Source organism: Micromys minutus (genome assembly GCF_963924665.1).
Source record: "Micromys minutus genome assembly, chromosome: 8".
NCBI lineage: Eukaryota > Metazoa > Chordata > Mammalia > Rodentia > Muridae > Micromys > Micromys minutus.
Genome location: NC_137977.1, coordinates 46,546,586 through 46,686,584, shown reverse-complemented (window position 1 = coordinate 46,686,584; position 139,999 = coordinate 46,546,586). Strand labels below are relative to the sequence as shown.

The 139,999-nt window shown below is 44.9% G+C and overlaps 4 protein-coding genes across 8 annotated transcripts in view; 2 read left to right on the top strand and 2 right to left on the bottom strand.

Moving 5' to 3' along the window:
• PDE6A (phosphodiesterase 6A) overlaps positions 1 to 21,073 on the bottom strand; it is a gene marked incomplete at its 5' end in the record, with an annotated part of 62,419 nt that extends 41,346 nt beyond the window's left edge. The window contains 5 exons of one of the 2 annotated variants that reach the window (XM_080920447.1): positions 4,244 to 4,318; positions 7,979 to 8,119; positions 9,262 to 9,351; positions 10,506 to 10,658; positions 20,600 to 21,073. In XM_080920447.1, the coding sequence (XP_080776573.1) occupies positions 4,244 to 4,318; positions 7,979 to 8,119; positions 9,262 to 9,351; positions 10,506 to 10,658; positions 20,600 to 21,073 (933 nt within the window). The remainder of the gene's footprint in view (positions 1 to 4,243; positions 4,319 to 7,978; positions 8,120 to 9,261; positions 9,352 to 10,505; positions 10,659 to 20,599) is intronic. The other variant, XM_080920448.1, reaches the window with a different exon arrangement.
• Positions 21,074 to 30,998: 9,925 nt separating this feature from the next.
• Positions 30,999 to 44,968, top strand: SLC26A2 (solute carrier family 26 member 2). The gene is made up of 4 exons (XM_080920046.1): positions 30,999 to 31,135; positions 38,608 to 38,734; positions 40,751 to 41,473; positions 43,304 to 44,968. The coding sequence occupies exons 3-4, from the start codon at positions 40,775 to 40,777 to the stop codon at positions 44,822 to 44,824; spliced, it is 2,220 nt and encodes a 739-aa protein (XP_080776172.1). The 5' UTR covers positions 30,999 to 31,135; positions 38,608 to 38,734; positions 40,751 to 40,774; the 3' UTR covers positions 44,825 to 44,968.
• A 19,009-nt stretch (positions 44,969 to 63,977) lies between these two features.
• HMGXB3 (HMG-box containing 3) lies at positions 63,978 to 113,880 on the top strand. Of its 4 annotated transcripts, XM_080919947.1 has the most exons (21): positions 63,978 to 64,414; positions 68,822 to 68,957; positions 69,686 to 69,860; positions 73,571 to 74,068; positions 75,469 to 75,567; positions 81,151 to 81,282; positions 87,711 to 87,857; positions 87,954 to 88,129; positions 89,942 to 90,114; positions 90,250 to 90,347; positions 92,956 to 93,054; positions 93,179 to 93,337; positions 96,424 to 96,725; positions 97,416 to 97,543; positions 102,203 to 102,334; positions 103,158 to 103,342; positions 106,790 to 107,009; positions 108,006 to 108,139; positions 109,758 to 109,874; positions 111,302 to 111,511; positions 112,554 to 113,880. In XM_080919947.1, exons 2-21 carry the CDS (start codon positions 68,824 to 68,826, stop codon positions 113,007 to 113,009), a joined length of 3,774 nt encoding a protein of 1,257 aa, XP_080776073.1. In that variant the 5' UTR covers positions 63,978 to 64,414; positions 68,822 to 68,823; the 3' UTR covers positions 113,010 to 113,880. The 4 variants fall into 4 exon arrangements, with proteins under 4 accessions (XP_080776073.1, XP_080776072.1, XP_080776074.1 ...); XM_080919946.1 differs by having other exon boundaries at positions 87,711 to 88,129; XM_080919948.1 differs by lacking the exon at positions 93,179 to 93,337 and having other exon boundaries at positions 87,711 to 88,129.
• Positions 113,881 to 114,034: 154 nt separating this feature from the next.
• CSF1R (colony stimulating factor 1 receptor) lies at positions 114,035 to 139,404 on the bottom strand. The gene is made up of 21 exons (XM_080919990.1): positions 139,302 to 139,404; positions 135,513 to 135,770; positions 134,883 to 135,167; positions 132,935 to 133,071; positions 132,255 to 132,414; positions 130,222 to 130,408; positions 127,875 to 127,990; positions 127,625 to 127,745; positions 127,318 to 127,508; positions 126,106 to 126,221; positions 120,912 to 121,038; positions 120,689 to 120,793; positions 120,333 to 120,443; positions 119,496 to 119,658; positions 117,390 to 117,478; positions 117,201 to 117,298; positions 116,285 to 116,407; positions 116,097 to 116,208; positions 115,342 to 115,441; positions 114,932 to 115,040; positions 114,035 to 114,841 (listed from the first exon to the last, which is right to left on the bottom strand). The coding sequence occupies exons 1-21, from the start codon at positions 139,348 to 139,350 to the stop codon at positions 114,665 to 114,667; spliced, it is 2,934 nt and encodes a 977-aa protein (XP_080776116.1). The 5' UTR covers positions 139,351 to 139,404; the 3' UTR covers positions 114,035 to 114,664.
• Positions 139,405 to 139,999: the final 595 nt, after the last annotated feature.

Here is a 139,999-nt window from a genome sequence, read left to right as displayed (position 1 = left end):
CTCTGCTTTTAGAGTGTTGGGATCAAGGACTTGTGAGGTCTGGACTCTAATATAGTTCTGCATATATTCACATGTTTCTTATTTAAGTTGACAAATTCAGAGGGGGGGGGGGGTCATACTTTCTTAGCATAAGTGAGCTATCAGTCTGCTCCATAGTTGGTGCTGGACCGATGGTCGATGTTTATTTACACAATCATTCTTCATCAGTATTTGCACTCAAACAGAGCCAACTGCTTATAACAAGGACTCACTCAGAGCAAGGCACAGCCTGAAAGGAACTATTCTCTACAACACGGAAGAACTTTGAGCAAGCCACACCTGATCATGTCTATCACTGGGAAAGTGATTAAACAAATACCACACACATCTGCTCCATGCACATTGGGCTACCTCCCCATAAACCCATTGTAAGTTAAAATATTGTAAGTTACTGGGCAAAGTGGCTCATTCCACAAATCCAGCATTTTCAGAGGCTGAGGCAGGAGCACCGTGTTCCAGGCTTACCAGCTACAGAAAGAGCCTCTCTGTCACCTAAGTATAGTGGTCACATTTGTAATGCCAGCAGTCAGGAAACAGACAGGAGGGTCACTACAAGTTCAAAGCCAGCCTGGGATATATAATAGACTCTTAGCTAGCCTGGGCTACAGAGTCAGACCTTGTCTTTATTTTTAAAAAGAGAGAGAGAGAGAGAGACAAGAGAAGAAAAGGTGTTCAAACATCCCGGCTGAGCAACACGGGCTGTGGAGTCTGCAGGTGAGCCCGCTGCCAGTGCAATTGCCACCGTGGCTGACAGTGTGGTGCCAAGTGCAGCTGCCAGGGGACTCTTCAGAAAAGTTCCCATCATGTCCAACAGGCTTGGTTAGTGTGTTGGGCTTGTTGTTGTTGTTGTTGTCCTGAATTGTTTGCTTTTCTCCTGAAGCCTACGGGAAAGTCAATTTGCTTCCAGAAAAAGCAGCAAAATAGAACCAGTGTGCTTTCGGCAGACTGCGCTTTTTCTGCACACTGCAGCTGTTGTGTGGCTTTCTAGGCCACATTCATGTGTGACTCCCCAGGCTCTGGAAAACCAAACCAGAGCCATCAAGGGCACCTTTGTAACCTTCTGCTGAACAGCAGACACTGCCACTAGGATCTTTGAAAGGGCCACTAGTCCAGTGGTGGCCAAACAGTAAGAACTGAAAATATGGCAGTTTGAAGACAAGTGGTATGTCTTGTTTTGTTTTTTCCATGAAACCTAATTAATTAGCATGCGCAACCTTTTCATAATTTAAACACACACATGCCCTTTTACTTTCTAAAGATGAAATGAGATACGGTTGGCTGTTAGAGGGCCTCAGACCTCAGATCCTGGGAGGGGTGGTTAAAGTCAAAAGCTGTATTTTAAAAGTGTATTTGAATTCAGCCAATAAAGCATGAGTCATATTGGAAAGCAAAAGGAACCATGGGAAGGCACGTTTGTGAAGGCAGTCACCAGAGAGAGAAGTATCCAGGTTTTAAATTTGCACAAATGCTTTGGCCTTCCCAGATCTTAATCTCCTCAACTCTCAGTCCAATGGGAAAATAAAAATCACTCATTCATAGACATATTTTAAAAAGATAAATGACAGTGGGGCCTGCTGGTACAGGTCTATAATCCCAGCTGCTTGGGAGACTGAAGCAAGAATACCGTGAGTTCAAGGCCAGTTTGGGCAACCGCTCTCAAAATAAAAACAATTTTTAAAAAGCATAAAAGGGGCTGAGGAAGTGATAAAACACTTGCTGGTATGCCTGAGGCCCTGGGTTCAAACCACACACCACAGAAAAACAAAACAGTTCAGGTATGGTGTCCAGCAGACAGTGATGTTCAACCCGGCCAGCTCTGCTTTCCTACTGGAGCCTGCCCACTGAGTGTCCATGGGAAGCTGGCACTTGTAACCTCAGACAGGCTGGTTTGGCTCAGTGTGACAGATGAGGGAGGGGACTTCTGGAAATATCCCACACCCACAGTGTCAGGAGTTGGTGTACCCATATTCCCACTACATCCATATTCTGTTTTAGACACAGTTTTGGGCAGGGCATAGCATTCCATTAGCCACAGCACGCAGGAGGCAGAGACAGACAGATCTCTGTAAGATCAAGGCCATAGCCCAGTCTGCACAGAGAGTTCCAGGACAGAGGCGCATAAAGAGACCCTGCAGAGGAAACTTGATGGAAGTGCACTCTTTCCTCTCACAGAATGAGTAGTGGAAATCAAACTCTGGTCCTCGGGCTTCACCTCAGTCACCTCAGCGGTGACACCCAGTCTTTACTTGATCAGTCCTGGCCAATCCTGTGACTCTGTGTCTTGTCCCCATCACATCTGTGAGTGTTTCCCTCATGGCTGAGCGGAGGCCTAAGATTGGCTTTGGTGATGGGTTTGAGGACAACAGCCAGTAGATGGTCTTTGTGAAATAAGATTTATCAGTGTTTTGTTCCCTGGAGAATTGTCTTCTCTTCTATGCCTTGGTGATGAATACATCCCAATATAGCCAGAGTTTCATAGGTTGCTAAAATCTCTTAAAAAAAAACTCTGTTCCCAAGCCTTCAGTGTATTTTTGGCTTCAAAGCAATACTTGCCTGAGTCCTGGATGGCTTCGCCCAATTATTGTCTATTCCTCTCTGGATTAACTTTCAACAAAAGACACTTCAGCATATAACAGTTGTTCAAATCCATGTTCTCTATTATGGGCTGTATCAATCAATTCTAACACTTCTGACTATATCTTCTGATAAAGCACATCGGATACACTTGGTCCAGTTAAAATGGGACCAACCATATTTACTTCATCCCCAGGAATAAACAGATCCAATCATGTACTCGCTTTCTCTCTCTTTCTCTCTCTCTCTCTCTCCTTCCCTCCTTTCCTCTCTCCCTTCCTTTCTTCATTTCCCTTTTTTCCTGTACTAGGAATTGAACCTCACACATGCTACCATCGAGTTACATCTCCAGCCCTCATTTTACTTTATTTTAAAACAAGATTTCACTCAGACAGCCTTAAACTTTCTCTGTAACCCAGGCAGCCTTGAATTTATGTTTCACCCTGCCATTTTGGTTTTGGTTGTTTTGAGACAGTATTTTACACTATAGTCCAGGCTAGCTCAGAGTTCTCTAGGTAGCCCAGAGCAGACTTGACCTTACAGTGAGTGATCCTCCTGTCTCAGCTTCCCTATTGCTGGGATTGCAGGAATGAGCCACTGTGCCTGGTCTGGTATTTGGGTTTGGTTATTATTGTTGTTTTCCATTCATAAATGAACAACACAAGGCTGAGTAGCCTTGGCTAGGTTTCTTTGGGATGTCTATGGGTTTGTGCAGAGTTCCTCCTGTCTTTTCTCATAGTGTTCTAGAAGGAACATACTGCCACTTGTTTCAGGGAAGCCTCCACTGAACCACCGTCCTAAAGGAGTGTGGTCAGCGCCACTGTACTGAACTTCCTGGCCCACAATCAACGGTGGCTGATCCGAGCATTTATTCACTGTTGACTTTCTTTTCCTTTCCCTCTCTGGAGCAACCACAGCTTTGGCAGGTTCAACCCGGTTATATGACATCCTGTGGCTCTGTGCTACAAGGAGTGGGAGGCTAGCGGTAGCACCCAGCCACAGTCCATAAGAACGCTGAGCGATGTGGACTGTGGCTAACTAGGCAGATCACACCACTCTCTAATGATGTAACTGTTACCCCGCTCCAGTCAAATATATCCTGTGGCTGCTGGATCCCCTCTAACTGACTTTCTATCTTTTCAAATAAACTGAGAACCCACTATGGGAAAAAATGACTATCACTATAAACCAGTCCAGTTTCTTTCTTTTTTTGGTTGTAAGTAGACATAAACAAGTAAATGCACACAGTCAACAAACGTATCAAGTACTTGGGACTGGACTCTGGCTACTAATTTGAACATTGTAGATTAGATTTGAAGCCTCTTTCTAGTTCCAAACTGGCTCTAACTTCCTGCCAGGGACATCCTTGAGCCAGCTGTGGGACATCTGCAGGCACACCCCAATCTGCAGAATGTGGGTATTGACTTCTGCCTCATCTGCTCTTCTGGGTCCCTCAGACTCCAGCAAGATCTTAAGCTTTTGCAAATGGACAGGGCTGGGAAGTTGTGATGAATTGCCACAACACAGGACAGAGAGCCTAATATAGTGAAGGTAAATCTGCATGATAAATTAAAGTTCTTGAGCAAGTCTGCAAAGCCTGGCATTTGGAAAAGATCTCAAAGAAACTTACCCTTCCATCTGGAGTCCTGGGACCTGAGTAGGCTGGGGCCTCACCCATCAGAACTGGCCACACATCAAAAAATTCCTAGAGGTAAGAAAACTTTGATAAACAGATCTGTTGAATCAACCAAAATATAGGGGATGAGTTGGGGTGTAGAACATGACAGGGGAAAAATGAGGTCTTGGGGCTGAGAAAAATGGCTCAGTAGGTAAAAGTGCTTGCTTTTCAAGTGTGAAGATCCAAGTTTGAATCCTAGATCCCAGGAAAAGTGGTGCACAGTAGCTCTTGGGGCAAAACAGGAGGTGGAGGCAGGAGGATTCCCGAAACTCTCTAGCCAGCTAGCCTTTCTCATGGAATAGCAAACAGTAAAGAGACCCCATCAGTCAACCTGGCAGGAGAGGACTGACACCCAAGGCAGATGTCCCCTGACTTTAAACATGGTGGCGTATGTATACACACACACACACACACACACACACACACACACACACACACAAAACCACATGTAAATACGCACAACCAACACACAAAGTTTTTTTTAAAGTAGTGTCTCAATGATAATGATGATGAGAAGGAGAAGGAAGAGGAAGAGGAGGAGGAGGAGGAAGAGGAGGAGGAGGAAGAGGAGGAAGAGGAGGAAGAGGAAGAGGATGCCACAGCTATATAATCATGTTGCAGCTTTGTCTGTGCTAATCAGAAATAGCAGCAGTGGAAAAAATATGAGATCTCAAAATATATTACATAATCCCACTATCAACTCCAGAAATGCTGTTCTTAACTGGTAAAGTATTATGAAAAAATAATTCAAAAGACCCTAAAAGCTATTTAACGTCATAAGCACAGCATGCCCCTCAGCCTGACTTTGTACTTGTGTTCCTGTACCACATTGTCTCCAGGCCCCCCTACCCCCATAACAGCGAAAGGCTGGGGCTCGGGCCATCCAGGGCTAAAGCTTTGATTAGTCTGTGCAAGGGCCTGGGCTTCATTCCAGCTCTGGGGTCATAACCTAAGAGACATGTTTTTATAACAAATTACATTTTACTCAATCACAGCCAGCCAGCTGATCAGATCAAACCTAAATCAGACAAATGTGTAACTGTAGCTAATCAAATTATGCACAAACTTTATTCCATTCAATCTTGACCAGCTCTCTGCCCGGGCTGTAGAACAGAGTCCTTGATAGCTTGCTCTCTAGGCGGGCCAAGATTCATGGAATCATTCCTAACTGAACTTATTTTATTTTGAGTTTTTCTTTTTACCATGGCCCAAGACACAAGCAGAAGACAGATGGAAGGTATTTGGGAATGTGGCTCACTTGGTAGAGTGTTTGCCTAGCAGGCCTAAAGCCATGGGTTCCAACATAAAACACCCAATGCACGGAGAAGCACTTGCCTGGACTCCCAGTGCTTAGTGGGTAGAGACAAAAAGATCAGGAATTCAAGCTCATCTTTGACCAAGTTCAAGACTAGCCTAGGATCCAGGAGACCTTGTCTCAAGAAAGAACAAAAGAGAGAGAGAGTAAAGAAAAGAAAAGAAAAAAAGAAGGAAAGGAAGGAAGGAAGGAAGGAAGGACGGAAGAAAGAAAGAAAGAAAGAAAGAAAGAAAGAAAGAAAGAAGTAAAGAGAGAAAGAAAGAAACAAACAAACAAAGAGGGATAAAAGAAAGAGCCCAGGAAGAAGACTCATGGGAAGCCACCAGGGCTGCCCAGGCTGTGGTTTTTGCTGGCGTTCTTTGCATTCAGAGATGCAAAGGTTGTGTCAGGTCAAAGTCTTTCCCTCCAGAGGCCTTCCTCCTCCAGGGCTCCCTCTGATCACTGAGCTGTTAGTACTTAGGGACAAACTGACCTGTTAGCACTAAAACTGCTGTATGTAGACGCCACCCTCTTCCTTTGTGCCTTTGAGTATGCTTATCGTGAGGTTTGCTCATGCTAATATCACACAGGGGTCATGCAGAAGGGAGTTCACAGGAAGCTCACATCCCACACCCTTGGCCTTCTATGCCCTTGGACACTTTCCCTAGACTTCTGACAATAGAAAGAGATGCCAGTCTGGGTGAGAATGTGAACTGGGGAGCCAGGGGAGCCCCATGTCCTGTTTGCTACTTGTTTAATGATGCATGAAACACTGTGCGCGCCCTACAACAGCGGTTTTTAACCTGTGGGTCTGGATCCCTTTAGCAACCCTCTGTCTCAAAAAAAGGAAAAAGGAAAGAAATTATTTACATTATGATTTAGTACAGTAGCAAAATTACAGTTACAAAGTAGCAACAAAATAATTTTATGGTTGGGACTGGGCTCACCCCAGCATGAGGAAGTGTATTAAAGGGGTCACAGCATTGGGAAGGCTGAGAACCACTGCCCTAGAACTTAACGTTTCATAAAGAAGATAAGTAAGAACTTCACTGCTGCTCAGAATAAGAAGATCTATTGAAACTGAAGCCCCTAACACAGGGGGTGAAAGTTCACGAAATGTAACAGTGGAGAACTCTTAACATAAAACACCAAACCCAGATTTCACAAGTTTTTTTTTAAAAAGATTTCATTTCATTTACTTATTTTATGAGTACACGTAGCTGTGTTCAGACACACCAGAAGAGGGTATCAGATCCCATTATAGATGGTTATGAGCTGCCACGTGGTTGCTGGGATTTGAACTCAGGACCTCTGGAAAAGCAGTCAGTGCTCTTAACCACCAAGCCATCTCTCCAGCCCTTTCACAAGATTTTTATACATTGTATACACTGTATAAAAGATAGTGTATAAACATACAGAAGCTAAGTGTGGCATTGTAGAGTAACAAGAGAGAAGTAAGCCAATGCAACAAACTAGAGATTCCAGAAACCAGAGCAAAGAAAGACAGGCTTTTTAATAAGACAGTGAGAAAAGATGGGCTTTTCAATAGGGCAGTGGGGAAGGTTGAGTCTCCTTCAGATGAGATAATTGGTTGATTGGTTGTCCATGCAGAGTAGTAATATTTATCTTGTATCATAGTATACATCAACATTTTTGTTATACTCTAGAGCTACATGTAAAATCCAGAAAAAAATAAAACTTATAGGAATTGGTATAATTAAATATTTTTCTGATCTTAGAGGCAAGAAAAGATTTCTTAGATAGGGCACAGAAATCAACAGCCATAAGAAAACTGATTACTTACATGACTCAGATTTCTATTTACCAAAGCACACTTTTGAGGGGGAGAAGTTGAGACAGGGTTTCTTTGTGTAGCCCTACCTGTCCTGGAACTCACTGTGTAGACCAGGCAGGCTGGCCTCGAACTCACAGAGATCAGCCTCTAGAGTGCTGGGATTAAAGATGTGCACTGCTGTGCTCCAAAACACACTTCTAAGATAAAGAAAGCTTTCAGTCAGAGATGTTTGAGACAGCAGAGGACCTGGATCCAGAGTTGGGTAGATCACTTGCCTGTGTGAGCCAGATGACCTGAATTCAATCTCCAGAACCCATGGTGGAAGGAGAGAATTGACTTCCAAAAGCTGTCCTCTGACCTCTACACCTGTGCTATATCTGGCACACGCCTTTAGCATCAGTTCTAAGGGTAAACTTGGGTCTTCATGGCTTCAAGAAAAGCATGTTACTATTTGAGCTATCTCCCTGCATGTTAGGTAAAACCCTTCACAGCCGTCCAGATTCACCCAGACTGTGTCCCGTGCTAGTTGAATTATTGACCAGACTGCCTTCAGTCACCGTGCGTTCCTTAGAAAGATCTGCCCTTGAAGTTTTCTTACCTTCTGTTTTGTCATGTCTAAGAGTCCTACAGAGTATCTGTCACAGTTGAGGAAGGCTCGGACTGTGTACAGGGCCTTGTGGAACTGCCTCTCTATATCCGTGAGCTCTTCAAAGACCTTGCTCCCAGACCACAGCAATATCTGAAGACATTTGAAAAAAATTATTCCTCCAATAATTTATTTTTTATTCACTTTACATCCCTACTGCAGCCCCCTTCCCTCTCTCCTCCCAGTCTGACCCTTACAAATCCCTGCCCCCACAATCAGATTTTGAAGTACAAATTAGAAGTTTCTTGGGTAGAAAATAATAATTTTGCAAAGATTTCTACTTAATCTATTTAAGTCTCATAATAATCTAGACCAGTGGTTCTCAGCCTATGGGTTGCAACCCCTTTGGGGGTCAAATGATCCTTTCACAGGGGTCACCTAAGACCATAGGAAAACACAGATATTTACACTATGACTTACAACGGTAGGAAAATTACAGTTGTGAAGCATCAGTATTATGATTGGGGGTATGAAAACCTGCATTACAGTGTTGCGGCATCAGGAAGGTTGAGAAGCACTGCCCTAGAGAAACAGATGGGGTCATTAGCCCCATTTTATAGGTGGAAAACTGAGGTTTGGAGAGGTGAAGTGATCAGCTGGTTTACGTTGGGTCTAATTCTTTTCATTTATTTTATCTCGTATGTTACAGGGTTTAGGAAGGCAGGGCCGAAGCCCCGTGCTTGCCTTATATGTACAGGCTGTGAGTTCAGTCCCCACCACTGCAAAAGCATTAATACAAAATTATAACAAGCAGTTGAGCATACGTACCCAATATATAGTTAACTTATTTAGTTTGATAACAATCTTTGAGAGTGATACATAACTGTTCACATGTTTTTGTTTGTTCCTTTGTTTGTATAAGGTCGTGTGGAGCCCAGTCAGTCCTCCTCGAATTAGATAAGCCCATGAGACTGACCTTGAATCTCTGATCCTCCTGCCTCCACCTCCTTCCTAAGTGCTGGGATGACAGGCATACACCTTCTTCACCGAGAACATGATTAGAGAGGCTAAGAAACTTGCTTAGGGTCTGACAGCTCCTTAGTGAGCAAGCATTCAAATCCAAACATAACCAGTCTAACAGACAACCTTATAAGCACCATCACCTCCTAATACTGGGAACTCCCACCCGACACAGCACAGCAGTTCCTTCCCAGTACCGTCAGCAGCTGCCTGACCCCATCCCTGCTTCAGTAGAAGAACATGCTCCTTCCGCACTCTGGAGCCAGGCCACTTACCTGGCCACGCCGAGTCTCACAGTTGTGCAGGTAGCTCAGGTGGAATATCTTCATGGTCAGATTGACAAAGTTGAGGTACTTGAGAAGAATCTACAAATTCAAATGGCACAAGGGAAGCAGATGAGAAGGAGAAATCCTTCTTGATACTTCTGCCACCAGCAAAGGTCTGACCGACATTAAAACAAGACAGAAGAGATTTGCACAGTTGAGGCGTGGGGTGCAGTCTCTTCATTTGTGACACCATGAATGGGAACTCATGTTGATTTGTTTATGTGAATGTATTAATAAAAATAGCTAGTATGCATTGAATTTGATGTCCCTGCGGTGAGTAGCCTGCATATGGTGCCTGGTCATGATAAGTCACTGTGAGGTAGAATTGTGAAATCACCCCACTTTACAAATTAAAAAGAAAACAATACTTTAGGGAAGATAAATGTGATGGTTTGAATGAAAATGGCCCTGGGCTCAAAGGGAATGGCATTATTTGAGAGGATTAGGACCTATGCCCTTGTTGGAGTGGGTGTGGCTTTGCTGGAGAAAGTGTGTCACTGGGGATGGGCTTTGAGATTTCAAAAAACTCAAGCCAGGCTCTTTCTCTTTCTTTCTCTTTCTCTTCTTGCTGCCCATCCAGAGCTCTTAGCTAACTCTCCAGCACCACGCCTGCCCTGGAGGCCGCCATGCTTCCTACCACGTTGACAATGGACTTAACCTCCAAGTTTATGTAAACCAGCCCCAATGAGATGTTTTCCTTTATTAGTGTTGCTATCGTCATGGTGTCTCTTCACAGCAATGGAACCCTAACTAGGACGAAAAGAAAAAGTGATTTGTCCAAATAAAATAAGATTTTTAGAGACCCGGACCAATCATCTCTCCATTTCTAACCCTCAAATCCAGTGTCTGCACTGTAATCTTCCCCTGTCTCTCAGAGACTGGCAGGTGAGCCCGAACAGCCCTCTTTCTCTCTCTTTTAGTTCTGAGATGGGGTCTGATCCATAGTGGTTGCTGCTCTGGAGCTCATTACATCGCCCAGGCTATATGAAAATAATTGCATGTGTGCACCAAACTTATGACAGTGCTCCTGCCACAGCCTGTCAAATACTGAAATGACAGGCATGGGCCACTGTACTTGGCCATCCCCCAGCCTTATATTTGGGAAAACTAAAGCCAAGCCTAATATAATAGCAAGGTTGAAGAATTCCGTGAGCTGGAAGAATGGGCCAGCATGGCCTCCTCAGCAGCCTTACCTCTTCATCTCTCTTGGTGAAGTGGGGTTCATCTATTTTATTCACAGCCATGATTACGGCTACCACGTCCTTCCCATTCATGATGGGGGATGCCAGGATGCTCTTGGTCTGATATTCTGTGAGGTTGTCCACAAAGTCACAGAAATGCTCATCCTGAAAGAAAGCAGAGTCGAGCACAGAGAGACAGATGAATACGAAGAACAAGGAGCATCTCAGAGACTCGATAACAAGGGGACAAAGGCATTTATCTGTTTCCCCTTTAGCATCCAGCCATCCGAAGAAGGCCTGACAAGCAGTCCACCAAAGGCAATGGAGGACAAACACATCCTGGCAGTGAAGCCCAGTGGGAGCTGTGAAGGAATTAGGGCCATGGCCATGGTGACTGCCAGTGGGCATGGCATATGGTACTCTGTCTCACTCCTTCATCTTCATCCTCCCAACAGCCCGTGAGAGGGGGACCAATAGCCTATCTCACAGAAAGGAGATTTGCAATGCCAAGTTAATGTGACTTGTGAGCATTTAGAATCTGTCCTCAGTTCTGCTCGGCACACGCTGCCTCAGAGAAGTTACGCCGGGCTCCACCTCATTGAACAAAGGCGATGTTATTTTCAGCTCCAACCCTCCTGTATTTATTTGCACACAGTCTCACTACATGTAGTCCAGGCCAATCTTAAATTCTCAATCCTCCTGCCTCAGCTTCCCTCAAGTGCTGGAACCATACGCATATATTTTCACCTTTTATAACAAGCTGGTTACCATCCATATGGCCATTTCAGTGGCTGTTCCCATCCTACAGATCCATGTGAAGCTCCACTACATATCAAGCCTATACCAAGTAGCTAAGATTCAAGCTCTTCACTGATGAATCACCAACAGTAACTGTGACTGGAGTCATGACTGCTTTGAGAAGTACCTAGGAGCTCAGTGAAACAAACCTCTGTGTGTGTGTGAGGAACTTTCCAGAGAGGATTGCCAAAGAGGGGACATCAGCTGGACCAATGTAGGGATGAACCAGCTAGAGTAAGCAGAAGGGTGGGAAAAGCCAACCCAGAATACTCTTTTTCTCTGCTCAGCAACTGCCATATGAACTGCCCTAGCTTTTACATCTCCCAAACCATGAGCCAAAGCAATCTCTCTTTTCTTCAGTTAAAAATATTATTTATTACCGTTGTAGGAGAGGAATGGTGGTTGTGGTGAGGTGCGTGTGCCAGTGCTCATGTGGCAATCACGGACAGCTTTGTGGAGCAGTTTCTTTCTTTCCACCTTTACATGGATTCTGGGGATCAAACCCAAGTAGCCACTGAGCTGCACCAGTGGCATCTTCTCTTGTTTCCATCATGTATTTGGTCACAGCAGCACAAAAGAAATCAGTGAAGTAATGCAGGCCATAAAAGCTTAGCTGAAGACTGTGGCACACAGAGACCCACATCCTGACTCCTAAACCCAAAGGCATCTCGACCTGTCTTTGGAGGCTTTGATTATGTGGTCATGGAAAGGAGACACAGGCTGGATTGTCTACAGTCCAACCAATTCACCTTTCTGCCTCCAGTACCATAGTAAATTTCCTGACTGCCGCGTCCCATGGTCCCATGAGCCAGCCCAAACACACACAGTGTGTACTGTTCTGAGAAGAACGATTTGTCTCCACAGCCAATTCTAGAACTTTCCTAGAACTAAGGTGGCACGATTTTGTTCACAGCTTACATTCCCTCTGGATTGTGGGATTTCTGCCCGGAGAGAATGAGATTTGATAAATAAACAACAGCATAAGGTCCGGGAAGTTAGCTCAAACAGGTGAAGGGTAAAGAGATTAAGATAAACCAGTCAAGTTCCTCTTGAGTTAGCATTTGGGGATTAGAAAAAGCTAGAAGGCAGCATTAGCCAAGGAGGGTTTTCTGTGTCACTCTCAGAAGACACTGCTGAGTGCCTGAACCCAGGGTCAGGCATGCTCAGATTTATCTCAGTTCAGCTTTGCAATATTCACCTTCATCAAGGGAAACCAGTACTCGGGCCTTACCTGCTCTAAGACAGATGTCTCTAAATCTGCCAGAGCCCTCTTTTCCAGTGTACTAGTCACATTTCTCATTACTGTGTTCAAATACCTGACAACTGCAACTTCAGGGAGAAAGGGTTTATTCTGGCTCTCAGTTTGAAGGGACACGGTCTCCTGTTTCCAGGAAGGTGTGTTGACAGGAGCAAGAAGCAGCTGACCACATTTGCAGCAAGCAGAGAAGAACAAATGGCTACATTCTGTTTGCTTTCTCCTTTGTATACTGTCTGGAACGTCAGCCCATGGAAATGATGCTGCCAATATTTAGGGTGGGTCTCCCCATCTTAGTTAATCTGATCGAATTACTCCCTCACTGACATGCTCAGAAGTCTGTGAGGTAAGTCTAGATGCTCCTGTCATGTAGATTACCATCACACACACTGAGAGCTTACCATCACACACACACATACACACACACATACACACACACATGTACACACACACACACACACACACACACATACACACGCACGTACGCACGCACGCGCATAGAGTTGAGGAGGAGGCCAAAGGAGAGCATCTGACTTATTCCCTTGAGACACGGTCTCCTATTGAACAGCAAGCTGGTCAGTTTGTCTAGGGTGGCTGGCGACTGAGTGCTACGGCTCTGTCTGCCTCTGTCCTCCCAATGCTGAGGCAGTAAGTACAGATAAGCTATACCTGACTATTTTGTGTGTGTGTAAATGCTGGGGATTTGACCTCAAGTCTTCGTGTTGGTAATGCAAGCTCTCTTGCCTACTAAGCCATTTCCTCAGCCCCGAGCCATTGATTTTAAAACCCAGGCATAAGAGACTTGGTTAAGGATGATCCAGAGCCATTCATTAACTCAGGACTGACAAAATGCATTCTGAGTGAAGCACTGCTCTGAACCCTGGGGCTATAGTACAGAACTGGAGACTTTTATTCTGGTAAAACAGACAGTTAAATACAGGAGACATAAAAAATAAGAAAAGAGTGGGCTGGAGAGATGGTTCAGCGTTTAAAAGCACTGTCTGCTCTTCCAGGGAGCCTGAGTTCAATTCCCAGCAACCACATAGTGGCTCACAACCATCTGTGATGAGATCCGATGCCCTCTTCTGGTGTGTCTGAAGACAGTGACACTGTACTCACATACATGAAATAAATAAATCTTAACAAAAAAAAATTAATCGAGTTCAGCATTTGCCCTGCAGCCTGCGACAATCTGCCCTGAAAGAACAAACCAGGAATACCTTAATAGTGATGGGGAAGGCTGCTCAGGTTTGAAAGGGAGTTAGGAAGACTTCTCTGAAAGGTAGCACTGAGCTGGGGGCCCAAGGCAGAGAAGCAGAGGAAGTACATTCATTCCAAGGAGGGGCATAACAACTACAAAGTTCAGATGGTAGGGATGGGCTTGGAAGATATAGTGGTTTGAATAAAAATGGCTCCCATGGCCGATAGAAAATGTGGAAGTGTGACCTTGTTGGAGTATTGCAGCATCATTGGAGAAAATGTGTCTCAGTCTCTACTGCCTGTGGATCCAGATGTAGAACTCTCAGCTCCTTCTCCAGCACCATGTCTGCTTGCATGCTACTATGTTTTCTGCCATAATGAGAATGGTCTGAACCTCTGTTAAATGTTGTCCTTTGTAAGAGTTGCCATGGTCATGGTGCCTCTTCACAGCAATAAAACCCTAACTGAGACAGAAGAAAAGAAAGATCTGTGTATCTGAGGTGTTAAAAAGGAGGGGAAGAATAGAGGGCCCAGAGTGGCAAGCCTCAGTATTCACTCATTTATTTATTGTTCAGAAAAGTTTCTATGTGTCTACAAATGGCTTATTATTATTGCCTAACCCAGTGTGGCCTTAAACTCACCACCTTCCTGTCTTAAACTTCTGGGTGCTGGGATTTTTAGGTATACATCACTGTCTTAGTCAGGGTTTCTATTACTGCACGAAATATCACGACCAAGAAGCAAGTTGGGAAGGAAAGGGTTTATTCAGCTTACAGTTCCACATTGCTGTTTATCACCAAAGGAAGTCAGGACTGGAACTCAAGCAGGTCAGAAAGCAGGAGCTGGTGCAGAGTAGGAGCTGGTGCAGAGGCCATGGAGGGACGTTACTTACTGGCTTGCTTCCCCTGGCTTGCTCAGCCTGCTTTCTTATAGAACCCAGGTCTACCAGCCCAGGGATGGCCCCAACCATAATGGGCTCCCCTCTTGATCACTAGTTGAGAAAATGCCTGGATCTCATGGAGGTATTTTCTCAAGGGAGGTTTCTTTCTCTGTGATAACTCCAGCTTGTGTTAAGTCGACACAAAACCAGCCAGTACAATCACCATGCCTAGATTTAAATTCTGCTTCTCATTCTTTATTCCCCAGTTTCTCCTCTCAAACCCTCACAGTGCTGAATACTGTTGGACCCATGGTAGGATCTGTTAATAGAACCCATTACCTACTAAATAATAAGGATGAGCTATGCTAAAAGCCAGACAGCTTACGTACATTATCAAATCTGCCAAACTGAGCTGTTCCTTCTCGTTCATGGACAAGTCCCTTGCTGATGAGTAGCACAGCTGCTCTACCCATTCATTAGCTGTTGATTTATTCACTGACTAATTGGTTAATTTACTCATTCATTTGTACTTATTGAGCCTTGGGTCTGGATATGTCAAGGCCTATGAACAATGACCTTTATTGCTAACTAAGATGGGAAGACCTGTCCACTGCGGGTGGCACTATTCTCTGGCTGGGATCCTGGACTATGTAAGTAGAGAAAGCATTCAGCAGCAATCATCCATTTATCATTCTTTCTGCTTCATGACTGTGATTGTGTTGTGACTAGAGATTCAAACCCCTGCTTTGATCTTTCCCCACTGTGGTGGACTGTACCCTTAAACTGCAAGACAGCATGTGATGGCTATACCCAGTTGTTAACTTGACGCTATCTGAAATGAACTACAGTCCAGAAATGGAGGGCACACTTGTAATCCAGATCTTAAGGCTGAAAGACATAGGCTTTTAATCTGGATCTTAAAGCACAGTGGCCATTAAAAGCTTAGATCTAGGCAAGGTAGTAAACACTTTTAATCTCAGGAGACAGAGGCAAACAGATCTCTCAGAGTTCAAGGGTTAGTCTGGGACAGAGCAAGTTTCAAGAATAGAAGAGTTTTGGTCCAGGTGTGGTTTCACCTAAGAAGCTTCCTTCTTCTTCACCTGCTTGCACTTACTTGCCAGCATATTTGTTAGAGCCTGCTTCTTCAAGATTCCAGGTTATACAGAAGATCGGCTGAAACACCTAGCTTCAAGAGACTGGGCGACTACCAGATTCTTAGACTTCCCATTCACAGCTGCTCATTGCCAGGTTAGTTGGACAGCAGACTGTAAGTCATTCCAATAATTTCCCTTAATATATAGAGGCATTCCATAAGTTCTGTGACTCTAGAGAACAGAGCACAAACCCTTTCTCCTGTAAGTTGCTTTTGTCAGGGTGTTTTATCACAGCAACAGGAAAAGGAAGTAAGACAACAGGTAACACAAGGTTGTTCTCTCTGGGTGCTCACAGCATGGTGGGATATCATGTTAGACACAAACGTCCAGTTCTAACCACAGTGTAAATCAGTCCCTGAAAATAGGGTGGGCCACAAAGATGGAGATACTTTCCTGTGATTATCCTCAGTGAGTACTTAGTACACTGCCTTCATCCCTCCACCCCCACGATGAAGTCAGAGTGATGGTTTCTCTTCTGTCTAGTGTGCCAATTTCTGAGTCTCCAGAAAGGATGGAACAGAGGCAGACTAGACCTGAGAGGTTGCAGGTGATCATTCTCCCAGCTCTAAAAGTCCTTTCGAGCCAGAAGTCTTGAATGGAATTGGTTGGTGTTGAAGAGGGGTTAAAGTTCACTCATGCGTTAAGTGAGTGAGTATCCCACTCTACCCCAGGTACTGGATGAGGTGTCAGGGACAAACAGTAAAGAGAGATGAGGACAAACACCTCACGGAGTGGGAGACTTCAATGCTTTACTCTTCCCAATAACCAGGAATCCTGGAGCTAATTGACTTAATAAACCAAATAGACCTAACAGATACTTACAACAACAGAGACAGGCTGCCAGGTTAAATCTGAATTTCAAGTAGATGATAAATAATTATTTTTAATCCTAAGCATATCTTAAGTATTTCATGAGATATTCTAAAGCGCTACCCTTTGTTTATTAAAATCCAAGCTTAGCTGATCACCTTCCATTTTACCTGTCAGTGCTGATCCCATCTTTTCTAAGAAGCACAAGGTTGAGCAGAGATTTGCCAGGGATGCAGATGTGCAGGAGAGCCCCGAGGAAACTAGTTTGTAGCCTCACATCCCAACAACAAAGCAACTGTAACCATCCCCAGACTCTTTAGGGCAATGAAGACTCAAAATAAAACTTTATAGATATTCAGAGACAACTCAGACCCCAGTCCACACCATCTTCTCCTTCTCCACTAGTTACTCAGCTTGTAGTTAGAAAGACAGTGTCCATCCCAGAGCCTAGAACTGAGTGAAATTCCCAAGAAAAGCAGCAAGCAACATGCCAAGGCTAAGCACTCTGGACTTCCTGGTCTTGGCTGAACTTTCCTGCAGGACTGAGTCACTCACAGCCAGGGACACTGACCTAGACCTAAAGACTTCTGGGAAAGAATGGGAGTGGCTGCAAGGAAGAACAAGAGAGCTGAACAGAAAATAACAGGCCAGCACAGAGGCTCATCAGTCTGTTAGGCCTGGATCTTATGGAATCAGACCTTCTTAAATCCTCAATTCCAAGACACCAAAGCCTATGAAGGGCTTAGCGCTTCCAGAGACTAAAAAAAATCTAAAAGGAAAACTCCAGAAGGCAAGGTTAGATTTTTTTTCCCCATAGTCCACACAGATGTTTTGTGGCTCTGCCACTTAGAATAGATCCTTACTAACAGCAATGGGATTGTAATAAGGGACAGGAACTGCCCATGTAGGTTGGGGAAATAGCTCAATGAATAAAGCATTTATTGTACAAGCTTGGTCCATAATTCAGAGTCTTAGAACCCATGTAAAAGCTGGGTAGCTATAGCAGCCCACCTGAAATCCCAGCATGTAGGAGACAGAAACAGAGTACTATTCGTGTTTTATACAATAAAAGGGGAGTCCAGTTAGGCTAAATGATTTGCCTAGGCTATACATGTCCTTAGGAAGTGGCAACAGCCACACCCAGCTCTGAGCTCAAAGCATAGGTCATAACTCCTGAAATATGATCAGAAATGATCTTTCTTAAGTAACACTCCATCCTATGACCTTATTTTATAACTAAGGAGGAAGTGTGGGGTAGCAGAGGGTTAGAGCATGGGCTCAAGGCCAGAGTACCTGAGTTTAAATTCCATCTCTGCTTTACACCTGTCTGACCGTGAGCAAGAGTTTCCGTGTCATTGTCTGTAGGCCCAAGACAATGAGATATTTATTACACAAGAATCTGGAGACAAGGGAAAAAGAGACCAACAAGTGGGTACATTTTGGAGAGATTTCTCTTATGCACTCTGCCTGGTGTTGTTTTCCAGAGAGCTAGTTTCTTTGTAGCCTAGGCTGACCTGAGGTTTGACTTTGTAGTTGGCTTCAAGTGCTCTAGACAGCTGGATTTTTAGAAGAAAAACCAGGTTACCAATGTTTGATGACCCCTTTGAATTCTTGTGTTAACTTGGGCTTAATGCTTACTACTTACTTTTGCTGCAAGCCCCTTTTCAAGACCTCTGGAGTCCTGTTGGACAAAATTGACTTTGACAGTACCTCTTTTCTTCCCCCTGGAGTGAGTGAGTGTGTGTGTGTGTGTGTGTGTGTGTGTGTGTGTGTGTGTGTGTGTGTTTGCATGTAAAGGTATATTTATATGTACTTGCATGTGGAAGACAGAGGTCAACTTTGCATGCCATTCTTCATGTTTTTTTTTGTTTTTTTGTTTTGTTTTGTTTTGTTTTGTTTTTCCAGACGGAGTCTTTCACTGGCCTAAAGTTTATTGACTTAGCTAGGCTAGCAAGTCATCAAACCCTAGGTTCTGCCTGTCTTTACCTTCCCAGCTCTGGGATTACAGATACATCCCAGAATGATTGGTTTTGTTTTAAATTTTTAAATGTGGATTCTAGGAATTGAACTTGGCTTCTCATGCTTGCCTGGCAAGCACCTCACTGTCTGGGCTGTCTTCTTCTTCTTCTCTTTCTAACCTTAAGACTATTGATTTGAAATAAATACAGAAGAAAGATAAAGACAAAGTCACAAAATACATGAGGCCAGGCATGTGACCCATGGAGGCAAGAGAATCTATATGACTTCAAGGCAATCTAGTATACAGTGCAAGTTCTAGGCCAACCAAGGCTACACAGTGAGATCCTATCTCAAAACAACCAATCAAACAAAACAAATAAAAAGGACACGAAATATCCAGGAGCCAGACCCTGGAAATGGTGAAACATGATTGTTTAGTAGGGCTGGTGTAACTATTGAATAAGGCCTCTGTGACCCTGAAGTTTAGGAATTAACTTTCCATGGAAAGTCTTTAGGCTGTGTTTACTGACCACTTGCTGTGTGCCTGACATTGTGTAGGTCCCAGGATAAACACGGAGTAAATAATGTCCCCTGTGCTAGAACCTTAATCAATAACTTCAGGAAGAGGACAACTATGACACAGGGTGTTCCCAAGGTAGAGACTGTTAAACTGAGATCTGAAGGAGGGTAAGTGCGGTTGGTTGACTTGGACAAGAGACCAAGTGGAACGGCTTTGCAGCCTTCAAAGCTAAAATCCAGCAGGGACACTGATCTGATCATAGGGATCTTGGTCAGAGCTTCCAGTAAAATTCCATGAACTACGAGATCTGGTTGATTTGGATGTGAAGGCTCTCTGTAGCCCAGGCTGGCCTTTGATTTGACTCTGTAGCCCAGGCTAGTCTTTGATTTGACTCTGTAGCCCAGGCTAGTCTTTGATTTGACTCTGTAACTAATGGCTTAGAACTCTCAGTAATACTCTAAGCTTCTGGATTTTTAGGGAAAAGATCGGGTAATCAATGTTAACATTTCTAGTAATGGAACAATCATCTCTGTTTCCAGATAGAAAATATGAAGAAAAATAATATAACCTTCGTGATACTTCTGGGAGAACATGAAACCCAATCTAATTATAAAGGCATATCAGACAAATAGGCATGGTGGCTCATGCCTATAATTCTGGCACTTGGTTAGTTGATTGAAAAGGATTGCCAAGAGTCTGAAGCCAGCCTGGGCTACACAGGGACTTCTAGACCAGCCTGGGATGCCAAATGAGTCTCTCTCTCTCTCTCTCTCTCTCTCTCTCTCTCTCTCTCTCTCTCTCTCTCTCTCTCTCTCTCTCTCTCTCTCTCTCTCTCTCTCTCTCTCTCTTCCTTATTCTCTCCTTCCCTCTTTCTTTCTCCTTGCCCAGAGTGTAGTAAAGAGAGAGAATGATGGTGGTGGGAATAGAGGGGTTACATAAGCCAAAATAGACGGGCATTTCTGTAAAATATGTGTGGGTTTGTCCAATTCGGCATGAAACATTTCTTCAAATACACCAGCTTTCCAGAAAACAAAGACAGACAGAGGAAGATTCTCAGACGGTAAACTAAGGAGGTAGGGCTACATTAGTGTACACCAGGAAAATGCTGGATTTACGTGGTTAGATGATGGTGCTGTTTGACTGTTCCCTACATTCCACCATTATACTGTGGCTGTGGAAGAAATGTCCTGCTCTAGAAATACAGACCAAAGGCTGTATGGAAGAAAGGGCATGCCTACAACTTCCTTCTAGCAGACCACAGGAATAGAGAGAGAAGCTGCTATGATAGGATGTCAATAATTGGTGATTATGCATGAAAGACACGCAATTCTTTGTAGTACTTTAAATTCCTGCTGGTTTTGAGTATTTTTTTTTTCTAAATAAAATGTTCTAAGTGTTTTTTGATAAATAGAGAGTGGCACCACTCTCTGAACAGCCCAGGCTTGGTGGCCAACAATAGCCCAGCCCACTTGGACTCTAGAACCCCAGGGAACAGTGCATTCCCACATCCATCTTACGGGGAGAGCATACCTCTTCTGTGTTGGGGACATTGACGATCTTTTTGGAGTGTGCGACGTGGCCCACAACACCCATGTCCAGAGGGAAGACAATCTCAGAGTCGGGCATCACCAAGCAGTCCTCTAGGATGGCATCCTTGTGGACATTGAAGAGCCTGGTGGCCAGCTCTGCAGTGCCATTGCGGGTCCTGTACATGAACAGACTCATGCGGTCCGCCCGCAGGAGGAAGCAGAGCCTCTTCATGACATTGAAGGTGCATTTCTCGGCCTGTAAGTTCTCCTGAAAGTCCCGCAGGAGGTCAAAGATGATCTCGCTCTCCTCCACGCTGTTCACGTCGTGGTAGTTGCTGAAGTCCACGGCTGCCTCCTTGGCCCCGAGGAGGTCTGAAATGACCTTCCCCCGGTAGTGAAAATTATAGTATTGCTTGGCAAAGCCAATATTTGAATCCAGGAACTTTTCCACCTCCTCTGCTGTCACCTCACCCATGGCTCAGACTGCCTCTAGCTGCTCCCAAGGAGGGGCTCAGGCTCCAGCCCCTCCAGGGCACTTTCCAAGCAAACTAATTTCAGTATGCCCCACCGAAATCTGACCTTCTCTGGGTCTTGACTGTAAATTGCACTGAGAAGGCCACACAAGAGCAGGGGCAAGCCGGGGGATTATGTTATTAATACATCTTGAGACGATCATGAGGATAAGTAAGTTCCAGATGCCTCTGGGGCCTGAAAGAGAGAAGGGGTGTGGCTCCTTTTTGCCCTGGTCTGATAAGAGCTGAGAGGAGACATCTACACTGAATGTCACTTCTGCACAGTGTACGACAGGCAGCTCAGGGACAGCCTAACACCGTCCTATAAGTGCGTCCTCGCTGCCCTTGGTGGCTTTCTTCGAACCCATGACATCAATGGCAGGCAATTACTATTTAGGAGCTTTGTTTGACTTCTTGGACAGTAAGAAGAGTTTACAAGTCTAACTACAGTTCCTCTGCAGGAAGGACCAGAGTTTTGACACAGCTACTGACAAGACTCCTCATCCATTCCCCCAACTGGAACCTTCCAGTCTTTGGCTTTGATAAAATATCCTGACAAAGAGTGACTTAGGGGAGAAAGGGTGTGTTTATGTTCACAGTTTCGGGTAACAGCCCATCATTTGTGGGTGGTTGTCGGGGCAGCAGGAGCTTGAGACAGATGGTCACCTCACATCCACAATCAAGAGCAGAGAGAGGGAATGAATGCATGACCACTTGCTTGCTTGTGTTGGGCTTATCTGTCTACAGTTTAGAACCCCTGCCTAAAGTAGGTTGTCTTCTACACCAGTCAATATCCCTAAAAGATATGCCCATAGGCCAATGCATTGTAGAAACATCGTTGAGACAATGTTTCCAGGTGCTAGGTTGTGTTGATTTGACAATTAAAGCTAACCACTACCTCACACTCATTACCTCTTTCCCTAAGTCTCTCAACTGTGGGGTTTTAGTGGCCATGGTTGTTGCCAGGTTGCTTGTGATCTGTGTACACAGGTATAGCATGGTCTAAACCTTTCTTGGACTTGGATTTTTAACAATATTCTAATTTTAATATTTTCAGAGCCCTTATTTTAAAAAAAAAAGCACACCTTCCATAGTTATTCTTTTATTACAAAAATTTAATACATGTTCTCTGTAGAAAATAATGGAAAAGGACAATTAAAACCACACATAACCCTACTGCTCAGAGGTAACTTCTGCTTAACAGTGTAGTTGTGGTCCTTTCAACTCAATCTTTCTCCTGGTGCTTTAATGTGTTTTTTCTAACTCTATCCCTGGGCTTTCTTGGGTTGTTTGTCAGAAATGCACACCACTGTCGGTAGGCTATCAACTCCAGAGAATCTAGAAGCACCAGAATTCTCATAAGTGTGCCTCTCCTGCACAGAGAGGGGTAGGAAAGAGCACCCCCTCTCTGTCCAGACCTTATTTTGGCTTCCATGACAGCGCTATGCTGTGCACAGTGCCTATAAAGGCTGTGGAATGCATGGTTGTAAACAGTTGCTGGCACTTTGAACTTTGTAAAGAGACTTCGTTGTAAAGTGGATTACTCCCTTCGTTGTAGAGTGTAATAAACTCGCGGAGGTATTGCCCTCACATAGTACCATGTACAAAGGTGCCCCTCTCCACCCAATGGCAAACACTGTGACTTCTGTACAGGTGAGCTTCGCAAAGCTCTCAGTTCCGCACATGTGTAGGCCATTCATTGTTGCTTTTCAGCCTTCCAGTAACGGCATGACTAAGTAACAGGAATATTCACCTGTTGCTTACAAAGGGGAAAGAAAAGGATGCTCTTTACTTGACAGTCCATGTGACAATCTGACCTTCTCCCAACCAGATGCTGTATCTCACCTCGTTCAAACAGTCTTCCCCAGTTCAGCACAGTCTTCAGACGGTGAGGTTTTAGTATTGCTCATCACGTCTTGCTATCTTAGCCCAAGGAAGCACCACACCATCTTCCCTCAGGTCCTTCACGTTATCCCACCCTATTTCCTTTATTGTATTTATTCCTTCCAGAAATTCTCTCAGCTTCTCTCTCTTGTCCTTCCCACTGGACTCTGTCCCTCCCTACTGGACATGATTCATGAGGGCAAGGGCCTGACCTATCAGGGTTTGTCCTCTGGGTCTTTCAGGGTCACTTGACACATCCTTGGTGTTGAGCCAAGTTTTTAAAGCCATTTAAAAAACTTTTTATTTAGAATTTGTATATGTTCTTGACTATTAAACTTTAAAAAATACAGGATGACAAAAAAGAGAAGATCAAAATTAAAATTCATTGCACACTTAAAGGTTTTTAGAATACTTACACATACCAGACTATAACATGTTTTTTCCTTCTTTACTGAGTATCATGAATGTCCTTCAAAGGGGCCTCTCATTCACTGTAATGACTACAGAATTGTCCTCGGAACTTTGTCATCATCTTCTACAGCAAGGGTTCCAAACCTCCCACTGCCATATGCAGTTCAGTAATTCTTCATTGTAAGAGGTTGTCCTATATACCAAAGATACTTACCTCAGTCTCCACCCACTATATGCCAGAGGAGTCCCTTGATATTGTGACACTTAAGAATACTGTTGACATTTCTCTATGCCCCCTGAGAGATAAATGAGTCTCCATAGTTAGATGCTTTGGCTTCTTTCAAAAATATTTATCTTTTTTTTTTTTTAAATGTGTATGTCTTCATGCACGTTTATGCGTGTGTGTGTGCTAGTACCCACAGAGGCCAGAAGAAGGCATTGTATTCCATGAAGCTGTAGTTACAGGCAGTTGTGAACACCTGATATGGGTGCTGAGAATCAAAGTCCTGGTAAGAGAATGCTAGCTTGTTCAGGAAGGGTCCAGAGAGCAGGGCAATCTACTAGGTCAAAGATATAAGCTACTGTGGGAAAATGGAGGAAGCTGGGTACAGTGGACATGGTGGTGACTCTAGAACTCAATGGGGTTAAAGAAGGAAGATTACTATTTGAAGCCAGCCTGGGTCTCATAGGAAATTATGAGGATAGCACAAAGCTATGTAATAAGGCTCTGTCTCAAAAATAGAAGACAAAACAAGACAGAAGGTTGCTAGGCATGTGTCTTAGTTAGGATTTTACTGCTGTGAACAGACACCATGACTGAGACAACTCTTATAAGGACCATATTTAATTGGGGCTGGCTTACAGGTTCAGAGGCTCAGTCCATTATCATCCAGACAGGAACATGGTAGCATCCAGGTAGGCATGGTGCAGGCAGAGCTGAGAGTTCTACATCTTCATCTAAGGTCTGTTAGCAGAAAACTGACTTCCAGGCAGCTAGGATAAGGTTCTCAAAGTCCACGCCCAAAGTGACACACCTACTCCGATGAGGCCACACCTCCAAATAGTGTCACTCCCTGGGCCAGGCATATTCAAACTATGACAGCATGGTGTTGCATGACTGCTATCCCAGGACTTGGGAGGCTGAGGCAGAGGAATAAGAAGTAGAGACAACCTTATACCATTTATTAAGACCATGAGCCTCTTATGTAAATTACTTAAAATTTCCAAACCTTACTTTGTCCACTTATAAAATTAGAATAAGTTTACATGACTATTTTGGGGATTAAATGAGATAACATAGTATCATACAATACATGAGATAATGTAATATATAATACAAAGCCAAGATATGAACATTAAGCTGAACCATACAAAACTGACAGAAATTTTGTTTCTTTCTACAAATGGCAATGTGTTCAACTGGATAGTAATTAGTCAGCTATTTCTAGTTATTTTGACCATAAAATAATTGTTTCACCATATAGGTAGTGAGCTCCATGCCAGTGGTACCAACTTCTGTCTTAGTTACTGTTCTATTGCTGTGAAGAGACACCATGACCAAAGCAACTGTTATAAAAGAAAGCATTTAGTTGGGGCTAGATTACAGTTCTAGAAGCTTAGTCTATCATGGTAGGGAACGTGATGGCACGCAGGCAGACAGTGGAGCAGAAGCTGAGAGCTGTATATCTTGATCAGTAGAGAGTCTGAGACTGGCATGGGCTTTTGAAATCTCCCAGTGAACAGCTTCCTCTAACACCTACTCCAACAAGGCCACACCTTCTAATCTTTCTAATCCTTTCAAATGGTGCTGCTCCCTGATGACTAAGCATTCAAATATATAAGCCTATGGGATACACTCAAACAGGACAAGGCTCAGCATTTATACAAGAAGCTGACTCTGAGGCTAAGACTGCAGTAAAGAGGCTGTTGTAAGATGGAAAACATGTGAGCCATGCTGTGTGATAGAAAGAAGGTGACATGAGGTACAGTGGTACCCTTGGCTAATCTGTGTCACTGGGATTCTCTGGGCATCAGCCAGTGTCCCTGTACAGGACGTTTCACTGGCCTTAGGTGCTGCTTTAGTTTGCATTTCCTGATGAAAGACCTTTCTCCCCTGGACTTGTAAAACCCCACCTCTTCCAGGAAGCCACAGAGGCATGCTTCCCTGACAGCATAGCTGTCTTTAGAGCTGCTGAACAACCTTGCAGGACCTCCACCCACACCTTACACACGTCGGCTCACTCTCAATTGTCACTTATTCTTACCCTTGACCTGGAGTTGTTGTCAATTCCTGACTGGCCACATGTTACCTAATTTATTCAACTTAAATGAGCTTCCTGTTGAGTTTGGAAATGTCTCTGTTTCACCTTAAGGATCTAACCTGGAGAATTGTTTTGCCAAGGCTTGTCCTTATTTTCATTTGCAGCACCTTTTCCCCTTAAGCTCAAATTCTCAACGATTCTATAATCTTTTTTTTTTTTTTTTTTTTTTTTAAGTCAGGAACTTTGGGGAAATTGTAGTTTTCTAGGATAGCAACAAAGCCCTGAGACTGGGACTTCCAAAGAACAGTGGTTTATTGAGGTCACAGTTCTAAAACGTCAAGAATACAGTGCTTTAGAAAAGGCCTTTGTAGTTCTTGGCCACCATGGGTCTGGAAATGGGAGGGATCACTTGTCAACACAGAAAACCAGAAGGTTTTCAAGAGCTTGGCTTACTTGTTTTAGGGGATCTGGTGCTTCAGAGTACCTCGGAAATGACATCAATCCCTTTTATGAGGAATGTTCCAGGTATTTATGCCCCACCACCACCTCTTCAAGGACAGACCACCTCAGCCCCACCACACTAAGGACCAAAGTTCCAACACATGAAACACATTCATAACAACTCCCAAGAGGTGCAGCCAAAACAGATCTTAAATGCACCTTTGACAACAGCATCAAAAGCAGGTGAGAACACACAGTCAGCCATCTAAGCAGAGAGACCTGAATTTGAACCCTATTCATTCTCTGAACATATTATTATTATTATTATTATTATTATTATTATTATTATTATCATTATCATTATTATTATACGTTAGGGGAAGTTACTTAAACTACTGTGTCAATTTCTTTATTTGCAAATTATAGATAAATGATGACATTTACTAACAGAACTGCTGCGAGGCTGATATTGAGGCTGATGTATTGAACAATGGACGGCAGGGTCTTAGTAAACACAGCTATACAAAAAATGATCAAAAATAAGCCAAGTGTGAGGCAGTGTTCATTTGCTTTCTGTTGCTGTGATAAAACAGCCCTGGCCAAAAAGCAACGTAATGGAAAGGTGGGATGGCACTTACCTGGCTTCCGCTTCCAGGTCAGTTTCTCATTGAGGACAATTAGGATGGGAACTGCAGCAGAAGCCACAGGGGAACCCTGCTTAAGGGCTCCTCACTTACACATCACAGCCCCACCTGCTGAGAGCTGGTGCTTAGCAGAGTGGGCGGGGCTCTCCCACATCAATCATCAATCCAGACCGCGGCTCACAGAACAGCCACAGGCCAGTTTGACCTCGGCAGTTCTTCATTTGATGTTCCCCCTTCCCAGCTGACTCTAAGCTGTATTAAGTTAAAAATAAAGGTTAATGAGGACAGACAGTGACAGGCCCACCTCTCTAATATCTTCTTATTTTCTTTTGAGATAGAGTCTCAAAATATAGCCCAGGCTCTCTCTTGTCTGTCTCCCAAATGCCATCGCTCCTGGCTCTCTTCCCTCCCTCCCTGTGCCCCTCCCCTTCTGATTTCTTTGGAGACAGCGGTGCACAAGCCTAAGCCACCCAAATCCTAGACCTGTGCACCAGCATGCCTGGCTCCTTTTACTGAAATACACTTTTAATATTTTCTCTCTGTGCACGAATTACATATAGGCACATTTTCATGATATAGGAAATTTGAAAGATAGAGGCAAGTAAGAAGAATACAGCAGTTACTGCCCAGAGACATACCTTTCTTCCTCTTCCCTTCCCTTCTTTTTTTCCTCCATACCCTTTCTTTCTTCTTCCCAAAAGAGACTTGTCCACCTCAGGCTATCTTCAAACTCACTACACAGCTGAGGATTCTTTGGCTTTGATCCTCCTGCCTCTGGTGCTGGGATCAGAGTCATGAGTCACTCACTATACGAGTGCTGGGGATTGAACCCAGGGCTTCGGGCATGCCAGGCAAGCCCTCTACCAACTGAGCTACATTCCCAGCCTCCATCTTTCTTTCCCAATTACGCAATAAAAAAAGAAAGAAAGAAAGAAACTGTGGTTATACTTTTTTGTTTTGTTTTGTTTGAGGCAAAGTCTCTCTGTGTGGTCCCGGATGTCCTAGAACTGGTTCTGTAGACCAGGTTGACTTCCAATTCAGAAACCAACCTGCTTCTGCCTCCCAAGTGCTGCAATCAATGGCTTGTGCCTCCACCACCACCTGCCTTACTTTCTGATTTTCTTAATCAAACTCTTGACCAGAAAGAGAACAAGCCCATTTCTAAATGCTGTAAGATGTTGTCTTGGCTATCTGTCAGAGTTTAAACAAATACTTCAAAAGTCAATATTTTAATGCCAAGATCATATTTCATTTCGAGTGTCCATTTCCTACAGTTCTTACTCTGTGTTCTTGAAAGCGACCTGGGTTCCGTAGCTTCTGATTGCTTACTCTCTGTACTTAAATATTTATAACCGAGTGATGTGCGCACCTTCACAGTGGGTATGAGAATCACATTTCTCTTCTTTCTCCAAATCAAATTTTATGTATTCCAAGTGCCCACCCCACAGTGCAACAGGACATTCAACCCAATCATCATAACTGATGGTCCGACTTCTGACCATGTGAAGGTTTGCTTGGCCAACCCCATAAGAACTTCTAGCTGCTACTCCCTTTTAATGGCATAGCTCCCCAAAATGCACCAAGTCTTCTCTTAGCTGGGGCTCAGAAGCCTTGGTGTGCTTGGCCTTCCTAGTATAGGTCCCCCATTCGCTGGAGCACCCACAGCACAGGAACATAAGAGACGCAGCGACCTCTCTGGTGAAGGAAAATCCCAAAGCCGTTTCATTCAAAAATCCTACAAAGCACAGTTTTTAACCTCACAGAAGGTTCTTTAACTTTAAAAAAATTTTTTATTTTTTTCCTAGCTAGTTTCTTTTTCCTCTCAAAGGAAGTTTTCTTCTAAGACTAATCATGGAAATGGTTGCTTTATTGAGCCTGAGAATGTTGCTCCCCCCCCCACACACACACACTTGTTGTATAATAGCCCCAAGTGGTCCTGAAAGGCCACACCTCTTTTAGGGATTGAAGGTGACGGGGGGGGGGGGGGGGGTGGAGGAAAATGGTCTATAGCCACATAAACAACACTAGCAGAAGAGGGATATAGGAGGGTGTGAGAGATACTTACTCTTCACCGATGAACACCCAGGACTTTGCACATCCTAAGGACATGCTTGCTAGCCTGAAACTACATCCTCAGATTCCCGTTAATCTTGAGTTTAACTTGACTCTGTGTCACCTATTTTTAAAAGCAATAAGACTGATTTTTTCCCCCCAAAAAGTAAAACAGCTATACAGACCATTAGAAACAGAACATCAGGTCATCCCAACATCGGAGGGCTTTAGAAGGCAGTAGCCTGTCCCACTGGAAGGTCAGCAAATGCTGATGGGAGCATCCTGATATGATCCTTAACTGAAATGATTCTTTGTCTGCTTTGAAGGCCTGAGGCTACTCTTTGATGGAGATGTTCAGGGAAGAATACATTATAACCCACACAGGTTGCTCTCAGGCTGCCCCGCCCAACTTCCAGGAATGGAAGACTAGCAGGAGGGCCAAGGTTCAGGCTTAGACAGGAGGTTAGAGAGATCTAGGTGCTGAGTGGCCAGACTGCTGACCCGTTGCTAAAGCAGATTATTAGGCAGCTCAGCAGCAGCCTGGAAACTTGTTATCATCTCCCAGAGCACCAGTGAAGGGAAGAGGGACATTCAGGCCAAAGTCCAGGTCCCTGGAATGTTTTCCTGGGGAGATGCAACAGGAAGCAGCAGCTGGGAATGGTGAGGTGGTAGGGAAAGCCACAATGGCTGACCTACAGCTTCTTTGCTTTCGTCCCTGGCACTGGATATAGTTGAGAGTTCTTAGGCTTGGACATCTGATAGGTTCCTTCAAAATTCATATCTGTTCTGCCACTACTTTTTGGTGGCATCATCCTGACAAATAATATCTTGATGACTATTGTGACTCTCAATTTCTTCATCTGTAACAAAGATTAACACAGACTGAGGAAAAGAAGACAGATCATTGCTTTTACTAAATTTGTCCATTCTTTGCTGGTTTCTGTTAAGTTCAGGGATGAGAGGAGATGTTATTCACTAGTGTTGGGATTTAAGAAAGTGGGCTTTGCACTGTGACTGGGTTGTACTTATAGCCTATAGGATGCAGCAACTCACCTACTGTATGAGTCATATTTCTTCACTCTGCAAAGGGAGTCACAGCCAAGTGTGGTGGCTCACACTTATATGTACTTGGAAAGCTGAAGCAGGATTACTAAATTCAAGAACAACTAAGCTGGAGATGAGACCTTGTCAAAAAAAAAAAAAAAAAAAAACACAACAAAACAAAACAACAAAAAGCATCCAACCAACCAACAAAACAAAAGATGGGGGGCTTTAAGATGGTTCAGTTAGTAAAACTGCTTGCTGTCAAGTTTGACAACCTGAGTTTGGTTCCAGGATCCACAAGTGGAGAGAACCAATTAGTGGATCCCGCGATCTACTGCGTGGATTCGCGCTGAACTGGAGCTATCTGGTCTCGAAATAACCCCGGGCCCGCGGAAGTGAGCCCCAAACCCAGCTCCACACACATACCCTCTACTTCACTCCCACAAATAAATGTAATAAAAAGTTTTAAACATTCGATATTTTAAAAGAAGAAAATCTTAGTACAGTAATTCCTCAAGCTTTGAGGACTGAGTAAAATGTGTTGAGCTGTGTGAGTGCACACCTTTAATGTCAGAACTTGGGATGTAGAGACACAGATCTCTCCTCCGAGTAGAAGAAATGAACATGTGGGGTAGGGCCAGCACAGAGACCCTTTGATTTTTTTCTCCCGAACGATCAAGGAAAGGTGTCAGCGAGGGTTGGGGTGAAATTTCATATTTATCTTTACATTTCCATTTTACAACTTTAAAAGCACCCTCTGGTTATTGGCTCTTGGGTGGAGAATGAGTCCTGAGGTGAGAGCATAAGGCCATTCAAAGCCTTCAGAGGCAAGCTGGGTTCGGGGCGCGCACCCGCTGGCCCAAGGATCTTCCGCGATCCGATAGCTCTGGCCCATTGCGAGTCCACGCAGTAGATCGCGGGATTCACTGAAAACTCAGACTTTGACGCGTGGCTTGTAGTTCAGAACAGCCAATCACAAAGAAGCTAGCGACCAAGGGGCGGGTCTGTCGCCGGCTGGCTCAGGTGATTGGCCGGTGGCCATACCGCCCCGCCCCGTGATTGCCACACCGCGGGGCTTGCGGGGGTTCCTTCCGCACCTTTCCTCGGGTGACTGGGGTCCGCTGCCGCCTCTTTGGGGCCGGGCCATGGGCGGGGACAGTTGCTGGGGTATTAAAGGGAGGCTCGCCCGCGGCCAGACTGCACGTACTCGTGCGGCGGCGTCCCTGCTGTCCGGTCTTGGGGGAGGACGCGGCTCGGGAGCCCGTGTACTGTGGACTGGAGCCTTAAGGTGAGGACGGGAGGCGAGAGGGGAGCGCTGCGGTCAGCAGGGCGCCTGCAGCAGAGACAAAACCCGACAGGTCTGACCTGGCAGACCTGCAGTGGCCCAGTGCTAGCCGAGCCGCCTCGCACCAGATGTGCCCGGGCTGGAATGAGGCGCCATCTCTACCCTCCACTCCTGGTTAGTTGCAAAAGTGCAGAAATCCTTTTACACTCACTAGAATTGGGATTCTTTCAGTAGTTAGGTGGATGGACACGCCGAGAAGATACCTAAAATGACTGAGCAAGTCCTGTGTCCTTTTCTCTCACAAATTGGGGTTCACAGGGATGGAAGCATTCAGACATAGAGTTCCCTTTTTGGCACCGTGCTACTGCTACTTTTCCTCTTATGTTCTAGGGCTGGTTTTGGCTGTAGAGGTGCTGGGAATTGAACAGAAGTCCTTCCCACTATATTTGAACTATACTCAGAGCTCTAACACCACGTTTTGTTTGTTTGTTTTTTATGAGACATCTAGAACAAGTATGATATACTGTGTTGGATATAGAAAAAATTCTTGTTTATGAAATTTAAACCAGTAAAAAAAAAATGTAGGGTCATTTAAAAATGTTAAAGATTGTACGAGACTGAGCCTAATATCTATTGTGTACTGCATAAATACTTCTCTCTCGTGTGCTGTGTACTATTCTGAGATCTTCATCTATGTGAGGGATTTAGGAGTCGCTCCATTTTACAGGTCAGAAATTGATGCCGAGTGGTTTTCACCCAGTACCATCAAGCTGGGATCTGAGTGGCTAGCTGATCTTGCCTATAGATTTACCAGTTGTGGTCCCAGGCTCACTAGCTCAGTGTCATCTGGAATACAGAGCCTTCTGTTTCCTATGGTTTGCAGGGGCAGGCCCAAGAATCTGCATTTTTCTCTGAAATCTGTGCTGAAAATCCCTGTATAGTACTGTGATGTGCTGCCTCCTAGAGGAAAAGGTAGAAATGAATATATTTGGGGCTTTGGAGATCTCCAAATTGTATTTCAGGATTGGATAAGTTTTAAAAGTTTTATTCTAGGATAAAATACATTTTAATTATAAGCCTTGAGTGAGCAAAAACCCAAGTAGATGCTTGACAGACTATAGTGTTTTGATGCAGGCTTGGTTTTATGTCTTGTGGGAAGAGGTATATGTACTTGGTGAGAATAAAGGCAATAAGACCCCCCTTTACTCCTGCAAAACTCTTAAACTACCATTCATCCACTTTACAAATACTGGTAAATCACTTAGTAGGTGTTATGCAAGCAATTTGAAGTTACAGCTTAAACAAAATAAGTGTAGGAGCTGGAAAGATGGCTCAGTACTTAAGAAAATATGCTGCTTCAGCAGAGGACTTGAGGTAGGTTCCCCAAGGCACCTGTGCATGCACGAAAGTGCACACAAACTCACACACACACACACACACACACACACACACAAACATAATTCAAATGAATCTTTAAAAAATGAAGATAGAATGTGAAGAACGGCAAAAAGGCCATAGGGGGAAAACGCCAAGCCAAAGAGAAGGGCAGATGTGGAGAAGGCAGGGGTGCTGTTTTTACATGTTGTGTTTAGTAAGGAGCTAATGGGTAAGGTGACATATATAAAAAGGTGAGAAATATAAAAAGAATAAGTTGTGAATATAATCGGGGAAGGACATTTCAGCTAGAAGAAAGAAAGAAACATTTATAGAGGAAGCCAGAGCACCAGAGTATAACACAGATACAGCTTTTATATGATTGTACCTAATAGAAAGTGAAAGGATATTTTAGTGGTGTGTGCATAAAGTATAAAACATAAATGGAGGGCATGTAATAGTTGGCCATGACCACCGCTAGTGTCATGGGAGATGGGGACAGGAGGGTCTCAAGAGCTCACTGGCCAGGTAGCCTTTCTAAAACTCCGAGCTTTGGGTTCAGTTGTTTCAGAAAATGCAGTGGTGGGTCATCAAAGTGTTTTAGTGGGTAAAGGCAATTACCGCATATGTGTGGTTACTGAGTTCAATCCCCAGAACTTACAGAAAGGTAGAAGGAAGTAGAGAGAGAACTAACTTCACAAGTTGTCTAAACGCTTAAGTGCCTGCACACAGGGCCACATGTATACACATACAATAACAAGTTATTTTTATAATCATGACTGTTTTTTTCCTTTTTAAAGAATTATTTGTTTTATGTATGTGAGTATACTGTCACTGTCTTCAGACACACCATTACAGATGGTTGTGAGCCACCATGTGGTTGCTGGGAATTGAACTCAGAACCTCTGGAAGAGCAGTCAGTGCTCTTAATCACTGAGCCACCTCTCCAGCCCTAAATTATTTTTAATACATGCATATATATATATATATACACAACTATAAATTTATCTTAATTTTAATTAATATGTGATATCATTTCCTCCCTTCAAACCATCCCATGTCCCCCCTCACTTCTTCAATGTTTGTCTTTGTTATTTTTTCATATTTTTTTCATTTTTTTTCTTTGTTATTATTTCATATATCTACAGATGCACAAATATATAAACTTAGTGTGCTGGCATAAATATAATGTGCTAAGTCCGTTTAGTGTTACCTGACTGTGTATGACTTCAGGACTGACCATTTAGTACTGGATAATATTTTTGGAGGCTCATCTCTGGGGAAGACTAGTTTACGCACACTCAGCATTCCTCAGTTGCCTGTGGTTCTAGGGGTGGGACTCAGTGAGAGTTCCTTCGTGTTTATTGGTGTCAGACTTGATCGGGTCTTGTTTAGGCAGCCACATTGTTGAGGTATCATTTCTGTAATACAGTCTCACTGCCAACTTCAGTCCTCTGGGCCTCTTTCTGCCCCTCCCCCCTCCCCTTCCACGATATCCCCTGAACCTTATCTGTCCCTCTCCCATGATTCCTCTGAGCCTTATGTGTTGTGGATATGTCCATTGGGGCTTAACATCCCACAATCAGTTGCTCTCTGCCTTTTGACTTATTGCAGTTTTCTGTAATTGCACCCATCTGCTCCAAAGAGAAGTGTCTTTGATAAGGGGAGAAAGCTACACTTACCTGTGGACATAAGACGGTATTAAGAATGCAGTTAGGAATCATGCTGGATTAGTAAACTGTTGACAGTAAGTCCTTTGCTGAGATTGACAACTTCATTAACTCTAAGTAGTTGGCTAGGTTTAAAATATTGGGCATAAAGTCCTCCTGTCAGCAGGCCTTGAGACCAGTTAGACAGCTGTTGGTCACTCACAAAGATATGAGTGCCACTATTGTCCCCTTAGGGGATTCTTGCCATGCTGCTCATTGTGGTTCACAGGTATCCCAGCTGGGTGGGACCTTTGGGTTTTTTTCTCTTTGGACACTTACATGGTTCCTTGGAAGCTAGTCCTCAGGGAGGATGCTTTCAGGTCTGGTCAATCTAGGGTCCCCTGGATCCCGTGTCTGAAGTGCACATCAATAGAAACTTAGCTTCAAGGGCAACAGCAGTAGCCTTATATTGTTTTGGGTGACTCTTGGACTCCTGACTTGGGGTTTTATTGCTGTGAAGAGATACCATGACCAGGGCAACACTTGTAAAGGAAAACATTTAATTTACAAGCTGGCTTACAGTTTCAGAAATTTCCCACGTGTCATCATGGGGGAAACATGGCAGCATGCAGTGCTTACACGGGCCTGGAGAAGCTGAGAGCTTGATCCACAGGCATCAGAGGGAGACTGTGTACCACACTGGGCATAGCTTGAGCATAGGAGACCTCAAAGCCTGCCCCCACAGTGACACACTTCCTTCAACAAGGCCACACTTCCTAATAGTGCCACTCCCTGTGGGCCAAGCATTCAAACACATGAGGCTAGACCCAGTTCAGGTTCTCCAGGTAAGCAGGTGTGTAATAGGGTGTTAAATCCTTCGGGCATCTGCCAAGGAGTGGCATAGCTGGGCCATAGGGTAGATTTATTCTTAACTTTTAAAGAATTCTCCACACTGATTCTCAGAGTGACGGGATCAGTTTGCAACCCACCAACAACGATGAATGAGAATTTTTTTCTCCAAACCTTTTGCGGCATTTGTTGTAAGTTATTTGTTAGTGGTAGCCACTCTGACTGTAACATTAAATCTCAAAAATTGTTTTGGTTTGTATTTCCCTAGTTGCTAAGGGTGATGAACATGATTTGGATAGTCCTTAAACATTCCAATTTCTTTCTTTTGTTCTTTTTCTTTTTTCTTTCTTTCTTTCTATTTTATTTTATTTTATTTATTTAAGAACTCTGTTCAGATTCCCAACCCCATTCTTAAAAAATGGGTTGTTTGGGCTTTGTTTTGGACTTTTTTTTTTTTTTTTAAATTCTAGGTCTTACCCTTTGTAATGGTTTGAATATGCATGGTTCAGGGAGTAGCATCATTAGGATTTGTGGCCTAGTTGGAGGAAGTGTGTCACTCACTATGAGGGGGGGCTTTGAGACTCTTCTCCTGGCATCCTGGTAGTCTGTCTGCTCCTGGATTCCTTTGGGTGAAGATGTAGAACTCTGAGCTTCTGCAGTGCCATGCCTAACTGGTCACTGCTGTACTTCCCACCATGATAATGGACTGAACTTTAGAACCTGTAAGCAGTTCCAGTTAGATGTCCTTTATAAGAGTTGCCTTGGTCATAGTGTCTTTTCACAGTAATGGGAACTCTGAGACACCTCTGTCAGATATATAGGTAGAGATTCTCTCCCATTCCATGGACTTCCTGATCATCTTATTGTTTCTTTAGATATGCAGAAAGCTTTTTAACATTATGAGGACCCACTTGACAGTTACTGACCTTAATCCTTGGGCAAATGCAGTCCTATTCAGAAAGTCCTTTGCTGCACTTACATCTGTAGGATACTGCCCGTGCTTGCTTCTATGAGTTTCAGTATTACAGGCTTCATTCATGTTGAGGTCTTCAATCCGTTTGGACTTAGGTTTTATGCAAAGTGATAGATATGAGTCTGATTTTACTCTTCCGCATGCAGGCATTCAGTTTTCTATTTCTAGTTCCACATCATCTTGAAAGATGCTGTCTTCAAGGTGTGTTTTCTGTAGAGCACATGCTTAGTATCTATGAGGCCCTGGGTTCGAGCCCCAATACTCCACTTGCTCACCTCCCAAAGAAATAGATGGAGATGTCAGGAAAAGACATGGAGCCAAAGGCTCCCATAGTGTCCATGACTGCTGAGTGGAACATGGGTGCATGGGGGAAAGACAATAGAGGCCATGGGGTTTGCTCTCAGGGAGAGACTATACCAGTGTTTCTGTTTAGTAGTAGAGAGGGCCTTCACGGGATTCTGAGACATATCCAAATATCTGTGTTTTCCAATAGTCTTAGGTGACCCTCAATGGGGTCAAGACCCCCGGGTTGAGAACCATGCCCACTGGGACTTGACTGCTGGAAATAATGGTGGTAAATTACCATGTGTGCTGTTTTTGCCCTTAGTTGTTCCTGGACAAGTAGGAAAGAAGTCATTAATTAGTGTGGCAATATGGGGGTCACATGTCATGTTTGGGAGGAAGATATAGGACATACCCCCAACTACAAGGTAAGATATATGTGTTTGTTTCATGTAGCCCGGGCCTCAAACTTAATGTATCAGTTGAGGATAATGTTGAACTGTTGATCCCCCTACTTCTACCTCCCAAGTGTTGAAATTATAGTTGTCTATTATAATAGTTATATACAATGTATTTATTCAGTGGCTGCCGGGAGACCAAGAAATAAAAATCTTTCCTGAACAACCCCTGTAAAGGGACGCTGTACTCAGGTCTGCCCACTTAGTAACCTGACAGTTGTGACACACAAATGGGTCAAATGGATTATACGGCTTACTGGAGTCATGGCTATCTCAAAAAATTTTCCATTGACATTGGTTTTGAGAGGTTCTGGGGATCTGAAATCTTTTCATTTGCTAATTCAGACTTTATAGCACATATCTCAGAAAGGATGAAGAAATTCAGAACTGCTCTATTGACCTTAGTCACGGTCCTCCAAGAATAGTCTCCTCTCCGCAAGTCCTGCCGTGTTCAGTGACTTTGGGTGTCATTTGCGAGGAGGCTTGAAAAACAACAAAATGATGGCAGGCTGAAGTGCACAAGGAATCGGGTGGTGGTGGATGTGCATGTGAGCATTTCTCACACAGCAGTGCGCAGAGGGTTTGCTGGACACAGGCTGGCTTCTCTGCCCGGGTTCTACCAAGTATGCCGCAGCAAGAAAGCTGTAAAGAAGCACCTCGTATTTGTTGTCAAATTTCAGTGTTTTGAGTCATCATAAAATCGATGTCATAATTTTTGAGGTTAATGAGATAATCTTATTTGTTTTATCTGGGTGACTGGTTTGAGGTTTTAGAATCAACCTGAAATAGTGACAGAAATCTTGCTTTTTCAGGAACATAAGTATATCAGCATGGAGCTAATATGGGTATCTGAGTCTAAGGCCTAACAAAAAGGCTTCATTTCAGTTTTCTGTGCCCTGGTTCTTTGTGTTGTACTGAATCATCCGGGATCTGACTATCAGCATGTGGACAGCGTTGTAATGCTTAAATTGCACGTCCGTGTGCAGTGATGAGCTCAGACTTCATGTCTTTTATACTTTGAGGGAAAAAAGTGAAAACCTGTTGTATGTGAGAGGAAAACAAGTAATCATGTAGAAGGTAAGTTTTAAAAAGCTGTGTCATGAGACTAGACACGCACACTCATGGGTCTTAGCCACTGTGAGTCGCTTTAGCTCCTTATTCCTTATTTCCTTATTCCTCCTCAATGGCTTTCTTTGCAAGTGCATTAGGCTGTTGGGTCTGAATTGTAGTTCCCTGCTGAGCCACACACTCAAAGGACTGTAGCTCTGTAGTCTCTCTCTTTTGTTAACAAGAAATGACAGCCATGAGAATTTAATTATCAGGTCTAAAAGAGATGGCTTAGCAGACAAGAGCACTGGCTGCTCTTCCAGAGGACCTAAATTCAATTCCCATCACTCACATAATGGCTTATAAGCTTATGTAATTACAATTCCAGAGGATCCAATACTCTCTTCTGGACTCCACAGCTACTGACTGCAATTAATGCACAGACATGCATGCAGGCAAAGTGCACATACATGAAGCAAAATAAAAATCAAGCTGAGCATGCTAGTGCACTCTTAAATCCCAGCACTTGGGAAGAGGCAAAAAAACAAGTGGATCTCTATGAATTTGAAAGTCAACCTGGTCCACATAATTATATAGTGATTAATGTGGATTTTTACATTTTTTATTTCCAAAATTGGTATATTTAAAGTCAAACACTGTCCTAATAGATCTTAAAACAAACAAATAAACAAACAAAAACCAAAGCTCCTGGGGTGATGGGTGAGCATACAGGCTTTCTGACTCTGCACGTGTGGACACACACTGATCTCAGGTAAGAAATTCAGTGTCTCCATCTTTTATAAAGGTTTTTTTTTTTTTTTTTTTTGGATTGTGGATTTCTAGGTGTAAAGTTACTACTTTAAAGACAACATCTTCTGGCTTCCATCAGTTCCAGGCCATGTCCTGTCTTTGTTCCTCCACAAGTGATGTGTGTCTGTCTTCAGAAGCACCCTCTGAGTAACAGTGACTGGTAAGTGGTGGTGATGACTGGGGACTTGCTTTTCTGCCTGTCCTTCTGGGTACTCTCAAGATTCTTGGACTTCTGCTTCAGTTCCCAAGTGCTAAACAATGCTGGCCATTCAGTGTCCTCTGCCTCTTCTCTGGATTCTTCTTTGGAGATTTTAATTCTATGTTTAAATCCTTGATATTGCCACATACCAAACTCTTGGCTATCCTATTACAGTCAAAATGTTGTTGTTTTACATTTGGATAATTTCTACTGAGTCTTTTGAGTCCATTGAGTCTTTCTTTGCGTCAAATTTACTGGGGAGCCTATCAAAGGAATTCACAGTTTCTATTGTTTTTCTCACTGTTAGCACTTCTGTTTCATTCTTAGTTTGCTTTCTCAGACATTTTTAAATTTTGTTTTTATTTTCCTTCTTGTCGGCAGCAGCCATAGAGGTGAAGTTTAGTTATTATTAGCTACAGTGTTTGAATTTTTCTTACCTTAGGTTTAGAAAAGCCTCTTAACCAAAGGCTCCTCCAGACAGAGCAAGAAGTGAGAAGACAGATGTTGAGCTAAAGGCCAGTCCACTAACCTGTTTCACTTTCTCAGGGACAGTTGTCCTCTAGATCTGGCTTTTCCCCTAAAGACCCATCAAAATTATAACTTTTCTCTTGTTCAACCTATGTAAACCTTGGTAATATTTTGCATCCTGTGTTTATGAGTTAGATGTGGGCTCTTAGATTGTAACACCTTGGTAATGATAGGTCTATAAAGCCTGACAAAGGTTCTTTTTTTTTTGGCCATGGACACAATGTGTTTGTCCTTTGGTTGAACATTTCTGTAAACCTGCTAAAGTTCAGTAAACCTCAATGATATACTTGATCACATTGGTGGACAAAAAGGCATGCCCTTTCCTGCAGGGCTGCAGAGGCTCCTGCTTGCATTCACGGGTGCAGAATGCCACAAGGCACAGAGGGAGAAGTGATCCATTTGGGGTAAGGGGAATGGTTGGTGTTGTGTAGTAATGGAAGCATTTCAGCTGTGTTTTATGACATGAAGTCTTGACAGAGAGATGGCTATCCTAGGCTAAGCTCAAATTGTGACATATTCACTGGACAATTTACTCTCTTCCTTTAGGAGCCTGATTTGGTGGTGGTAGTGGTTTTGTGTTTTTATCTTGTTGTAAGACCTTTTTTTGTCTTTTTGTTGTTGTTTTTTTTTTTTTTTTTTTTTTTTTTTTTGTTTTGTTCTGTTCTGTCCTAGTTCTTAGTGGTAGGCAGGTCCTTTGTTACTAGATGAATAGTTTTAGGGCCAGAGATGTGGGGCTTCTTGTTTGTCTTCCACGTGAAAGTTCTGGGAAACGTTATTTCTCTGCTCAGCCTGTGAAGACCATTGGCAGCATATGTCCTGGAGAAAGGCTGCCTCATCTCACACTTTGCCCTGGCTGTGCTACAGAATTCTCTCTGTAGACTGAGCTAGCCTGAAACTCACAGAGATCCACCTGCCTTTGCCTCCTGGGTACTGGAACTAAAGGTATGCACCACTATCGTCTGGCCCTCTTTTTCTTTTTTAGAAAATCTTCAGGAGATGCCGGAGGATACACAGGAAAATCCATGGTTGTTACTGTCTTTCTTGAGAACTTTCTTGAGAAGTTCTATACCAACTAATGATTTATTTTGACTTGCTGTTTATAATCTACTTCTGGCCTTTCTCCCTAACCAGTCTCAGGCCAGAGCCAATGAGCCTCACTTAAGGAGTAGATATGTAGGTTATCTATTCCCAGTTTGGGCATAGTAGCCCATTCTTTCAATTCCAATACGAAAGAGGTAGAGGCAGGCGGATATTTGTGAGTTTGAAGCTAGCTTGGTCTGCATGACAAGTTCCAGGTCAGCCAGTGCTATATAAGGAGACCCTGTCTCAAAAGCAAAAGCCTACCCCCAAATGGAATTCTGTAACCTCACACATGGTAAGTAAGACTGCTAATATATGTGAGCACTGAGAACTGTTTTACAAATTAACATATGTTTTCCTCTGGGGTAGGAAGTAAACCATCTATCTCCAGAAATGTCTTCAGGGAACAACGAGCAGCATGACCTGTCACCGAGGGACTTACCTGAAGAAGCCTACGGTTTCCCATCTGAGCTCCCCCTGGAGGCTCAGAGAGGACCAAGCACTGACTTGAGGCAGTTTGGGCCCAGTTATCAACGAAGAGCTTTTCGTAGGATCCACATGGAACCTCATGAGAAACCAGATATTAACATCAAACAGTTTGTCATCAGAAAGCTCCAAAAGACTTGCCAGTGTAGCACAACCAAAGTCAGAAATGGGATTTTTGATTTCCTTCCTGTTTTGCGATGGCTCCCAAAATATGATCTGAAAAAAAACATTTTAGGTGATGTGATGTCTGGCCTGATCGTGGGTATACTGTTGGTGCCCCAGTCTATTGCTTACTCCCTGTTGGCTGGCCAAGAACCCATCTATGGTCTATATACATCATTTTTTGCCAGCATTATTTATTTCCTGTTTGGTACCTCCCGCCACATCTCTGTGGGCATTTTTGGAATACTGTGCCTTATGATTGGTGAGGTAGTTGACCGAGAACTACATAAAGCCTACCCTGACATTGCTGCTACATCATCTTCTCTAGCAGTGGTTTCAAATGGATCTCTGGTCCTAAATGAAACATTGGACGGACTGTGTGACAAAAGCTGTTATGCAATTAAAATTGGTAGCACTGTGACTTTCATGGCTGGAGTTTATCAGGTAAGAAATGGTGTAGGGGCCCAGCACTCAAGAAGTAGGGGTAGGGACAGGGGAGGTGTTTGAGGCCAGCCTGGTTTCATAGCAAGATCTAGGACTACATAGTGAGAGCCTGAGACACCAGGGGAAGAAGGGGGGAGACATAACAATTGCTTATTTCTGGCAAAGGCAATCATTACACACAAAATCTCTGGTATGTAGGCTGCTAGGGGTTGTAATAAGGCTACCACTTACTGAGTGCTAAAGAGATGAGTAGTAGAACCTAAAGCCAAACCATACATTCCACTGTAAGATAGAGCTCTTCGTAGGCTGCCTCTTAAGCAACAACAGTCAGATTTTTATTATTAAAAAGAAATAAGACCAGAAAGGGTCCTCCAGCCAACTAGTGCAGTTCTTAACTTTGTATGCTAGAAACACTGTGCTTGCTCAAGATCATTGTGGCTGATTACTGGCAAAATCACCATGAACAGCCAGATGAGAGCAGCAGGACGGGGCAGAGGGTGGGGGAGGGCAAGGAGGAAGGCAGGCCAGAGTCCTGCTTTCTTTAAGAATAGCTACAATACGGAGAGACTTCTACTAAATTTAATGGTTCTCTTGGATTGATGAAGAGGGGAGAAAAACTTGAGGACCATCATTTTACCAGCCAAGAGAAATGATTACAAATTAAAACTTCCTTGAGGATCCTACAAAACTCACCAATCTGTTGTTATGATTGTGTCCCTGCCTTTTAGCATCCACAAATCAATACCAGCACTAAACCTGTTCTCCATGACAGACATTTGGAGCCAGGAAAGGAAGGGGAAGAATAGCTGGCTTTATTTAGTACTTAGATGAGGTGGGAGAAACAGAAGAAAGGGGTGACGAGTTTTGTTCCTAGAGTCTACATTGCCTTTCTTCTTAGTGTATCTGACTGAGGACAGGAAGGGTAGCAGGACTCCGAGGGCATGGGCAGCGAAGGCTGTAGTGTGATTGCTGATGCAAAGTGACATGGATGACAGAGTGGGACTCCGTTTTGGTGGGAATCCAGCTTTTCTACCAGTTAAATTCTACTTTCTGTTGTAACATGGTCTACGCCTGTAATCTTAGCATTTAGGAGGTGGAGGCAGGAGGATCAGGAGTTTTGGGTCATCTTTGGGAAAGTTCAAGACTCCTCTGGGACCATGAGACCTTAACTCCAGAAATAAAGATTTTAAAACCTTCAGTTTAATGGTAATAATTTTCAATTTGGGGGAAAAAAATGTTTTCTGAAGTAGAAGTTCTCCAATTTGAGCTTTTTGTTGGTTGGTTGGTTGGTTTGTTTGTTTTTGTTTTTTTTTGGGGGGGGGTTTTGTTTTTGTTTTGGGGGTTTGTTTTTTTGGTTTTTTTGGTTTTTTTTTTTTTTTTGGATTTTGTGGTATTATTGAGAAAAGTTTTCTCCATGTAGCCCTAGCGGTCCTGGAACTCGTTCTGTGGACCAGGCTGGCCTTGAACTCATGCAGCAGTCTCCGCCTCCCCAGTGCTGGGATTAAGTGTGCCACCAGGGCCTGGCTCCAGTTTGAGTTTGTATACATTTGTTTGGAAGCTAAAAAAACAATTCTTTTTGGAAGCCATCTGAATGGTGTTCCAATTTTAAATGATTGTATAAGGTAGAAATCCCAAGTTGCTATAGTTGGGCTAATGAACAGGAGGCTTCCTTGCATAGTGACAGGAAAACTTAATGTATGATTACATTGCTTTTAGCTCTGATACTCTGGTACTCTGATAGTTTGTGGCCAGGTAAGGAAGGCTGAGGTAGTAAGAAGCTGAGGCGCTTGTTCCCATTCCTGCCTAACACTTGCATATGCTCCCTTCCAGGTAGCGATGGGCTTCTTCCAAGTGGGCTTTGTCTCTGTCTACCTCTCAGATGCCTTGCTGAGTGGGTTTGTCACTGGTGCCTCCTTCACCATCCTCACATCTCAGGCCAAGTACCTCCTTGGGCTGAGCCTTCCTCGGAGTAATGGTGTAGGCTCAGTCATCACTACCTGGATCCACATCTTCAAAAATATCCATAAGACCAACATCTGTGATCTCATCACCAGCCTTTTGTGTCTCCTGGTCCTTGTGCCAACCAAAGAACTCAATGAACACTTCAAAGCCAAGCTCAAGGCGCCCATTCCAACCGAGCTCATTGTCGTCGTGGCAGCCACGTTAGCGTCTCACTTTGGAAAACTAAATGAGAAGTACGAGTCCAGTATTGCTGGACAGATTCCCACTGGCTTTATGCCGCCCAAAGCCCCAGACTGGAGCCTCGTTCCTAATGTGGCCGTAGATGCAATAGCCATTTCTATCATCGGTTTCGCTATCACCGTATCACTCTCTGAGATGTTTGCCAAGAAACATGGCTACACGGTCAAAGCCAATCAAGAAATGTATGCCATTGGCTTCTGCAATATCATCCCTTCCTTCTTCCACTGCATAACTACTAGTGCAGCTCTTGCAAAGACCTTGGTTAAGGAGTCCACAGGCTGCCAGACCCAGCTGTCAGCTATAGTGACAGCCCTGGTTCTTCTGTTGGTCCTTCTGGTAATCGCTCCTTTATTCTATTCCCTTCAAAAATGTGTCCTTGGTGTGATCACTATTGTAAATCTCCGGGGTGCCCTTCTGAAATTTAGAGATCTGCCAAAGATGTGGCGGCTCAGCCGAATGGATACAGTTATCTGGTTTGTGACTATGCTGTCCTCTGCTCTGTTAAGCACTGAAATAGGTCTGCTTGTCGGGGTTTGTTTTTCAATGTTTTGTGTGATCCTCCGAACTCAGAAGCCAAAGATTTCACTGCTTGGTTTGGAAGAAGAATCTGAAATCTTTGAATCCATTTCCACTTACAAGAACCTTCGGAGTAAGCCAGACATCAAGGTTTTCCGCTTCATAGCCCCTCTCTACTACATAAACAAAGAATGCTTTAAGTCAGCTTTGTACAAGAAAACTTTAAACCCAGTCTTGGTAAAGGCAGCTTGGAAAAAGGCAGCAAAGAGGAAACTCAAAGAGGAGACAGTGACTTTCCGTGGGGACCCGGATGAAATGTCACTGCAGCTTTCCCATGATCCCTTAGAGCTGCACACTATTGTGATTGACTGTAGTGCAATACAGTTTGTAGACACAGCAGGGATCCACACACTCAAAGAAGTTCGCCGGGACTATGAAGCCGTTGGTATCCAGGTTTTACTGGCTCAGTGCAATCCTTCTGTGAGGGAGTCCTTAGCCAGAGGGGAGTATTGCAAAAAGGAAGAAGAAAATCTTCTCTTCTACAGTTTGTCTGAAGCGGTAGCTTTTGCAGAAGACTCTCAGAAGCAGAAAGGAGTGTGTGTTGTCAACGGTCTGAGCCTTTCTGCTGACTGACTGGGAAAGTTAGTAAAAGGAACTATGTCTTGCCAGTTTCTATGTGCAACATTTTCTACTGTGAAAGGAGAAAGTGGTGCACATTTGGAACAGTTCCCCTTTGCAGCTAGCCTTTTGATGGTCTCATGTGCAGTAGAGCTTTTGGTTGGGTAGAATCAAAAAGAAGTAAATGTGTGGCTTCCAGCTTTCAAGCAGATAGCATTCTTGGGGTACTGTGTATCAATAGAATGGAACTGTAAAGCAGCCCCCCCCCCCAATTTAATTGCCTCACTTTAGAGATTGTATATCTGAACTCTGTCCTCCAGGACACAGAGGGAGGTAAAGTTGAGGTTTGCATTACACATGCTGGAGCCTTTGCATGGCTCTAGAGAGGAGGAGAAAGGATGCATGCAGCGCTGCTGGCACAGAGGCTGATGATGCATGAGACCCTGCTGGCATGTCTCTTTTTGGGCTTTCTTCCCCAGACAGCAGTAAGATCTCTCGCTGATAGTTGGAAACCACCATCTTTCCTTCATGTAGGAACTGTGCCATAGTCTCATAAAAGAATCCAAACCTCACAGCCAGCCTGATGCTATTGTACAGAACCTGTATAGTAAACATCTGATGTGACTGTCATCCCTTTTTATTTAGAATAAGTAGGTAAGGAAAGAGTTCAAAACCAGAATGGCAGTGGAAGTCTTGTCTTTCTTCATGGGAACTTATCTACTATTAAGCTCCTTCTCACCTTTGACTCGTTCTCATGCTTCCCCGGGGAATCTCTGCTTAATTGGCATTTCTGAACACCAGCGGCAGTGTTATCAGGGAAAGCAGAATGTTAGCTTAGCAGCTTCTTACAACACTGCATGGGCTTGTGGTGCACATTCAAGGAGAGATCACCAAAAAAAAAAAAAAAAAAAAAAAATGACAGTTCCCCTTAAGAAATGCCACAGTCCCACCACTGAGGCATTCTATGAAGGATCTGCTGGGGGTTGGCAGTCTTTCTTTATAGAAGTGGCTGTTTGTGAACAAGTACAGAGGTGATGGGGTGCTTCCAAAAGGACCCCATCATTACTTTGAAGATGTGATTTCCATGGTGATGCTTACTGCCACGTACCCTATTGATACACGATAAATATTGATGTCTGTGGCCACTTTTAATGCAGGAGGACTTGGAACCCACAGAGCCCTAGATTTACCGGTGTGTCATCCTTGGGTCACGAATTGAGTTGTTTCTTCAGAAGAGCGCTGTGACAGATAAGTTCTCCCAAGTGCAGAATAGAGGACTCTAATGAGATTAAAGCATTTAGTCAAGTTATTAAAGTAACAGTTTCTGAAGTGTAAAATCACTTTTAGCCTACTCTTACATGCAAGACAATTTAAAATATTTATGGGAAGCAAACCTCGTGTAATGAACCTACTGAGGTGGAATGCTTTCAAACATTTTACACGTGAACTCCAGAAACTGCCCTGTTGTCTTCCTAGTGCAGTTTCCTGTTTGCTTACGTGGGAAATAGCTTTCCATGAGTCCAATAAAAGCTTCAGAGTAGAAACTGTGGGTTTCTGGTGACTATGTTGATAAAATCCACATTGCCATGGATTTTGACATCCTTCTGGACTCTGTCCTAGAGTTCCAGAAATGTGAACTGCTGCTTGCTTGTTCTTTTGTTTCCCTAGCTTTATGAATAATTGAAAAATCACAGTTTCCTATTATTTTTGAAAATTCCTCTTGCCCTTTCCTCAGGCCATGTTGGAATTAAGACTGCTTAGTACTCAGGAATAGAACTAGGTACATGTTCAGTGGGGGCAGGAGAGGTGTTCAGGAGTTCAGAGTACTTGGTACTCTTGCAGAGGACCCAAGTTCAATTTCCAGCACCCACATTAGGCAGTTTGTACACAGTTTGCAACTTCAGGTGATATAACCCTCTCCTGGCCTCCATTTTTTCAAGCACATGTTTAAGATAACTCTATAATCCACTCATCACCAGCACAGAAAAAGGCTTTTAGCTCAGTGTAAAGGATCTGCCTTCAACTGACATGCAAGCTCATAGTGGGCTCTAGCTGGTTCTGGAGCTTTATGTACTCATTACCAAATTCTCAAATTATGTTCTGGCTTGTGTTTGTCCTACAAAAACAAACAGGATCCTGCTTTTTAATAGCCATTTTAAAAATACAATTATACTAGAGTCTGTTGCTGCCTTTCTATTTGGCTTGATATCATCCTAAATCAAACATTAAAATTGATTTTGATTGCTACTATTTGAAGGACTCAAATTTAGAACCAAAGCCTAATTTACCACCAGCACCAGAAACAACAACAAAAAGCCACTTTCATTTCCTTTTTGATGCTTTAAATGTATTTATAAAAGTTATCTTGCTCACCCTGAACATTAGAGGGCAAAATATTTCCTGATTGTTTACAGAATAGACCCTGAATGCTGTTATGACTATCATTTATTTGAAATATAGAGCATGCATGTGTCTTTTATATTTTTTGACAAGGTTGTATGTAGCACAGGCTGGCCTCAAACATGCTAATTAGCCAGAGGGTGATTGTGAACTGTTGCTCTCCCTGCTTCCACCTCCTTTGGAGTTATCAGGTCCTAGGGATGGAGTATGCTAGTGTGCATGCAGACCTGCTGTGAAAAGAACACAGTTCAGGGGAGTAAAAGGGTAGAGCGCCAAAATCTGTATTCACCAGAAGGAACGAGGCCTGGCTGGATCCAGATGCTGGTAAAGCCCACAGTAAGATCAGGGTTCAGGAGCATGCCTCTAAGAGCAATGTTAGAAATAGCTTCTGTTTCTAGAAGGGAAGAGTTACGGGTTCACCAAAGCTCCAAAAAGCTAAGAAGCATATTCTCAAGTTGTAGCCACAGTCTGCCTGGGCCTGCTCGGGTGTGCTGTCCTCCCTGTGAGCTGGGTGGCTGTAGCACTGTATCGCAGACAGGAGAGACTGGCGGGTGCCAACTTAATTTTAAGCAGGCTCAGTGGAACAGGTATGATTTATATAAAATTTTCAGCACAGTGAATGGTGAACTTTGAGACTTCCTGGAGGTGATAGATGAGTTCATTAGACTAATGCTCCTGGCGACATTTTAGCAAAAACAATGTTCCTCTGCAGGGATGTTCAGAAAGGAGTGCAGTAAGTTTGGGGACAGTCTCTTCATTTACAGTGATGGTTAGAGATCTGTGTCCCCTGCTAGTGTCCTCACTTCCGAGTTTTCATGGAGGAGCTGATAGGGATGAGCTGAAGGCTCTCTACACGGAAGTAAATGCTTCTGCATAGCCCCAGTATCTGGGGGTCGGTGTCCCAGGGGGACTTAGATGTGCTTTGTGGTGTGGAGCGTACTGAGTGCAGATGGAGGCCTGGGCCGGAGGAGCCCCACTCTGCTTTATTCAGTGAGGCTGAATTCCGAGGCTCTAGAAAAGTGGAATTCTCCAGGTGATAAGCTTTACGTTTTTGCCTAATTTTTTTTTTGTGTTCTTGGAATATTAATTCTGGTGGTGTTTAATTTGAACTTGGGATTTAAGATAAGTCGCAGAAAGGATGAGTTGCTATTTAGACTCAGAGTGGGCACAGTGGCCTGTGAGGCACTTTGAGGCTGATGCAGGAGGATTGCGCCTTTGAGGCCAGCCTGAGATAGTTGGTGAGACCTTGTCAGACAGGAGAAAAGAAAACTAGCTAGCTGTTGGAGACCCATTTGTCCTCCAACTCCTTTTTTATATATAAAGATTTTAGTAAATTATGGATCATAGTACATTTGGGTGCTAAGTTTAAGCATGAAAATTATAATGGAACAGGACAAAACAGTGCACCAGCTGGCTTGTTGTAGGCTATTTCATAAAATAAGATACAACTGAATTATTTGTGTAAAAGTAAAGTTTTAATTTTTTTAAAAAAAATAGTAACTTGGAAACGGAGGGTTTAGATGTAGAAGGGGGCGTTTTTTAATAAGGCAATTTTTATCATGCTAAGAACTATTTTTTTACCCAAAGTATTTTGTAACTGAAATTTTAAAGTAAATCTGCTAAGTACAATTAAGAACTCAAATAAATGCTATGCTAGTATAATTTTGAGTATGTATTTTGTACCCTATGACTTAGTTTAAGATAGGAATGTATTGGAGTCTGCAGACTGGGTAGTGAGGGTAACAAATGCTTTCTGATTGGAGACACTGTATTCTGTCGTAACTAGTAGGTGGCAAGGATTTTCATCTGAAACCTGAACAGACTTACTCTGGGGATAATCCCACACTCTGTATTGCATCCCTCGTAATTAAGACAGAACCAAATAGCTCTTTCCTCCTCTTCAGTGCAAATCATTTGGGAAGTTGGGGGTCTCAGTCCTGATGCTGCCCTGGCTTCTGTGACTCAGCAGTGAGTGTAAACACACCCACATAGCCTAGCTTTCCCACCTCATAGCGTGTGCACAAATGCAGACAACACAGAGAGAAGGGTTTAGCCGTCACCACCCTTTGCCAGGTCCGGTTACTATTGGGGTGCATTTTATAGTAGGCTTTTTGATCCAAGTAAGTGCCTCAATGCTCTTCCCCATAGATCAGTGCCCAGCCATCCTTCAGACAAGGATAGGTTGTTTCCAGATGCGGGGAGGGAGTTGTTAATCATTTCCTTCTGGAAGATATGTTTGTATTGCTTATTTTATAGGGTCTTCTATGTGTTTCAGATTTAAGGGTGCCATTCCTTTTGTTAATAAATTGTTTGTTATTATAATAAAATATTGCTGTGTAAATTATTTTAGTGCTGGGGGTTCTGACTAGAACATTTAGATATTGGTGAATTTGATTTAAAATTTTAAACTTTTATGTCTGGGGTATTTCACTTGCATATATGTAAGTGCACCATGTGTATGCAGTACCCACAGAGGCCAGAAGAGGAAATCAGATCCCGTGGAGCTGGACCTACAGACAGTTGTGAGTCACCATGTAGGTTCTGGGAATTGAACCTGGTCCTCTGGAAGAGCAACCGAGCTCTTAACCGCTGAGCTGTCTCTCCAGCCCAGTCACCAGTGAATTGAAAGCACTGTGTTAGCATGGTGACACAGGCACTCAGGGAGTAGAGGCAGGGTCAGGGACACAGACAGCCAAGGTTGTCTCAATAAATAAACAGTATCTCATTCACCTGTGCACAAGCTTCTAATGATAGACAGAACTCAGCACTGTCCCCCTGGAGACTCAGTTACTCTATTAGTGAAATCAACAGGACTGTTAGATTGCTTTGAGAATCTACAGGTCTCTCACGGTGCTTTACTCTTGTAGCATCAGTCAGAAAGCCAAAATCTGCTTGGTTGAGTAAGAGATACCTATGCTGCATTTTCACACCCGAGAGTACTTTAGGGTAACAGAACTTAGTGAAATTCCTAATGGTGCACATTTAGACATTTTGCTGGTTGTCTGTCTGACACAGGGCCTTGCCAAGTAGTCTAGACTGCTGATCCTCCTGTCTCAGCTTCCTGCATGTCAGGATCACAGGCATGCACGAACCATCACGTCTGCCTGGCAGGCACTGGTGCTAACCCTTTCTGTTCCTGCCCAGCAGCCTCTCCCAGGAGGTGTCCTGATGCCTTCTCAGCCGAGTGAGTGGGCACAGGGCTAAGGTTGGTTTCTAGTCTTTTTGCAGCAACTTGAGAGTTCTCACTCCAACATCATTAGCATTCAGCAGAGTAAGGGAGTTGACTATTCCAGCCATTCTGTACAGTGTCTACACAACACTTTATTTTTTTGATGTCTCATTCATAAATCTAAAATTCTTACACAAATTTTTCAAAAGGACCGCAGCCTGCCTGTAACAGTAATTGCACTTATTCCAAGATTCTTACGTGTTCCGATTACAGGTGTGAGCCAACATACCCAACTTTAGTTAGGAATTATTTAACTTAAACCACAACACATCAATAGTTCCTCAGCGTTTTCAGGATAAACCCAAAATTAGAGGCCTAGCTGACGAGACCTTAAAAACTCTGGCCTTAATGGCATGGGGGTCCATGCCTGTCATCCCAGCATTTGGCATGGTGAAGTAGGATTTCCTTCTTGAGATCAGCCTGGGTTATATACTGTCTCCCCAAACAAGAGGGGAGAAAGAAGACAAGCTCTGTCCTGGTTGCACCTCTAGTCTTTGCTCTACCACGCAGTGTTTGCCTAACTTGCCAACCACTCACCTTCGGTGTGCCCAGATGCAATAGTTAACACCCTAGGTCTTTACACTGTTCATCCTGAGTTGTCTTCAACCTTTTTCACCAGCTCCCTGTGCCTCCCTGCCTCAGGTGTCTCTGCTGTCCTTCGCTCTTAGCAATATTCTCCATAAATTTCCTCTCAATCAGTGGTTCTTTGGGCTCCAGTTTCTGTGTGTAGTCTGCATAGTGAGTGAAATGATGTTTCTCATTCATTCCCCAACTTCTACAGCTGAGTTTCCTAGGGTGGTAGTGCAGAAGGCAGGCTGTACCTATACTGTGAGATAAAAGAAATAGTTACTGCAAGCACAGATAGATTAGGTGGATGATTATTTCTTCAGCTCATTTCTGGAACATACCTATCAAAAGGCAATTATATTGCCAATAATATCCATAGACTGAAAAATAAGTCTTCAGTGAAAAGCTATGTATGTAACAGGGTAGGTTAAATGGCCTCAGTGTCTTAGTTCACATTTACATTGCTGTGAAAAGACATGACCAAGACAACTTTTATAAAGGACAATATTTAATTGGGGATGGTTTGCAGTTTCAGAGGTTCCGTTCATTACCATGGTAGGAAACATGGCAGTGTGCAGGCAGATATGGTGTTCTAATAGGACCTGAGTGTTCTACATCTTCATCCAAAGACCACCAGAAGGAAGCTGTCTTTCATAGGCAGCCAAGAGGAGGGTCTCTTCTGCACTGGGCAGAGCTTGGGCATTAAAAGTCCTCAAAGCCTGCCTATACAATGACACACTTCCTCCAACAAGGTCACACCTTCTAATACTTGGTCCCACACTTTCCATGGGTCACGCATATTCAAACCACCACAGTCAGGCACAGATAATTCAAGTTTTAGTCATTTGAATGAGGCTCGTATTCTATGTCTCCTATTTGCTTACCTTTCCCTGACATCTCCACCACATCAGAGCAACTAGAGCTGGATGTTCCTAAGGGTTCTTCAAGCTTTCTCCCTTATGTAGTCCACCTTTGCCCTCTGGTGGCAGAAGTATGTAACTACACCCTAAAGAAGTATGCCCTATAGCTTGAATAGTTATTTAACAATTTTGTAATTTGAAATTGCACTTTTGCATTGATTTTCTAGAAACAGTAGATGATTACAAATTAAACAGTACTAGACATAAATAGACAAGCAATAAATATCAGTTTTCTTCCCTTTGGATAAGAGCCCAGCAAAGAGAATTCCTAGAACACTGTGGGGTGGGGAGAAGAAAGGGAATGATAGACAGACAGACAGACAGAATGCATGTGTGGAGATCAGAAGGCAACATTGGGGAGTGGTCCTTCCCTTGTGGATTCTGGGAATGGTTGAGCTCAGACTGCCAGGACTGCACAGAAAGTATCTTTACCCACTGACCCACCTCACTAGGCCTCCCTTTTTTTCAGTTAAAAAAAAAAAAAAAGTGGCTGGAGAGATGTCTCAGTGGTTAAGAGCACTGAATGCTTTCCACAGGTCCTGAGTTCATTTCCCAGCAACCACATGGTGGCTCACAACCATCTGTAATGGTATCTAATGCCATCTTCTGGTGTGTCTGAAGACAGCTACAGTGTTCTCATAAGATAACTAAATAAATATTTTTAAGTGAGTTTTGGTAAAAATAAAAATGAATCTGCTGCTACCAGTTCTTGGTCTCACTCTGCACAGAGTTCTCACTTCGTGAAGCTGCTCCAGTGTGGAGACTTGCACCTGGTCTTTCTAACATGCGGTCCACAAACTGCTCTCTCCTAGCTGTCTCCCTGACAGCTGGGAACCTTGCTCATATTCTCCACATCCCAGTAAAATCATGACTCAACAATCAATAATTTATCAAACAGATGTACATGTTAAGTTTTCAATCCACAATCTATCCACACAATAAACTTACAGCCAGTTGACAAAGATATAAACCACCCACCTAGATAAGATAAATTGACCTATAGAAATCCGTTCCTTAGAACAGATACATAACTACCTATGGTTACACAGAGCCTTAATTCTCCTCTTTCCTCCTCCATCTTGCCTTACAAAAACTTTGTCCCCACCCCACTCTCTACTGTCCAATCATGACATTAACCTACAAGTTTAGACACATATTTATTGTGTTCAGGGCACTTAGATGAAGTCTTTCTTATTAAATAAGAATAAAGAGGCAAAAAGTCTTACAGTGATTTTTTGATGGAAGGACATAGATTTAATGCTATGCATTAGAACACATTATCAAACAATAGGGTTTCTTTTGGATTGGAAGCTATGATACAGAAAACTTTGGCCAACACTTTTCAGTTGAGTATAGCCCTAGCTATGTCCCACAGCCCTAGGCAAGGCACCATTAAGGACTGACTGGTTGTTGCTCTCACAGAGTGCCAACTCTAATTAAAGTGTTACAGGATGGGGGCTAGAGAGATAGCTCAGTGGCCAAGTGTCTCGCACCTAACGTCTCACCAGCAAGAACGACGCTCGGCAACAGGATTCTTCTGCGAACAACCTTTATTGTACAGTACTCTTGAGCAGGGGACCCCGAGGAAGAAAAGTGCACTGCTTATATGCCCAGGAGACTCGTGTCACTACCTGATTGGTGTGCCCTCCAGTATCTCATTAGCAAGCCCTGAGAGCGGGCTGTGGCGTGCGTGGTACATGTGCACTACATCCCTCAGGCTGGACAACAGCTCTGTTTGCTGAATCATCGGCAGGAAGCCAGTGCCATCTTTGGGTGCGGCATAAACAGCTACTAACATCTCCCCCTTTTTTCTTAAATAAAACATGGCCAATAAACCATCAGTTTCTTGTTGGACCTTTAGGGTTCGAGACCATGATCAGCAATAATTTTGGGTAAGGCACCTTCCTGCGTACAATGGGAACGAGCCCTGCAGGGTGCAAAGGCTACCTATGTGTAGGATACCCATTCCTGGTGCAATGCCTCAAAGTCTCAGGGTGTAAGGGCTATCCAGACACAGACCCATCACTTTTCCTTAAGCATACTAAGCCAAACAGAGGGAGAGGTGCCCATTTTGAGTGCAGCAAGAGCTTGCGCTATGACCACTTTGTCACGTTGTTGTTGGGTACGGAGTTTGCACACCATCCAGAGCAGAAACACAGTCCCTCCGCACAAAAGCATGCCAACCCCTATTACACCCGCCCATTCCTTGAAGTGATTCATGGCCAAGGATATCCAAGTTGTCGCAGCTTTTCTTACAATAAATCAAATTCAGCAGACCAATTTCCTAAAAGATACTGAGATAACTGTTTAGAATAATTTGCAGCGTTAGTACTGATCCATTGATAAACAGGCCTTTGTCACCTGCATCCAATCAGCAGGAGTCATTACCATACTTGCCAACCTCTCTATCTGGGACATGGTATAATTAGCAGTGACTCCATAAGTTCGGACTGACTCTGCCAACTCTTTAACTTGCTTATGCTTGAGGGGGTGATGACCACGGGCACCATTATCATCCTCGAACATGAGAAACATTTGCCTGATGGCATGGCGTGTCTCCAGTGAACAGGAGAACTAGCACTTCCTCTCTAGATAAGGCGGAAGAGCAGAGGCCACCGAGGCGGCTGCTTTAAGAGCTTTCGGTTTCGCCACAGGAGCCCTCCACCCTGGATGATATCGCTCCGCCTCATATTCTGCTGCCTCCTTCTCTAGATCTTCCTCTTCAGACTCAAACAACTCATCCTCTAACTCATTGTCTGCCAGCTCTAAAGCTTTTAGCTCTTTTAGCAGATACAGAGTATCCTCTCCGGGGAACTTGTATTTTGTTTCCCAGGGCTCAATTGTTTCCTCTCCCGGCAATCTTTCCGAGGGCTCAACTATTTTTTTTCTTGGCGGTTCTCCCCCTTTCGTTTTTCTTTCACTTTTATTTTGTTGCCCTTTTTCTCCTTGCCCGCTCCCAACTTTTCACTCCACTCTGTTTCTGACATGCTCTCTTGGAACTCCATCTGCTGCTGGAGAGAATCCAAAGAGGGACATGCCTCTCGGAGCTTACCTATTCAATTTACCTTTTCACAATTCTCAATCCACTTCAGCCAATTGAAGGTTCCCTTCGGCGCCAGCGATGTTAAGGCTTCCCGGGTTTCGGCACCACTTGTTGCGCACCTAACGTCTCGCCAGCAAGAACGACGCGCGGCAACAGGATTCTTCTTCGAACAACCTTTATTGTACAGTACTCTTGAGCAGGAGACTCCGAGGAAGAAAAGTGCACTGCTTATATGCCCAGGAGACTCGTGTCACTACCTGATTGGTGCGCCCTCCAGTATCTCATTAGCATGCCCCAAGAGCAGGCTGTGACGTGCGTGGTACATGCGCACTATGTCCCTCGGGCTGGACAACAGCTCTGTTTGCTGAATCATCGGCAGGAAGCCGGCACCATCTTTGGGTGTGGCACAAACAGCTACCAACAGTCAAGAGCACTGGCTGCTTTTCCAGAGGACCTGGGTTCAGTTCCCAACATGGCAGCTCACAACTGTTTGTAACCCCAGTCCCAAGGGATCTGACGCCCTCACACAGACTTATGCACATGAAGGCAAAACACCAATGCACTAAGAATAAGTCATTTTTAAAAGGTGTTACAGAGAACGGAGAGAACACAAAGGAACAGGATGAAGTTTCTGTTGATAGAAACGTCAAGAAAACCTGGTGGTCAAAAGATTCCATTCACTTTGTAAAGCAGTGGTTCTCAACCTGTGGGTCATGACTTGTCTCATAAATATCAGATGTCCTGTATGTCACATATTTACAATTCATAACAGCAGCAAAATTACAGCTCTAAAGTAACAACAAAGTGGTTGTATGGTTGAGGGTCACCACAACATGAAGACCTGTATTAAAGGTTCACATCATTAGGAAGGTTTGGAACAACTCTTAAAGAATTCCGAGTGACTAGCTCAATAGTGAGTGTGAGGCACCCAGGCAAAAGCAGGTAAGTGGAACTGGTTATGGGTAAAGGAAGGCAAGGGTCAGTTCAGGGACCATCGTAACACTGAATTGTGCTGAGCAGCCAAGTTGGAAATGGAGGATCAAGTCAACTCTATGGAGTACAAAAACTCAGAGGAATGATCTGATTTGTTTGCTTGCTTGCTTGCATTTTGTTTTGAGACAAGGTTTCTTTGTGTAACATCCTAGGACTCCCTCTGTAGACCAGGCTGGACTTGAACTCAGATCTGCCTCCCTTTGCCTCTCCAGTGTTGGGTTTTTGCCCCCACAATGGATCAGATTGCATTCTTGTAGGCATTTGAGAGCCAGCATAGAAACTTGGTCAGGGAAATGGCAAAATCCCCAAATAATTCACTGAATAAGCAGTAAGGACTGCAGAAGGGTGGGTGGAGGAAGGACTTCGAATAAACCCTGCCACCGGAAGCTGAGGGCAGCACTAGATAAAACCACGGGCTCTATCCAGGAGACACTTTCACCCACCAAGTACATTTCAGAATTTAAAATGTAAGTCAATCACCAGAACACACACCTATAATCTCAGAAAGCTAAGGCAGTGGACTGCAAGTTCAAGGCTAGCCTGAACTACACAATGAGAACCTATCTCAAAAAATTATATTCAGTATTTTTATTTCAAAATTTCATACCAGTTTGTTACTGAGAAAAAAATCCAAACATCCACTGTATTTTTGTTGACTTGCTTTATTAAATATGGAAACACTTTAAATAATAAATCTGTTCTATGTGTCTGTTTCAATTAACAAACTGCAGAAAGAAAAATAATGGCAGTGGGTTTCTGAAAAAAAAAAAAAAAAAAAAAAAAAAAAAAAAAAAAAAAAAAAAACCTATGAAATTACCCAGAAGGAAGACTGGCAAAAAACAACACCAAGCTGCCACATCAAGATGGCTCAGTGGGCAAAGGCGGTTGCCATCAAACTTGATGAGTTAGATCGTTAAAACACTAATGGTGGAAGGAGAGAACTGACCTCTGACCTTCACACATGTGCCATGGTAGGTGTGTACTCACACAAAAAAAGTAAGTGTACAAAATTACCAAATAAAGACTAGCAGAGCCAGCAAGGTGGCTCAGGTAACAGCACTTGATGTGTATGTCCAAACATCAACTGAGACTATGGGTTACATCTCATTCAAACCACAACTTTTTAACAAAGATTTATCTATTTTATGTATATAAGTACACTGTAGCTGTCCCCAGACACACCAGAAGAGGGCATCAGATCCCATTACAGATGGTTGCAAGCTGCCATGTGGTTGCTGGGATTTGAACTCAGGACCTCTAGAAGAACAGTCTATGTTCTTAACCACTGAGTCATCTCCCCAGCCCCAAACCAGAACTTTGATGTGGTAGTTTGAATATGCTTGGCCCAGGGAGTAGAACTTTTAAGAGGTGTGGCCTTGTTGGAGTAGGCCTGTCACTATGGGCATGGGCTTTCAGACCCTCTTTCTGGCTGCCTGGAGGCTAGTCTTCTCCTAGCTGCCTTTAGATGGAGATGTAGAACTCTCAGCTCCTCCTGCACCATGCCTGCCTGGTTGCTGCCATGCTCCTGCCTTGATGGCCACCCGTGAGTAAATGTTGTCCTTGTAAGTGTTGCCTTGGCCATGGTATCTGCTCACAGCAGTAAAACTCTAAAACAATTAGCTAAAGAAAGTTTTTGTAAAGTACATTTTTTAAAAGTAAAAGACATAATTCCTACTCTTCTTGATACAGGGCCTTATATAGCCCAGCATGGTCTCCAACTCATTATGTAGTAACCTATGACCTATGTGCTGATCCATCTCCTGTATTACCATGCCAAAATTACAGGTGCTGAGGATGGAACCGGGGTTCTCTGTGTGTGAAACAAACACTAGACCACCTTGCCTGTATTATTTTGTTAGAAAGAAATCTGCTGTGTTGATATCAGTAAGATTCTGGGCCATTCTTTCCATTAAATATTTGTCTATAACATTTAGTTGACCAAAAACAGGATCTGATAACTCCTCACAGAGGAGAAACATCTAAGTTTCTGTCGACAAAAGATAGCTTCTGTGGTGGGTTTGGCAACTCTGATAGGGAAACCTCATCTTCACTTCCAGCATTACTGGTATGCACCACCCCCTGATCATCTCTGTGATCTTAGCTCCAGGGGGATGATGAGATCATCTTCAGTGACAAAGTCCTGGAAATCTACTTCACTTGGGACACGTGGCAATAGCTGCTAAGTGTCAAAGTGTTTTCCCGAATGGTTTTATCATTTTTGAGACTTTAAAATGTTATGTATATGAGTATTTTGCCTGCAAGTATATCTATGTACCACATGTGCTTTTAGTGCCCCAGATCCCCCTGGAACTGGAATTACAGTTGTGAGCCATCATGTGAGGCATTGAAACAGGGTCCTCTGGAAGAGCAGTCTATGCTATTAATCACTGAGCATCTTTCCAGCCCCATCAGTGCTAGAAGGTTGTTTTAAGAGCAATTTCTGATGTTTGTGTCCGACCTATTGTGGTAGTTTGAATGAAAACGGTACCCATAAGCTCACAGAGAGTGGAATCATTGGAGGTGTGGCTGTGCTGTATCACTGGGGATAGGCCTTGATGGTTCAGAAACTCAAGCCAGACCCAGGGTCACTCTCTCTCTTGCTGTCTGCCAATTCGGTGAAGAACTCTCAGCTACCTCTTCAACACCATGTCTGCCTGTGTGCTACCATGCTTCCCTCCATGACAGTAATGGACTCAACTTCTGAACTGTAAGCAAAAGCCAGCACCAAGGAAATGTTTTCCTGTATCAGAGCTGCTGTTATCATGGTGCCTCTTCACATCAATAAAATCCGAACTAAATCAGGGGTTGGTACCAGGGACTGGTGTAGCTATGACAGGCTGGACTCTGGACTAGAAAAGTGGGACTGGACATTTTAAGTGACACTTAATGGAACATCCTAGTGGGAGCATGTAAAAGAGTGGTGCTGGGGGTGGTCTGAACCATGGGAGCCCAGCTGCAGACGTCTCGAAGGAGAAGAAAGTATGTATTCTTGAGACTGGTTTTGTTCAGTCAGCCTACACTTGCTTGAAAACGGTCATAGCCAAGCACTGTTGGCCTTTTTTTTTTTTTTTTTCCTTCTTCTAATTAACAGAGCTAGGGATGAAATGTTTTTGGCGTGAATTTCTTGAAACCATGAAAAAAGAGCCTCCTGGTGCCACCAGAGACATGATTCCTTGTCCTTTTCCTCTGGGGTCCCACAAATGTCTCTTGCATTTTTTTGTATTTGCACAGTTGTTTAAGAAAGTAGATAGGGCAGCAGAGGTGCCTGCAGCTTCCACGGCTTTCCTTTTCTCCTCCGAAGAGAACTGCCCAGTTTCTGGTTCCTCTTCCTCACCATTTCTAGAGGAGTAGGGGTAAGACACAACTAGGGGGCTGTGTCTGTCCCTCCTTCCAGCTTGTTTTGCCACAAGTGTGGAAAACTAAGAAACCTAAATGAGGTTTTAAAGTATTAAAATTTCTAGTAGGAAAATTGAGGGAAAGAAAGGATTCATGACACCGACTTTTGTCTGTATTAGACTACCAACAGACTGAGAAACATTTAAAACAGAAAGGATCTTGAAGAAAATCCATTTACTCAAGCGTTTCAAGACTGTTTGCTTAGGCTGCTATGACAATACATTGATATAGGCTGAAAAAGCTTGCAAATTGCAACTGTGTGGTTTGAATATGCTTGGCCAGGGAGAGGCATTAGGAGATGTGGTCTTATTGGAGGAAGTGTGTCACTGTGGAGGCGGGACTTTGAGGTCTCTCATTCACATATACATACACACACACACACACACACACACACACACACACACACACACACACACGAGTCTGGCTAGTATGATCCAGTTGATCCAGACTTGTCTTCTGCTGCCTTTGGATGAAGATATAGAACTCCAGCACCATGCCTATCTGTGCACTGTTATGCTTTATTATGCTCCCTGCTATAACAGGTCTAAAAATGTAAGCCTGCCCCAATTAAATGTTTGCCTTTACACTGTGTAAATTCAAGGAGCCTTGTCTTATAGATACATAAACAGGCGAGAGGAAGAGACTAGTCCAGAGCCACAAAGATTTCTTAACTCAGATCACTGATATATCTGGCATACCATTGCCCTGCTCAAAACTCAGCTAAAATGAGAACTTTGAATTCTCTCACCGTCTCTCTGAAACAGATTTCCACTGCAGGAGGATGGTTTGGGTGTCGCACATTCGCTTAATGAACATTTATAGGTTCCAAGCAGTAAGGATATAGTGATGGGCAACAGAGTTGAGTTATACACCCCAGCATTATAAAATGGGGGAAAACACTTTAAGGATAAATAGGCGGTCACAGAGTGCAGTAAGTGCTATGAAGAAAGTATAGGTGATGGGAGAGAATAAAAGAAAAAATTCTGTCTACTGTGGTGGTGTGAGCGTGTAACTCGGCTTCTGGAGAGGTCGAGGGAGCAAAATCATTTGGTGGTCAAATTAATGAGACTCTCAGATAAACATTTAAAGGGCTGAGGATGTAGCTTAGTGGTAGAGAACTTGTCTAGCATGTTCAAAGCCCAGATTTCAGTCCTTTTTACTGTAAAGGTGTGTAGGTGTGGGTCAGCATCCATTTATAAAGTTACAGAGAAGATGGCATTTGAGCTGAGATCTCCATGACGTGCATCAGAGGCGTAGCGCAACAAGGACGGAGCATCAGCAAACTCTCACGTGTTTGGAAGGATCTGCATGACTCTACGTATGGTACATGTCAAGAGTGGAGAGCCAGAGCATTCAGGCGTCCTGGTAAGCAGCAGACATTTACTCCAAGTATGGAAGAACGTGACTCACATCTTCCAGGGAGTTTGCTGAGACAACATTCATTCATTTTCCTTCTCAACCATATTCTGTGTCTCTGTCTCTCCTCTCTTGCAACGTAGCAGGTTCCCCTGAGACTGGAAATCCTCTTTTCTCAGTCTCTCTCAGGGCTAGGATCACTGCCCTGGGCCACTATTCTCTGCCTGCTTTGCATCTTTAAAAAATAAAATCAATCTCAGTGGATAGAGGTGGTAGTGCACGCCTTTAATCCCAGCACTGGGGAGGCAGAGGCAGGTGGATCTCTGAGTTTGAGGCCAGCCTAGTCTACAGAGAGATCCAGGACAGCCAGGACTACACAGAGAAACCCTGTCTGGAAAAACAAACAAACATCAATTTTGTGGGAAATAGATGGGATAACTGGGGGCTATTGCTGATGGTTTGGGTAGAAGATAATGGCAGAAATAATGGGAGAATTATATACTACAATCCCTCTCTTGGTGTGCTTCCTGTTTTATAATGAATTTAGGCATGGTAGCCCATGTTTTTAATCCCAGCACTGGGGCTACTAAGGCAGGACTGTGAACATTTGAGGCCAGCCAAAGCTATAATAACAAGACCCTGTCTCCAAACAGCAAATAAGCAAGCAAACAAACAAACAAAAAACCTGAGACTCAACTAGTGAGGATGCATCCTATTTGATACACAGGCTTGACCTAGGACTTACTGGATGAAATCTCTATGAGGACATGTGTAGTTTTAAAAGCTCAGAGTGATTTCTGATATGTTGCATATTTGAAAACTGTTGTGGAGGCATCCCTTCCCACAGAGAAGACTTCTCAGATGGGGGTTTAAGCCAATAGAACATCTATATTAACTAGTGATTACAATGGGTGTTTGAGAGCCCAGTGTAGCTTTCTCATGGTGAGCTTTTAAGAACAAAGGGCATGAAGCTCTGCAGCAGGGTAAGCACATAAGGCCCTGGGCTCCATCACTAGCACTGAATGGGGACAGGGTAACAGCTCAGGTCAGATACAGGAAGCTGGTTTACAGAAGATGGTGCCAAGTATTCAGGTAGGGCTGGGTTTGTGCCTGGTGTCAAGTGAAGGAGTAAAGGGTAACTCTCAAGATATCTGAGTGTTGAACATTTTAGTGGATGCAGATGTCATTTACAGAGATGGGGACCGATTACTGAGGATATACTATGTGAAACACTTTCCATGACTAATAGAGATAGAGCTTCCTTGTAGCAGGATGAATGTAAATGCTCCAGATCATTAGGTCCAAAGGAATCTCCAGTTTCCCAAACTCCAAAATGCAGTCCAAATATCCAGAAATGAGCTCAATCTGTACTAAAGGAGGATTTCTGGTGGTAAGATGAGAACCAGCATTTCTCAGGAACCTGTGAAGCCAGTTTTCTCCTACCAGAAGAAGTCATTTCTCTTATCCTGGCAGAAGACCCCATATTAAAGGTGATGCTGGTCTTCAGCCTCCCTCCATGTCACAAGTGCTTGTTAAATGTTTCAAAGTCCTGCTAACCCTTCTCCCTCTCCCCCAGACCTAAACTCTCCCCAGCTTAAGGGCTTCCCTAACCCCAGGTACTCTGTCTCCTTATAACCCTGATATTTTTGCAGGACACCCCCCCATGTGTGTTCTGCTCCTGCTTTTTAATAAACTTGACAACACAACCACCACTCTGTTAAGGGGGTGGCTTTTAATGTAGATAATAAGAAAGAGAAGAGCAAAGGCGTCTTGAAGAGTCTGGAGTAGAGAAAGTAGCAGACTAAACTTGGCCATCAGACTAGACCTGGACACGAGAGATTCCGGAGCGGAGCTGAGAGATTGGGGGTGGGGAGGCAAGCATGTTGAAAATAGGAGAGCTATAAGGAGAATGAATAAGACCAGTGAGGAGCCTCTGAGTTGGAGGGAGTTTAGGGTAAGGGAGGAGGTGATAAGAATTAGAAGGCTGGAGGGATTTTGCTCAGTGGTTAAGAGCACTGGTTGCTCTTCCAAAGGTCCTGAGTTCAATTCCAGCAACTACATGGTGGCTCACAGCCACCTATGAGATCCAATGTCCCTGGTGTGTCTGAAGACAGTGACAGCCTACTCATGTTAAATAAATAATTTCTAAAAACAAGTTAGGAGGCTAGCACTGACTTTGACATGTTTAGCAGGCACTTGTGATACTGAGAGAGACTGGGGGCTAGCATGTGCTTGTGTATGCTAATAGGCATCATAGATGGCTATTTGTCTCTTTTGCTTTTTTGAATTTGGGAAAATGGAGCTTCCTTTGGACCCGACACTTCTTTCACTCAGATCTAGTCTACCTCTTTCTCTGCTCTGGACCTTTCCAGATCCCTCTGGATGGCCTTTCTCTTATCTACAATAAAAACACTTCTGCTTAGGAATGGTCATGTTGTCAGTTTATACATGGATGTCATAACTTTTGAAACTACTGATACTGAGAGGAGACATGGAACGATGAAGAGAAGAGTTAGTATCTTTTGTTTTGGCCAAATCATTATGTTTGGGGGGGGGGGGGGGAAGAACTATCACGGAGATTGAACCCAAGGCTAAATACATGATAGGGAAGCCCTCTTCCACGGATCTACATTCCCGGGCCCAAAGACAGGACACCAGATCAGACTTAGCCATGCAAAAGGATCGATCTGCTGTGCCGGCTGTAGAGACCAGAGTGGGGGTAGGGAGAACTGCATGAGGTTAGCCCGAGAAACTGGTGATAGGTAGAAGATGGGAGATGTGGGAAAAATTGTCACTCCATTTGCAAGTGGTCTTGCAGGAACTTGTTTAAATGTGGCACAATCTATTATGTTAAAATCCAGTCTAGTCCTACGTTCCCATAGCTCTACATTCCAGAAAGTCACTGTTGTGACTGCTCACTGGAGTGAGGAGGGAAGCATGGTGCAGCATGAAAGCTGAAGGAAGGAGAAAGATCTGAAAGGTGAGGTCGAGCTCAGCCTAGCTCCGTCCCCATTACCTGACTGTCCCGTTGCCCGGCCCTGGCCCAAGTGGCCTCCTAGTTTCGCAAACGCAGCCCCAGCTTCCGGCTCTGGGAAGTTTGGCCGGAAGCAGTCCGCCTTAGCGATCTCAGCGGCCCCCATCCAGCTCCTAAGCCTTCCAATCGGTTCCAACAGAGGACCTGTCGGTTGCGCTTGCGCGAGGGTTGCACGCAATCACGCGCGCTGGCCGCTTCCGGTGCGCCGCGAGGGCCGCCGGGACGGGTCTCCCTGGCGATTAGTGCTGTGCTGTCGCCGCTGCCACTAGCGCACCGGTGCCGCGTATAATAGTGTCCTTGCTAGCTTCCTCGGGCTTCCCGGGGCCTGATCCCCGGGGCCCTTGGCAGGCGTCGGGCGAGCCTGTGTGCGAACCTGCGGTCCTCCACTCGCCCTTCACGTCCCCGCTGCGCGACTCGGACGGGGAGCAAGAGGGACTGTGGCGACTGCGCGCCTTGTGTCGCCGGGCGGGGCCGCGGGGCCGGAGCTCCTCCAGCCCCCGGGATGCGTGCGCGAGCTCTTGCCTCCACTTTCTCTTTACCGCTGTCACGCTTGGAGCCGCCTCTCGCCTACAGCGGGGTGCGCGAGTGCACCGATCAGCACCCCTGTCGAGCCCCGGTGCCGGGTACCCCCGGGAATGTGAGCCGCGAGGCTCGCAAGCTCCTCCGGGTAAGTAGTCCCGCCCTCTAGGCTCACCCCGCCCCGCCGTGGTGCACAGGCACCTGAGTGTGGGGTGCTGCGGCTGCCTCTCCAGCTTCTGTTTGCCCCGTGCCACGCCACGCGGAGAACCATTCCCTTTAGTCTCTGTCTTAGGGACAGCCCAGAGAGGGAAAGAAGGTAGACCGTGGCTGAGCCGCTAGAAGCCATCATCTGAGGTTCCACGGAAGGTTTGGAAGGATAGTTAAAGTGTCACATTTCAGGCATGGCCCTTCTAGTCTACAGATGAGAAAAGAAATATTTAAAGAGGAAAAATAAACTGTTTAAGGCCGTATAGGGATCTGTAACAGTGCTAGTCAACAGTGGAACGTAAATTAGGACGTATGTCCTCAAAAGGGCTCCCTTCTCTTTAATTTTCTTGTTTGAGTGTTTGAGACAGGGTCTCATGCAATCCCGGGTTGGCCTCAAACTCACTACTGTACGTGAGGTTAGCTTTCAACTAATTTCTGTCCTGCTTCCATCTCCAAGTCCTAGAACTGCAGGCGTTCCCCACCACACCCAGTTCACAGAGCTGTGCTTAACCTTCCTATTTTTCTGTGTCTCTTTGCTTTGCTGTACCCGAGGCTTAGGATCTGAACACAAACTTGGACCCAGATGTAGGGCACCCTAGTCAAACAAATAGAAACCCAAGATGGGTTCTTAACTTGGTTAGTTGTAGCTGCTGAGACATGATGTTCTGTTCTTTACAAGTGCACTCTTGGAGCAAATGCTGCTTTCGTCACAAGGCTTTTGAGGGCCAGGATATCAGTTTTATATAAGACAAAAAGGTTGAGCCCATATGTTCTTGGCGTGCAGCTGCCCTTACCAGTTTGCTTTTTGCTCACAGAGCCACAGTGTAGACTGTCTCTTTGGGTTTCACTATGACTGTTGGGAAGCAAGCTTTTTGTTTTTCAGTTTTTTTTCCTTTGTAAGGTTTTAGGGAACTTCAGAAGAGAAGTCAGCTTATAGCTGACACCACCATAAAACACCTAAGGAATATGTTTTTAACGTGGTGTATATATTTAAGATGGGGACTGGAAAGATGGCTCAGCAATTAAGAGCATCTTAATTGCTCTTCTAGAGGTCCCACAGTTCACACCTGTCTGTAACTCCTTTTCCAGGGGATCTGACACCCTTAACACAGGCGTACATGCAGGCGAAGCACCAGTGAACATTTACAAAAGAAAAGATTGGGACTGTAGAAATGGCTCAGTAGTTTTTTGGGTTTTTTCCCCCCTTTTATACGTATGAGGGGGTGCTGCATGCATGCATATTCGTGTGTTGTGGATGGAAGTCTGCATCGTGTGGGGAGCCGAGGTTTATGTGCAGAATCTTACTAGATAACCCTCTCCTTTGAAGCAGGGTCCTTCAACCAAAACCAGAGATGGCCAGGACTACCCTCCTGGGATCCTGTCTCCCCTTTCCAAGACTTATTATAGATAGGCCATCACACACAACATAAACGTGGGCTCTGGAGATCCCAGCTCAACCTGTTAGCTGCTGAGCAGGTGCTAGCACTGAAAGAAATACTTTGACAGGTGTTAAAATTAAATCCCCCCCTCCAGCACTCAAACACAATATTTCACCCTCATTTAAAAAAAATACTTTATGTGTAATGAGTGGTTCTGCCTGCACGTGTGTCTGTGTACCACATGTGTGCTGGATGCCCACAAAGGCCAGAAGATGTCATCGGATCCCCTTGAATTGAAGTTACAAATAGTTATGAGTTGTCAAATGGGTGTTGGGAAATGAACCTGGGGCCTCTGGAAGAGCAGCAGGAAACCTCTCTGGTTTTCCATGCCTCTTTGAAACATGCACACATGTATATATGGATTCACATACATGTACACATTTGGGGACTGGGGAGGGAATGCCTTTAGTGTATGTGAAAGGAAGAACCCTTGTGATTAACAGTGGGTTAATTCCCTCCAAAGCTTAGGCTCACTCATCATCTCCTAAGAAAACTAGTTGAGACTTCGGTATGAAATTCACTTGTCTCTGTTCAGGTGGTAAGAATTTCGGCTTACATCCAAGTCTCATGGATCCCCTTTCCCTTTTCTGTCAGTTATCTCTGAGGTCTAAATGAGCGGTGTGTGTTCACTGTTTGCATTTTCTGTCACAACTCCATCTCCTGGTATTTGTTCTATAGATATTTACAAGAGCAATCGTGTTTCCTTCTCATAAAATTCAGGTGATTCTGGGACTTTCTCCCTCTAAGGATTAAGCTGGTGAAATTCCAATTTAGTGTTTGGCCATTATTAGCTCTTCTAGAACTATTCAAATTTTTATGCCTGACTTTTCCTAGACCAAAAAAAGAAAGAAAAATCTACCTAACACCAGAGAACTGTGTTGGTTTGTCAGGTTACTGTTTATTTTTTGTCTTTTTTGTTTGTTTGTTTGTTGGTTTTGAGTGAGGGTCTGAAGTACTGTGGTTTGGCCTTGAACTCCTGATCCTCCTGTCTCTGCTTGCTAAGTGTTGGAATTACAAGTATGCCAACAAACACACTATCAGGGGCACCGTTTAGATCTGTGCTGTCTGACACTACAGCCACCAGCCACAGGGTTACAGTTCAGTATACTGAAAATGAGATTGTTTTGCCTATGAGCCCTATTTCAGGATCCTAGTAAGCATCTGTGACTAGTCAGTACTATATTGGACAACGTTATTAGAGAACATATCCATCAGAGTTTATTGAATAGTCCTAGTGTAGAAGATTGCCAGTCAAATTAAGCGGCACTGTAACATTTCGAAGAAAAGAACCAAGAGCTCAGTATTTGGATCAAAAACCTATTCCCTATATTTGGGCCTTGTGGGTGTGTGGGTTGTTAAATATCTTCACTGCAGATGATAGTCTTTAATAATGAACTCTTTCATTAGTACAGTACTTAGCTGTTCTCCAACAGTTACGTGATCTAAATCCTTTGAGCTCTACATGTAAATCTGTGGGAATGGGTCTTGTTGGTGAGACAGTTACCATGGGTAAACATGAGGATCCAAGTTCAAGCTTCAGGTGCTTTTAAAAAGTGGCTCACTTTAATCTCAGTGCTAGGCAGTCCCTGGATGTGCTAGCTAGCCAGCCTACACCGTTTGGCGAGTTTCAGGCCAAGGAGAGACCCTGTTTTAAAAAGCAAGATGGACAACATCTAACAATACCAAGATTGACCTCTGGCCACCATGTGCACACACTTGGACCCAGTCCCGTGCAGGTAGTGCTCTGGCTAGTTATTATGTCTACTCAGTAGAGCCTCACCCGCTACCAGATCATCCTGTGGACAAAGCCTGTGGTGTGTTTTCTTGACTAATGATTGATGTAGGGGTGGTGGGGCTCAGCTCACTGTAGGCAGGACCACCAGCACAGTGATCCTGGGTGGGTGAGAAAGCAGGCAGAGCAAGTTATGAGGAGCAAACCCGTGAGTAATACTCACCCATGGTCTGTAGTTCTCGCCCTGACTTCCCCTCGTGATGGACTGTGATGTGGAACCAAACTCTTAAGCTAAAGTAAACCTTCCTCCACGTCTTGCTTTTTGGTATTGGTGTTTAGTACAGCAGTAGAAACCCTAAGACACATGTGCCCACAGTAACAGCCCCAACACATAAACACAAATCTGTGGGAAGGTGAGCATCTTTTTAAAATGTTTATTAGTTTTGTTTACTCTTTTTAAGTGTTTTAAGTGCCTAGTGCCTGTGGTGGACATCAAATGAAGGCATCTACCTCCTAGAAATGAAGTTATAGATAATTATCTGAGCTGTCAGGTGGATGCTGGGAACCGCTGAGCCATCTTTCCAGCCCCCTACCCACCTTTTTTTTTTTTTTAACATTACAAGAAAGAGATAACAGAATCTAAAGTAATTAGAAGACCTGCCCCAAATCACACAAGCTGGCAGCATAATTAAGTCTCTTACATATAAAGTTCCTTATTATTATTACATGTTTAATTGAATCATTGAAACATTTAAGGTGATGAAATTGTAAGGGTAGGGCCAGAACTTTTAACTCTTGGCAGGGTGATGCAAAAAAAAAAAAAAAAAAAAAAAAAGTTTGAATCTTTACGAAATTCTCATTAGATGGGACAGCTGTATCCCATGAGGGAATGAATGTAAGTGAAGGTTCTCAAAAGTCTGTGGTATCAAATTTGCCTAAAAAAAAAGATTGAGTGGAGGCCTTCAATTTTCTTACCCTCTAGAGAGTCTCATTCGGGAGGGCTGAGATGAAGCTCTGCACTCTGTAAGCATCAAGCAGCACAGGTACTTGTTAGTGTCTATTGAGTTTGGGAAATGTCTAAACCTCAGACCCTGACAGTTGCTGAGTTGCCCTGGAGGCTGCTGCTCTGTTACATTGATACTTAAACCTCTGTGTTGGCTTATGTCCGTCTTTCTAGCCATGGATGCACCATATGATGGTACTGAGGTAACTGTCCTGATGGAGGAAATCGAGGAAGCTTATTACACTTCCCCTGGCCCACCTAAGAAGAAGAAAAAGTATAAAATACATGGAGAAAAGGCCAAGAAACCCAGGTTAGTTTTAATGTTTTGGTTGCTGATGATACTTATCAACAAGTTTGCTTGGGGAGCTGTGTTAAAGAAGACATAAGGTTCCTTTAGAGTGCATTTGTCAGAGTTGGCATTGATGTGGGGGGAGAGAGACAGTCTTAGGGGGGCATTGATATGTGAAAGAGGGCATTGATGTGGGGGGGGAGAAAGAGAAAGGGAGGGGCATTGGTGTAGGGGAGGGATTGGTTGTGCAGAGGGACAGTTTATGTTACCAGGCTGTTAAAGGAACTTGAGCTGAGTAATGCTAGACTCTGTAGATGTCTTTGTATGTTATTTTTATTATGCAATTATTATTTAAACATTGTAAACAGGACATTAGGAACATACAGTTGTAAGTGATCTGAGTGATTTCTACAGATGTTCTTTTGCATTTCAGTTTCCTTCTGCCAGAGCTGACCAGGACTGCACCACTTTGATAAGCTGCTTTCTTCTGTTAGCCTTGATGAGTTAACGTTTGGCCAGTTAGGTGACCAAAGGCAGAGCAGTAATGTCTGTAATAAGCCCAAGTAACCAGCCTCCACTGCAACTGCATATGACTGGGGGTGTTACAGATCTTCACCTGACTTTTCTTTCTGGTTTAGAAACAGTGCTTTGAATTGAGAGTTTGGCTTTGCTTTTCTTTAGTGGCCTTTGACTAGCACCCCTACTTGCAGACAGTGCTGTTGAAATAAGGGAAGTTGTTGGTTCTGCAGGTCTGCTTACCTTCTATACTACTACGACATCTACTTGAAAGTGCAGCAGGAGCTCCCCCACCTCCCCCAGTCCGAGATCAATAAGAAGATTAGTGAGAGCTGGAGGCTCCTCAGCGTGGCGGAGAGAAGTTACTACTTAGAGAAAGCCAAACTAGAGAAAGAAGGTTTGGATCCTGTAAGTATTTTTTCCCTGTCTCCCTCCCTCTCATTGGTTTAATGGGTAGAGAGCTGGGGAGACCAACTCCCCTGTTCTCATAACTCTGAATTTCTTGAGACGTTTTTACATTGTCTTTCTTGAGTCTGGTGTTGTGTCTGCCGTATCCATGATGCTCCGCGTTGTTGTTCGTTGCAGCAGTACAGAAAGCCGACATTTTCTGAGCTCTCTGATGAGCCTTTGGTTCCTTTCTGAATTGTACTGTAACATGGAGCTCCTTATCCTCACAGTGACATTTTCCCTTAATGTAGTGGCTCACGTAGTCTTTTCTTCTGCGCCATCTTTTCGTGTGATTGACTGAGTGTGGCCTACCTAGTTGATGTGTTTTTTTATGACTGGTGTCATAACAGTCAGGAGTTAGGTTTGTGTGAAAAGCAGGAGAGTCAAGCTTCTGTCGCCGTTGGTTATGAGCTGCACTGGAAGCGAAGTGCAGGGTGAAAGCCAAGGCTGATGCTGGGGCCTAGGGCTCCGAGCACTGGAACTAAAGAACTTGCAAGGACATTTTTAGACTGATGTCTGTGTGCCATTTGTTATCTTTAGGTCACAGTGGCAGAATACACTGATGACCGTTTAAACTGATAATTCATTGGGTTTTTTTGGGGGGGGATTTTTTGGCGCTGGTGAAAGAACTTAAGGTTTCACTTACAGTAGGCAAGTGCTCTCTCTGCCAGTGAGCTGTATGCCTCCTTTGCCTTGGCTTTTTAGCATTGACATTCCTATAGGAAACTTGTGACTGCTGGCCAAAATCTTTTAACCTAAACTTTTTTCTTTTCTTTTTTTAACTTAGACAATAATTTCTAACTTCTTTTTTGAAACGTGAAGAGCAAGATTCCAACAGCTGTGCTATAGCCAAACTGGATTTTTCCTCAGTGGGTCCATCTGCCACTGCCAGTCAGATTACTTGTCCTTACTGTCTAGATATTTCTCTCCCTCTAGTAGCTTTGTGTCACCTACAGTCTGGAAGATGCTAGTGTATTTGTATCACAGATAATCTGTTTATAACAAGTGTGGGAATTAACCTCAGCCAAGGGGGGTGGGAAGGGAAAGTGTAAGAAAAGTGTATCTATCCCATATGGCTTTCACAGTCTGAAGTCTGCAGTCACTGGCAGAGCATATGTGTAGTGTATTTACCGTGGGTTTCACCCTCAGTGCCAACCTGTTTTAAAACAGTAAAGAAAGGCAGCATCCTTTGTGTATGATAATCTCAGCTAGTGGTGTGGTTTTCATCAAGATTAAATGTTGTAGTCATGTGCTGTGCTCTTGTGCTTGTTTATGTGCACTTTTCTTCACCACTATCTCCAGGAAACTAGAGAAGGGATGTTTGTTGAAAGAGTCATTTAAGTTTTTTCATCTATAAAATGGATTGTAGCAATCACAATATTTAAAATATATAATGTAGTGCTGGAGTGGTGCTTAGGAGTTGAAGGCATGTGTTGCTCTTACAATTGACTTGGGCTAGGTTCCCAGCACCGGTTATGCTGGGAGCCAAAATGGTGACTCACAATATCTATGACTTCAGGTCCAGGTGAACTAGGCTGCCTCCCACACACACACACCTTTTAACCTTTGAGGACACTAAGCATACATGTAATGCATAGATATCTGGGCAAAACATACAACTAAATAGATAAAATGTATAATTTTTACATAATATACAATCTTTAATTTTATAAAGTTTATATAATTATATAAAGGTAAAATTAAAATATATAGTGTAAATCAGTTATCCGAGCTTGGCACATTATGATCTGGTCTGTAAGTGGCTCGGTGGTTAAGAACACTTGGTTGTTCCTGCAGAGAATCCAGGTTTGATTCCCAGCACCCATATGGCCACTTAAAACCATCTGTAACTCCATTTCCTGCCCTTTTCTGACCTTCTGAGACACTAAGAATACATGCAGTGCACATGCATATATACCTGCAAAACATATGCATAAAATAATTTAAAACGTGGAATTAATGAGCACCTGGAATGTGTTGAGACCTGTCTAAGCTTTCTGTGCTGAGTCTGTCGTGTGGATGAGTGTGCACCTTCAGAGACTGTCAAGTGTCCTTAGGCAACTGTCTTGGTGGCCCTTCAGCACTCCTGCAGGACCTGTGACTTCTGTGATAGCCCTTCATGGCTATATAGGCTTTGCCTAATGTTGTTTGGTTCATTTGCCACCATTTAATGGTGCTGCCCTGATGTGTCTTCTTCCTAGGTGTTTACCTTGAAAGTGCCATTTCCCTTTCCCTCTCCAGAACTCAGTCCCACCCACCTTCCTTCATTCCCACATGGTCTGAGAGCCTCTTCCCTCTGGGCGCTGCCTCTTAGCCTTGAGCACTCCCATCCACTCTCCCCTTCGCGTGCTCTAAGATATTCTTGTAATTGATTTTCGTGTGCCTTTAAAAGGTGCTTTGAAAACTTGTTTTCCATTAAACTTGGGTTTTTATTTAGCCATTCACTTTGTTCTGTTTCTCTTACTGGATGACTAAGTTTTAAGTAGAACAAAACGAGTGAAACACAATTTCCCTTTTGGACACTGATTGCTATGCGGGGCTGTAGTACCTGATCTTAATCTTTAAAAAAAAAAAAAAAAAAATCTGGTCTGGAGTTTAGGTTTTTATCTCTAACAAATTTTATGTCTTGGACTTTTAGCCTCATGTAATTTGGTCTTGGTTTTCTCCTGTATTAATTGGTAATATGGTGTTTTGTTAAAATTAAGTTACAAGTTTCAATGTGTTTCTGAATTTTAAGATGCTGGATCTCTTCCCTTGCACTCGCTTAACACATTCAGCACCTTACCAGATAGTTGATTGCCATATATAATTTCTCTCATAATGTTTTCTTAGCTCTGTAACCTGCTTATCCTTGTGAGACTAAAGTACTGAGATCCAAATCCTGAGTAGCAACATGTGTTCCATCTCAGTACTGTACGGTTGCATTTCATGCTTTTTTAAAGTTTTCATTTAAAGGGTCTGATAATCTAGTAGGACTCAGTTTGGTATTTAAACTGTTAGTTTTATTTTATTTTTTTAAAGATTTATTTATTTTATGTATTGAGTACACTGTCTTCAGACACACCAGAAGAGGGCATCGGATCCCATTACAGATGGTTATGAGCCACTATGTGGTGGCTGGGATTTGAACTCAGGACCTCTGGAAGAGCAGTCAGTGCTCTTAAATTCTGAGCCATCTCTCCAGCCCAAAATGCTACTTTAAAACACAAAATTATCAAAGCTTAAAAGGAACACAAATTGCCTTTTTTTTTTTATATAAAAACTCCAGCAAAACCAACAGGTGGTTTGCTGAGGCTTCAAGAGGGAATAGAATGTGCTGAAGATTATGCAGACCTAATGCTCTAGCTCACAGTTTTAGATGCCAGATGTGTCCTCTCCAGAGTTCAGTGCCACAGATGTAAAGCATTTGCCCTGAATGCACTAGGCCCCTAGTTCAATGCCTAGCACTGCAGAAAGACCTAGCAACAGAGTCTAATTCATTTCAGTTTCTTCAGCAAGTAAATTCTGTAATACAGACAAATATGGCATTGCTGTTGATCTCTATGAATCAGGCAGTAGACTCTTATTCCTTTTGCAGACCAATAAATAAATAAATAGCTCATAAAAGTGACCTGGTGAGTTGTTTTGCCATTTATCTCTGTTTTTCTCCCTCTTGGCTCCTTCATTCTTAGAACTCTAAGCTCTCTGCACTGACTGCTGTGGTTCCGGACATCCCGGGTTTCAGAAAGATCCTTCCCCGATCAGAATACATCATCATTCCCAAGAGCACCCTGCAGGAAGACAGGAGCTGCCCTCAGCTAGAGCTATGTGTGGCTCAGAACCAGATGTCCCCTAAAGGATCTACTCTCATGTCCAATGCTTCCTCAGATGTAGTAGCCAGCCATGCAGGCATGGCAGAGCAGTGCCTGGCTGTGGAGGCCCTGGCTGAGGAGGTGGGAACTCTTTCCCAGCCAGGTGCTATGCAGGAGATTGCCACCTCAGAGATCCTCAGCCATGATGTGCTCCTGGAGGAGGCGTCCTTGGAGGTCGGAGAGAGCCACCAACCTTACCAGACAAGCCTGGTAATTGAAGAGACTTTAGTAAACGGCTCATCAGACCTCCCCACTGGAAGCCTGGCCCTGCCACATTCCCAGGTTGGGGAGAGCTTGTCAGTGGTAACAGTGATGAGGGTAAGTGGCTTTAATTGTCTTCTGCTTTGTCTGGTGTTCTTTAAAAGACACATTGTGTTTTTGAACAGGGTAGTGAAGGGTATAGGTATGGTATTTTAATGTTTCTGGGCCTTAGACTTGCTCCAGAGTTCTCAGTTACCACCTCTCAGCCTGGCTTACTAAGATAATAGGTGAGGTACATTAGGACAGCAGGAAAGGAGATTTAAGCTATCTGTGAGTCAATGCCGTGAGCATCATGCTCTTAGTGCCAGTCAGGAGTTTGTATCCTGAAATCACTTTCAGAAAACCACAATGATACCTTGAACCGTGTGTGGATTACTGAGTGGAACTCTTGGATATAGATGGGAATAGGGAAAAAGAGTTCTCTTCAAGGACAAAGTTATAGAGCCAGGACCTGAGAAACGAAGACAGATCTGGGGCCATTTAGAAGGTTCAGTGGGTAAAGGTACTTGCTCTTGAATGTGGAAAACCAAAAAGCCCACAAACTTTCTTTCAACCTCCCCAGGTTGTCATATGAATACCACATGATATGTCAATTAAATGTTTAATTAAAAAAAAAAAAAAAAAAAGCAAGGGATTCTTGGTACAGTGAAAGCAAAAATCTTATTGGTCTAGGGGAACTGCTGCAGGTGACCTAGTTCTAGTGTTATAACTATAGTGTTTTCCTGGGTAGGCTAGCATCCTAGAGAAGTGGGAGTCCTCTTCAGGATAAGAGGACCAGTGTGATTTAGTGTGCCCGGTGACTTGGGTAAAAGCAAGCAGCAGGTACCCTAAAGAAGTCTGTCCAGTCCCTGTATGTGTGTTTATGATCTGTTGCCTTGGTGCTGTTTTATGATTATGAAGCATTGCCACTGGTCTGGTGGAGGCAGCTCAAGGTGCTTTTTAAAAGATTTATTGTATGTGTCCTATGAGAGTTGCATGCATGTATATGCCTTGCACCACCTCTGTGTCTGGGACCCATAGAGCCAGAAAAAAGGTTGCATTCTCTGGAATTAGAGTTAAGAATGATTTTGAGCTGTTATGTGGGCTTGGGGAACAAATGCAGGTTCTAGAAGAACAATCAGTTCTCTTTACCACTGAGCCATCTCTCTAGGGCTACTGTATAGGGTCCACTAATAACACTTACAGGGTCAGAAGAATGGGGTTTTCTTACAAGTGATTATGTGATCTTGGGGGTCCTGGCCCATGTAAAATGATTGCAGCACATCTTCTGTAGTAATTTTCTCATTTCTAAGTTCTTTTCTTAGTTTGAAATAACTTTTTTTATTTTGCCAAGCATATTGAATGAGCACATTATTTGAGTTTTGTACTTAATGCTTAATTAATACTTAATTCCAGTATTGCAAGTGACATTGGTGTTCTGTACGCTGTATAAGCAACTGTCCTTTCATTGCCCACAGGACTCCACTGAGAATAGCCCCTCTGCTCCAACCCCTCAGTTCATCATGCTGCCTCTGCCTGCGTACTCGGTTGTAGAGAACCCTTCCTCCATCAAACTGGTCAGTAATGGGGAATTAGGGCTTCATGGCATTCTTTTCTATTTAGGTACTCTTCTGAGGTCTTACAGCCTAAAGACATGGGAGCCAGCAGTGGTCTTTTGTCCCTGGGCCACACGTTGATGGTCAGGAGCCCTGTAGGTGTAGTATTGTGTACTGTGGTATTGTGAACTCCCTTAAGTGTACAGACTAAAACACCCTAAGGGTCAGTTTTGTGGGTGTAGCAAATCCTCAGAAGCATAATGATCTAGTTAAACATTATCGCACAACCCAGAGATCCTCAAGGATGTGAACAAGCCAGGATTCTGGCTTCTTGACTCAGTTGATGGTTTCCCGTCACACGCTGCAACTTTTGGGCTGAGATGGATTTTTAAATATGCCATGGTTATTGGTGCTATTATAAATGGCATTCTGAAACTAACTGTTTAATCCCTATTAGTATGTAGTTAAAGTGTATATTTCATGCATGTGGATGTTTGTTGGCATGTATGTCTGTATACTGAATTCATACAAGTGTTTATGGAGGCCAGGAGAGGGTGCTATTTCCCTTGGGACTGGAATTATATTGTTTATTAGATGTTAATGCCTACCTGTACTTCTGGGGTAAATTCACTTTTGTTAGTCATTAACAAATATGAACTTCTAGTTCACCCTCTTATATATTTGATTTTGATGTGCTATAATTTTGTCCAGAACTTTTGTCTTTACTGCATCAAGGGTATTGGTCTCATAAAGTGAGTTGGGAAACATAATATTTCCTAGACAAGTTTGTGTTAGAACCTCAGCATCTCATTCAGAATTGTTTATAACCAGTCAAGTTAGGGAGGAACTATGTGGACTAGTTTTTATTATAAGTCTTAATTTTAAAACATGCACAGAGGTAGATTACTTATTTACTTACGTGGGGTATTTTGAGACAGGATCTCAGGCTGGCCTGGAATTAACAGCAATTCTGCCTCAGGCTTGAAAGTACTGGGATTATAGGTATGGGTCACTGCATCCCATGAGTTCTTGGTATTTCTATCTTTCTAAAGAATTTTGATTCATTCATTTAGGTTGTTAATATTACTTATTCATTCAGACAAGGTTTCTGTCTATAACCTAGATTGTTCTAGAACTCACCAAGTAGCCCAGCTTGGCTTTGAACAACCTTAGTTTCACAGCTGCTAGGATTCCAAGTCTGAGTTACAATGTCTGGGTTTAGCTTGTCAATTTTATTGACATGGAGATGTTTATAAAATTCCCTTATTATCCACTTTAAAAAATGCTAAAATATACATATCAAGGGGCTAAGATGGCTCAGTAGTTAAGTCCCTTGGAGAGGACCTGAGTACCATTCCCAATACCCTTGAAGTCCTTGTAAACCTATTGTTTTATTACCCAAAATATGGTCTATCTTGCTAATTGTGAATTTGAAAATATACATATTCTGCTATTTAGTGTTTGTATCAGATTGGGTCAGGCCGATTGAGAATTGAATTTCGTTCAACTCTTTTGTGTCCATGCTGGTCTTTGGTGTGTCTGTCCTGTCATAGTCCTGTCATCTATTGAGAGAAGGCATCCAACTAGCACTACGGATGTTTTTATTTCTTCTTAAAGCCCTGTTGGTCTTTATGTTGTAGATTTGGATTCTAATTTACGTTAATATTAGGATTGTCACATTATCTGCATTAATTGGCCCCTTCACAATCACTTTCAAATCATAACATTCTACCTCAGCACTCAAAAAGGCTTATGACCATCTAATAATGCAGAACACATTTAATTCATCTCTGAGAGTCCTGAAGTCTTGCTCTTTCTAACATGAAGTCCAGAGACTGTTCTAAGAACTCAAGGCAATCTCTTAACTGTAGGCCTTTGTAAGGTCAAAGCACAAGTATTTCCAGCGTGTAGTGGCACAGAGCAAACAGTCCCATTCCAGAAGGGAGGGGTTGCAGAAGAGCAAGGAGAGGTTGAATGGAAGCAAAATGGAAACCAACAGGTCAAACACTGTACCATATAGCTACATGTCCAGTAGTCAGGTTTGCATTGTCTTCATGGCTCCAACAGTCTTAGGCAAGCCTACCTCTCTAGCTCTGCTGCCTGTAGAACAAGTGGCCTTTCTCTTAGGCAAGTGCCACTCTGTGGCAGAAGTCTCCAGCAGACATCTTACAATTCTCGAATCTCCAACATCTGAGGTCTCCATTGTAACTTAGTCTTAAGATCTTCCTAGCTTCACACATGAGTTTCTGGGCCTCCTTGCAGGAACTCTAGTCTTGCTACATATTGCATGGCCTCAGAGCTGTTCTGAATTCTGGTACAGGCCTCTATGACCCTATAACTCCTGTATTTTACATACATGCAGAACCATGTAGACAGTGCTGCTAAGTTCTCTTGCTCACTCAAGATGTAGTCCTACCTATATCCACCAAAGGTTTAGTGACCTCCATGTACCTTGGCAGCTGAATGGGGGAAAACTTCTCCAGGTGATTATTTTTGAGTAGGGAACTCCTTCAGCAACTCTCTCAGTCCAGACTGTCTTCTGAATTTGTATTTTCAAGAGTTGGAGCCTTTGCAGTGGGGGTCTTGCCTTCAGGGCATCTTGGCGGTGTCTAGTAGAGAGCTAAAGGTTTTCTTTAACGATTATAACTACTTTCTCCACAGCTGCTTTGCACTGTGTATTCACATCTTTGCTCCCCCTCATGTAGATCTGAATAAGAGCCATGGGCAGTGGCTGTGCTACAGCCTTACTTAGGTTAGCAGGACACAGGCAGAGTGCAGACAGTCTCTGAATGTAATACAATGGGATTCTAGCCCAGTTCTCAATAGAGTCCCTTGTCTTTTCTGGAGCCTGATGAGTCAGGCCGTCTTCTCTGTACTTCTGTTGTCATGCTATTCTTCTGAACTTGCACCAGAAGTGCTTCCTGAGCTCGGCTAACTGGGCTCTAGGTTTTGGGTTTGTTTGTTTGTTTGTTTGTTTGTTTGTTTGTTTGTTTTGCCCATAGATTCAGATCCAAAAAAGTGTGTGTGTGTGTGTGTGTGTGTGTGTGTTTGTTTGTGTTTGTAAAGGGGGATTTATGAGATTGACTTCTATGATAGGGGCTGGATAGTCCTTCAATGGCTATCTTCATGCAGCAGTAGAGAACTTGGTGAGTTGTTCAGTCCAAAAAGCTGAGGACAACTCAACAAGTCCCAGTTTGGCCCAGAAGGCTTAGAGAGTGCAGCTGTTAGGCCCACACTGACAGGCTAAAGACAGTGATAGGCACACTCACTCAAAGGCAGGAAGGCATGCCTAAGCTGCTGTTTGTGGTCCCACCCACTTTGATGATAAGTCTTACCCACTCTGTTAATCCTCTCTGGAAACTTCCCTCAAGCTGATGGTGGAGGGCCTACCATTACAGTCTGCTGCTATTGTTGCATTTGTCTGGTCGGTTCTATTCTGTTTTCTTTGGTTTTAATTGAAATTTTTAACTCTATTCCGCCCATCCTACCCCCAACTCTTGACTCACCTTTTCTCTCTTTCGCTCTTTTTGAGATCTCTGTCCCACTTTGTAGCCCAGACTAACCTTGAGCTTACAGTTCTTTTGCTTCATTTTTTTTTTTTCTCCATTTAATGATCTGTTAGTTTTTTAAAGTTTGCTTTGGTTATTTTGGTTATTTTAGCATTTTGTTTAGAGTTAATGGTATACATTTTTCAACTTAACCCCAACCCCAGTCTGACTTTCAACAGTCTTTGCTATAGATAAACTATATATTTTATGTTTGCTCTTTATATATGCGTTGCTCAGACTGGACTGGAATTCATGGACTCAAATGATCTTTCTGCTCCGGCTTCACAAGTAGCAGGGAATGCAGATGGGTGCCATTGTGCTAAACAGTTTGTCCTTAGATGAGAGAGTTGCTGCAGTGTGTGTGTGTGTGTGTGTGTGTGTGTGTTCACAGATTCACAAGTGTGTGCCTGGAGATCACAGGTTGATGTCGTGTGTCTTCCTATCTCATCTACCTTCTCTGCTCCCAGCACTAGGATTATAGGCACACTCCTTTTTCACTGGTGCTAGGGACTTAAACCTAAGTCCTGAAGTTTGTGTAGCAAGCATCTTCCCCACTGAGCCATCTCACCAGCCCAGAAAGTTGTAATATCTTGAAATAGAATCTTCCACTGCAGCTTGATTGATGGGAAAAAATTGGTTATTTCTCTAAAGACCTTATGTTCCTGGAATTGGCTATTTTATCAAGCTCTTCTAGAAAAGGACTGAAACATCCTTAAGCCTCAGCATTTTTGTCTAGTGTTACTGTTCCTTCAGGCTGCTGTTGAGGACTATTTTCAAATGTACAGTAACTTTCTAGGACTGACTTCCTTATTTTTATTCTGCCTTCTGGGGCTATTCAGCACGAAGAGTCTTTTATGGTCTGTGAAAAGATGAAAGAGATTTTCTGTCCTGACTATTATAGTCGCAGAACTAAAAATCCTTTACAGCTTATTCTTCATGTTTCCTCATTCTTGACATTTGTTCCCTGGCGTACCTCTGTCACAGGAAGAGGATGGATTTTCCAGAGGAGAAAACCCAGGTGACTGCTCCTAGGTCATTCATTGTGTCAGTGGCAAAGTCAGAATCTACAGCCTGATGTTTCTCTGTCCTTGGTGACACTTCATTCTTGACATGGTGCCACAGTGATGGGAAGCTGTTCCTTATGCCTACTGGCAAAGGTAGCTAGTGGCAGTTTGGTGTTTGCTCAGGGTGATTACTGCTTTTGGCCAGGCTGGAGCAGTTAGAGAGTAACAGTTTAATAAACATATTTAAATTATTTTATCCCCAGAATTCATTAAGAAATAGAGCATGGCTAGTAAATAAGTAGTTTTTGATTCCAGCTGACATGGAGTGAGCCAGTGTCCAAGTTTTTTTTTCCAAGGATGTATGACCTGTGGAATAGCAGGTGACCTGGTTCCTATTCTCAGATCTTCATTTATTTTCCGAGTCCATAGGTATTTTGAATATCTGAATTATAGATGGTCTCTAACAAGAAGGAAGACAAAGCACAGTTGTGAAGTATACAGACCGAAAGGCACAGATAGATTCACAGAAGCAGTGTTGGACCAAGAATGAGGGTGTCCTAAGTTCTAGGTCTCACTCTGCTCTTGAGTCACTGCAAGATTTTTTTGTTTTGAGACAGTCTATGTATTCCTATCTGTCCTAGAACTCATCATGTAGACCAGGCTGGCCTTGGACTCAGGGATCTGCCTACCTCTACTTCCCAAGTGCTGCTGGGAGTTGGGAAGGGACATGTTATGTGTGTGTGTGTGTGTGTGTGTGTGTGTGTGTGTGTGTGTGTGTGCGCGAGTGCCTGATGCCCAAAGAGTCCAGAAGATTAATACCTACTATAAATGGCATTGCTGAGAGGATTGAATGAGATTCTCATACAGTGTTGAGCACTATGTGCTACCATATTCAACTGCAGCCATGGGGAGTTTGTTCCAAAGGACCTTTATAACAGATCTTTTGTGGTGTCATCAGTGTTTGAGCTGGTGTCTGCTTGGCATTCTAATATAGTCAGCAGAGCCTTGGGCTGGATTCTTGGCTTTAACTCTCATTTGTTTGTGTTTTGCAGACTACAACATACACCCGCCGGGGCCACGGGACATGCACTAGCCCAGGTTGTTCCTTTACCTATGTCACCAGGCACAAACCACCTAAGTGCCCTGCTTGTGGTAACTTCCTAGGAGGGAAGTGGATCCCAAAGGTAAGGTCTATTCCATTATCCCAAGAACAGGTGTTTTGTTTTTAAGTTAATCCTGGCTTGTTTTAAACCTTGGACATGTCTGTGATGTACGTGGGTGTATGTGTGTGCTCGTTTGAGTGCAAGTGCACACATGCAGTTTCACACGTAGGAGTCAGAGGACGCCCTTGGGTGTTGGTCAGTGCTTTTCACTGTTTGAGACAAGGTCTCTTGTTGTTCTCTGCTGCTCATTTCAGGATAAGCTGTTCCTCATGCCCTCCACTGTCCACAGGAGCAATAGGATTGTAGATTGGAGTCACTGCGCCAGCTTTGTGCAGTGCTGCACAAAGTGCTTTGGGTGCTGGGCTTAAAACTCAGGTCCTCACACTTGTGCTCAGGCACCTTGGCCACTGAGACCACCTTTTTAATTTTTTTTTTTCTAAACCAGACTATTTCTTTTGGGACGGATTGAAATCCTCAAGAGGAACTGGATGCTGCAACAGCTGCCCTCATGGGTTTAGGTGTTGTTCCTTCATGGAATCCGTGTCTGAAACTCTGATGGCCAATTTACACTATTGTCAAAACTTTGACAGGTTATTTTTGTTTTTGTTTGTTTGTTTAGTAGATGTACTGGCTGGTTTTGTGTGTCAACTTGACACAAGCTAGAGTTATCACAGAAAGGAGCCTCAGTTGAGGAAATGCCTCTATAAGAGCCAGCTGTAAGGCATTTTCTCAACTAGTGATCAAGGGGGGAGGGCCCAGCCCATTGTGGGTGGGGCAATCCCTGGGCTGATAGACCTGGGTTCTATAAGAAAGCAAGTTGAGCAAGCCAGTAAGTAACATCCCTTCATGGCCTCTGCATGAGCTCCTGCTTCCTGACCTGCTTGGGTTCCAGTCCTGACTTCCTTTGTTGATGAACAGCAATGTGGAAGTGTAAGCTGAATAAACCCTTCCTCCCCAGCTTGCTTCTTGGTCATGATGTTTGTGCAGAAATAGAAATCCTAACTTAGACAAATTTGTACCACAAGTGGGGTATTCCTGTGGCAACCTGACCATGTTTTGGGGAGGACTGTGGAAGGACTTTGGAACTTTGAGCTAGAAGAGGCCTGGCTTGTGAAATTTCAGAGGGAAGATTAAAGACTCTTTATCAGGGCTGTTGCTGTTTTGATTGTGAAGATTCTGTGGTTTTGGTTAACTGGGACTGAAAAATCAGCTGTGATTAACAAGATACTAGAACTACTAAAACAAAACCTTTGCATTACTGGGACTATTGATGCTGGTCAGCTGGAGCTAAGAAATTAGTGATGATTAAGAAGAGACCAGCATCACTGAGGTAAATCTTCTGGGAAGTGTTTTCTGAGAGCACAAAGAGGCTGTGTTCCAGAAATAGCCAAGGTTATATACCTTGTGCTGTGGCTGGACTTGGTGATGTATAAGAGTCACCCAGATGGTACTGGTTTTGAAGGAATAAAGGGGTCATGAAGAGCAGCTGAGACTTGGCACTGTGAGAGGCCGTGAAAAACCATTGGTGAAGTACAGCCTCAGTTGCAATTAATGCTCCAGGACTGAAGGGGTCATGCAGAGGAGTTGAGGCACCATGAGGAGAGCCTGTGAGAGGCTAGTGGTGAAGCCTAGTTGCAGCAGAGGACAGCAGTGTTTTGGAGATGCCAGTGTCATGGGGTGACCGCCAAGAGTAGCAGTGGCAGTGGAGAACAAGCAGCTGGGGCCTAGAAGACAAGGTGTGTGCTCCAAAGGGCAGAGCTGGAGAAGTGACCCAAGTCCTTGGAGGAGCCCAGAAGATCGTGAGTGAATCCCAGACATTGGATAGTTAGTTTGGTTTTGCTTTTGATTGTGACTGTGTCCTGACATTTTTCCCTCTTGAAGGAAGAAGTGGAGCCCACAGTTAAAAGACTTTGAATTTTAAAAGAGATTGGATATTTTAAAGGGATTGCAGTTTTAATGTGTAAGATGTTATAAAGACTGTGGGACTCTTAAGGTTATTTAGATCTTGGATGAATAAGAAAGTAAGGGTTGAGGCTTAATAGTGTTGTGTTTCGTGCCAGGTTGACAAGGGATCAATTGTACTGGCTGGTTTTGTGTGTCAACTTGACACAAGCTGGAGTTATCACAGAGAAAGGAACTTCAGTTGAGGAAATGCCCCCATGAGATCCAGCTGTAAGGCATTTTCTCAACTAGTGATCAAGGGGGGAGGGCCCAGCCCATTGTGGGTGGGGCAATCCCTGGGCTGATAGACCTGGGTTCTATAAGAAAGCAGGCTGAGCAAGCCAGGGGAAGCAAGCCAGTAAGTAACATCCCTCCATGGCCTCTGCATGAGCTCCTGCTTCCTGACCTGCTTGAGTTCCAGTCCTGACTTCCTTTGTTGATAAACAGCAATGTGGAAGTGTAAGCTGAAAAACCCTTTCCTCCCCAGCTTGCTTCTTGGTCATGATGTTTGTGCAGGAATAGAAACCCTGACTAAGACACCAGGTATACCTTTCTACCATCCCTTCTTCCTGTATCTATCTGATAATATAGCAAATGTAGTTGGATTTTATATGCTTTAAATGAATGCATAATGGTGAGCTATTGTTCATTATAAGCTCTCATGAAGCTCCCTTAGGTTTCCCTAGGGAAGAATGAATGCCCATCTCTGTAGACTCTTTAACACATTTATTCAATAGTCAGCACTATTTTTTTAAAGGATTTTTTAAATTTATTTTTTATTTGATATTTTATGTATTTACATTTCAAATGTATACCCCTTCCCCACCTCACATTCCTCTCTCCCCTGAAAAGAGATTTTTCTAAAAAATGTTTGGGTTTGAGTGTTTTTCTGCATGTATGTAAATGCATGCATACCTAGAAGTAGGACTCAGAGCTAGACAGTTGTGAGCCATCATGTTGGTGCTAGGAATCATATGCTGGTCCTTTAGAAGGACAGCCAGTGTTCTTGACTACTGAGCCCTATCTTTCTTTCTAGCCTACTTTTATTTTCAAATTATATATGTGTGTTTGTGTGGGGGTGTGGCTTCAGAAGTCAGTGCAGTCTTCATGTTTGTGATTAATAGAATGATTTCTATTAGTGTATCACAGCTAGAATCCGGAAGACCATAAAAACTCAGGGCCAAGTTTTTTGTGCCGGTTTTTTGAGTTCCTTTGGAACACTGTTAATTTATTCTCACTGTTTCCCTGGTTGTGTTTCGCCAGCTGTACCATGGATGCTGACTTGCAGTCCTTGTTTCTGTGCTTGTCCATGGAAGAGTATAAGCATGGTAGGCTTTTCTCTCCCTTAGGTTCAGGTTTATTTTATGTTTTTAATTTTGGAGTTTTTGTTGTAGTCTTAGATTTTTAAAAACCTACTTTAATAAGGGTTCTTAAATGCTATAACCTCCCTCTAGCCACCCACCAGAGGTAGTAGAAAGGAAAGGTAAATAGGGCAAAGGGGGATGTGGACCTGTTTAGAAATAGTTGTTTAGAGCGATTACAGTCTTCCTTACCAGAATATCAGCAATTCAGGTCACGTGAATCAGCAGTGGTAACTCAATCCTCAACAAACACCATTCATGAATCAGCAACAGCAATTCAATTCAGAGGAAGAGGAAACTACGAGGCTACGTGGAAGAGGCGGCAGCTGGAATATCTTGGGTTTTCCTCTATGAAGTCACGACTAATGATGATCAGTGAAGAATGCAAGGTGAACCAGTTCCATAGTATCAGTCAGGGAAGACCAGGGGCAGCAAAGCCCAAGGAAGACCAGCAAAGAATGGCAAGGTGAACCAGTGCCACCTGTCATCCACTGTCAGGTTATACGTATTCCCTTACCAAACATCAGGTGTCCTCTCAAGCATCCACTCCAGCAAAGCACCTTTTTCCAGGCAGCTTCCAGAAAAACACCACATTTCTGTTCTCAGTACAAATATCCTCTCATAAGTCAGTTCCCAGAAAAATAACACATGGCACACAACTGAGTTTCCAAAAAAAAAAAAAAACAAATTTTCACTTCATGGGGTTCTTTTGTTGTCTTTTTTTTTTTCCCCTTTAAGTTCATTTTTGAAATAGGTTCTCATTATGTGGCTGGAACTTGATATGTAGAAAAGGCTGGTCTCAAATTCACTTGTACAGCTTCCTAAGTGCTGGGATTTAAAGCATGCCTTACCATGTCTAACCTTTTATTTGTCTGCTTAGCTTGTGTGCCTGTGTATGTACTTGTGTGAGTGTGTACATGCACACATGTGTTTAGTTGTCTTCACCTTACCGTGCATGTGGAAATCAGAGGACAGCTTCTAAGTGCAGGTTCTCTACTTCAAGAACTAAACTCGGGTTCTCAAGCTTGGTGAGTGCCTCTGCCCACCAAGTCATGTCACTGGCCCCCAGATTCTGCTTTAACTTTGACTTTTCTTCATTAAATGTGTATGCCATGGTTTACTTATCACACGAGAACATTCTTTTCATCTCAACTGTATCTTGACATACTGAGTCAGATCTCTTTTCCCTGACCAACAGAATGAGTATGGGGAGAAAATGTAACATGATTTTTGATGTAAAGGTGGTTTTGGTTATCAGCTACTCCAACTGATTACTTTTTCTGAGGAAAATTAAAGAAAAGTAACTTGCTCAATTTTCTCAGCTAATAATACAGCACTTTCCACTGACACACACTCTCCCAGGTATTACGATCTTATTTAGCTGCAGAACCTAAATTCAGGTTGTAATTTTTGAGTCAGGCATAAACTGTTTTTTGAAGTTTATGTGCAGCATGACAGTTGAGAAAGGACTGGCCTTTTCTCACGTTGTCCCTGAGGTCAGACTGGCCACAGTTCCTCATGAGTCAGTCAGGATAAGAGCTGTTGAGTAAGGCTGTGTAACTCAAGGCTTCGTTTTTTATGTGCTCTGACAGTGATTATTTAGCTGTGTGTGTTCCGTTCCATTTTAAAGCGATATCTAAACAGTTCAGGTTGAGTCAATGACAAATGTGAGATTATCTGGAGAGTGTTTGTTCAATTTTTTTCATTATCTTTCTCCACAAACAGTTTTAAATAGCCTACTTGGTAGGCAGTGTACTGCTCAAAGATTGCATCTTAAGAGGTGAGTTTAGGCTGTTGGTTTGGGGTTGACTTTTCCCTGTGGTGCACTGAATAAGCTCTGCCATTTACTTGGACCTTTTATTTTCATGTTTGTTTCTCCAGAGCTAGTCTGGGTTCGATCTGTTCTGGTCTTTAGCCATGGAAAGGACACTGCCCAGAAGGCTGTAGAAGTTTTGAAGGGATTGTGGTTGAAACCTTAATGATATTAGCCACAGATACTGTATTTCATACAGTATCCAGGCAGGCCCTGTGCAGTAAAGAATTGGGCCACCCAGAGTTCTATCTTGCTTCTGTCGGGTTTTTTAGTTTTTCAGAACTGAAGTCAAGAGACCTGAAGTGTGACTAGTGTCCAAAGTCCAATAGAAGCCACAGATAGTCAGGATTGGAGCTGAGTCTCTGGCCACCAGCCAAGACTTTTGTAGGGGGCCACGGCTTCTCTTTCTAATCCCATGGGGTTGGTAACTCATGCTTGCACTTCCTACCAGCAAGAGTCTAGTGCCACCTTATGGAGAACCCAGTCCTGCCATTTATGTGAAGAAATAATTCAGATAGAGCCTAGATCACACACATAATTAGGAGTGGAACCCATCTTTAGATTTTCTCTTAGTTTATATATAATACCTTTCATAAAACCTAAACCAAAGATAACCAGTGTTTAAAAAAATTAGTGTACATATGTGTATCGGTGTGTATTTGTGAGTAACTGCTGTTATTTCCACAACAGTGCTTACTGAATAAAGCAAAGACAGCAAGGACTTTAGAAGTAGATCTCACAGGTGGGAATGGCATCACATGCTTGTAATCTCATCATTCTGGAGGTGGAGAGTTTGAGACCAGGCTGGTGTATGGGTCTGTATAGCAAGTTCTAGGGTGGCTAGGACTCCATAGAGAGCCCTGTGTAACTTCTAACGTAATAAACGTGTATGGATTAGTTTGATTTTTTTCCTTTTTTTGAAGTGTGTGGCTTATTTGTAAGTCATTCCTATGGACTCACCTGAAGGAATGGGACTAGGTTTTCTGTTAGGAAATAAAAACAGTGAACCTGAGTGAGCATGTTGGAATGAAATGAACCCCAAAGGAAAGCTCCCATGGCAAACCATGTGGTGCTGTAAGATGTCAGCTTTCCAGATAGGGAGAGCATGATGATGAGAAAGAGGCATGTCAGGAAGGAAGTCTCAAGTGAGAAGACCCTGGAGCAGAAGCCCCAGATAAAGTCACTTTTATACTCTCAACTCTTCTCCATGGACTCATTTTCTTATTTATATTACACATGCATTTTTAAAAGGGGGATCAAAAAAGAATATTTATGAATGTCATTGTCAGCTGTAAAATGCCTTTATGCATAAGAACTCTTTTATTATTTTCTAGGAAAAGCCAGCCAAAGTCAAAGTGGAATTGGCTTCAGGTGTCTCCTCCAAAGGTTCTGTGATTAAAAGAAATCAGCAGTCTGTCACCACTGAGCAAAACTCCTCCAAGGAAAATGCTTCAAAACTGACTCTGGAGAACTCAGAAGCTGTAAGCCAGCTCTTACACGTAGCTCCTCCAAGAGAAGGGGGTGAGGACAGTGAGTGGGAGGAAGTGATTGTCTCCGATGCTCATGTTTTGGTCAAGGAAGTTCCTGGGAATCGTGGTACAGCAGTGACTAAGATGCCAGTTGTCAAGAGTGGAATGCAAGCTGAGATCTCTCTGGGGACAACTGAGAATGACAGTCCTGGACCAGACATACCGCCATCAGCTGAGGGGACCAGCACCTCCAGTTTACTCCAAGCTCACAAAAAGTCTCCAGGGTATGCCAGTGTAATTATATATTGTTGGGACTATGTTTGGAACAGTAGCTAAGCAAGAGTCCCATGTTTGCTTTGTCAAATATCCTTACTGCAGTCCTGAGAGAAGCAGCAGAGCCAGCCCAGAGAGGCTCTAGCACCGCTGCCTAGAGACACAGTGTGATTTACTGTATACGCTGCCATTCGTACGTTCCTTGTACATCTTTGTTAGTCTTCCTAAAGAAGATCCTAGTAGTAGGACTTATTTTGGCATCCTGTGCAAAGATTCTTTGGCTGGTGGTCAGAGACTCAGTTTAGCCTGATCTCTGGCTTCTGTTTGACCATTGGTATAGTCCCTTGATGTCTTATGACTGGTTGTGAAAGACTTTGAGTTGGAAAGAATATATCTCACAGACTGATTATAAAGACTAGGAAAGATTGCTTATAAGGCATTCAGGCTCCTGCCTTACCAAGAGGAAGGCAGTAAGTGAAGGCTTTTCTCCCCTTTCCTTTCTCATTAGAGGCCTACTTGGCTTCTGCATGTAGTGTTGAAGGATCTGTTCTCATAACTGAAGACTTCTTGCTGATCTCAAGAGTTCTCAGCTGGGAGCAGCTTTGCCCACAGGGGATGTTTTGGCAGTGCTGGGATGTATTTTGGTTGTCACAGCAGGGGAGCGGTTTGCTGTTAACATCTTAAGTACACAGGATAGCCTCCTCCTCTGGAGAATTGCCTCTGTGAAACATCACTAGTTCCATATTCTAGTGTGATTTTTTTTTTTTTAAGGGTTTTTTTGATTGAATGACTAGGAAATGTGTCCACATAGTTCAAATTTTAAAAGTATAAGAAACAAGCACAGTTTTAAACTCTCCTTTCTGTCCCATTATGTAGTCATTATTTCTCAGGTTTCCAATTCTCTGTATGCCAGGAATTAATTTTAAACACAAACATGTATATGTATGCCTGCATTTCCTCCCTTTTTTGGCTTCATTTTTATTTTATGTGTATGGGTGTTTGGTCTTGATCTGTGTCTGTGAACTCTGCCTGGTGTCCACAGACACCAGAAGAGAGTATCAGATCCCTGGAACTGGAGTTGTAAGCCACCTTGTGGGGGCTGGGGATAGAATTTGGGTCTTCTTCAAGAGCAGCACATCTCTTAACCAGTGAATCTCTTCAGCCCATTTTCTACGCACATGCTGGCAGAATGGGTGTACTGCTAAATCCACTCCCTCTCTCCTCAAGACAATATGTCTACCCTGGAGATAGTTTATTGTGTTCAGTGTGAAGCTGTGGGCTTTGACTGGTATTTGGGACATAAATCACTTTAGGGGCAGTGTGCGCTTGTTAACATTGATCGGCACTGCAAAGATTAGGACCAGGCAGTGTTCACTGGCCACGACGTCTATGCTGTCCTCACATAGGAGCTTGGTAGGCAAATTTGAGAGAACATCTCTCATGCCTGTTGTGGTTACATACTGTAGACAGTGCTTTGGACTTGTATATCACTTACTTAGTTTTTTATGGAGCCTAGCCTACACTTGTCCTCCCCTTGTAGCCGAGGATGACATGAATCCCTGATCTTCCTTCTAGAATTACAGAGGTACATCGAGCATGCACTTACCTTTGTGATAACTCACAAATACTACTTCACCAAATTTTTGCTTAAAAATTTCAGGTCAACAGGAATGAAATTACTTGTCTAGAGCCCTACAGATTTATAAAGTCTACAATTTAACTCAGTGTGTCTAAAATGTATTGTTTGGATGTTAGTTACACTTTGGTTTCCTTTGTCCAAGTTTTCCAGCTTGCCTTAAGGTTTTTTTTTCCCCTCCCTCCAGAGTTGACCTGTTCACCACTGGACCCAAAGCCCCAGAGCTTAAAGGCAGAGCAAGAGGCAAGCCCTCCTTACTGGCTGCAGCGAGACCTATGAGAGCAATACTGCCAGCCCCAACAAGTGTTGGGCGGGGCAGCAGCGTGGGACTGCCCAGGGCCAGGCAGGCTTTCCCCCTGGGTAAGAGCTAGTTCAGACCCAGGACGAGGGGCTGACTGGTGGTGAGGAGCCAGGAATGGTGGTGGAGGATGGGAAGGGGAGAACTGGAGAAGCGGAATGGTTTTAAGTCACCAAGTTGCTTTCTGGTTCTCTCAGATAAGACTTCCTCTGTGAGGACTTGTGGCCTAAAGCCAAGCACTCTGAAACAGCTGGGCCAACCCATCCAACAGCCACCTAGCACTGCTGAAGTAAAGGTAAGACCCAGCCTCCAAAGAAGCATTGTATGGAAATCTACTTGGTGTGTTTAATGTTTGAGTCATAGGGCATAGGCAAAAGGCAGACACCAGTTTCTACAGTGCCTCTGGGAGGATAGTAATAAAAATTGAAATTTTATCCCTAAGGTGAACACATACTTTTAAGCCTTTTATATAAGTTTTAAGATAGGCACCCATAAAATCTTCACCAATAATCACCTATTAACATGTGACCTCATGCCAATAAGCTGGCTCAGCAGGTAAATGCACTCACTGTCTATTAAACCTGAAGACTTGACTGAGTTCAGTCCCCAGGACTTGCATGATAGGAGGAGGCCACCAGCTCCTGGATGTTCTCCAGCCTTTACATACATGCTTTTCCCATGAGCACACAGTGCAGTTCTTTAAAGACTTACTGTATTTTTATTTAGGCATGGGTCTGTGCCTGTAGGTTTCTACACATGAGTGCAGGTGTTCTGAGGCTTAAAGGTAGTTGTGAGCTGCTGATGTGAGTGTTAGGAGCCTAATGGATTAAGAGCAGCACATGCTCTTAATACTGAGCCACATATCCAGCCCACTCCAGATGCAATTTATAACAAATTTTAATTGCATGAGTCCTGCTTGCTCTCTTTGTGTGGATACTTTATTCCTAATGCTCCTTTGTGTATTTCTTAAGGATAGGGACATTCTTTCACTAAATGATAATTGTTCTGTTTTAGACTTCATACTCCAGTTTGGTCTTTTAACCAGGCTTGTTTCCCATTTTATATAGGATCTAGGATCAGGATTGCTTTGATTTTTATGGCTGTTTAGTTTTCTATTAAAGTGATGGCTGGTTATTACAGAAAATACATTTGCACATGTGGCACCGGTGCTTGGGAGCCTGAGCTCACTCGAGGATTGAAAGTCAAGTGAGTTGGAGCCAGGAACACCTAACTTAGCAAGACTCAAAAGAATGGTAGCAGGAGTGAAGGAGACATGTGCGTCATGAAACTCTCAAAGAATACATTTAAAATGGGAGAAAAGTATAGAGATTTTTATGTTAAAAAAAGAGGAAAATAAGTTATCATAACCCTTTCCCTAGAACTAACCATCTTGAAAATCTAGTAGGCTGAATTTTAGTGTTTCAAGTCTTTTTTTGTTTTTAGTGTGTGTTCTTCAAAAAGTTGATTTTATGTGTATGAATGTTTTGCCTGTACCAGGTGGGTGCCTAGTGCCAGTGGAAGGCAGAAGAGGCTGGAGTTACAATGGTTGTGAGCTTCCACGTGAGTGCTGGGAACTGAACCTGAGTCCTCTGCAATAGCAGTCAGTGCTCTTAACCATTGAGCTCTCTCTCCAGTAAGGCGTGTTCCTAACAGTTTCTGTAAACCAAAAGTGTGGTTTTTAACTGTTCATTAGTTTGTAACCTGTAACTTCTATTCAGTTTAGTGATTTCTCCTATTTTATAATTCCATGTACTTAAGAACACTTATTTGGTTTAATTTAAAGATAGGATTTTGCTGTATAATCCAGTCTAGCCTCAAACTTGTAATCCTCCTGTCTCTCAATCCCAGGTATTGGAATTACAGGCATGTGTCAATGTACTTAACTTTCCCCTCAATATTTGTCTAGAATAGGTTTTTAAATTTCCTAAGCCAGTATTTCCCAGATGTTCCTATGGTCCTCTGTAAGAGTATGTTTTTATATTCCAGCCCAGTCAGTACACCCATGGAACAGTTAATAGAGGTGTGCACTCACTTTGGTAGTTCCCTTCCTATCCTCAGAGAGTTGTCTTCAACCTTGTGACCGCTTAGTGGATTGTGGCCTATAGTTCAAACTGTCACAGTTGAGATTGAAAGGAAAACCTACCCACCATCTTCTTTGTCATGCTTTTTGTTGGGTGACTTTCTCTGACTGCTCTGAATTTGTCTTGATAAGTTTAACTAGACAGTGTTCTGTTTGTTGACCAGAAGTAGTGACAGCTGCTGTTGTGTATGTGGCCTTGGGTAGAACGAAGTCTAGTGAGATTCCTGGTCCTGTGGTCTCTGTCATGTGCCTCTGTCACTGGAACAAATTCTCATTCCTGTGCAGAGTTTCTTTTGTTCAGCCACATTGTTCAGTTTGTAAAATCACATGTCTTTGTTTCTCATAAACCAGTTATCAACTTAAATTCATGGGTAGAGAATCATTTTAATTTACAATGCCATGCCCTCTCATTATATAAGTATTATATATGTGTTCCTTATAGATCTTGGTAAAAGGGCAGAACAAGAGTCTTCCATTTGCTTCTTGACAGTTTAGCCGATAGACCTCAAACTTTCTTCTGTGGTAACTATTCAATTATGTATTTATATGAATGGCTATTACAAATCTTATTGCCCCAAAGCCGATGTAAGTCTGATCTATAGTTTAAAGCTACACAGAGAAGTATGGCAACCCATAGACTTGAATTTGACATTCAGACTTTGGTATACTGGTGACTGCCTATAAACATTCTTGAGGGTGTATTTGGAGCATAGGTGTACTGCAGTTTTCTTCAGAAGTTATTTCAAGTTGTTTCAGGACCCGTGACCTAAGAGTTTTGCATAAGTTATAGAACCAACACTGACTGACTTGTTCGGATCCACAGCTATCCAGTTGCGTAAGCAGCAGGACCCCACAGTTGAAAATTGTAGAGGTCAAACCTGACATGTTCCCTCCTTATAAATACAGCTGCACCGTCACATTGGTGAGTGTGTCTCCTACTGATTTGAATTGTCACTTCCTTTAAACTAATATCTGGCCGTCCTAGCTTTGGGTTCTCTTCAAGTTTAACCTAACTTTTGTAGTTAAACATAGGTCTTGCTTTTTAGGATTTGGGCCTGGCGACATCCAGAGGACGGGGAAAATGCAAAAACCCCTCCTGTAGCTATGTCTACACCAACCGGCACAAACCTCGGATTTGTCCCAGCTGTGGCTTTAACCTTGCCAAAGATAGGACTGAGAAAACTGAGAAAACTACAAAGGCCATCGTGAGTTCCTTTCTTAAACACTTACCTTAGACTTGAGTTGTGCTTTGGACTTTAATACATGATTAGTAGTTAGTGTCAGGATTGGGACCAGGTTGTAGGTTCTGAACGTGACAGAGTAACTTCTCTCTGGGCCTTGTCCTCAATGCCAAAATGGGGCTTGGTTCATTTCCCGGTCCATTTGCTTCTCTAACAAAATATCCTAGACTGGATAATTTAATACTAAAGTAGGTTATGTACTTACAAGAACAAGGTGCTGGTTAGGACCTGCCTAGTGTCTGATGGGGGTTTTCTCTGTATCATAACATGGTAGAGAGCGCTGTAAGCCAGAACAAGAAGTCAGAGGGAGCTAAAGTAACTTGGATCCATTAATTTATCCTGTATTAGCCCATTTGTAAAGATAGTCTTTGTAACTTACCTTTCAAGTTCCATATATGACCCATATTTGTACCTCTTGTAATTGAAACTACCATCTTTTGGCTGGAGTGGCCTTCAGTCCTTTCTGTTCTCATCTCTGGTTCCGAAGGAATGATGTGACTCGGTCTCATCACAGCAGGGAGGCAGGGGTCCATGGTCTTCTAGCTCGTCCTGATGATCGTCAGTCTTCTGCAGCCATCCATTCATTCATCAAGCATATGTTCTATGAACACCGTAGGACCCAGGTGTTCAGAGATGACTCTCCTCTGGCCCCTTCCCTGAGGTGCTTTCAGTCTAGTGCAGGAGAAAAGTAATGAACCATACAGTTACACTCAGGCAGACAGAAGCTGTTCTTAGTAAAGAAAACATCCCTTATTTGTTGCAGTTAGCTTCTACAGAGGTCTGTAACCCAAGTCTCTTGCAGGTTTGGAGAATAAATAGGCAGGCAGGTGCCTGTGCTGACCAGTGATGTACTAGTTACCTCTCCTCATTGCTCTGACCAAATGCCTGGCCAGAAGCAGCTTAAAGGAAAAAAGGCCTAGCATGTTAGGCCTTGCCTTTAATCCAGCACTTGGTACACCTCTGGAGTTTGAGGTTAGCTTGATCTACAGAGAATTTCAGCACAGCCAGGGTTACACATCAGCCATGGAGATGCAGAGTTTGGAGTTTGCCTAGTTGGTTTCCTGTCTTGATTCAGGGATGACAGTTAGATGATTGGATGGATCTCAGGAGACACTTTGAACGTTGAACTTTAAATGTTGTTGATACTGCTATAGACTGGGGATTTTGGAAGTTGGACTAAATGTATCTTTTTTTTTTTAAGATTTATTATTTTATGTATATGAGTATACTGTAGCTGTCAGACACACCAGAAGAGGGCATCAGGTCCCATTACAGCTGGTTGTGAGCTACCATGTGGTGGCTGGGAATTGAACTCAGGACCTTTGGAAGAACAGTCAGTGCTTTTAACTGATGAGCCATCTCTCCAGCCCGACTAAATATACTTTTATTATGTTATGGCTAGATATGGTCCCCATAGACTCAGGTGTTTAAACAAGGCTATGGGAGCCAGGGAGTGGTACTTTTTGGAGGTGTGGCCTTGTTGGATTAGATGTGTCACTGTGGTTGTGGGCTTTAAGACCCTCATCCTAGCTGGGTGGAAGTCAGTATTCTGCTAGCAGCCTTCAGATGCAGATGTGGAACACTCAGCTCCTTCTGCACCATGCCTGCCTGGATGCTGCCATTTTTCTGTCTTGATGATAATGGACTGAACCTCTGAACCTATAAGCCAGCCCCAATTAAATGCTGTCCTTGTAAGAGTTGCCTTGGTCATGGTGTCTGCTCACAGCAGTAAAATCCCAACTAAAACGGTATATCAAGGAGCATGGAGGAGGCAGAAGATCCTTGCAGACCCTGTTTCAGTAGTGTATACAGCTCCCCTTACTCTGAAGCCACACAGAATTAAAGACAAAGACTTTCTGTCGTCCAGATACCTGTTGATACTTCCACTCATAGTCCTCATTGAATCTCAGGCACTTTGCTATTAGAATGACTTGCTGTATCTAAATTAGTCTGTACAGTGGTGCTGAAGATTGCTTGAAAATGTTTCTTTAAATAGTAGAAATTTGCATTTTAGAGTTGGGGAAGCTGAAATATCCAAGATGGTAGAGATTCATTGTCTGACTCAGGGCTCGCCTTCTTGCTTTGTCTTCATATGATAAAAGAGACAAAGGACTTCCCTAACATGTTTGATTGGTAGAAACAAAATTGGCCTTAAATTTGTGGTCTTTCTGTCTTGCCCTCCGGTGCTTCTTAGGAGAATTAACCCTATTCATAAACTCTGGCATGACTGATTACCTCCTAAGGTTCTACCTCTACCAAGTGGTGCAATTTTGACATGAATTTTGGAAGGATATAAAACACTAAGGTTATAGCACAAAGAAGAAAGACCCATCCAGGAGCATGCATGGTGAATAAAACCTGCTTTGAGCATCCCCTGTCCGAGGTGTGGAACCTTTTTCACTGCAGTAGGGAAAGTGGCCTCAGTATGTCAGGATAGCTATTAGTGAGGTAACAGAACTTCCCCCATTCAGTTCACACTCTCGCTCTCTCTGGGCTTACCTGCCTCTCTGGAAGGTGGGTTTTGGGTTGCTGTCCATCTCTAACAGTCTGTCTGCATGTTGTAGTACCAGCATCAGAGCACTCTTCCATGCCTGGCAGAAGTGAGCAGAGGGAGGGGATTCAGACACCTGGGTGTGGGTAGAAGCTTCTAGAGAATTGTCTTCATCTCTGCCATCTCTTCTCAAGCCTACTAAGATTACTTGTATTTTTGTCCTTTGTTTCACAGACGAGTAAGTTTCTGAAAACTGCCTCAGGGTCCCACATGTATAGCCACAAGTGCCCCCTGCAGAACTGAACCCCAGGTCTCTTATCCTCCCAGTGAGTGGAAGCTAACAGTCAAATCTGTTGCCAAGAGATGTGCTTTATTGATAGAAGAACTGAATCCCAGACAGCTTTTAGCAGCATGAGAAGTTATTAGCAGAACTAACTGCTAGGAACGTATTTCCCACCCTGAGTCATGCCCTCCACCCTCTGTTCTTTGTACACTGATGACTCACTCCTGAGGCGGTCTCTCTACCCTCTGCTTAATAATTTGACCCACTCTTTCTCAGGAGGCGAGCTCCCCACACCCAGATGTGCCAAGTACCACAGAACCCCTGAATACAACCCAGCGGGAGATCCAGCGCCAGTCCACACTGCAGCTGCTGCGTAAAGTCATGCAGATTCCTGAGAACGAGTCAGAGCTGGCTGAGGTCTTCGCCTTGATTCACGAACTAAACAGCTCTAGACTCATCCTGTCCAACGTGAGTGAGGAGACAGTCACCATCGAGCAGACCTCTTGGTCGAATTATTATGAATCTCCATCCACGCAGTGCCTTCTCTGTAGCAGCCCATTGTTCAAAGGGGGACAAAAGTAAGCACCACTTTACTCTGCTCCAGCTGCCCTGTCCCGCTTGGTTCACGCTGCCCTTCTTCAGACAACGTTAGTGAGAACCTGGGAAGATGGTATCTTGTGCTTTCTGTAGGTCTCCTTCACCTTCTCAATTGGCGATGGGAAAATAATCAGCAGTTAGGGACTGGAGTTTGCTCTGAGGTTAAGAGCAATTTTTGCTCTAGTATAGGACCCAAATTCACTTCCCAGCACCCACATAGCAGCCCATACCTATTTGTAATTCCAGTTCCGATGAATCTGTTGCCCTTTCTGACCTTCATAGGCAGCAGACAGCACACACATGGTGCACACACAGGCCGGCAAAACATGCCAGTAAATAAATATTTTTTACATTGTTTTCCTTGAATTAGAAGTCAGTTTAGATACGCCTAAAGCTTGTTATCACCAGCTTACCAAGGGTTTAGATTATATCTGGCCTGCCTAGCATAGATTTTGAGTTTTTAGTGGGATCACTTGAGTTATGGAATAACTTGAGTTAGATTTCCTTGTAAGTAAAGTGTTAGAGCTTAGATCTCAATGAAATGGAGACATTCACCTAGCAAATCTTGGAAACATAAGTCTAGCACATTCTGTTGCTGGTTGCAGTTTTGCTTCTGACCATTGCCTGCATAAAGAGGCTGATTTCCCTCCTGGTTTCGTTCTGGGTACTAGCTCTCTGGCAGGACCCCAGGAATGCTGGCTCCTGACAGCTAACCGGCTGCAGGTTGTGACTGCCCAGGTGAAGATGTGTCTGAACCCTCATTGTTTGGCCTTGCACAGCTTCATGGACATCTACACAGGTAGGTGCTAATCTTCTGTGTCCTCAAGCATCCTAAAACAGGTTTTGGTGCCACCTTACTCATCTCTGCTTTGTTCCTCTGTACCGTACCTGCCTATCTTAGCAGCTTCTGAAGAATCCATTTCTGCCATGACTGCCTCTGCCTCAGCAACAGTCACCTCGGTGTTATAAGCCTTCTCTGGAGTCTTTACAACCAAGTTAGTTTAAAATAACACCTCTCACCAATCAGTAGTGGCACATCTTTAATCCCAGCACTGGGGAGACAGAGGGAGGCAGATCTCTTGGGTTTGAGGCCAGACAGGGCTACACAGTGAAATCAGTCTTGAGAAACCAATAATAATAAAATAAATCAACAGCTCTCAGCTCACTTTTAATTCCAACTGGTTTGAGACCAGCATGGTGTGCTCAGTGAGTTCTAGGCCGGCCAGGTCTGCTTAGTGAGACCCTGCCTCAAAGCACAGCCCGGATCTTCATTGTAGGAAAACAGCTGGTAAGTACACAAGTTAGAAAAATCAAAGTGATCCGGCTTGAGAAAAAACCGCTTGACACAACTTCCTTTATTCAGACGTGTTCATTGTCTATGGAATGTCAAGAGCTAGAGAAGTGTGTGTAGCATTCTAATTTCTCTTTGAAGAGAGGGAGAGCATGCTGGGTATTGTAGAATGTGCTGTTTTAATTTAACAGTTTATCGACGTCTTCCTCTGCCACAGATACAAACAACCTCTTTAAAGGATGGCGGGGCTCTGCTTTACAGCCTTGCTCATCAGCATTAATGCTTGTCTGTTTCTTTTGGACAAGTTCTCAAAAGTGGAGTTGCTGTATTTCAGCTGCCCTTTATTCATCATGTTAAACTGTGGGCAGCTTTTCCTTTTCCTCTTCTCTAAGCTTGCTTTCTCTGGTTCTCTGGTATTCTGTCCCTGCAGCTCCCTCCAAACGTGGTTGCTTTCCCACTTTGTGGCTGGCTGACCTCCACAGCCGCTCAACTCGGGGTGTGGCTTCTTTTACCTCCTGCGTTCTCCTAAGGGCAGCTGCCGAGATTTATAACTTCCTGCCCCGAGGTTTTTCTTCAAATGCACAAATAAAATTGTCTTTGAACCTCAAAAAACAAAACAGCAACAGCAAAACCCATGCACTAATTGCTGTGAGTGTGAATCCTGAATTTGGTACTGAGGGTTAAAACATATTTGCTTTGTCTTTAGAACCTTACATCGCCTTATTTTGATTCCTGTTAAATCTTGCATTGCCAGTTTTGTGATCTTAACCATTTTCCATTCCCATTTTCTCTTCCTGTAATCTTTATGTAGACTGGTGCTCAGGATTGTTGTTTTAAATTAAAATCCTGTTTAAATTTACATAGAGTACCCGGCACTTGGGAGCTGTGAGTTCTAAGCCAGCCTGATCTACATAGTGAGTTCCAGGACAGTCATAACCATATTAACCTGTCTCAAAAAATTTAAAGATAGGTAGGTAGATAGATAGATAGATAGATAGATAGATAGATAGATAGATAGATAGATAGATAGATAGATAGATAGATAGATGATAGATAGATGATAGATAGATAGATAGATAGATAGATAGATAGATAGATAGATGATAGATAGATAGATTGAACTCACCTCTGTGGTAGCCCTTTAACTCTCATTCTTGTGCCCTTCACTCAAGAACACTGTAAGTAGTACGTAGTCCTCTGACCTGGTTCCCGTGTTTTAGTGTGTATCAGTGTGTGCCTTTTTATCAGTGACTAATTCCCCCCTGTGGATGGATGTGTGGGCTAGTCTATCCTACTGCTGAAACAGTTTAATTGCTACCACATTTTGGCAGTAACAAATAGAGTTGCCACAAACATTTGCTTACAGATTACATGTGAGCATATATTTTCATTTCTTCTAAGGAAGTACATGGTGGTCCAAACAGAAGGTATATGTTTAGTATTATAGGTAACTACCAAACCATTTTCCAGAGTGACTTTTCCTTCCATCAGTGTGTGAGAGTTTCAGTTTGAACTGTTTGCCAGCACATGGTGGTGTTTTTGGCCCTCTTCATTGTGTGTGCAGTGGTATTACATTATAGCACCCCAGTGACCAGTGGCAGATGTGTAGTTTTTGAAGTTTGTGTTTTGTGTTTACTCTTTCTCTGTGTGTTTGTGTGTGCCACGGTGTACATGTGGAGATCAGAGGACAGCCTTGGTGTCAGTTTTCTTTCTGCCTTGTTTGACACAGTTTCTGTTTGGCTGCTGTCTAGGACAGTGTGGGTGGCTCAGAATTCTGTTGTCTCTGCCTCCCATGTCCCTATAGGAGAGCTGAGGGTACAGATAGACTGCCATGCCCTCTTTACCTGGGTTCTGGGGATCCAGACTCACTTGCATGTGTATATTTTACCCACAGAAATCTTCCCCGTCCTTAATGTGTTTTTAGCCTGAGGTTTGTTATGTGCCCAAGACAGCTGAAACCCCTCTGGGAGAAGAAATGTGCGATGCCATGCCAGCTTCTTGTTGGCTTGTTTCCGAGTGGCCTCTAGGGGTTGAGTCTAGATCAGGGTATCACTTTGCTGATGGAACTGCCCTCCCAGTCCTATGACTCATCTGTTTAGCTGTATAAACAGATGTATTTGTTTTTGTCTTGTGTGTATGTATGAATCTCTGTATGAATGGCTAGGATCCACATGGTGTGGGTACCAACAGAGATCAAAAGAGAACATTGATCCTCTGAAACTGAAGGTTTAGGTGGTTGTGAGTTACAACATGGATGCCGGGAACTAAACCCAGGTCCTCTGCAAGGGCAGGGAATGCTCTTAACTGATGAGCCATCTCTCTGGCATCTTTACTTAACTTTATATATATATATATATATATATATATATATATATATATATATATATATGAAGTGTAAGGCTGAGACACAATTCATTTGTTGCATATGGGTGTCCAGTTTGTGCACCAGAGTTTGTAAGAGGGATAATCCATTCTCTATATTTATTCAATATTTACCATTGTTTCATTCCTGAACCTCACTTGCCCTGTGTACACAAGACCTGCTTCAAGACACTAGAATGTCCCATTGTTTTCGTTTTGTTTTGTTTTGTTTTTTGCCAGTATACACTGTCTACTTGTTCTGTCCTTTTTGGTTTTTGAGACAGTGTCTTAGTTAGGGTTTTACTGCTATGAATAGACTATGACCAAGACAATTCTTATAAGGACAACATTTAATTGGGGCTGGCTTATAGGTTCAGAGGTTCAGTCCGTTATCATCAAGGTGGGGGGATGGCAGCTTGCAAGCAGGCATTGTGCAGAAGAAGCTGAGAGTTTTACATCTTCATCTGAAGGCCACTAGGAGAAGAATGGCTTCCAGGCAGCTAGGATAAGGGTCTTAAAGCCCATGCCCATAGTGACATACTTCCTCCAACAAAGCCACACCTCTCCAAATAATGCCACTCTCTGGGCCAAGCATATTCAAACCACCACAGATTCTCAAGGTAGCCTTAGCTGTCATGAAATTTGCTATGTAGAGCAGGTTGGCCTTGAAGTCACTGAGATCTATGTGCCTCTATTGGATTAAGGGGCGTACTTCCATAGTGGGTCCCAGTATGCACTGCCTCTCCCATGGCAGCCACAGAATAAATTCTGTCAGGACGCATGAGTCCGCCAGCCTTGTGCTTCATGGGATGTATAGTCCCATGAGAAATTTCATGGAAATTTTGTTGAATTTATAGACCAATTTGAGGAATATTGTTTAAAAATACTCTTCCAATCTAAATATGGTCTTTACATTTTCTTGTATTACATTTTTTAAAAAATTTGGCTTGGAGACTCTTTTGCTATTAAATACTTTCTCATTAAAAATTTTATATTTTGTTAGACTGATACCTACATTTGTTTGTTTTGTTTTAAGTGCTAAACAAACAGTTCAATCCAGCTGTTTGTTGTTGGTAGAGATGCATGTTTATCTGTTGACTTCGTATGTGATGTCAGCTCTGGAATGTTGGAGGATGCTTTTCTAAAGTTTGCCAATTAGACAGATTAAAAACTAGTGTATTATTTATTGATTTGTTTTATTTCTTTGATTAATCAAAAAGGTAAATATCTTTTACATAACCCTAGGAAGAATAGGCGAGAATTACTCTATTGTGTAATAATAAATATTATTATATTTGTGAATGCTTCCATTTTTCTTGGCTTTTTGTGAATTTTCTCCCAGTTTATTGTCTTTTCGTGTTGATTTTTGGAGACACCAAGGGTTTCATTTGTTTGTGGGGCTGGAACTATTACCATTGTGCCTAGAAAGGCCTCCCCATCCTGTGCTCCCTTTGTTTATGTCACATTTGTACATTTTGTTGTGTACAAATGACCCTCACTGGACTGCATTTAAATTCACCCACATCCCCATGCTCCCCTGAGGGGTGCCCTGACTTCCATGGTCTAGTTGTATGAGAGCTGGGAAGAATAAGCCAGAAATAAAGAGCCCTTTCTTTTTTTGAAATTGGGATAAAAGGAAAACATGCTGAGCACGGTGTTTCATTTAGTCGTAGCGTATGCACAGCTCCTGTCAGGGCAGTTGGGGGTGCACTTCCCTCTCTAAAATGCTTTGCTCGGTGTTATGACTGTGCTGTAACTTACTCCCCTTTAGTCGACACTGATCCCTTTGCTTATGTTAATCTTCAGGTCTCTTTAATGTGGGGAATAAGTTGCTAGTCAGCCTGGACTTACTTTTTGCAATCCGGAACCAGATCAAGCTGGGAGAGGACCCCAGAGTGTTTGTCGGAGTTGTGCTGAAGTCTGTGCAGGAACAAACAGGTAAACCTGCCCTCTTTTCCAGGTCAGTCCTCAGTACTCTGGGGATTTTCAGTGGTGTGCTTTAGCGGAGTCATTTGGGGTGATGATAGTCCAGTATTTTGGAAAGGAGCTATCCCTGACTTCCTAGTAAACAGTCTTTGTTCAATATTTTACAAATGCCACACTGACTTTGGAAAATGTTTTCATGCATACAGGGGCCTTTAGCAAGAAATCACAACTAACTTAGAATCATGTTCTTCCATCCTAGATAAACTTGGCTTTGTAGCCTGTTAGACTCACTCCTACATGTCTCCCAGTTCCAACACTCTTGTGCAGACCCAGGTGTAGTGACCACATCCCTTCCTACCTAGAAAGTCCCTCCCATCTGCAGCCCTGCTTGTTCTTCACCTGTCCCGTTTCTGTGAGCTCCAGTCCTGTGCTATGTGGGACAGATGAGGCAGCTTCATGGGTTTAAGTTTGAGGCTTGGCTCTGCCACCTGATGGCAGTGTGGTTTTGAGAAATCGGTTCTGTTTAGTCATTAAAGAAAGCAGTACTAACTCATGGTTCATGAAGGCACAACTCTGGCGTTTGTTCTGTCCCTCTGAGGCACCTCATGGTTCTTACATGGTTAAGATCATGTGAGAATTAGCTAGGTAGTATATTCAAAGCCCTCAATACCGACCTCTAGTAGTACCTAGATGGTGTTAGTTTAAGTAGCTGTCCTCTGATTGGAGTTGCCCATAGGATTGCCACCAGAACACTTGTAGATTGCTGTCCTTGCTGGCTACTGGCTGGTCTAGTGCTTTTAGGGTCTTTTCATGTGACTTCTTGCTGTCCTTCCAGAGAAGACGCTGACCTCAGAGGAGCTGAGCCAGCTGCAGGAGCTGTTGTGCAATGGCTATTGGGCTTTTGAGTGTCTCACTGTTCGTGACTACAATGACATGATCTGTGGGATCTGTGGTGTGGCCCCCAAAGTGGAAATGGCTCAGAGGAATGAAGACAATGTGCTGGCACTGAAGAGTGTGGAGGTAAGTCCTTCTCGGCCACTATAGCCACTTTCAAAACTGTCCTGTCACTTGGACAACTTCCCTCAGGCTGCGTGCTATACCAAGGATAGATGGCTCCATCCTGTCTAGGTGAGGCCAGTGGCCTTTTCCTTCTACAGCCCAGTGTTTCATTTGAGAAATATCAGAAACAGTTTTGTGGTTTCTTTTTCTTTCATTTTGAGTTTTTGTTTGTTTGGTTGGTTTTTGTTTTGGAGAGATGGTTTCTCTGTGTAACAGCCCTGACTGTACTGAAACTCACTTTGCAGACCAGGCTGCCCCCAGACTCACAGAGATCCACCTGCCTGCCTCTGCCTCCCAAATACTAGGATTGAAGGCATGTGCTGCCACTCCAGGCTCTGTCTCCCTGTCTCTCCTCTGATTGACTCCAGAGCCTTATGCATGCTAGGCAAACATGCTCCCTGAAGAATTACACCTCCTAGACCTTTTTCATTTGCTTCACTAAGAATTGAACCAAAAACAGTGTACATGTTAAGCGTGCTCTGTAGCTGAGCTACGCTACTGGCCCTTATTTGTACTTCTTAGGCGTCTTAGAGAATCGTTTAAAAATGAGCCCCCAAACTCTGTCCTCATGGAGTGCTTATTTGCTGCTTTGGGGAAGACAAGTAGGAAAGAGAAGAAATGTATGTTCAGTCATAACAGATCAGGGTGGTGAGAAATTGTCCCTCTGTATAGAGGGTAGTCTGGGAATGTGGCATTTACATAGAGATACAGCGGCATTTGAGAGTGATCCAGAGATCAGGTGCTCTAGGGAGGAGCAGTCCAAGCAAAAGAAGCTTCCAGAATAGACCCTGAGACAGTCTCACTGGGTATGATGGAAGTGCAACAAGGAAGGGAAATGGCAGGTCATAGTGATTCAGGGTATGTGAGGTTTGGGGGTATGGGGTGGACCCTATAACTCTTTAATGGTGTGTAGAATGAAATGGAGAGCCAGTGAAAGTGCTAGACAAGTACTGTGAACTGGCTTTGGTTCTGAACTACAGTTTACACTAGATGGTTTTGTGGATTGTGATCAAAGTCTAAGGTACATCTTTTTTTATAAGAGAAGAACAGCAAAAACAGATAGCTGTCTCCTGCTTTCAAAACAAAATCAAGGACTGGAGAGGTGATGCCACAGTTAAGAGAACTTGTTGCTCCTGCAGAGAACCTGGTTTACTTCTCAGTACCCATACTAGGCAGCTCACAGTCACTATAATTCCAGTGCTAAGGTCTCTGGTGCCTGTTCTGTCCTCTGAGGCACCTCATACGCATAAGTGCACACACAAAATAAGTACATCTTTATTTAAAATCAGACATTTTTAATAGAAGAAACTGTAACTGGTTACACATGAAAATATAGATGTCTAAGCATTGAGTAAAATAGTACATCGGGTCTAACAACAAACAGTGATAATATACCCTGGCCAAATTTACTAGCTGGAAGCAGAGTTACTTAAACATTTAAAAAAAAAAAAAAAAAAAAAAGGCAGTGTTTTTGCTGACTAGGTAGCTCAGTAGTTAAAAGCACTTGCTGTCAAGCATGGAAGGAGGAAACCAACTACCACAAGAAGTCCTGTGATTTCTACATTCTCTCTCTCTCTCTCTCTCTCTCTCTCTCTCTCTCTCTCTCTCTCTCTCTCTCTGTGTGTGTGTGTGTGTGTGTGTGTGTGTGTGTGGTGATCCTATCCTATGATGGCTTTCCCTTGATTACAATAAGGATATATGCTACTTGTGCTGGTCACTAGATTGGATTTAGAATCACCATGGACACAAACCTCAGTATATCTGGAAGGATTCTAGGCAGAGCTACTGTGGTAGAAACACCCCCTGGCATGGTAGAGATACCCCGTAGCTGGCTTGTGCACACTGGGAAGGATGCTGAGCACCAGTGGTTACCTGCTTCCTTGCTGCAGGTTTAGCTCCACCAGCCACCTTAAGATTCTGCCACTAAGGCTCTCTCCACATGGACTCTGAAACCATGGAACAGCATAAGCTCTTCATTCCTTAAGCTGCTTTGTCACAGCAACAAAAAAGTGACTAAAGCACTGGTATTACCTTGACGTGAGGTTTCTGCCTCTCATTCCACCATAGTAATAGAGGGGGGCTCATGAATGACAGGTGCAGCTCTGGTGAATAGCCCTAGTGTGTTCAGCAGGAACGTGTAAACATGTCAGGGTTTTTTTCTTGGTTTAGTTTGTTCGTATTCCTTCCTGTCTTAGCCTTCTTGGAGCAGGTGTAGCACATATGTGCACATATTCTTATCATATGTTGATTTCCGTTCAAACAATGGAATGTATAGGACTTGCTTCATTGCTTCAACAAATACCTGACAGCAGCAGCCTGAGGGAGAAAGGGGTCCTTTTGGTTCATAGTTTGAGAGTATGCCTTATACAGGTTGAAAAGTGGCCTAGCATTTACATTTCCGTGCTAGAGATTGATGCAGACCGTATATATGCTGAACCAGTTCTTCACTGCTGAGCAGCTCCTGCCCTGCCACTAGTGAGTCAGCCACTGGCTCTGATCAGAGCAGTGAGGCCAGAGCCACAACTGAAGGACCATGTAAGGTGCCGCTTCATCCAGCAGCATATATTTTAAAATTGGAATGATACAGAGGTTAGTGTCGCCCTTGCAAAAACTAAACTACTTGTAAGAAAAGTAGTACAGGACTGAAACTCAGTGGTCGAATGCTTGTCTATTGTGTGAGGCCTTGTAGTTGTTGTCTGCCACTGCAGAGAAAAGGAGGTGAGTTAACATAAATGCTGGGTGCCTGTAATAGTTAAAGCTAAGTCTTTGCTCCATGAGGGGAGGTAAGAACTGAGTGCTGTCAGTGTCCTGGAGAGCCTGAGGCCTAGGCAGACCATAGAGTTCTCCTAAGCAGATGTCTGTTACTCTTGGCAGCTAGGAACTGAGGCTTTGGTTTGAGAATTAAACCTAAGTCAACGTTATTTTCTTTTTCCTTGTCTTCTTTAATTATGTGGAATTGCTTCTTGTGAAGGTATATGTGGGTGAGTGCAGGTGCCTTTGGGGGTCTGCGGCTTTGGAGTCTCTGGAGCTGGACTTACATACAGGTGGTTGTGAACGACCTGATATTGATCTGGGAACCAAACTCAGGTCCTCAGTAAGACAAAAAGTTCTTTTAACCACAGAACATGCCGTGAACAGGACTGTCGGAGCAAGGGGCTTCTTACCATTTGGTCAGGAGAGTGCTGTAGTGTGAGAGGAAGAACGGGGGGGGGGGGGGGGGGGCTTGGTATTGAATTGTCAAGTTCAGGGTATCTTGGCAGTGTGTGGCTGAATATCAGGTTCTTTTTCTCCCAGAGTCTTTATTTCCAGGAGTCATAAAGATCATACTGAATTGTTGCTAATCTGTGGATCATTTTCTTATCTTTGTGTTGTTTTTTTCTTTGCCTTTTTATCTTGACCACATTGTAGTTTACCTGGCCTGAGTTCTTGGGCCCCAGTGAGGTGAACATGGAGGACTTTTGGACCACAATGGAGACAGAAGTGATTGAGCAGGTTGCGTTCCCGGCAAGCATCCCCATCACCAAGTTTGATGCCTCTGTTATCGCTCCCTTCTTCCCACCACTCATGAGAGGAGCTGTGGTTGTCAACACTGAGAAAGACAAAACCCTGGATGTGCAGCCAGTACCTGGTAAGGCCATTTGGTAGCTATTTGATATGAGGAGAATTAGTCTAGGCTGTGGCTAGGCATGGTAGTGTACACTTTTAATCTCAGCACTCAGAAGACAGAGGCAGGTGGATCTCTGTGAGTTCAAAGCCAACCAGCCAGGACTATATGATAAACCCTGTCTCCAAAAATGATAGAAAGAAATACTTTTTATATTATGACCCAAAATAATACCCATACTCCGGCATGTGTCATATCTATAGTTAGAAACTTGAATAAATCAGTAATTTTCCTATACAAATATTATACATCTTATGTTCTGTTTTAATTTTTAAAAGTGTAGAAACAAAGTATTATATTAATTTTGTCAGTGTTCCGTGTGATAGGCTAGTGTAAACATTGTTTCCTAATGTTAAATAATGAGGCTCCTCTCCCTCCCTTCAGCTACTTCACTTCTGAGCTCTGCCCTCCTTAAGCTAGGTCAGTAGCACAGTCTGTGGAGAACATTTTTTAAATGACAGCACTGGGCCTCAGTGATCAAGAACACTTGCTGCTCTTGCAGAGGAACCGAGTTCAGTGCCCAACACTTACATGGTGGCTCATAATCACATTGTGACTCCAGTTCCCAGGGATCTGATGCCGTTTTCTGACCTCCATAGGCACCAGGCATGTACGTGGTGCACATACATGTGTGCATGCACTAACATAAGTAAGGATCGGGAAAGAAATAGCGCCTCTTCTCTTGGTGCTGCAAGCATCTGAAACATCTGAGCTCTTGGGTGAGCTATTGCGGGGTCTTGGTAATGACTCCTCTGTTAGCAAATATAGGTATTTCAGGGGCATGGTGTAGTGAGAGCCTTCAGACATCAGTGAAGCGCGTGCACACACACATGTGCTCTGCCCCTTGCCTGCCACTCTGCGTGTCTCACCTCCCAGTTCTCAGTCTCAAGTGTGAGGAACTAGCCGTGGTGTCAGGTTAATGTCGGCAGCACATCCCATCAGCACTGTTATGTGTTTCAGGCAATGGCAGTGCCTTGGTGAGACTGCTGCAGGAAGGCACCTGCAAGCTTGAGGAACTTGGCTCCTACAGTAGGGAGGAGCTGCAGTACCTTCTGGAGCAGTGCGACATCCCCTTTGGCCCAGAAGACTCGAGGGTGAGTGTTGGCATTGGAGACTAGGGCTTTGGGAGCAGAGAGCTAATCTGCTTTTGGTATAGGATATAAGCCCCATATGATTGAGTGCCTGAATTGGATAGGGATTCTGGAAGTCAGGAAACCAGAATACAGCAGCAGCCACGTGGTGTCTAGGCTCATATTTTCAATCCTGGTTCTTCTTACTCTGTATGGTGATAAATCATATTTTAAGCTTGTTAACCCCATTTATTATAAAATCAGGGAAATGCAAATCAAAACAACCCTGAGATTCCACCTCACACCAGTCAGATTGGCCAAGATCCAAAACTCAGATGACAGCAGATGCTGGCGAGGTTGCGGAGAAAGAGGAACACTTCTCCACTCTTGGTGGGGTTGTAAACTGATACAACCACTCTGGAAATCAGTCTGGCGATTCCTCAGAAAATTGGACATAGTACTACCTGAAAATCCAGCTATTCCACTTCTGGGCATATACCCCAGAGACACTCCAATATACAACAAAGATATATGCACCACAATGTTCATAGCAGCTCTATTTATAATAGCCAGAAGCTGGAAAGAACCCAGATGTCCTTCAGTAGATGAATGGATACAAAAATTGTGGTACATTTACACAATGGAGTACTACTCAATCAGAAACAATGACTTAACCAAATTCTTAAGAAAATGGCTGCATCTAGAGAATATCATCCTGAGTGAGATAACCCAGTCACAAAAGAACAGACATAATATACAGTCACTGATAGTGGAATGCTAACCCCAGAGGCTCGGACTGCCCCAGAAACAACTCACAGACTGTGAAGTTCAAGAAAAAAACAAAACAAAACAAAAAAAAAAGTCATGCTCAATCCTTACACACCAAGAAATCGTTGACTAATTCCAGGTTACATCCTGTTTTACATGTACTTTTTGCTCATTGTAACTAGTAATACCTTAATGCAGAGTATCAAACCTTAAAAAAAAGAAAAAAAAAAAAAAGCCAAGCACTGACACAATTGTATTTGTATACATTTATGCAAAAATGTTTAAAATTTTTTTCTTTTATCTTTGTTTTTTAAAATAAAGTTAAAAAAAAAGTGAATGGAGTGAATCTCAGGAGACTATTTTGATATGCAGTTTTGATACCCTATTTAACACCAAAAATGTATACTTTTATTACTTCTTTTAATACAATAATTAACCACATTAAAAAAATAAAATAAAATCAAAACAACTGAAAATTCACAATATGCTTATAAAGGACACTTTACGCAGAGTCTGGTTTTAGGCTCATAAAGAAGACTGCTATGAACATAGACTGTGTGCAGTGCTTGTGTGTGGATTTTATCCATACCTCACTTGCTTTCTCTACTATAGAAATGAAAATATGCTTCCTTCAAATTCAGATTAAAATGGTAACTCCACTTGGAAGGTTTCTCTGACTTAAAAAAAAATAAAAAGGAAGGCCTAGGTCTGGCAGCTTCCTTTGGAGCCTCCTAATGATTACCTATACCCAGAGGAAGGGGTTGGTGAGGTTCTAAGGCCTAGCAGTTGATCCCTTTGCTTTGGGTTTGGAGGGATGTTTGATGCGGGTGCCTTAGCATTTGTGCCTGACTGTCAGTCTTTCCCTTCTCTCTAGGATCAGCTCTGCTTCTCCTTATTGGCACTCTATGAATCTGTACAGAATGGGGCCAGAGCTAGACTGCCCCCAACTCATTTCACGGGGGGTAAAATCTACAAAGTGTGCCCCCATCAGGTATGACAGTGGTGTGAGGGGAGCACTGGGTGACTCTTAATGTTGAACTGCCCACAGGGAATCCGGTTGATCCCTTTAGGACTAGAACTTGTATCACTGTGCAACCTGGGGAATCATTGCCATTTGGGGAGCTGGAGAGGAGGCCTGGGTCACTCAGTATGTATTAATCACCCTACTGCATGCTGGCCCCACGGTGCCTAAGTGTACAGTGGTAAATGCAGAGATGCTGTTTGTCCCTAGTTGACTTCATATTGTCATGGAGAAAAAAAAGTTACCACAACTTGCGATTCTTGCTCTTAGAGGAACCAGACAAAGAACTGAGGTAGAAAGTGGTGGTGGACCTGCCATCTTTAGCCAGAGAAGGCCAAGGCCTGGGGACAAAGGAAGAGTCCAAAGGAGGAGTAGCTTCTGAGACTTTATTCTAAAGATGGTCAGAACCCCTTAGGATGGTGTTGAATGAAAACTGGGGAGGTAAAGTCACTGCAGATAAAAGGCTGTGGGTAGGCTGTGTATAGACGGAGGAATTGGCCGAGGAAGGTACCAGAGTGGGAACCCCAGCTCATAGTGCTGGAGAGTTGGGCTGAGCTGGCTGGAAAAGAGGCTGAGGCAGCCAGTCACTGGAACAAAACTGAAAGGGAGGTGGGGGGGGGGGAGCTTTGACACTCTGTGACATATCAGCACCCGCTCAGGGTGTGGTGCTGTGTGCCCAGCATCACCTTCTGAGAAGCAGTGGACAGTGGGATTCAAGTGCTGTCGTGGGCCTGTAGTAAGGAGCATTCCACGTGGAGGTGACTAGATGGGCGGTGTAAAGTAGTTCTCCAGTATACTCAGACCTGTCCGGCATTGGGCAGCTGGGAGGGATTGGTAGATATCCTCACCAGATCACAGCAAAGCTGTTGTTTGTGCAGCCCATTGTGATCTGGTGGGGACCTTGCACCTCAGAATACTGGTGGTTCAGTCCAGAGGCCCTAAGCCTTGTGTTCACATTGCCGGGATGGTTGGTAGGGTGATATGGGTGGAATAGGGTTTAGAGATGTTCTGAGGTGTTGGTCCTAGCTGTTCTCAGGACAAGGATGAGCTGGTGACTTCTTTTAGGAGTGTGAGTAGAAGGGGAGGGCCATCTTAGTGGCTAAAGGCCCTTGCCAGGCAAAACTAACAGCCTGGACTAATCCCGGTAACCACTGTAGAAGGAGAGAACAGACTCTGAAAAGGCGTGCTTGTGTGCGTGTGCTGCACATGTGCAAGCCTGCATATGTCTGCCAGCATGCACAGTAATGATCAGTTCTTTTTTAAAAGGAGGAGAGGGATCAATGTCATGGGCCCTGGCTTCCATCACCAGGCTGAAATCGAAAGAAGTGAATGAAGGACGATTCCAGCTGCCTGCATGCTGGCTCCTAACTCTAAATGATAACCTCCATCTCCCACAGGTGGTTTGTGGTTCCAAGTATCTTGTTCGAGGTGAAAGTGCCCGTGACCATGTGGATCTGCTTGCCTCTTCCCGCCACTGGCCACCTGTCTATGTGGTAGATATGGCCACACCGGTGGCCCTATGTGCTGACCTCTGCTACCCAGAGCTGACTAGCCAGATGTGGGGGAAGAACCAGGGCTGTTTCTCTAACCCTACAGAGCCAGTTGTGGTAAGTCACCCCCAAGAACTGAAATAAATAAATAAGAGAGCTCTGCCCACACCAACTAGCAGCCCTTTCCATCAGCATTTTATTTTGATGTTCCAGCGTGTATACACTTTACTAACTGAGCACACATGAAGCCATAGTGTGTCTTTAGTGTTCTTGGGGTGTTCTGAACACAGAGGTTGTGTCCAAAGAGAGGCTGCTTTCCAGAGGATCCAGAAAATTGCAAAAATGACTCTCTGGGAGTCATTGTACACACTAACCACCCGGAAGGGTACTGTTAATTCCTGAGTCTTAGATTTGACTGCTACAGGGTATACCTGTTGAGATGTAGATACAGTGGTCTTAGAAAACAGTGACTTTACAACCAGAACTATGAGCTAATAAGCCTGTTTTTTATTTTTAAGATTTGTAATAGAGGTGGTTCTGGGGTTCATTCAGCACTCATCTTCTCTGACTCTCCTTTCATTAGAAAAGGAAAGTAAGACCCAGGAAGGGAACTAGACTTGGTCAGGGTCACAGGACTGCTAAATGATAGAGTCCTTGTGTTTGTGTACCAGGAGATAGTGCCTACTACAGACATGTGCGTTCAAGGCCTGCCTTTGGCCTTGGCTAGAAGAGGCATTAGAACTGACTAGGAGAGAGGAGCCATAGAGGAAATGAGTGCCTCTACCCAGTTGCCTTATGGGAGGTGAAGGCTTGTGTCTAGGCATTCTTCTCATCCCTTGGGTTCTCGTGCTCTGAGAAATTGTGGTAGAGACCCAAAAAAGTGTCTGAAATGTCCCTTAGAGCCACTTCTTCCCAGTCCTCTGGTGGCCACATTGTCCAGGTACAATGATGATACAGCTCCTGAAGCGATCCAGCATCTGTGCTGGGATGACCAGTTTCCTATGCCCATTCTTACAGGAAGAAATGGGGCACAGGAGACACAGTGCACAAGGCCTTTAGGATTTAAACAAAGCTGCCTGACTCCTGGCTTCTGCTCTCTCTGGCAAGGTTCTTCCTCAGTCATTCCCTCTTATAAAGGAGCTTCTCTTCTCTCTTGTAGAGTGTGTCCTGCCCTGAACTCTTGGACCAGCATTATTCTGTGGATGTGACAGAGGCTGAAAACTCTTTCCAGCATCCAGTCACCAAGACTGCCACACGGCGTATTGTCCATGCAAACACAAAGCCCGATCCCAGTGACCCCAGTGCTGGCCACCGTTCCTTATCACTGTGCCCTGAGCTGGCACCCTATGCCTCTACCACGGACAGCAAACTCAGCAGTATCCGCCAGCGGCCCATTGCCTTTGATAACGCCACCCACTATTACCTCTACAATCGCCTCATGGACTTCCTCACCAGCCGAGAGATTGTCAACAGGCAGATCCATGACATTGTGCAGAGCTGCCAGCCTGGTGAGGTGGTCATTCGTGACACCCTCTATCGCCTCGGGGTTGCTCAGATCAAGACAGAGATCCAGGAGGATGGAGAGGAAGAGGAAATAGCCTCAGTGGTGGAATAAGCCAGGTTTTTATGTACAGGGCCTGCATCATCTCTCTCAAGCCATACTATGGCCCTTGCCCAAGGCAGTCCTATTGAGGGGACCTGCAGTCCTCTGTGGGGAGGGCCTCTGACTGCTGGAACTGACCAAAGAGCTTCCATTTTATGCGCACAGTGGGGGGCCCTCAGCCTCTGGGGCCCAGGAGAGGTGCTGGGAAACCTCTCTGTGACCTGAGAGAGCACTTGGGGGGCATGATATTTTTAAGGATCAGATGCTGATGGAAAGGCTGGGGCCTGGTTGCCCAGACCCACCAGTACCTGGGGTTCTGTATCAGGTGGGGCGCCATTGAGCTAAGCTGTCCTGCAGGGAGAAGTTTGGGCTTTTGTCCTATGGGCTTCCTAGCATGCTGTTGACTAGGGGCCTTGCTGGCTTATTCATTCTTGGGGTCCCTTTGGGCCCTTCATTCTCCCTAAAGGAGGGGTACATTCATCCCCCCCCCCCCAGCTCTCCCTGTTTCCCCACCTTGGGGCAGCTGAGAAGGAACAGTCAGTTATAGCTCCCTCCAGGATTCTCCTCTGCCCTGGGTTTGGGGGAAGAGAATCCTTCCTCCTTTCTCTGGCCACTGCTACTGTGCCCTACATCCTCTGGGCACTCAGACCCTCACCACAGAGGGGATGTGGCCCATGGTTGTGACATAGCTGACAAGCAGTAGAAAAACTCCCTTCTGTGAAGGGGAAGCAGATAGGGCCATAAGCAAACACAACACAGGCTCAGGTGTCCGTGGTTTGCTTAGGGTCCAGGATTGGCCAAGTGCTATTTAATTTATTGAGAGGGTGGGATAGGTGGCTTTCCCTCTCGTTCTTCCCCAACAAGAATAAAGTTTATTAAATTATCTGGTTTTGATGAAGCAAGAGCTGGTTCAGTGCTCACTGTGTCCCATGGAAGCATGTGCTTGTTGGTCACTTCTTGGGCTGGATAGATGGAAGGAGGTCCTGGGGAACTCGGAGGCACCTGTGTGCTGCAAAGAACCAGACACTGCTGGCTGTGTTAATGCTGTTTAATGTTGACTGTTAATGAGGACAAGTCAGCTTGGAGAGGAGCGTGAAGTATTGCTTGGTGTGGTCAACCTTGCATCAAGGTCCCATGCCTTCCAGCTTAGAATGACAGGGCACTAGTGAGAAAGTCCCTTTTAGCTGCCACTTGGCTCGTTCTAGCAGTACAAGATCCAGGATGAGGCGGACTATAGATAGAATGGTCAAGAGTGGTGGCCAGTCCAGGGAAGGGGCCACCTGCCCCAAGAAGCCTGTAGTCTAAGCATCTGTCAGCCTTCTGCTTACTACCCACAGCCTCGAGACCCTGTCTTTTTGAGACATTAATCAGTCTTTCCATTGAAACACAAGTTTGGGACGGGGTTTTTCAAGTGGGAACAAGATGAAGAAAGTGAACTAGGGGTGCACCAGTTGGCGTAGTAAATAGAGGCTAGCACTGTGAGAACCCCACTGGCAGTGATGGCCCAGACTCTGGGAACGGGGCCTCTGACCTCCCCGGACCCCTCATGTTCTGAAGTATCAGAGCTGGGCCAAGCTGAGGGCGAAGTTCGTATTTCTCCCCATGTCGCCCGTCCATGGAGGAGGTGAAGCTTAGACGTGGAGAGTAGCAGGACTCTGCTCTCTGCCTCAGCAGAACTGGTAGTTGTTAGGCTGCAGCAGGGGCTGGGCGATGTCCCCTGGCTCACAGCAGGCCAGGTGCTCACTGGAGCTCTCCTCTTCTGGCTCACTGCTGCTGCCACCGCTGCCACCACCACTGTCACTGCCGCTGCTACTGCTGCTGCTGCTTGGCAGGTTAGCATAGTCCTGAGGTGGGAGAAGCCAGAGACAGCTGAAGTTTTTCAGGCCCAGTCCAGCCTGCTCTAGCCAGCCAGGCATCCACTTCGTCCCTCTCACCTGCTCTCTCCTCTCCAGTAGGGCCTGTTCCTGGAGGAGGAAACAGATCTGCTGGAAGGTGGGTCTTTTGGTAGGCTCCAGGTCCCAGCAGGACTGCATGATGCTGTATCTGGAAACAAAACAAATGTTGCCCATGTCCGCCTCCTCAGGGCACATACATCACTAGGGAGATGTGTCCAATGAAGGACGCCCCAAACTAGCCAAAAGTAAGTTTGAGGGCTAGAGATATGACCCGGTCATACAGCACCTATTAGCATGCTTGAGGCCTCTAAGTTCAAAGTTTAGTATAGAACCTCAATGCGATGAAGATGGAAGCCTGGCTCTGGCACCTTCTAGACAAAGACCAGGGCCATGTACTCTTCCAGCAACTTCCCAAACTCCCCACCCCTGGGTTGAGTGCCTTTGCGTACATGTTCTTTGGTGCAAATACAGGCTGGGCCATTTGGTATCCATCCTTCACCAACTTGTAGAACTTGCTGTTCACTAAGATGCCTGGGTAGGGGTTCAGACCTGCAAAGTCCAAGATCACATAAGAGACCACACTTGCTTCCTGTTTCCCCACCCACATGCTTCTCAGGCAGAGTGTAAAGGTCCCATTCCAGCTGTAATGGAGCAGAAACCACTCAGGGCTACCTAGGTGCAGCATTATGCGGTACGTACGCTTGAGCTTTGGGAAGCCACAGCCTTCAGGCCCTCATTACCAACCACACACAGCCCAGCACAGACTTTGGAAGCAGACGGAACAAAGCCTGGGTTGTGAATTGGGAAAGGGGATTGCCAGTGAGATCACTTGGTAGTGCAGTTAAGAACTCAGCACAAGGGCCGTCTGCCCAGGCCCCAGTAAATGGGAGCTAGAAAGTGACTAGTCTTCAGTAGCATATAGGCAGGTGTCTAAGGGACAATGATATTCTAGGTCTACTGCAAGGCAAGGGGAAGTGAAGGAAGGACCCAAGAAGTATACATCAGCTAGAGGGTCTAAATTGCACACCGGTGCTGTAGTGCTGGCTCAGGAGCCCTCACCATCCCTTTGCTCCTGCCAGCCCTTGCTCTGTCTTGGACACCAGACATCTTTGACTAGATTTCATCCATGTGGTTCAAGACACCAATGGCATAGCCAAAGATAGGTCAGCCCTAGGCTGTGCCTGAAGCAGGCTTAGCAGCTCACCAAGTGAGAAAATCTCCCAGAGGAGGATGCCGTAGGACCACACATCACTCTGAACTGTGTAGACGCAGTCAAAGATGCTCTCTGGGGCCATCCACTTTACAGGCAGGCGGGCCTGACAAGACAGCACCATGTCACTCAAGGGCTCTCCACAGCCTGTCCAACCAACCACTGTCCCTCTTAGCACTCACATTGCCCTTGACAACATAGTTGGAGTCATTCATGATGTCCCTAGCCAGACCAAAGTCCCCAATCTTGGCCACATGTCCACTGGTCAACAGCACATTTCGAGCCGCTACATCCCTGTGGATGCACTGAAGAAAGCACAGAGAAATTAGTCTGTCCCTTTCTGAGGCCCAGAGGAGGAGCATGAGGTCTTGGGCCCCTGATGAGTGAGTAGAAACAGGTTTTGGTAGTCTACCATCTACTCCTGTCCGAAGCTGTGCAAGCCTGAGGTCTGGTGGAATTTGATATGGACAGTTTAACATTTAGAAAGCCCCACAGCCCTGTTTCCAGTACCCCTCTTATCCTCTGAGCCACAGAAACTGAACTGAGGTGCAGCTTCCTCAGAGGCAATGAGTCCCTGTGCTGTGAGGAGTCTTGGGCCCACCTCATAATACCAGCAGCTGCCACCTCCAAGTGTACAATGCTGTGTGCTTCCCCAAGCATTTGCATATATAGTAACCTATTAGACCCCTAAACAATCCCTGAGAATACCCATTTCTGCAGGCACAGACCCTGAGGCGTACAGAATCTAAATTGTCACAGCAAAGAGAAGAACCAGAAGTTAAACCATTTGTTCCTTAAGACTGTTCTGAGGGTGATGGTCTGAGCCCCAACATCTTTACAGCTTGTCCAACAAGACTGTTGTATGGGGAGAAACAACTGTTGTTTGCTTGGCTGAGTGAGACCATTGTTAAGCCTACTCGTGGCCACATGGAGAAACAGGCATACCAAGGCTGGGGCTAAACCTCCAGGAAGAGCCTGCTTTGGGCACTGCTTCCTCACACTCCCGTTCCTTCTTTGCTTCTCATCTGGGCCATCTCCCCTCCCCTTCCTCATTCCCACAGCCAGTAGGAGTCCAGTCTCCTCCCGACCCAGACTCACGTTTTTAGAAGCAAGGAAAGCCATGCCCTGAGCCACTTGGCTAGAGAAGTGGAGCAGGTCCCAGAGCTCCAGCGGCCGGCTGGCCTCTTTGTCCAGATCTGTAGTAGGAAAAGGTATCAGGGCAACCGTGCTCTTCTTCGCCCCCAGCCCCATCCACCCTTCTCTCCCCAAATCCTGGTACCCCCGCACCTTGTTTAAAGAAGGAATCATTTGAAGAAGTCGAGACAGGCCTCATCTCCACGTAGGTGTCTACACCCTGACTGGAGAAGCCACTGTCCCTGGGTAGGAAAGAGAAGTAGGAAATGATCCCATCACTGCCTAGCCCAGCATTGTCCTCCAGCTGCCCCATGGATTCCCTTAGTCACTCAGCAGAGGGGAAGAAACGTAAAGGTCAGCTGAACGTCCCTCTCTGATAAGGGAGGCCCTATGCTACGTTCTACTTGAGCAATCAGTGTGCCCTGCTTAGCCATCCTCGGTGCCAGAGACAGCCCTTTCTGTCATTAGGCGGCTCTGCCTGTTCCCAGTTCTTCATTGCTCCTTGTGTTCCCCTGGGATTTCTGTCTGGTCTTTATCCTCAAAGGCAGGAAAAAGTTGTCTCTGTGGCCACCCTGCTGGCCTGTGAGTCCATTCCAGGCCCCTTCCCTGATCTCTCCAAGCAGTAGCCTCTCATTAAAATCTCCTGGAGGAGGATGGCACCTACTGCCAAGTCTGATAACCTGAGCTCAATCCCAGGGAGCCATCTAGTGGAAAGACAGAGACCCAGCTTATCCACATGCTTTACCAATAAATAATACAAAAAGAAGTTTAAAATCACAAGAACGGGGCTGGAGAGATGGCTCAGCAAGTAAGAGTACTTGCTGCTCATTCAGAGGATCCGGGTTTGGCTCCCAGCGCCCACACAGTGGCTCACAACTACCTTTAACCCCAGTTCTAGGGTATCAGACACCATCTTTTGGCCACTGTAAGCAGCGGGAACAAAGGTAGTACTCACACAAACACATGCTCAAACATGCTTTTTTTTTTTTTTTTTTTTTGAAAAATTGCTTGGAGATGTTTGAACATTCCCCATGGGAATCACAACATTAAATTTGCCCAGCTCTAGAGCAGAGTTTCAACTGGCTCAGGGGCATCTAAGCCCCAAGAGAGTCTCTTTCAGTAAAGATGTGTCCCTGTAGGTTTGGGTGGACAGGCAACACCCAGAAATACCCAGACACTTGCTGTGGTGGCAGGCTGCCTGGAGAAACATAGTCCTACCCTGATCAGTCACTACTGATGCTCATCAGCCAGCCAGATCTGGCTTGTCAAGCAGCGCCTCAACACCTAAATTTTGCCCATACCCTCAGGCTCCCAGGAGAAACTGGGATCTCCCATTAGTATCCATGGCATAGTTACCACCTCCTTGTTCTAGAAACCACACTTCTGTAATAACATAACTTGGGATCCATAGATCAGACTTGTTTAGCTGCCACTTGCTTGTCTCACACTACGGATACTTTGCCTGTCTGCACACTTGCAGAAGGGCACGTCCTCACCTTTTAGCTCCCCCAGTCTCAGAAGCTGCCAATACCTACACTACAAGGACAGTGTTCACTCTCCTGGTTCTGATATGACCTGATCCCAGTAATCTAGCACTAGGGTCCGACCTACTATGACCCAATACTGAGACTCCAACTTAAAACAACAGGCTTAGCCCAGGTTCCCCCTCTGTCCCATTCATGGGCAACACGAAACTTGTTTCTTCCCCTCTCTGCTTCCCCATGTGGCTCTGCCACAGCCTCTTGTGGCTCTCAGGAATCCCAGAACAGCATAAGATCCTGAGGGATTCAACACTCTGTTGTCTAAACTGGAAACTGAGGCCTGTGTGAACCAAGAAGAACCTCACTACAGGCCAGGATGTTTGGCTACCTCTATCCAACAACAAATAAACTCTGTTCTCTCTTCCCCACGGGGGTGTAGAGATATGTGTCCTGCAGCTCCCACAGACATGCTGTGGGACAACCAGGAACAAGCATTTCCTCCAAGTCCTCTGACCAGGGATCCCTATGAAAATCTTTTCATACATGAAGGCAATGTGTCCATGAATCCATGAACCCATCTCTCAACCTTGAACCTCTCATCTTTGTCCTTCACATTCCTGAAACATGGTAGGTATGCAGATATTTGAGGAATGATGGGAATGTGTTGCAAGAAAGCAGAGTTGCCTTAAAGCCTGAGGTAGGTAGTCTTCATAGCCCAGAATGGGGCGGGGCTCCCAGCCTGGCCTCCTCCCTATCCTGTCCTATGCCATTGAGCTACCTGCGCACATATTTCTTCTCCAGGTGGATGTTCTTGTAGCTGGAGTCCCCCTCGGGATCCTGACCAGGACTCAGGCTGGGTCCCAGCATAGCCTCGGCCTTCCTTCGAAGGAAGTTGAGTAGGTCTCCATAGCAGCAGTATTCGGTGATGACCAGAACAGGCCCTAAGGCAACCAGAAGTGAGGGTGAGAGAGGTGCACCCCAACGTCCTGTGAACAGGGACCTCTGGCCTGGGGACAGTATCCCTGAGTTCTAATCTTGCGAAAGCTAAAGAAAACTTACAAAGCTTTCTAAAGAGGAGTTTAGCCTACCCTCCTGTGACTATGCTTGGTTGTAATCTCAGTTCTAGGAAGGCTAAGACAAGATCTCAAGTTCAAGGCCAGCCTGGGTTACATAGGAAATTCCAAGCCAGCCTGGATTAAAATGAAGCTGTTTCTCATAAAAGGAAATAAAGAAAAATTTGTCTCAGAAATGCTGGCTTCAGAGGAGGCCCATGGCAGTTCAGCATAGAGCAAAGCCATTCTATAATGAAGAGGAAGGGAGGTGACTTGTAGTCTTTCTTGGTGCATGTAAGTCTAAGGTAGGGGCTTCTTAAAAGGTGGATTTGAGATTTCATGTTACATTCCCTGTAAGGGGGCTCAGCAGGCTACGCATGAATATCTGCCTCGGCCATGAGATGCTCTTGCTCTGTCTGAGTCCAGGCTAGAAATAACAAAGATCTGGAGGCAGGAATCCTACAGGCCCTTAGGGCAAATGGGAAGGACAACCTGGAGCCAGATGCCCAGGGACCCTTGGATACCCAAGACCATCCCCCACCCCTTTCCTGCCCAGCTCTTACCTCCGTGAGTACAGGCTCCCAAAAGGTTGACTATATTTTCGTGCTGACCCAGGTGACTCATGATCTTCAGTTCTGACATAAGGGCCTCCTTCTCATCAGCATGAGCCGTGGCTGGGAGATGGGACCAAAGTCAGAGCAAGCAGGGGACACCCAGAGACCCAGATGGATCAGAGTCCAAAAGAGGGACAAGAAATGCAGACATACAAATGGGAGTGAGGAAGGGAGGGAAGGGAGGGGAGGGAGGAGAACAGAGCCCAACAGATTAAAAGTGTGGGATGCAGAGTCAGACTATTTGCAGCAGGCACCACTCCCCAGTCCCCATCAACCCCCTCACCCCCGCACCTTCCCCAACTCACATTTGAGCATCTTCACAGCCACTTTCAGCACTGCATCTTCTTTGCCCAGACCAAAGGCTGTAGCCTCCACCACCTTCCCAAAGGCACCAGCTCCTAGAGTCTTACCTATCACACACACACACACATGGGCTCCTTAAGTTCCTAAGGCCCATAGGGTCCCTGCAGCCCCCATGCACCCCACAATGGGAGATCACAGAGAGCTGAAGTGCTCTCTCTCTCTCACCAAACTGTAGGTTGTTCCGGGGAAACTCCCACTTCTCATTGTAGGGCAACTGGGTAGGGTCGATGAAGGTGTAGCTGTTGCCTTCGTAGCTCTCGATGATCTTCCAGCGCACCTGGTACTTTGGCTTCTGCAGAAGGAAAGGGAGGCATGGCGGCTGATGGTCAGGCAGCCCGACGTTGCACTTCACCTCCCAAGAGCATGGGAGAACAAGCCAGAAGCTCTCAGCCTGCTATATGCATAGAAGGACCATGGCATCTTGTGGGCAGAGCATCAACAGCTGGTCCATGCTTGATTCTGCCTTACTATGTGACATTCCCTTCTTCAAGCCTCATTTCCTTAGCTGTTCATTCAAAGACTCTGATAAGGTGATTTCTGAAGCCCTTGATGACTCTGAATTTGATAATTCCTGAGCCAAGATGGAGGGTAGAAGTTGAGAACTATCCATTCATTCATGAACCTGTCCATTCTCTCATCCAAATAGCTGAGGTTGGTAGTTTTGTTTGGGTGCTAGGGATAGGGCCAGGATCTTGTATGTGCATGCATACACACTATACAACTAAGCTATTCTCCAGCCCTACTTTCATTTTCAATTCTAGTGAAACATACCAAACAGAAAATGTACCATCCCAAACATTTTAAGCATATACCTCAGAAGTACTGAGTGCATTAGCACTAAATAGGAAACCGACTTCCAGAACTTTTGACCTTGTAGAACACGCTCTGCACCTAGTGGAGAACGGTCCCCTACTCTCCCCTCTTTCTAGTCACTGAAAGACAGGACTCTACTTTGTCTCTAATCATTTTACTGTTCTGGGTATTTCATATGAGCAGAGTCACATGGCATCTTTTGGGACCTACTCTTTTCCTTGAGCATCATCTCCTCACCTCAACTATGCTGAGGTCAGAATTTGCTGTCTTCTCCAGGCTGAATAATATCGTCTTCCAGACACTTTGCTGAACATGCATTTCTATCATGCATGATTAATTCATTATTGAAAAAGGCAACCTCTTGGACCCATGGGGTTGGCATTTGAATGGCTATGGGGGGCATTCAATTTAAATATATAGATAGGGAACAGTCAACTAATAGCTCCAAAGATGTGCAAATAGTGTTAAGTCTCAAATAGTGTTAAGCGGGAGCTATCTCCTAACTCTAGGGAGAAGGAAGAGGTGCTGAGGAAGAGTCCTCTGACAAAGGGGATGCCCTGCACATTACACATTCTGCTGGCTGCAGTTCCCTCTTGGGTTCTCAGTAGTCCTTCAACCCAGCCAAGATTGGCCTCTAGGCAGAAGGGAGTGGGCACTTCATGTCAAGAGCTGCTTTGAGAATAGTGTTAAGTATCTGGACACTTTCTGGTTGACTTTGAGGCTGCAGGTGGAAGCCACACCTGGTACTGTAATTTTGGTCCAAAGCTCCTGGCTAGGGATGCCATTAGTCCGAGTGGGGACTATATGGCTGCTGTTTTGCTAAATGAGCACAGTAGTGCCTGTCAATTAACCTTCTAAACAATTCTGTTTATTCCCATAGATACGGTTGTTCTTGCCTTTCCTTAGAGAAGCTGCTGTTTGCAACGGTCAGCAGGAACTGCAGACTCATGACTGACAAAGTGCTGAGAGTGAGTGACTGGTGACCACTGGGTCGTCAAGGAGATACCCGCATCACTACGAGGCTCAGAGGACACCATAGAAAAGAATGTAAGAGCTGGGGCAGGCTGGAGGGTTAAGGAATACTGCCTTCTGGGCATGATGTGCTCCTTGCTTTGAACTCACAGACGCTGTGGGCACCTGCCTAAGACCTGGACAGGAATAGTCTTATCAACATCCTGTCATTGAGGAGGGGGAGGCTCACAAGTGCCTCCCTCCCTGAATATCTTTAGACAGTTAATGATGACTGGGGGATGGGAGAGAAGTTTTCTTCAGTTGTAGAGCCCAATCTCTGTAAATAACTCACCTACACTTCTGTAAGCAACCCTAATGAAAGATGTTAGAATATATGCATACATACAAGCACACAAACACACACAGAATACAAATACATACATATACCTGCATACACACTCATATTCACACATGTGTATACAAATTAAAGTGAAAGAGGAGTTTGAGGACAAAAAGAGGAACGACAGTATGGGAGGGGGACAAGAGAGGGTAATGGAAGGTGAATGTTATATCATCTATGTATGACATATTAATGAAGTACATGCTTGAAGATGTCACATGAAACCCATTATTATATATAATCAATATACACTAACAAGTGTTATCTTAATTTTTTATTATTTTATATATATGGGTGTTTTGCCTGCATGTATGCCTGTGTACCACATGCATGCCTGGTATCCAATGAGGTGGAAAGAGGAGGTTGGGATCCCCTAGAACTGGATTTACACATCATTTTGAATCAACATGTGAGTGCTAGGAATTGAACCTGAGTCCTCTAGAAGAGCAGTCTTAACCTCTTAACCTCTGAGCCATATTCCCAGCCCCAGAAACAAATGTTTTAAAACATTTGGAAAAAAATAACTCTATGAAGCCAACAAAGCAGGGTGATGGGTCAGAGAGTGATGTGTGATAAGTCAGTCCCTGTGGAACCAGAAAGAAGAGGGCTCGAGGCATAGAGTGCACAAATGCTGGGCAGCTTTGACAGGGGCTCAAGGAGACGGGCAGATGGCCATGTGGCTTAGGAAATGAGAAGGGAGCTTCCAGGCAGGAAGGTCAGGAGGCCTCGAAGGCGGGAGCTATCTCCTAACTCTAGGGAGAAGGAAGAGGTGCTGAGGAAGAGTCCTCTGACAAAGGGGATGCCCTGCACATTACACATTCTGCTGGCTGCAGTTCCCTCTTGGGTTCTCAGTAGTCCTTCAACCCAGCCAAGATTGGCCTCTAGGCAGAAGGGAGTGGGCACTTCATGTCAAGAGCTGCTTTGAGAAGTACTGAGGGAAGAACAAATTTAAGGGGCAGTGGAAGCTAGGCAGGGGTAGTGGAGGACACTGAGACCTTGGGTCCATAGAGCAACATGTGTTCATTCAGGCTTTGGGGAAAGGGACTGAGCTGTGTCTAGCAACCAAGGTCTTTTCTTTAAGGGTGCTTAGCAAAAGGAGCTAAAAGATGCATTAGTGTTGGGAGAAGGTAGCCTATTGTTGAAGTCTTACAAGCAGAGGAGAGTTTACATAGTGACAAGGAAGACCTTCCAGCTGGATCTCTGAGAGAAGTGACTGTAGTTAGACATAAGGAAGAACACCCAGCTGGGCATGAGGGGCACACACTGTGATCCTTGGGAGATGGAAACAGGGGGATCAGGTGTTCAAAGCCAGCCTTCTCTACAGAAGGAGTTTGGGGCCATTCTCAAAGCTATAGGAATCCCAGTCCTCCAAACAAAATCAAACAAACAAACACAAAACACCACTTCTAGCAACAACAATGAAGCAAGTGAATGTTAGGGCTTGGGAGTAGGGACTGAATCAAGATCTGGGGGACTCCCTCCGGCTGGGCAACCCCTCCCGCTACTTCCATCTTCCATCTCCAGGAGTCTCTGCGGCTGCGACTGTTTCTTCTCCTACCCACTTCTGCTTCCCTTGTTCCTCTGCAGCTGGGCTGAGTCAGCCCTCCCACCTCTGCTAGGTCAACGTTGGAAGGGATGATCTGAGGGGGAGGGAAATTCAGCTGGAAGCTCCCGTGGCTGAATCCATGAATGCTGAGTCCTTGCCAACCTGAAGAATCCCTTCCATCCCCGGTGTCTTTGGAGACCCGTCCTAGTGAAGGTGGGGTGGCCTGCACGGTCCCTTTCTACAAGAGGGATGACTGGAAGGTCACCTATAGGGGCTTTCCTTTCTTGGAAGGTGGCCCTGGCTAAATCCTCACTGCATATCAATTCACCAATTGCTCGACCTAAGCTGAGGTTCTCCACTGATTCCCTGACGTTGGTTGAAGAAGGCTTGCAAACATCAGATCTTGACTACTCTCCCCATCAAGTTTTTGGTCTATTGGGGTTGGCATTGAGCCTGGGGATGGTGGAGACCCAGGCACTTCTCACTGAAAGCTCTCCAAACCCTCCTCCTTCAATTTAGGTCTGGGCCCAGAATCTGTCCAGTGGTCTCTTTCTGAGTCTACCCTTTCCTCCTCTCTTCCCGTCATCCTCCCTCCCTTGTTCCTATCCCTGGGGCCAGCTGACTCAGGCCCTTTCCTCTTCCCCACTGCTGCGGTTTCTCTGGGGGGACAGAAGAAGATGACTCAGCCCTTAGAAGAAACAACCCTTCCACAGACAGGCCATATCTCACCCAGACCTGGGGATAAAAACAGGTGGGGCCTAGTCCCCTGCTTACAAAGAGGCTGGCCAGAAGAGAGATACCACCTGCCCTGCCTCTTTCAGGTCTCTCTTTCAGGAGCACCTCAGTCAGTAAACATCAAAAGGGGAAAAGGTCATCCTGAGGCTGCAGGTTCCCTGGCTTTGGGCTATGGGAGAAGCAGTTACATTTCCTGGATGGGGAATGAGAAGGTACCTGGAGTAATGTATTTAGGAAACAGTGCTGTAGAGAGAGCTGAGGTACCCTAGACCACCATTGGATAAGGCCAATCAGTCAAGGCAGAACAAGCTGTGGGATCCTGGTGCTTGTGGGGCACCAGAGACAGCTTTCAGTTCCATATGAGGAAGGACTTTGTGTTTCGCCAAGGATAGGTAGCCATGGCAGTACGTCTGGGTGGCAAGTAACACTCAGAAGCCACTTTGGTGTGTGGTCAAGGACATACCAACTTCAGCCACACTCCCATCCCAGTGTGCACGAGCTAACTGGATCTGCAGACAACTTCCTCCTTGTAAGGAAGCACACTGGGAGTCTTTGACACTACTCCTCCTCTCTACATACAAGTTGGAGAATCTTGGTAACAACTTGAACCCAATTTTACAGCTGGAGACAGGAGCTTTAACCTACCCACTGCCCTATGGTCCCAGAGGCAGAGGCAGGCAGAGGCAGGCACCTTTTAGACACACCCTCATTTTTATACCTTCTCCCACCCCCAACAGAAAAGCTTAGGGTGACAGTGTTAGGAGTTCCTTGGTGCCAGCCCATGTTGACACACAGAAAACTCCTGCTGAAGAGCTCTGGTTGCGTGACAGCCTGTCGGAATGAGCGAACGTGAGCAGGGGCCATCCCCATCTGGCTCCCTTGGGTTCCTGGCCCAGCTCTGCCACCCAACTCACCTGCTTGTACTTGTACAAGAGCAGCAGCAGCAGCAGTACCAACAGAGACATTACAGACATGCAGGCCACCACCACCGGGGTGAACAGGGACTCATCAAGGAGCTGCTTGCTTCGTCCTAGAAGAGGGGGACAGAGGAGTGGGCAGGTGAGGAGATGTGTGTGCAGTCTCACTCCACTACTGGTGCCCAGCCACTGGTTGCACACGAACACCAGTGATGGGGCATCATCACTCCCCCTTGTGGGCAGAAAGGCCTTCTAGGGGTTGCACCTAAATCCTCCTCGGCTTTCCTGTGCTTTCCCTCCGTGTCCTAAGAGCTCACAGCAGCCTTCTGAGAGGCAGCCCCAGGTCTCACCTTCCTGACCTCTAATCCTAGTTATCTTGAAGTAGGAAGGACACAGTTCATTTCCCTGCCCAGCTGGGAGTGTGGGTCCCTTAGTAGACTAGTGACAGCAAACTAAGGAGTAAGAGGCCATCGAGACAATGCTTGGTACAGTGACAGCACTCCTCACAATGGTTGCTCCACCGCTTACAACAGCCACAGTCAGCAGTGACACAGAGCATTACAGACAAGAGGGGCAACCGGCCTGGCAGCAGCTGCTCCAGGTTCCTGACGGGAGGACATAAAGAACATGATCCCTCAGCCAAGCAGAAACCAAGGGTCTACCCTGTTCAGTCTGGATTGAGAGCCTCGCCCAGGCCCTGACCCAGTAGGTGCCCGATCCTAGCTGTGGTCACAGCACTGGACAAGCCTCTGCACAGTGGCCTTCAGTGGACAGGACTGTGTCTCAGGTTTGAGCAGGGGCAGGGGCAGGGAACAAGGAGGGAGCTGCAGAGAGGTGGAGAAAGCATCTCCTCTTGCCCTGGACTTGGGATAAGCTGAATTTCTTCATCCAGTTCCTCTCCCCCTCATGCAAGGAGGAACAGAAGCCAAAGGATCAGGCTCTATGTCTCTCTGTTTGCTCAGTCCTTTCTGGGTCTCTTTGCCTCGTTCTTTTTATCCCCACGCCCTGACCTTGCCCTTTTCTCTTCAGAGGACTCTGGACCTCTCCCTGTAGCCTGGAGCACTGTGGCTCAGGATTAGCCAGAGTGACCCGAAGGTGAATCTCAGCATGACTAGGATCTTCTTCAAGTAGGAATCCTTGAATGAGGGAGCAAACAGTCTCCACATGCCAGATGCCCATTCTGGCTGAGGAGGAGGAACAATGGATTACCTAGGGAGACGGCCCTGAAGGACTGGGAGCTGTTACCCACATTGTTGTGGGCTCTGCAAACGTAAGTCATGTTGTGCTTTAAGGTCCCGATAGGTAGCTGGCTCTGAATGGTCACTCTGTGGAAGGGCTTCTGACTCAGGACTTCAAGGTGTGTGTCATTCCAAACCTGCAAGGCCTGGGCCTCATCACACCTGGAACAACAGACTTTGATTCAGGGCTTCAGGGTTTCCCACATCAGCATGCCCCTCTCAGTCATGAGCGCCTCACCCAGAGGCTCAGCCTAAGGAGGAAAACCAAGTCCACTGACCTATCGGTGTGGCCCCTGCACTCCATCCATATCAGGCTAGGCTGAGGGTACCCAGAGACCTCACAGAACAGCACATCAGATCCATTCACAGGTATCCATGTAACACTGACTTCTGGGGGATCTGAGGAGGAAAGGGAGGATGGAGGAGGGCAGGATCAGTCTGGGGGGGTGTCTCTGTCTCTTGACCACCTGCCCTGAACCGGCGACCCTCACCCTCCCAGTATACCCAACCCTGGGCAGCACCACTCACATCGCAGGGTGAGCTCGAAGGTCAGATTATTCCAGCCTGCCTTGTTTTGGGCCATTAAGGAATACTGGCCAGCCTCCGAGGGCTTTACACGGTTCAGGAAGAGCGTGAATGAGTAGCTGCAAGACAGTCAAGAGACGGTACTGTTTACCATCAGGCAGCCTGAGCAGGAAAGTGGCACATCCTTTGTTCAAGTTTCAGGGCACAGAGGCCTTGTTTGAGCCAGGTCCTCAGAAATGTACCACGGAGACAGGAGAAACCACCTACCCCAGACCTTCACTGTCCTCTCATCTAAAAGTATTCTTTGTCCCCCAACTCTTATTAGAGATGATACTTACAAGGTACATGATACTTGTCCTTCTTACCACTGAACTAAGTGTTCACAAACACCAAGACCCCTGCTGAAAATCTCTAATGTGCTAGCCCTGTCCCAAGGGATGATAACAGAGACAAGAGGTAGCACTGGTTCTGACCTGTGTAGCTACAGAAACCAATGCTCTCCTGTTGGCCATGGAACTTTACACAGGCGCTCAACTGCTGTGTCTTTGTTGGCTCTCAGAGTGGTGTGGATTTTTTTTATATTTTTGTTTTGTTTTAATTCACAGGTGTGACTCAGGGGCTGAAGGAATGTGCATTTAGAATGCTGAACAAAAACCTGCTCATTATAGGGCTTAATTTAATGATGTCCTTCATTACAGAAAAGTCTGAAAGCAAAAGCTGATGCAAAAAGTCAACTTTGGCTGATTCCAGGTAGTTGTCGTAGTTTCTAACTGATAATGTGCCCGTTAAGAGTGTAGTTGTTTTGTTTGATACAGCTGATACAGCTCAGGCTGGCCTCAAACTTGCTACATAGCCTTGAACCCCTCATCCCTCTATTTGTGTTGTCTATAATAGCCATGTGCCCTCATGTCCAGCTAATTAATGCATTATTTAGGTAATAAACACATTTTACAGGGCTAGGGAAATGGTTCAGTGGTTTAGAGCACACCCTCTTTTTTTTTTTTTTTTTTTTTTTTTTTTTTTTTTTTAAGATTTATTATATCTAAGTGCACTGTAGCCATTTTCAGACACACCAGAAAAGGGCATCAGATTCCATTACGGATGGTTGTGATTCAGCATGTGGTTTCTGGGATTTGAACTCAGGACCTCTGGAAGAGCACTCAAGGCTCTTAACCACTGAGCCACCTCTCCAGCCCTAGAGTACACCCTCTTGCAGAGGACCAGGGTTTGGTTCCCAGCGATGACATGGTGGCCCTCAACCTCCAGTTCCAGAGGATTTGGCATCCTCTTCTGAGTCATAGCACACGTATATATGCAAGCAAAGCATACACATAAATTAAAATAAATATTTATAAAATAAATATTTAAAATACTTTTTTACCCTTAAGGCAGAGTTCCTCTGTGAATCCCTGGCTGCCCTGGAACTCACTCTGTGGACCAGGCTGGCCTCAAACTCACAGATCTGCCTGCCTCTGCCTCCCAAGTGCTGGGATTAAAGGCATGTGCCACCACCACCCAGCTTAAGATTCATTTTTATTTTATGCAAATAAACGTTTTGTCTTCTTGTATGTGTGTGTACCTGGTATGTGCCTTGTACCCATGCAGGTTAATGGAGGGTATAGGATCTATTGGCTCTTGGATCACAGACAGTTAAGATTCCAAAATGAACCCTGGTTCTTTGCAAGGTCAGCGGGTGCTCTTTAACCATGGAGCCATCTCTCCAGCACTAAAGATAGCACAGTACCAGTTTTTGCTTGGACAGGGTCTACACCCACTGCTAGACTAAACTTCCCTTATTGAGAAGGCAGTCTCAGACTGGGGGTTGGCCCACCTAACAACCTTCAGGCCCTGGGTTAGGAGAGTAAAACCCTCTAGGACATGGTCCATTCATAGATAGGCAGCATAGCTCTACAATGGTGGTCACATGATCAACTCAAGTTCTAAGAGTAGAATGGTGCAGAGGGGATGTGGAGGAAACATGTACCCTGAAAATATCTCAGAGCCTAAAGAGAAAACTGTTAGAAGGAGGTTCTAAAGATGACTCCTTTAGCAAACGTATGATTGCGCCCCTCTGCACTCTCCCATGTGAATTTGACAGGTGCCTCCTGAGACTGTTATCTCAAATACATCTTGGGATGGAAAGTCACGGTCATTTCCTACGTTGGTCATAAAAAGAACAGATGAAACTGAGAGGCTCCCAGGGACCCTGACAACATGCACCCCCAGAAACGGTAGAGTAGCCGAGGAAAGCACTGGGCTCTTCAGTGACAAAAGCACACACACACACACACACACACACACACACACACACACATACACAATTGTATGGGGGCTGACAGGCAGGCAATACCTGTATGTGGTCCATTGGACATTAAAGTCAAGCTTGTGCTGGTCTTCAAAGAATGGCCCTAGGTAGGTCCAGTTGTAACGCTGTAGGCTAGGATAGGCATCTGCAATGGCTGTGAGGACCAGGCTCTCACCCACAGACACCTCCTGCAAGATGCTCTGCTCAGAGGTCAAGTTTAAGTAGGCACTCTCTGGAAATCAACACAAGAGATCTGGTGTTAGTGGGGAAATGTCCTTCTTCATGTGTTCACTGGACCACCCGCCCCTTTCCCCAATGTCTGAGCACATTATGCACCAGGTTCACAGCCTCCACCCCAGCCAGGACTCACCTCTGCCACCTCATGTCCCACCGCCATCCATTCATCCACTCAACTGTCCAAACTCTTCCCACAACTTCAGTTACCTCTCTAGTCTGGACTCATCACCTTGGACCACTGGGGAAGCCTAATTTACTCCCTCCTCCTCTCCTGGAGCACTAGGATGTTCTGTTGATCCATCATACCCAAGTCTGACCAAACCTTCCAACTGCTTCTCACCTCCCAGGAGAGACTCTAGGTCCTTACATGGGATCTCAGGGCCCTCCAGCCAACAACCTCCCCAGTTTACCTCTCCGACCTCATGTGGCACCTCTCATCCGTGCCAACACAGCCCCACTGGCTAATTCCTTTCTTGAACCCAACATATAGAACTATCTTGATGGCACAACAGCTGTTCCATGGACTGGAGCTCTTTTGCCCAAGCATCTGAGCTTGCCCTCCATCAACTTCAAGCCTGAACACATATCTGGGCAAAAGTTGAATGAGCACACACATTTATGGAATCGACTTCCGAATGCCTGATCTAGGAAGCAAGCTGGCTGGTGGTGTAACAGGAGGACAACCTTGGGTGAGTTCTGCCTCTCTTCCCTTTACCTGGCAATATTCAGAGGAGCTTCCTGTGTGTGTGCTCTGAGGCCACTGATTCATGCTTCCTCCATCTGCTCCCCTCTGACTCTCAGACAACAATGGTCCATTAGCAGGCCACACTGCTAAAGCATATTCTAAGCCCCTTATCATCACATAGAGCTGCTGTGTAGTGGGCTTCTCAGCCTGTGGAATACCAATGCTCCCAACTCTAGAGCCAAGCAATGGGGGGGGGGGCTCCTTAAACCCATCATTTTTCATTGCCATGGTTAACACCCTCACCACTTTCTCAAGCTTGGTCTACATCTACTATTGTGGCTGCTTCCAGCATCCACACCCCCTTTATCCAGCACTAGGGTGAGTCTTCTAATACAATATTATCTTGCACACTCTAGGACCTCACCATGGCTTCTTTTGGGTTTTCTAAAAGCTCTCATCTACTATTAATGTCCTCATTATTTTTTTCAGGTAAAGGACTTGAGGCATAAAGAGGTTGTTCAACATAATGTTTGGCAGAGCCATGTTGGATGACTCGCACAAGTGTGTGCTCCTGACTGCCAGTCCCTTCTGTGCAAGCTGAGGCCCTGTGAAGACCTCAGCCCTGACCTCTCAACAGGGTGGGGTGCAACTTCTTCACCCACTCTGTTAAGGCTCCATTGCCACCAGGCTCCTGCCTCAACTTCACTCCCTCACCGCCATTGCGCACTCTCTACATGTCAGTTCTTAGCTGCTTTGGTGTCTCAGAGGTGCTTGAGCTCTATTCCCTTGGGGCTTGCACATGTTCTGTTCCCTTCCTTTCTCACTAAGACCCAGCAACTTCATTAGCACCAACCTTGCCCAAGCTTAGAGGCCCCGGTTAGAGGGACTGTGTTTAAGGACACAGTCACAGTAAAGGAGCATTAGTGGCTGTGTCCATATGATATCCTAAAGCCCTCAGAAATAAATGACCCACATGAGCTGCAGTAGGGAGCTGCTGGGATCCGATCCCAGCCCGGAACAGAATACATTAAAGTAAACCATTACCCATGCTCTGCTGGAGGAAGTTGAGGGTCTAAGAAGTCTCCTGAAATGGGGCTTCCCATCATCACCTTCATCTCCCAACAACTGCAGGCCTCCCCCATCGCCTGATGCTCACCCACCACCTGGAAGTCCATGGTGACCGTGCGTGTGCCAGCATCACTGCTGGCCACACAGGAATATGTGCCAGCATCTTGGAAGTCCACAGCATTGAGACTGAGGGTCCGGACTTTTTTATAACAGTTATCTTGGAAGTCACTGTTTATGGGGATTTCCAGCTGTAGACAGAAAGAACTGAGATGATATAAACAAATCCAAACTTGTTTAGGATCTGAAATCAAATTCTCCACCTTTAAAAATGATGGTCTGCCTGTGCATGACAAGGGACTGAACTCTGAGTTTCAGTTGCTTCATCTATAAAATGGGTTTTTAGTGAGAGTGGATAGACTCAGGACTGGATCTGACACTCGATTCACATGGGGGTGAGGAATCTAAGAGGCCGCCTCTCTACCCCTTCTAAGGGACTCCTCACCTTCTTTCTCACTCAAAGTCTTACTGAAGTAATCACCGTACCTCTATGCTTCTAAGGGAGCCTAGAAATCCCTCATTCTGTCTGAAGGGAGTATGCTACAATCTGCAGCAAAGGTACAGGGTAATGCCCGGAAGGGGTTAGATTGCCACCCTGTTCCCTAGCACCCCAAGCCAGCTGCTGCTGGCACAAGGTTTGAGGTGAAGATGCCTCTGTGCTGAGAGGATGGACAGACTCCACCTTGTCATCTCCTTTCCCCAGGGACTCACCTTGGTGTCTCCACGTTTGAGGATGACATTGAATTCAACGTCCGCATTAGTGGCCGTGCACACGATCTGAGCAGCCTCCCCTCGAATCCGCACCAGCTTGGTGGGCTCCAATATTATGTGTGGGGGCCCTGGGTGGACTGAAGCCAGAAACACAACCCATGAGCCCCTAGGCTCACTGGCACTGTGCCCAATGCTGTGGGGCAGGATACTTGGTCAGGGTTTCATCATTCTCTCCCATTCCAAAACCTGGGAGGCAGCCCTGATACCTCAGTGTTCCCAACATAAAAGTCCCTAGGAGAGTCGGCTTTCTATATTACCCACTAATCCTGCTTCCCAGAACTGTTTTCAGCCTCCTGCCTCTCTCTCATCCCGCTCCTGGCAGCCAAAGTCAGGTCAGGTCCCTTACCTGGGCCCCTCAACTGTGTAAACATTCACCCATGGAATAAAGCCAGTCTCTAACTGGGCATGGTGGAACACACCTTTAAATTTGGCATTTAGTGGGCACAAGTAGGAGTTCTTGGGCATCTGAGCTAAATAGTGAGACCCTGTCTCAAAAAAGAAAATGGTCCATGGGATACTTGCTGTATCTGCCACACTCTGTGTCCTCCACTGCAGCTATAGGTCCATCACAGGGCTAGCATCTGCTTTCTTTCCTATAATCCTTTGCATTCTATGCCTTGGAATGATGACTACTCTTGTCCTGTCATTTCAGTGGGGGTTGTGGTAGTGGTGTTTAGTTTGCAGTGCTGTGTATTAAATCCAAGGTCAGAGTTATGGAAGGGTACCTGTTGTTCTGTTGAGCTACATCCCCAGAGTGAGCATATGATGTGTGTGTGTTTGTGTGTTTGTGTGTGTGTGTGTGTACGTGTGTTTGCATGTGTGTATGTGTGTTTACGTGCATGTGCATGCAAAGGCATAACATGATTCTTATATGGAGATTAGAAGACTATGTCAGAGTCTCAGGGATCAAACTCAGGTCTTCAGGCTTGGCAGCAAAGACCTTTACCATCTCACTGGTTCTTTAGCCATCTTCTAAGCCCCACTTACTTACATGTGTGTTTGTGTGTGTGCTCATGCACATGTGTGTACATGTGGCCATAGTGCCCACGTGAAGGTCAGAGCACAACTTGCTATAGTAGATGTTCTCTCCTCCACTACAGGAGTTCCAGGGATACAACATGGTAAGTGACTTAACATATTGGGCCAAACCCCTGGCATTTTTTTTTAACTTTATATATGTGAGTACACTGTAGCTGTCTTCAGACACACCAGAAGAGGGCATCAGGTCCCATTACAGATGGTTGTGAGCCACCATGTGGTTGCTGGGAATTGAACTCAGAACCTCTGTCTGGAAGAGCAGTCAGTGCTCTTAACCGCTGAGCCATCTCTCCAGCCCACTCTTGGTGTTTTTTGATACTGGGTATCATTGCATAGATCAAGCTGCCCAGTGATGGGGTTGCAGATGTCCCCCACCATGTCCTGGTGATTGTTAGCCCCAAAGTTCTTTGGAGAGCTCGTGTGTAGAAGAATTATGCTCCCTACTACACCTCACCCTGGCTTTTCTCAGTCGCTTCTCCTACACAGTCTGCATCTGCCTTCTAATCTGCCTTTCCAGTACAATGTCTACCCTAAGTAGACGACACCCTCCAGCACCATGCCTGACACAAAGAAGTCACAGAGCAAGCCTATAAATTGAGTCTAGTATCCTGAGTGGGGACAGCCTGGACCAAGACACATGGAGGTCTACCTACAGGGAAGATTCTTATCCCAAAGGCTCTTCAGTCAATTGCCCTGTCAAGCTTATTACAGCTGGTCTCATGGTCAGAGTCCCACCCAGCACACCTCATCCCAATTGCCCTGGAAGAGAAATGAGCAGTTGGAAGAAGAGAAGAATTGTTTCTGCCCTCCCTGCACCCATGCCTGGCTGGGTTTTTTCCATCATACATACCTCTGTTCACCTTAAGACGGATGCCAATGGAGGTAGATTCCCTACCGTCCACCACAGTCTTGCACATGTAGGTATGGCTGTCAAGGATTTTAGCCTTGTGGATAATGAACCCTTGCCATGGTAGGAAGGAGTAGACCGTTTTGCGTGAGACTGGCCTGCCCCAGTCACGCACCAGTGAGACGCTGTCCTTCAGTGCGGGGTCAGTGATCAGACAGGGCAGCACAGCATCCTGGCCCTCAAACACCGTCACCTCCTGTGCTAGCAAATTCCAAGGCCGTCTAGGATCTGGGAAGAGGTCGGTTCAAGGTGACAACTGAATATCAGTGATGGAAGGATCAAAAGGCTGAGCATTTGGCCAAAATCATACTGTACTGGACCGTTCAGAGAACATTCCAGGTTGGCTTCTGGGCCCAGGTGCTCCTAAGGCACTTGTTGCTATGTGACCTCAGGCAAAAGATTCAAGCCTGCCGAGGCTCTGGAGAATGGGGGTAATCTTAGCATCTACCTCACAAGCATTAGCATTGCTATAGGTGCTTAGTCATGGCAATGCTCACACTTACAAACTGACCCCCCGGCCACACTATGCATGTTGATGCCTCCTGCCCAATATGGGGAGTTTGGAGATCTCACCTTTGACATACAAGTGGACGGTGGTACTGCCCCCTGTAGGGTCTTCAAGCTCAGTGCAACGGTAGGTCCCAGTGTTTTGGAAGGTGGCATTTTTTGTGGTCAGGATGCTTCCAGGAGATTCAGGGTCCAAGGTCCAGTAGGGAAAGATGGGGCCATTCCATTCCACACTGCCATTGCTTACACATCGAAGGGTCACTGTTGCACCCGGCTCTACAACCAGCTCTGGGCCACTAGGCTCGATAACAGGGGCCCCCTGACCTGAAGAAGGTGGCAGACACAAGTGAGGTTTGGGGTGCACCCCAGAAGTCCCCCAACACTGGACCATGCTTTGGAAGGGATATAGTTCTGGTACTGGGATGAGTCTGTACTCTCCAATCAGCTCCCAACTCTAGTGACACCTGCCATGCCTAGGGGGCTCATCTCTGAGACTGGCCTGGGCACCTCCTTAGCCTCACATGACCGCTATGGCAGCCCAACTTTCTGCATCATTTCCCACCCAGGAGAGGACTCCTTCATTCTCATGCACAAAGCAAACTGTGGTTGCAGAGCTAAGCCCATGTAAGCAAGAAAAGTTCCAAGTAGGTGACTAGAGACACGGGTGGCCAAGTCCTGACCTCCCTCACTTGGGAAAGAAGAAAAGCTACCTGAGTTCTTAGCCCAGTAGAAAGAGAGCTTCCAAGTGTCTCCTGTTGCCCCAACTCCTATCACTGGGCATCAGGTCCGTGCATCCATCCATCCTCCTTCCTCTGTCTTTTCACCCACAAGTGCAGACAGTGAGCACATTTCCCCACCATGCTATGCGGCCCACATGCCAGGAAACCTTTGCATCATCACCTGCTCCAGTAAAGACTCACTGGGGGCTCAGATGCCATGCTTACGAAAGAGACTGCTGAGGTGCCCAGTCTGCCCTCACTACTCTGCGCCTGCTGGGATTTCTCGGCAGCCAATCTCTTTTAAGGAAAATTTGATTGAAGGAGAAAGGAGAACTCAAACCCCTTGTCAGGTCTTAGGGAAGGAGGCTAGTTGCCTGTGTAGTGTCAGCATTTTTCCCAGGCTTGAAATAGGGGTGAAGGGGGGAAGTGAGAACTGATTCACAGCCTCCGAGGGCCTGGCAGGCGCCCCCGGCCTGTGTGGGCGGAAACACATTGCTGGCACCCGGCTGGCCCTGGTTTCCGCCCAGCCTGTGGCCCTTCTACACTGGTGTTCTCACTTCTGCTTCCCTGGCCTTCTGGCCATTGTCCTTCTCACACAGTGAGGGACTCTTGGAGAGAGGGGCAGTGTGCTGGGTCTCAAAGCACACTGTGCAGTTACCTGTGCAACTGTCCTGTTTGCTGACCCTGCAAGTCAGCCCCCCTCACAGTGACATGGCAGCCCCAGAGCATCAAGCCCTTAGAGTATTCCAGAGTTTCCTACAACCACTCTCAGTGGGACACACACACACACACACACACACACACACACACAGGCTCCAGCCCAGAAACTGAAAGTCTCGACTTGCAATTGATCACAGCCTGGTTGAATGTCTGGTCTGATTCAAACCCACTGGCAACACGAAGCCCGTCTGCCCTAGCTTTCAACCAGCCAGCTGTAGAACAGAGGAGAATAGTGTGCCACTGCTGATGTAGGTTTGTGGCTCTCCTGGGCAGTGATCAGGAGGAAGGGGGACAAGCTATTTCACCCTGGGCTCATATTGTCTATGGCTAAGGGTCCTGACAGTCATTGACCCCTGATCATCAGATGTTCTTCTGCCCCATGAGAACAATCCCAGTGACCACCTAGAGGCAGCAGAGCATGAAAGTCCTCCTGCCCTGGCCTACTGCTCTCTTGCCATATTGCTAATGTCCCTCTTGGGCCTGCTACGTGGTAACTGAGGACCCTAACCCTTAAGGTAACAGTGTACAACTCCGGGTTCTCTGATGTGCTCCTGCCTTATCTCCCAGACACTCTTTCCTTCCCCCAAGGTGCTCTGTTCTTCTTTTCTCCTGTCTTGGCCTCCAGGAAATGTGCTCGGGGAGAGGCTTCTGTCTTATTTCTTCCAAGCCTGTTGCCCTGGATATTTACACAGAACAGGGCTGACACATTCCACGAATGCCACACGGTGTTCTCACTTCCCACTGGCATGGTTGGCGGGAGGAAAGCCCATTCATCGCTACCGTCCCTTGGATGAGCCCTTGACAGCCACTGAGCCCCTGTTCCGGTTCGTTCTTCTTCTCTCAAACTCTCCCCATGACCCAAACCTTCTCCCCTTTGTACTTGCAAAACAGACTCTTCTACCATTAGCTCCAGGAGCTCTCCAACCTCCTGCGCTCATGACTGCTCTCTGTCTGTCTGTCTTTCTGTCTGTCTGTCTCTCAGTGCTTCAACACTATTCTAGCTCCCATGGTAGCCCCGATGGTCCCACCCACTCATCAATAATCTGCCAGGTTAAAACCTTAGGCTTCCCACTGATATCTCCCACCTTTTCCTCCCTTTGGAGCTGGACACTGGACAGACAGATTCGCACATGTGCACACACACACACGCATACATTCATACACACATGCACACACATGCACATACCCACATGCACGCACACACACAAGCACACTGCCCCACAAGCAGCCCTTGAGATAAAAACTGAAGAAGCAGTGAATCAAAATCACAAGATTTTCTGGGGCGAGAGGAATAATGGTCTCTTCCTTAGTTGAGTCAAGGCTGTAGTAAGACGCACATCTGTCACATGACCTTTAACAGTGTTCTTAAGAATGTGTGCTTTCTAATGCATACCAACCCCATCTTACTAGGAATGTGCCAGCACATGAGCCAGTGAGACCGGCTGAGCCAGCAAAGAACCTTAGATGGACTGTCATCTCACCAGGGACCAGAGTAAGACAGTCCTTCCCCACCAAGTCTCAGCTTCCTTCAAGGCCTTTCCAAGTACGCAGTGGTGTGGAATAGAACGTGTGTGTGTGTGTGTGTGTGTGTGTGTGTGTATTAGGCTAGGTGGAACCTAGATGTGATTCTTGGGCCACTCTGGACCATTTATACTAGTTCCCTCCCCCCTCAGCCAGACCCCCTCCGAGATGGTAGTTTTAAGCAGCTTCTGCTGCCCAAGAAGTTGGGGGGAGATACCTAGTGTCTGGAAAGACCCTCTCTGGCCTTCCCCAGACCCCTCTCTAGCATCCTTACTTGCTTATTCACAGGATTTCTCACACTCTAGTGTTCTCCTTCAACCCATCCAAACTTTTCACCCTTGAGCCCTGGGCCAAAAAGGCCTCTTCTTTTATTTATCCTGACCCTTTCACCCAAGCCTTCTAAGAAAGAGCCTTTCTGAGTCAAGTTGTTCTTAACCGCAGTCTGCTGGGCTGTCCAGGTGGTGGGACCACTCAAGGAAGAGCCGCAAAAGCCACTGAGCAGCCAGACCCATACGATTTTCTCAGAAATGCAAATCTCAGTCCTGACCAAGACCTATCAGAATCCGCCTAGAAGGAGACTTCCAGGTAATTTCCCATGTATACAGGAAACATCCAAAAGCATTGCTCTCAAGTTTAGCCCACTACCACCCTCTCACCTGCCGACAGGTAGATGTGGATGGTGGTCCTGAAGAGCACACTGTGAGTGAAAGGCTAAGCTCAGACACATCCGCAGCACTGGCTGGGTTGGTTCCGCCTACCCTCACCTATTCTCCCCAGATAAACACAAATCTGCACTCTTATGCCAGAGAGGTAGCAGCAGAGAATGGGGTATCTACTGCGGGACAGCGATTCCCACATTGTAACACTCCCCGAGCACCCCCTTTTCTGCCCTTACCATGCCAAGCTGTGGCCAGCAGCAGGAACAGAGCAGCCCCCAACTCCATAGCCTCCAGCGAATAGTGTGGGACGATGCCAGGTCGGCTGGGCACAGGGCTCCCAGCTGCTGGTTCTGTGAGGACGGGAACAGATGAGCACGTTCTTGTCTGTTGCACCGGCTCCTCTTCCCCTTTTTTTAAGTTGGCTGAAAGGGAACTACAGAGTTTGGAAATATTGGGTCTCTAGAAGAAAACAAAGCGCGCCCCTGTATATGCACGCACGCGCACTCACACACACACACACACAGCAGAGGAAGAGGCAGAATCTGGGGCCAAGCTCAACTGATCCTGCAGGGAAGTGATCAGGTTTGAGAGACTTAGAAAGCCACCTCTAAGGAAACTTAGGAGAAAAATTATACCAAAGAGCAGCAGCCAGTGAGTCAGGGGCATAAATAGGAGTCCCCAAGACCAGCAGTGAGTCCACCCGAAATAGGTCATAATGGCCCTGAATTCTTCTGACCTTTCTCATCTGCCTTCAAGGCAGAAGGCCTCAAGGTAAGGGTAAGTGGCGATGTGGGCTTTGACCATATTGAGTCTCCTACGGTGGCAACAGGAAGTCTCCACTAATTGTCCAAAGCCAAAGTCATCCTGGGTTCCAAAAATAGCAAGTCCTGCAGACAAATGATCCCCTGACGAGATTGTCCCCCTAGGTGAGTAT

What these genes read in the sequence shown, in the direction of transcription:
- SLC26A2 (XM_080920046.1), top strand. Translation starts at nt 40,775, where the DNA reads ATGTCTTCAGGGAACAACGAGCAGCATGACCTGTCACCGAGGGACTTA. An exon ending in TCATGGCTGGAGTTTATCAG is followed by an intron (nt 41,474 to 43,303) that starts GTAAGAAATGGT and finishes GCTCCCTTCCAG; the next exon opens with GTAGCGATGGGCTTCTTCCA.
- HMGXB3 (XM_080919946.1), top strand. Translation starts at nt 68,824, where the DNA reads ATGGATGCACCATATGATGGTACTGAGGTAACTGTCCTGATGGAGGAA. An exon ending in AGAAAGAAGGTTTGGATCCT is followed by an intron (nt 69,861 to 73,570) that starts GTAAGTATTTTT and finishes CTTCATTCTTAG; the next exon opens with AACTCTAAGCTCTCTGCACT. An exon ending in ACCCTTCCTCCATCAAACTG is followed by an intron (nt 75,568 to 81,150) that starts GTCAGTAATGGG and finishes TGTGTTTTGCAG; the next exon opens with ACTACAACATACACCCGCCG.
- CSF1R (XM_080919990.1), bottom strand. Translation starts at nt 139,350, where the DNA reads ATGGAGTTGGGGGCTGCTCTGTTCCTGCTGCTGGCCACAGCTTGGCAT. An exon ending in GTCCAATGGACCACATACAG is followed by an intron (nt 127,991 to 130,221) that starts GTATTGCCTGCC and finishes ACTGTCTTGCAG; the next exon opens with CTACTCATTCACGCTCTTCC. An exon ending in CTGGGAGATTTTCTCACTTG is followed by an intron (nt 115,442 to 116,096) that starts GTGAGCTGCTAA and finishes TGGACTTTGCAG; the next exon opens with GTCTGAACCCCTACCCAGGC.